This window comes from Canis lupus, chromosome 23 (assembly GCF_048164855.1).
Source record: "Canis lupus baileyi chromosome 23, mCanLup2.hap1, whole genome shotgun sequence".
Lineage (NCBI taxonomy): Eukaryota > Metazoa > Chordata > Mammalia > Carnivora > Canidae > Canis > Canis lupus.
The window spans coordinates 21,583,542-21,727,720 of record NC_132860.1 but is presented as its reverse complement, the minus strand read 5'-3'; the positions used below and the strand labels follow the sequence as shown (position 1 = coordinate 21,727,720).

Genomic DNA, 144,179 nt, shown 5'->3' with positions numbered 1-144,179 from the left:
TTTGAACCACTCCAAGAGGAAGTGTGTTTCCAAAGGGATGAAAATATTGTTCAGATCTGGGTTCACAGTTTTATTAAAACTTCCTTCCTTGCCACCCTATCCCCACTCCAATACTATTTCTCCTCCATCAGATTCTGTTGTCAAAACAATTCCTTGTATCATGGTGAGATTTCTTTTCTTTTTATAGAACTGTTAGGCAAACACATTATCATACAATTACTCTTGAGATCCAGAGGAATCCTAGAAATTACTCCCACCCACCCACTATATAAGCAGGCAAAAGATCAATGTGATACAGTATGGGTGGATAAGATTGGGAGATATAAATTCTCTCATTAGTAATGTGATATTATAACATATCTCATTGGATGCCAAATAATTCAACAGGATGAAGCCCTAGCATATTTGAGTATAGTTACAGGAAATAAAAAAAGTTCCCAAACTAATATGCCATTTATATTACATAGCAAAGAATGACAACAAGGAAGTACATAAACCTCTAATGAAAAAGTGTTTCTGTACCCACAAAATAACACCACAGAGACTTGGTGCATGTACACAGATTTATCTAAAATGGACATCATGATGTGAAGGATCCCAGAAAACTGGACCTTGCCTTTGCAAACCTACAGCCATGTGTTAGAATCCTTCACCTTTCATGTAAAGTAGAGGACCACTTCACTTTATTTACAATCCCTTTTCACCAGTCTATGGCCCACATTACAGTGACTCAGCTAACCCTACACTCTTTTCATAGTTTGGGAAAGATCCTGTCATTTGTTCTTATTATTACTCATTGCCCCCGGAATGGGTTTTACTTCTACTTCCTGAGAGTAAGGACAGTTTCTTTTTCAATACTGTGATCCTAGCACCTAATAGAATGCCAGGGGAGGAGGTTAAGTGATAAGAGAACATGACAACATTGAACTATCCCCAGAAGCAGAGGAATATGTACCTGGATCATTACATTTAAGATGGGAAAATAAAATACAAAAGGGGACGTACAAACTTTAAAGATAGACTTCAACACCCTCACACTATTTCAAGCAGAACAATCAAGTTTTCACCTTGTCTAACAGCAGATATGGCTCTCACATAGCTATATAGATTGCTTCTTCTCCTTTTAAGGTTGCTAAGAATCCTACAAATCTGAAAACATATAGAGGGGGGTGAATATGATAATTTGGGAGGATCCTCATGTCCCTCCTTAGATGACTATTTAGAAATCATGAAAACTGATAAGCTTTATTACCAGAGTATCATTTTTTAAATCTGTATTTAAAGCAAAGTACTTCCAGAAAATCAGAATGAGGTGGCATGAAGAACTAGGGACACATATCTGAGTCCCTATTTGGGCCTGGCTTTGCCACTTCTATGCATATTGTAAAAGTAAAATTGTCATGTACTAGTGTATGTGGTCACTAAAGAATAAAAAACAGAAAATATGTAAAACATACAAACTTGAGGACAAAACTGTCAAAAAGTAGTTTACTGAGTAATTCCTACTCTTTCATTTCTGCAAAGAAAATACAATCCTATTAAAAATAAACTTTGATCAAATCAAACATGTATGAACAAATCATATTTCTTCAAGCCTCTATACTGCTTAAAGTGATAGGAGTATCCCAGGAACATGGCACAAACTATAAACAGGTGGATTCACATGGGTCTGGATGACCTGCTAGAACTCACAAGTTTCAGCTCAGCGAAGCAAATGGCTCTAAATCCATGTGTCTTGAATTAATAGTTCATTTGTATCCCAATTTTACAGATCACTAAAGGAAAACCGTAGAACTATTTGGCAAAATATGACAGCGCACCAAAATGGCACCACTTCAGTTGTGGTTTCAGACTTCCTCCTGAATTGTTTAGTCAGGTCTCCCAGCTGGAAGTTCTGGTTGTCCCTGCCCCTAAGCTTCCTCTTCCTCCTGGCCATGGGGGCCAATGGTGTTCTCCTGGTCACCATCCAGCTGGAGGCCTCTCTGCATGAGCCCATGTACTACCTGCTCAGCATCCTCTCTCTGCTGGACATCGTCCTCTGCCTGACTGTTATACCCAAGGTCCTGGCCATCTTCTGGTTTGATCTCAGGTCCATCAGCTTCTCTGCCTGCTTCATTCAGATGTACATCATGAATTGCTTCCTTGGCATGGAGTCTTGCACATTCATGGTCATGGCCTATGACCGCTATGTGGCCATCTGCCACCCACTGAGGTACTCTTCCATCATCACTGATCAATTTGTAGCTAGGGCTGCTATGTTTATTTTGGCGAGGAATGCACTTCTTACTATGTTCATTCCTATCCTCTCTGCCCAGCTCCATTATTGTGGAAAAAATATAATTGAGAACTGTATCTGTGCCAACCTCTCTGTGTCCAAGCTCTCCTGTGATAATGTTTTCCTTAACAAAATATACCAGTTAATTGTGGCCTGGACTCTTCTGGGCTCTGACCTGGTCCTCATCTTCCTCTCGTATCTCTTCATCCTAAAAACTGTTCTTAGACTGAAGGCAAAAGGGGCAGCTGCCAAAGCTCTGAGCACATGCGGCTCTCACTTCATTTTCATCCTCTTCTTTAGCACCATCCTGCTGGTTTTGGTTTTTACCCACATTGCCAAAAAAAAAGTTTCCCCTGATATTCCCATCTTACTTAATGTCCTACACCATGTAATTCCTGCAGCTCTCAATCCCATTGTCTATGGGATACGAACCCAGGAGATTAAAGAGGGAATTAGGAAATTACTGAGGAGGGTAACAGAGAGATTCAAGTAATTTTGTTCTAGCTTGACTTCTCTCAACCACCAATACGCAAAATCACTACTGGAAGGCAGGGACTTGGAGATAAAATTACAGTCCTAATCCTCTCTCTGGACATGCCTGAAGATATGAACTGTATGGTTTCCCTCTTACTTCCCCCAGCCATGATGCTGAAGACTGTGCATCACACCTCCTTGTATGCTCCTGATTAAATCCCTTTTAGGGTCAGTGATAGAAAATAAATACTAATTTAAAGATGTGTGGCTGATAGTAAGCATCCGTATTTACTGACAGTGCATTGACTTTAGAAAAGTAAAATGAGATTAAAAAGCAACTGTTAAAAAATATTGACAGTAACCATTATGCTTTAGTCTTTCCCTCAGGCATTCAAACATATTTACTGAAAGTTATGGTATGTCCAGCACAGAACTAGAAAATGAGACTATAACATACATAAATCTTGATCCCATTACTCAAAAAGGCCTGGTGGAAAACCCAAAAACATGTAAAATCAATGTAGAAGGGTTAGATTAAAACTCATCAATAAACCCAGAGGAGGGAGGAATTTGTTTGTATAGGTGGGATTCCTTGCATATCTGATCTCTTCTTTCAGTCCCTCAGTCAGGACTGCCTCCCTAACAGCTTCTCAAACACATGAACCACTGTCTCTGGGACTTTTTTGCTTGTTGTTCCTCTGACCACAAAGCCCCTTCCCTCCTTGGGTCTCCCTGTCCACAGTATTTTAAAATAACATCCAATAATATTCTCCCAAAGCACAAATGATGCCTTAATGTCTTCTCTGTTTCCTTGTTCTGCCTTAATCATATCTCCTGATAGTGCATTTTGCTCATTTGTTTAGTCAGCCCTACATTTACTAAAATTTAAGGGGCAGAAGGGCAAGAACTTTTTCCTGATGTGTTCATTGTTGTATTTCCAGTGTCCAAACAGTGCTAGGTACAGTAGAGACCATAAATACTTGTGAAATCAATGTCTGAATACAAGACAATCAATGTCAAACAATACAAGTTGAATAAATTATTAAATGTTAAAAAAATATTAAATGTATGCTAGTTACTAGGAATATAATTCATACACTATCCTTGTCCTCTGAGTTTTTACATTAAACATCAAACGTGAAGGATATCATATTTCATGCAAAATTCCATGGTCTGAGGACTGTATAAAATATTGCTGAGGGGCAGATGAGAGCTTAGAGGTAAGACCAGAACTACATTTTTACTCACTTTGGTTTGAATACATACGAGAAATCTAAGTGATAGTGTAAACAATTCCACTGACAGGTTTAACACTCAAATAAGATGTATACTTAGCACTGGGTGTTATTCTATATGTTGGCAAATTGAACACCAATAAAAAATAAATTTATAAAAAAAGATGTATACTTAGGAATTGATGACATGTCATTATAAAACCAATGAGAAAACAAATCAAATAAATAAGATCTTTAAAAAAGAGAGACTAAATTAAGTATGACACAGATTTCTTATCAAAAACAATGCAAGCAAGAAAACATAGAGCAATATCTCAAAAGATTAAAAGAGAAAAAATTTTAAGAATTTATTTATTTATTCATGAGAGATACAAAGAGAGGCAGAGACACAGGGAGATGGAGAAGCAGTCTCCAAGCAGGAAGCCCCATATGGGACTCAATCCCAGGACTCCAGGATCACATCCCTAGCAGAAGGCAGACTTAAACTGCTGAGCCACACAAGTATCCCATGAGAAAAAAAAATTAAGTTACAATTCTATTCCCTACAAATGCTTTCCAAAAACAGGCATATGTTTTTAATATACAAAAGTTGAAATAATTTTCACCAATATACTCATACTACAAAAATGTTTGAAAGAAGAAGGAAAATTATCTAATGTAAATACAGATGTACAGAAAGGTATAAAGACTATCAGAATTTGTTGTATGTGGGTAAATTGTAAGATTTTAAAATTATTTATAGTTATTTAAAAATTATTGTCTATAACAAAAAATAACAATGTGTTGTGTGGTTTATAAGATGTATGACAATAATAGCACAAAACAGAAAAGAAGAAATGGAACTACATCATGGCAAATCTTTACATTATATATGAAAATATGTGTTACCACTTGAAGGTAAACTCTTAATAGTTAGAGATCATACTGTAATCTTGAAGGCAAGCCCCCAAAATATAATAGTTAAAACTCAAAAGAAAAAAATAAGATAAAATGGAATTTTCAAAATATATTCACAGTTCTTCTGGTCTCTATTCCATTGAGTTCTACTCGAATCTTTATTAACTCTCTTCTTCTGCTGGGTGTAGGATCTATTTGCTGTTTTTTCTCTAGCTCCTTTAGGTGTAAGTTTAGCTTTTGTATTTGAGTTCTTTCCAGTTTTTGGATGGATGTTTGTATTGTGATGTATTTCCCCCTCAGGACTGCTTTTGCTGTATCCCAAAGATTTTGAATGGTTGTATCTTCATTCTCATTAGTTTCCATGAATCTTTTTAATTCTTCCTTAATTTCCTGGTTGACCCTTTCATCTTTTAGCAGGATGGTCCTTAACTTCCACGTGTTTGAAATCCTTCCAAACTGCTTCTTATGATTTAGTTCTAATTTCAAGGCATTATGGTCTAAGAATATGCAGGGGACCATTAGATAAAGGGCTAGTTTCCAGGATCTATAAAGAACTTATTCAATTCAACAGCAAAGAAACAAACAATCCAATCATGAAATGGGAAAAAGACATGAAGAGAAATCTCACAGAAGAAGACATAGACATGGCCAACAAGCACATGAGAAAATGCTCCACATCACTTGCCATCAGGGAAATACAAATCAAAACCATAATGAGGTACCACCTCACCAGTGAGAATGGGGAAAATTAACAAGGCAGGAAACCACAAACATTGGAGAGGATGCGGAGAAAGGGGAACCCTCCTGCACTGTTGGTGGGAATGTGAACTGGTGAAGCCACTCTGGAAAACTGTGTGGAGGTTCCTCAAAGAGTTAAAAATAGATCTGCCCTACGACCCAGCAATTGCACTGCTGGGGATTTACCCCAAAGATACAGATGCAGTGAAACGCCGGGACACCTGCACCCCGATGTTTCTAGCAGCAATGTCCACAATAGCCAAACTGTGGAAGGAGCCTCGGTGTCCATCGAAAGATGAATGGATAAAGAAGCTGTGGTCTATGTATACAATGGAATATTACTCAGCCATTAGAAATGACAAATACCCACCATTTGCTTCGACGTGGATAGAACTGGAGGGTATTATGCTGAGTGAAGTAAGTCAATCGGAGAAGGACAAACATTATATGTTCTCATTCATTTGGGGAATATAAATAATAGTGAAAGGGAATAGAAGGGAAGGGAGAAGAAATGGGTAGGAAATATCAGAAAGGGAGACAGAACATAAAGACTCCTAACTCTGGGAAAGGAACTAGGGGGGGTGGAAGGGGAGGAGGGCGGGGGGTGGAGGGTGAATGGGTGCCGGGCACTGAGGGGGGCACTTGATGGGATGAGCACTGGGTGTTATTCTGTATGTTGGAAAATTGAACACCAATAAAAAATAGATTTATTATTAAAAAAATAAAAAATTAAAAAATAAAATTAAAAAAATTCTAATTAAAAATAATAAAATACAAAAAATAAAATAAAATACTAATTTATATACATCTAGGTTTTTATTTTTAAAAAAACAGCATTAATGATGTAAGGAATGTGAAAATAAATAAACTTAAGGAAGTTCTAGGGGGATTTTTAAAAATATTTTGGAGAGAAATTTGATAACTCCTAGTGAAAAACAAATTTTGTATGTTATAACTGAAAAAATCCTCCACTGAAAAAAATCCTCCACATATACCATTTTAAGTCTATAAAGAGAAGCATACAAGGATATTGACAGCGTTATTTTCAGTAACAATTATAGGTCACTTGAGTGTTGACTACTTACATAAAGAGGGATACAATGGAATATTACTCAGCCATTAGAAACGACAAATACCCACCATTTGCTTTGACGTGGATGGTATTGGAGGGTATTATGCTGAGTGAAGTAAGTCAATCGGAGAAGGACAAACATTGTATGTTCTCATTCATTTGGAGAATATAAATAATAGTGAAAGGGAATATAAGGGAAGGGAGAAGAAATGTGTGGGAAATATCAGAAAGGGAGACAGAACATAAAGACTCCTAACTCTGGGAAACGAACTAGGGGTGATGGAAGGGGAGGAGGGCGGGGGGTGGGAGTGAATGGGTGACTGGCACTGAAGGGGGCACCTGACGGGATGAGCACTGGGTGTTATTCTGTGTGTTGGCAAGTTGAACACCAATAAAAAATAAATTTATTATAAAAAAGAAGAGGGAAATGTACAATTGGAATTGTACATTGTACATTGTAGGAATTGAACAATGGTAAAAAAAATGAAGTGGACTTTCACAAAACAATATGGAGAGATGTTTAAGATGTAGTGTTGAGTGCAAACAAAGAATAACATCAGATGAGGTGCCTAGGTGATTCAATCAGTTAAGTATCTGAATCTTGAGTTCAGTTCAGGTCATGATCTCAGGGTTTCTCTCTCCCTCTGCTCCTCCTGCCCCCCAATGTGCTCACTCTTTCTCTAAATACAAAACAAAACAAAAACCATCAGATTTACAAAACAAGAATATTTGTATAAATTGAATATCCAAGCTCTTCCCCATAAGCACACTACCTCAATAACCATACTTAAGATTAATTAGAAAGACATAATTTAAAATTCTGCATTTTTACTTTTGTGAAGAAAGCAGAAATAGGAGTGATATTGAGATACACAGAAGAAAGAGAAGTAAAACTACAGCAAAAGAAGCACTTTCTTTTTTTTATAATAAATTTATTTTTTATTGGTGTTCAACTTACCAACATACAGAATAACACCCAGTGCTCATCCCGTCAGGTGCCCCCCTCAGTGCCAGTCACCCATTCACCCCCACCCCCGCCCTCCTCCCCTTCCACCACCCCTAGGTCCTTTCCCAGAGTTAGGAGTCTTTATCTTCTGTCTCCCTTTCTGATATTTCCCACACATTTCTTCTCCCTTCCTTTATATTCCCTTTCACTATTATCTATATTCCCCAAATGAATGAAGAACATACAATGTTTGTCCTTCTCCGATTGACTTACTTCACTCAGCATAATACCCTCCAGTTCCATCCACATTGAAGCAAATGGTGGGTATTTGTCGTTTCTAATGGCTGAGTAATATTCCATTGTATACATAGACCACATCTTCTTTATCCATTCATCTTTCCATGGACACCGAGGCTCCTTCCACAGTTTGGCTATTGTGGACATTGCTGCTATAAACATTGGGGTGCAGGTGTCTCAGTGTCTCATTGCATCTGAATCTTTGGGGTAAATCCCCAACAGTAAAAGAAGCACTTTCAAGAGACAGATGATGATGGCACACCATAGGAAATATATTCAATGGTATTGTAATAGCTTTGTATGGTGACAGATGGTAGCTTTGGGGTGACCATGGCATAATGTACAGACTTGATGAAACACTATGTTACACACCTGAAACTAATGGAACATTTTGTGTCAACTACACTCAAAAAAAAATAATGAAAATAAATAACTGACGATGCTTGCTCCTATTACTTGAGGGGTGTGAATAATTCACATAAAATTCAAAACGAGGGATCCCTGGGTGGCGCAGCGGTTTAGCGCCTGCCTTTGGCCCAGGGCCCGATCCTGGAGACCTGGGATCGAGTCCCACATCAGGCTCCCGGTGCATGGAGCCTGCTTCTCCCTCTGCCTGTGTGACTGTCTCCCTCTGCCTGTGCCTCCCTCTGCCTCAATCTAAATAATTTCTACAATTTCTGCCTCTCTCTCTCTCTCTCTCTGTGTGACTATCATAAATAAATAAAAATTTTAAAAAAAATTCAAAACGAAAGTAAAAAATAAAGGAAAAATCGTGTTTTCTAATATTCTGTTGTATATACATCCCATTTAAAACATCTCTTGTTAGAGAATAAAATTTCTGTGAAATTTCTCTCTGAAAAGCACTTTACATTTCCTCCAGGATATTTTTTAAGGTTCTCTTGCATTATTATTATGATGCCATCATAAAAGTCACAGTAAGTTAACATCAATCCTCTCAATAGCATAATTTTGGAGGTATATATCTAACAATTATGTGCAGGAAGCCCATGAGAACTTCTGAATGAGCTTATTGGACCTGTGGAAGGCACTGAGCATGCAAATGCAAAGGAGCATGAACATGGATGGATGGATGGATGGATGGATGTAACACCCCTACATCCAGAAGACTGCCTACAGAACATACAATCAATTTGGGGCTGGATTAACTCCTCACTTTTAGAGAGAAAGAAAATTATTTTCTTCTTATACCTGCCTGCCTGTCTGTCCCAGGAGGATCTTTTGGCCTCAAAGAATTAGGGATGGGAAATTCACAGAGGACAAAGTCCCTGAGGCTCTGTAGTTATAACTACCTTAGATACTTCAGGAACTAACCAGAATCCCAGTATCAGTGGACCCCATGCTCCACATTCTCTGTAGGTAAGTCTGCTTACAGGGTACCTGAGAGGCAACTATACCAATATTAGCCAGAACTTGGGAGGCAGGGGAGAGGGACCTTTCTCTTCAGTCAGATCTGTGCTCCATTTCATTCCTGAGTCAGTACTGATGAAATTAGCCTGAAAATGGGATAATAGAGATGGCATCCTGACTCAGGTCAGAAGGCCATGTGAGAACTTGTGCTCTGAGACTTTACTTTTGCCATCCTCTTGCCTTTTAGGATCTTTTGCTCAGTGGTGCCAAAAATGCAGAGAAGCAGGAATTTGTCCATAGGAGATTAATAAGCAGAGGGGGCTGGGGAAGTATACTATGTGGACATCAGACTAGGTTTTCATCTCTGAAAATGAAAATTTGCTAGCTTTAGAGCAAAGAATATGCCCACAAATGTTTTAATAATGGCACAGGAATTAAATATAATCTATATAGCTTCAGAAATTGAAGGCCTAGAGCCCAATTGAGGGTCAACGACAGTCAGAAAGTAATTCCTCAGATTTCAGCTCAATCTAAATAATTTCTACAAACTACTGTCACCAAAAATAGAAAATTATGCACAGATCATAGGATCAAAGAGATATCTATGACTGATTGGTTCAGATTAATGTCTGAAAAAATACTGAGAGAGATGTCTCACAATTGTGTCTGTATTTATGGAGATAGGTGGTCCTTAACAATCCCTCCTCTTCTTCAAACAGAGCTTCCATAGTGCTATGTTGGGGTCCATCCTGAAGCTTGAGAAAAAAGCTTGCCCTGCAGGGTCTCTGCTTGGATCATTGCCCTTCAACTTCACTGGCTTCTTCATCCTGTCCCTACCTGGAACCAGTAGTCATTTGCTCTGGTTCCTCAGCCTAAGTGCTGTCATTGCCTAGCTCTGACTGCAATCCAAGGTTAAAACAGGAGAGGGGAAGAAGGACATAGATGGTCTCAGCTACTTTGTTTCTAGGGCTGAGTAGATAGTTCAATGCTTATTGGATGAGTTGTAGATTGAAGAACATGTAAGAGAACATTCCAAAGAAAATAGGAGAAAAGAAGAGTCAGCGAGTAGAAAGTACAGATAAAATAGTTCCTTTACATTGTCCTCAGAAGTCTCATTCTGGTGCTAGAAATAATTATCCCAAAGTTCTTCAGAAGACAAAGAAAATCTGCCTCTTCCTCTATACTTCTCCATGAGCATTTCTGTCTGAATTACCATTTCTTCCATGTGGCTGTACCCTTCAATGGTCATTTCAAGTTTTTCCCTCTTTCTATTCAATGAATCCCTAATTCTTTCCAAGAATACTCTGACATCCCTGAAGATGAAAATCTTCTTGGAAATGGTAAGATTTGGTGTTCTGACTTGTAAGAGCCAAATGTCAAACTTTTACAGAGAGTAGGAACAAAAGATGCAATCAGTAAAGATCAAATGACAAAACCTAAATGATGAAAGCAGTTTAAGGGAGTATTTTCATTTGGTGGCTTGAGGATGTACATGCTGTGGGTCATTGTAGCAAGGTCTGAGCTGAGCAAGAAGTATTACTTTATCCTTCAAACTTATAAGTAAATGTATCTAATGAGAAAAAAATAACAGATAGGCAGAGTTCAATGAACATAGTGCCCAAGACAGGAGAAAGTTTTTGGTCAACAACTCAAGACTAGCTTTATTTGTCCACGGGTTTTTGTCTTCATGACTTCCTGCAATTCCAGTATCTCCCATGCCTTGTGGGCCACTCTACCAAGGCAAAGCATAAAACTACTAGACAAAAGAAGCTGGATCATTATACTGAGGATATGATATAAAGAAAAACAGAAAGCGGATGAAAACTTTAAAGGTAGTCTTCATCACCCACACACTATTACAAATAAAACAAACAACTTCATCTTCTTCCATGACAGGTATCACTCTCACATACCTATGGGCAATTACTTATGCTCCTTTTAATATTGTTTCTTCCAGAAGTTAAGAATCCTACAATATGCAAATGTATAGGGGAAGGAGCAATTATTTGCCAGGATCCATACCTACCTAATTAAAATTTTTAGACAAAATGAAAATTAAATAACTTTATTTTCAGGATATCATTTTTTAAAAAACATTTTATTATTTACTCATGAGAGACACAGAAAGAGAGAGAGAGAGAGAGAGGCAAAGACACAGGCAGAGGGAGAAGCAGGCTCCATGCAGGGAGCCTGATGTGGGACTCAATCCAGGGACTCCAGGATCATGCCCTGGGCTGAAGGCAGGTGCTAAACCACTGAGCCACCCAGGGATTCCCAGGGTATCATTTTTTTAAATGCAATTAAATCAAACTCCATTTGAAAACTCAGAATAGAGGTAGAATGGGGAACTAGGAACATTTATCTGAGTCCCTATTTGTGCCTGGTTCTACTACTTATCTGTGCATATTGTTACAGTTAAATGATCACATGGTGGCCTATGTGGACATTAAAAAAAGGAAGAACCTTATAAGGACAAATTTAGAGACTAACCTGTCACAAAGAAGTTCTGAAGCAATTTTTTCCCTTCTTTATACATTCTGCAAGAACATAATAGTTCCATTAAAAATAAATCTTGAACTAATCAAAAATGTATAAATAAACCATCTTTCCTAAGTCCTCTATACTATTTAAAGTGATAGGAATGTCCTAGTAGCAGACCACAAAGAATAAACAGATGAATTCACATGGGTCTGGATGACCTGCTAGAACTAACAAGTTTCACCCAGATGAAGCAAATTGTTGTAAAGTCATGTGTCTTCAGTCACTAGCTAATTTTTATCCTAATTTTACAGATCATAAAAAGAACGCTGTAGAAATATTTGGCAAAATATGACAGCACATCCAAATGGTACAATCTCCATTGAGGTTTCAGACTTCCTCCTGAATTGTTTTGTCAGGTCTCCCAGCTGGAAGCTCTGGTTGTCCCTGCCCCTAAGCTTCCTCTTCCTCCTGGCCATGGGGGCGAATAGTGTTCTCTTGGTCACCATCCAGCTAGAGGCCTCTCTTCATGAGCCCATGTACTACCTGCTGAGCCTCCTCTCCCTGTTAGACATTGTTGTCTGCCTCACTGTCATCCCCAAGGTCCTGGCCATCTTCTGGTTTGACCTCAAGTCCATCAACTTCTATGCCTGCTTTATCCAGATGTACATCATGAATTGCTTCCTTTCCATGGAGTCTTGCACATTCATGGTCATGGCCTATGACCGCTATGTGGCCATCTGCCACCCACTGAGGTACCCATCCATCATCACAGAACAATTTGTAGCTAAGGCTGCTGCCTTTATTTTGGCCAGAAATGGGATTTTAACAGTGCCTATCCCAATTCTATCATCCCGACTCAATTATTGTGGGAGAAATGTCATTGAGAATTGCATCTGTGCCAATATGTCTGTCTCCAAACTCTCCTGTGATGATGTCACCATCAATCGCCTTTACCAGTTTGCTGTAGGATGGACACTGCTAGGATCTGACCTCATCCTCATCTTCCTCTCCTACAGCCTCATACTGCGAGCTGTGCTGGGACTCAAGGCAGAGGGTGCTATGGCCAAGGCCCTGAGCACATGTGGTTCTCATTTCATCCTTATCCTCTTCTTCAGCACCATCCTTCTGGTCTTCGTGCTCACTCTTGTGGTGAAGAAGAAAGTCTCCCCTGATGTGCCAGTCTTGCTCAATATCCTCCATCATGTCATCTTCTCAGCCCTCAACCCCATTGTTTATGGAGTGCGAACTCAGGAGATCAAGCAAGGAATCCAGAGATTACTGAAGAAAGGATGGTAGTAAGGACAACTGGATCTCTGCATTCATAATATAGGATGAGCTTTTAATCAATAATTGGTGAATAGACTGAAATTCAAATCTGTGAGTTGAAATTTACACTGGGTAAATTGGATATTGTGTCTTCATTAATAAAACTTAAGTTATATTATAGTTCCCTTTTCTCTAACTTTTCCTATAACAACATCATTGACCCCTTTTGCTTTTCCCATACATATTATCTTATTTTAACAAAATACTGGGGTCCTTGGGGCAGGTTTTAAGGTGAGAAATTAAGGGTTTGTAATACACAGCTGTGAATATGCTATGCCTTTACAATCATGAATATGTATTTGAGGAAATTTTTGGGTAGAGTTGTGTAATGTGTAATGCCTTCTTATTCTCATTTTCATAGAAGGAAGCTTATAGGAGACAAAGACATGGAAGTAAAATTTCAGTCCTAAATGATAGAGTGTTACTATTCATCTGTAATTGGTTCTGCAAATGGGCAGTTATTTGAAATAAGCATTGCAAGAGGAGAGGGGTTTTGCATGGATTTCTCATTCATCCAACAATAAGTAATGAATTTCATTATATTTGAGAGACTCTTAAATTCTCCTCCCCAGTGGGCTTGTGCTTTAGACATTTATCTTTTGGATCCAGGTTGTCATAATTAATGGTATGCACAAACAGCTCTGCTAATGAGTTAAAGATTGGAAAATTAAAATATATTATCCAATAATAATAATTTACAATTTTGAAAACATAATATCTAAACATTGTTTTCATATTAAGTGGACAGTTTCTGGTTTTTTGTATATTTTTTATTGGAGTTCAATTTGCCAACATATAGTATAACACCCAGTGCTCATCCCGTCAAGTGCCCCCCTCAGTGCCCGGCACCCAGTCACTCCATCCCCCTGCCCACCTCTCCTTCCACTACCCCTTGTTCGTTTTCCAGAGTTAGGAGTCTCTCATGTTCTGTCACCCTCACTGATATTTCGCACTCATTTTCTCTTTTTTCCTTTTAATCCCTTTCACTATTTTTTATATTCCTCATATAAATGAAACCATATAATATTTGTCCTTCTCTGATTGACTTACTTCACTCAGCATAATACCCTCCAGTTCTATCCACATTAAAGCAAATGGTGTGTATTCGTCATCTAATGGCTGAGTAACATTCCATTGTATACATAGACCACAGCTTCTTTATCCATTCATCTTGCGATGAATACCGAAGCTCCTTCCACTGTTTGGTTATGTGCACATTGCTGCTATAAACATCGGGGTGCAGGTGTCTCAGTCTTTCACTGCATCTGTATCTTTGGGGTAAATCCCCAGCAGTGCAATTGCTGGGTCATAGGGTAGCTTTATTTTTAACTCTTTGAGGAACCTCCACACAGTTTTCCAGAGTGGTTGTACCAGTTCACATTCCCACCAACAGTCCAAGAGGTTCCCCTTTCTCCACATCCTCTCCAACATTTGTTGTTTCTTGTCTTGTTAATTTTCACCATTCTCACTGGTGTGAGATGGTATCTCATTGTGGTTTTGCAAATGACATATCAGATAAAGGGCTAGTGTCAAAGATCTATAAAGAACTTATTAAACTCAACAGCAAAGAAACAAACAATCCAATCATTAAATGGGCAAAAGACATGGTCAATAATTTCACCAAAGAAGACACATATGGCCAACAAGCACATGAGAAAATGCTCTGCATCACTTGCCATGAGGGAAGTGGACAGTTTCTAAGCACACTTTGCATCCTGGGAATTCTGTTAGCTATTAAGACACAAAAATAAATAGAATATTTTGTTATCAGAGTACAAAGTTTGGTTAGGGGGAATATAAATATGAGTTCCAGGGATATGTTGTTCTCAGTGGGAGAGAATGGGAATGGAATAAGGCACCTATAGGCCGTAAGGTACCTGGCAAAATAAGAAAGCATTACATAGAGAGTTAAAGATCTGAATTGTAAGCCTTGCACAACTACCACAAAAAAGGTAGGTTCTTGGGAACAAATGAGGTGGTTCCATTGTGTTTCATGTTACTTATCTCCTACCCCTGAGAACAGTGAGCAATTTGTTTTAGAAGATCCTTTCTAAATATAAGATTTTATGCCTCAATAACAACTTAAAAGTGTGTTTCCTTGTTTTGACCATGGAAGGAAAATCTATCAATATTTTAATATCAATACTCTCCCCCAAATCTAGGTTCTTCAGCCTTAACTGATTCATCCTTAGACTACTTAAACTTTCATTCAACAAACTATCCATTTCTTTGTCTTCTCTGTCTCACAGTGAAGAACAATATTTCAGTCCTCTGCTCCTGGATATCACTGTGAGCTACCATTTGAAAAACACATATGGGCTCACATAATTAAGAAGCAATAGTTAAAAGCACATAATAAACATTTTAACTAGGAATAATATATTTCTCAAAAGGAAAAGAAGAATGTTGGAGTTCCTGGGTGTATCAGTCAGTTAAACATCTGCCTTTGGCTCAGGTCATGGTCCCAAGGTCTTGCTATCAAGCCCCATGTCCAACTCCACACTTAGCAGAAAGTCTGTTTCTCCCTCTCCCTCTCCCATTGCCCCTCCCTCTGCTTGTGCTCTCTCTCTCTCTCACTCTCTCTCTCTCTAATAAATAAATAATCTTTCTTTAAAAAAATAAATCTTTCTTTAAAAAAATGTCAAGATCCAATTAGGTTCATACCATAGATGCCCTTTTTCTTTATAACTTGAAAAAGAATTCCCAAAAATCTCATTTCCTCACACATTTCAACATAAGAAAAAAATGACTTGGTTTAAAGTGTGCATAATAAAAACAAGAAGGTCTTACAAATATGAAAATACAATGTGCTAGTGTAAATTGAAGCTACTATCTCTTAGGGAATATTAAAAGTCTACTAGTTTTAACACTATCATATATTAACATCTACAAGTCAAGGGACTACAAACTTTCAGAATTAATCTCTACCAGGGTCACATTGTACAACAAACCTAGATCTCTCCAGTTAACTGTTAGAAAGCTTGAACACCGAATGCACAAAAAGGGCTACATCAAGGGATTTAAAACATGTACCATCCATGACTGAGAAAGTTAGATACAAGTCTTGTCTTCCAAAATAGACGGTAATATCTTTATATTTAAAACATATATTTTTGAAGGCTTTGCATTGTTGTGCTTATATGCAACTTTTAAATATTTTTGGCTCCCATCAAAGCAATATTTTCAAAAAAGCAGCACTGATAGGATCATTTGAAAAACAAGGTGAACAGATTAATTACAACTTTATCCCACTAAAATAATTGACACTAATAATGATATCCTCTAGAATAGTGCTTTTTTTAAGATTTTATTTATTTATTTATTCATGAGAGACAGACAGAGAGAGAGAGAGAGGCAGAGAGTGAAAATGGTTCCATGCAGGGAACCCAACGTGGAACTCAATCCCGGGTCTCCAGGATCACGTCCTGGGCTGAAGGCACCACTAAATCGCTAAGCCACCCAGGCTGCCCTAGAACAGTGCTGTCTAATGTGAGCCATTTAATTTTAAATATTTTAGTGGCCACATTAAAATATAAAAAGAAAAAGTTAAATGGATCTTAATGTATTTTGTTGAAATCAATATATCTAAAACATTATCACTTCAATGCAAAATAAATATAAAAGATTTAATAATAACATAGTTTACATTCTTTTTGTGTAGGCAAGGTCTTTGAAATACAGTATGTATTTTACATTCACAGTATATTTTGTTGGAACAATCTCATTTCAGGGGCTCAATAATGACTAGTAGATGCTATATATGGATCAGAACTGCACTAAATCATATAGCTTTAAAATGCAAATGAAAAATGGGTAGGAAAGCAATTGAATTAAGGAAAAAAATGTATCCTTGGAAAAGAGCTAAAACAAAATTCCTTCTCTTTGGCTGTGATTTTTCTCTTATGTTTTTCCATGTGGAGAAGAGGAAGGCAGTGTTTTAGAGGATGAATAATAATGTCTTTGTCTTAAAATGCCACATTACATGAGTACTTATGTCCTAGACACCAATGTGAGAACAGTACAATATGAGATGGTTCATTTATTGGCTTCTTACAACACATAGTCCTCAAATCCTATAGCAACAGATTTGAAATAGAACCATGTATGAACCTGGGAAGTTACAGAACCCAAGGAAAAATGTAAATAGAGACTTTACTCATGATAAGGCAGGAATATTAGTGCTAGGAGAAGCAATAGATGTTAGTGTCAAAGGTTTGTCAAAAGGTAGATGAAAATAATCATATTTTGTAATTCTTTAAATTTCTCTTAACACTATTTACATGCACATATGTATATTTTAAATTGGTTCTTTTGTACTCTATTATATTGATAAAATATATTTATATGAAATGCTTAATAATGAAAGTGTTATAACTATTCAATAAAACATATGAGTAGGAAATCAGTCTGTTCAAACCAAATAGTCATCCAGAAAATGTTGAAGTTTAGATTTTGTTGGTAAGACTTTTCAATTTACTCACACATTATCCATAATTAGACCCTCCTTCAATGACCTGAGAAAGTAAGACATATTTGACGGGAGGCCCAGCTGACACTAGAAACTGGGCCAAGAGAACAATGCAGAGTGCATACAGAGAATGGTAATGGCCCTTTGGGCCCACAGTTAACATTATATTATCTGCAAAATATGCACTTATACCTAATATAGACAAATCTTTGTTATGGTGCTACATTTGCAATAATGAGTAAGATAGGCAAAGTCCATGTTTATAAGTGAAAAGAGTCCATGCCTAGAGAAGCAGAAGTCCAAGAACATGGGGAAATCAATATGTAGGAAAGACATAGCCAAAAAGAAGCTAAAGTAAAAGTCTAAGGCAGCAGCCACTTGGCAGGAAGTCAAGGCCCAAATCTAGAATAGAATTTGAAAATCTAGACAGAATAGTGAGCCAAAGAAGTAACACAATCTTCATGACTGAAGCTATACAGAACAAATTGGAGCTGAAAAACAGGAGGCCCTTCATCCAAACCAGGTATAATGTATTTAAACCAGATAAAATGTATTTAAGTGTAGTCTAATAGAAATTATAATTCAATACTAAGACCTCTATTTTCCAAAATATTAATCAAATAATTACATTATTCTTCCAGCATGCCTAGATTAGGTGTCACATGAGTGAAAGCTGAAACAATTCATAGAAGTTCAGATCTGGCTACATCTGGTAGAACCTTGGAAAAGGGTAGCAATCTAATTCCAGGACTCAGACACACTGTCCTTTGTCAGTGAGAGTTTTCAAACTTTCTGGTAATTAACAGTATTTATTTTTCCTTCTGCATAATTTTATATCTTGCTTGAATGTTGTGAGCTCTATTTCATGTATATGAAGATGGGGTTACTTGTAATGTATGATTTTAGTGAATGTTTTCTTATAAAAGAGGTACTGCCTATATACATGGGCTTTTATAGCAGAATTTGACAGTTTAGGGAATAAAAAGAACTTAAAAGTATAGGTATGTAAAATATTTAAACTAATGAAAAGAACAATGCTAAAAAAAAGTACAGCGACCTGACAACTTATGAGATAATATTAGCCAGCCTAGTATTTGTGTACTTGGTAACTGAAGCCATTGACAGAGGAAAAGTAAGGGAGCAAAACATACTGGCAATATACTAGGATTTATGAAACATGGAGAAATAAAATATATGGTAAAAATAGAAGAATGATAAGAAGGAGTGAAACAGAAGTAAACGTTTTTGAACTCTTATTTTATACATGAAGTAGAATAATATTAATAGGTTTGCTGTGATAATAGATGCATTTTTTAAATGCTACAACTGACAACAGCAGAAATTTTCTTTAAAGAGCTCATATTTGGGAAGTCTGGGTGGCTCAACAGTTTAGCACCACATTCAGCACAGGGTGTGATCCTGGGGACCCGGGATTGAGTCGCACATCGGGCTCCCTGCGTGAAGCCTGCTTCTCCCTCTGCCTGTGTCTCTACCTCTGTGTGTGTGTGTGTGTGTGTGTCTCATGGATAAATAAATAAAATCTTAAAAAAAAAATTAAACAGGACAGCTAAGGCAGTATGTTTAATTAGTTATTGTTCTTGAAACTACCAGCCCTCGCAATTTGCCACTAATGGTTAAAGGCTGATTATGATGTGTCATTTTAGGTTCATCCTTGGTAAAAATGAATGACACTGATTACAGGGAAAGCTAAGCATATGCGTGGAACAGGGAGTATATGGGAAATCTCTGTACCTCCCTTTTTATTTTGTTGTAAACTAAAACTGCTTTTAAAAAAATTAAATTTTAAAAAAATCACAGAGTAATAAAAACTAAAAATGGGAGGTTTTTAAAGGAAGGTTCAAAAAATTGAACACACAAAGCAAATTCTCAAAAAAAAAACATGAATGGTTATACTAATATCAGATATAGAGTGCCTGGATGACTCAGTGGCCAAGTATCTGACTCTTGATTTTTGTTCAGGTCATGATCTTAGGGTCATGAGATTGAACCCTGAATCAGGCCCCACTCTGGAGGTCGAGCCTGCTTATGATTCTCTTACTCTTCTTCTCCTCCAACCACTCACATACACACACTCTCTCTCTAAAAAAAATAAAAATAAAATAAAAAATACTAATATCAGACGAATTTCCATTTCACGTACGGTCAGGTACACTGTAGAAGGCCTGCTAATCTTACAGATAACCTCTATAAACCTCAGAAGAAGAGGGGCTGAAGGCACTGAAAGGTGAAGGAAAACATTTTTAGGACATAGGATGAAAGCTGAAGTCTAAAAGGAAAGAAATGCTGTGGGTAATTTATCATCTCCGTTGAAATTAGCCTGAATGAATAACAAAGTCAGTACAAAACATGGAGTACTTAAGACCAACAGTCTTTTATCTGTCCTGAAAAAGCTAAAGAAAAGTTTTGGATAATCGCAGCCACTGGAATAGGAAACAAGTATCAAGAAAAGGAGATTTGTATTTCCCTGATGGCCAGTGATGAGGAGCACTTTCTCATGTGCTTGTTGGCCATGTCTATGTCTTCCTCTGTGAGATTTCTCTTCATGTCTTTTGCCCATTTCATGATTGGATTGTTTGTTTCTTTGCTGTTGAGTTTAAGAAATTCTTTATAGACCTTGGATACCAGCCCCTTATCTGATAGGTCATTTGCAAGTATCTTCTCCCATTCTGTAGGTTGTCTTTGAGTTTTGTGGACTGTTTCTTTTGCTGTGCAAAAGCTTTTTATCTTGATTAAGTTCCAATAGTTTATTTTTGCTTTTGTTTCTCCTGCCTTCAAAGATGTATCTTGCAAGAAGTTGCTGTGGCCAAGTTCAAAAAGGGTGTTGCCTGTGTTCTTCTCTAGGATTTTGATGGAATCTTGTCTCACATTCAGATCTTTCATCCATTTTGAATTTATCTTTGTGTATTGTGCAAGAGAATGGTCTAGTTTCATCTGCATGTGGCTGTCCAATTTTCCCAGCACCATTTATTGAAGAAACTGTGTTTTTTCCAGTGGATAGTCTTTCCTGCTTTGTCGAACATTAGTTGACCATAAAGTTGAGGGTCCACTTCTGGATTCTCTATTCTGTTCCATTGATCTATGTGTCTGTTTTTGTGCCAGTACCACACTGTCTTGATGATCACACCTGAAATCTGGCATTGTGATGCCCCCAGCTATGGTTTTCTTTTTTAATATTCCCCTAGCTATTTGGGGTCTTTTCTGATTCCACACAAATCTTAAGATGATTTGTTCCAACTCCTTGAAGAAAGCCCATGGTATTTTGATAGGGATTGCATTAAACATGTAAATTGCCCTGGGTAACATTGACTTTTTCACAATATTAATTCTACCAATCCATGAGCATGGAATATTTTTCCATCTCTTTGTGTCTTCCTCAATTTCTTTCAGAAGTGTTCTGTAGTTTTTAGGGTAGAGACCTTTACCTCTTTGGTTAGGTTTATTCCTAGGTATCTTATGCTTTTGGGTGCAATTGTAAATGGGATTAACTCCTTAATTTCTCTTTCTTCAGTTCCATTGTTAGTGTATAGAAATGCCACTGATTTCTGGGCAGATTTTGTATCCTGTCATGCTGCCAAATTGCTGTATGAGTTCTAGCAATCTTGAGGTGGAGGCTTTTGGGTTTTCTATGTAGAGTATCATGTCATCTATGAAGAGGGAGAGTTTGACTTCTTTGGAAAGGGAGGAGGGGGAGGGGTTGGGATGACTGGGTGATGGGCACTGAAGGGAGCACTTGGTGGGATGAGCACTGGGTGTTATGCTATATGTTGACAAATTGAACTCCAATAAAAAAAAATTTGTTTAAGTAAAGAAAAGGAGAGTGCCAGAGTGTGGAAAACCTAAGTTCTGTATATGGACTCTCTCGAGTCTCTGGCTAATTCCTGAAACAAGCATGCATACAGCAAATACAAAGCAGTTAAGATAAAGAGCTGAAGTAATATCTAAGTTGTTTTCCCACAGAACTTTCTGTTTCAGGACCAAACCATGTTAACTATCTGCTTAAACAAAAGCTTCAACCCCCTTTGAAAGACTGTAACAGACTCCAGAGCCTCCATAACATGCTATCCACAATATTCAGCATAACAGGGATAAGACTGAAAATCTCTGAAATGGTAAAAAGACAAAAAAAAATAGAGAAAAATCAATGAAACCAAAAACTGATATTAATATAGATAGAAATTAATATATGACTAAACAAGCTGATCAGGAAAAAAAGGATTCTAGTATGAGATGGCAACCCCAAACTCATCTCTTCCAAGAACACCCCAAATCTACAGCTATTTATAGAACAAACCATCCTGAAGAACTGACGGCTAACTGAACAGCTTCTACACAGCAAAAGATACAAAGAACTACAAGAGAAATGGAGACAGTAATGAAGAGAACCTCCATCCCCAATGCTGAGAACTGCAGTGGGGAAGGACAGTACTGAGGGACTGGGAGCAGATTCATCTGCCCTAAGTTACAGGGAAAAAAACCTAAGGTCCAATAAGCAGCTCGTTTATAAAAGATCCATCCCTAGAAAGCTTCTAAGTGTTGTGAGAGTGGAAGGGACTTGTGAGCACTAGTTTATGATCCCCTTCCACCTTGAAGGGCAGACTGAGGCAGGTTCTGGAAGCCATAGCCAGCCTGCTACCTAAGCTAGTATTGAGTTTCTAGCCCACATCAGCCCTAGAAACACTAGGGCACAGAAAGAGAGCTACAGTTTAAAAGAGCAAGTAGCATATAAAGAAGTCAGTCTAAAACTCCACCAAATGGTGGAGGAGCTGCTGGAACTGTCTCAAATTTAAACGGGCTGGTAAGAGCCTCAGTTTACATTACCCCTCCACCTTGATAGCCTTAATGGTAGAAGGGTCCAGGCACCCTAACCAACTTGCCCAATGAGCCCAGGGCCCCAAGCCTATCTCAGCCCCTGCCATTCCACCAAGCTATCCCCAAGGCAGTACACACCAAGACATAGCCCCAGCCTTCATGCCAAGGTTACATGTGTACATAGTACCCTGGAACACTTTAGGCCCACACTGCTTCAGCTTCAGATAGCTTGTTGGTGCAGCCACATGGCAGAGTGCTCCAGGACCTCCTGGATGATGCTTGATTTGGCTCCAGCCACTTTGCCAGGGCATCCTCATGTAGAGTGCACTAGGACACTCCCACTCATACCATCCTCAGCACCAGCCACCCCACAAAGGCACCTCTGTGCTGAGCACACTGGGAAATCTCAGCTTGCATCAGCTTCAGTTGTCCTCCTTGAGTGACTTCAGTGTTGAAAGCCCCAGGACACCTATGTTTGTACCCACTCCAGGGCAACCTGTGCACAAAGAATCCACAGACTATACCAAGCCATGTCCACTTCAACTACAATCATCCTGCCAGGTCATCCAATGCATAGAACACCCAAGGACACCCCAGCTCACACCTTTCCTTGGCCAGCCCCAGCCACCCTGCCCAGGGTACCCTGAGGGTACCCTCTGAGCAGAAAGTACTGGAAAACTCCAGTTTACATCCATTTCAACTTTAGCCATTCTGATAAGGAGCCTTCTGTGCATTCTGCCCAAGGGGCACCCCAGCTCTCACCCACACCAGCTTCATCTACCCTGCCAGGGCACCCTCTGCACAGTAAGGTTTAGGACCACCCCAATCCATGCTCATTTATCCTGGCCATCCCACAGTGCAGCCCCAGCAGAGAGTGCCCCCTAACCCCTAGGCCACACCAGCCACAGCTCCAGTCAGCCAGTGAAAATCACTAAACACATATGCACTAAACAGAGGATGATCATATACAGAACCATTTCTTCAAGTTGAGGAGTAGTAGTGATTCCATCTAGTTCATAGGAACAAACACAGAAAGTCAAACAGATTTCAGAGACAAAAAAATGCTCCAAAAGAAAGAACAAGATAAAACCTTAGGAATAGAATAATTGAAACAAAGTTAAGCAATATGCCTGATAAAGAGTATAAAGTAATGATTGTAAAGATGCTCACAGGGCTGGAGAGAAGAGTAGAAGAACTCAGTGAGACTTTCAACAAAGAAAGAGAAAATATTTTTTAAAAACAATCAGAGTTGAAGAATTCAGTAACTGAAGTGATAAATACACTAGAGAGAATCAACAGTAGAGGATTCAGAAGAAAGGATCAGCTGTAATTAAAAATAAAAATTTTAAAAAATAAAGTTTTTATTTTAATTTAAAAGTAAATAAATAAATGTGAACTATATTGTGATAAAAGCCTACCTCAGGAAACAAGATAAAGGTCAAATAAACAATCTAACCTTTCACCTAGAGTCACTGAAAAAAAAAAAAAAAAAAGAAGAAAGCCTGAGATCAATAGGAAAAAGGAAACAATAAAGATCAGAGTAGAAATCCATGACATTCAAATTAAAATAACAATAAGAAACCAAGAACTCATTCTTCGGAAAGATAAAATTAATAAATCTTTAGCCAGACTCATCAAGAAAAATAGAAGGACCCAAATAAAATCACAAATCAAAGAGAGTAACAATTTACACCACAGAAATACAAAGGATCGTAAGACTATAAAAAATTACATGCCAACAAAATGGACAACCTATAAGAAATGGATAAATTACTGGAAACATACAATCTTCTAAAACTAAATCAAGGGCAGCTCCGGTGTCGCAGCGGCTTGGAGCCGCCTGCAGCCGGGGGTGTGATCCTGGAGAGCCACGTCGGGCTGCCTGCATGGAGCCTGCTTCTCACTCTGACTGTGTCTCTGCCTCTCTCTGTGTGTCTCTATGAATAAATAAATAAAGAAAATCCTTAAAAAAATAAAGTAAAAAATAAAACTGAATAAAGAAGATACAGAAAATCTGAACAGACCAATCGCTAGAAACAAGATTGAATTGGTTTCAAAAAACTACCAAAAAATGAAAATTCAAGACCAGATGGATTCACAGGTGAATCCTACTACACATTTATAGGAGATTTAATACCTACTCTTCTCAAACTATTCCAAATTGTAGTAGAAGAAGTAAAGTGCCTATGTATAGCCTATAAGGCCAGCATTAGCCTGATACCAAAACAAAGAAAACTATAGGCCAATATCCCTGATAAACATAAATTCAACAATTCTCTACAAACTATTAGCAAACTAAATCCAACAATACATTAAAAAGATCTTTCACCACAATAAAGTGGGATTTATTCTGGGAATGCAAAAATAGTTCAACATTCACAAATCAATTTGATACATCACATTATTTTTTAATAATAAATTTATTTTTTATTGGTGTTCAATTTACCAACATACAGAATAACACCCAGTGTTCATCCCGTCAAGTGCCCCCCTCAGTGCCTGTCACCCATTCACCCCCAACCCCCGCCCTCCTCCCCTTCCACCACCCCTAGTTCTTTCTGAGTTAGGAGTCTTCACATTAACAAAATGAAGGATAAAAATAGTATGATCATCTCAATAGATTCAGAAAAAGCATTTGACAAAATTCAACATTTGTTCTCTCAACAAAGTGTGTTTAGAGGGAATATACTTCAACATAATAAAGGCCATATGTGAAAACTCCACAGCTAACATCATATTTAATAGGAAAAAGCTGAGAGCTTTTCCTCTAAGACCAGGAACAAGAGAAGGGTGTTCATCTTGCCACTTTTATTCAACATAGTACTGGAAGTCTTAACCAGACAAGAAAAAAATTAAAAGCATCTACATTGGTAAGGAAAAATTTAAACTGTCATCATTTGCAGATGACATAATATATATACACAGAAAACCCTAAAGACTCTAAGACCAAAAAACTATTAGAAATAATAAATGAATTCAGTAAAGTCACAGAATACAAAATTAATACACAGAAATTGGTACACTAATAACAAAGTAAGAAAAAGTGAAAGTTTTAAAACAATAGCATTTATAATTGTACCAAAAAGAATTAAATACCTAGGAATAAACTTAACCAAGGAAGTGAAAGACATATATCCTAAAAACTATGAAACACTGATGAAAAAAATTGAGGACAATACACACCAATGGAAAGATATTCCATGCTCAGGGATTAGAAGAATTAATATTGTGTAAATGTGCATACTACCCAACTTGATCTACAGATTCAATGCAATGCCTATTAAAATATCCACAATGTTTTTCACAGAACTAGAAAAAATAATCCTAAAATTTGTATGAAACAAAAAAGACCCTAAATAGTCAAAGCAATTTTGAGGGTAAAAAAAGCTAGAGGTATCAAAATTACAAATTTCAAGATACACTACCAATAGTATGATTTTGGTACGAAAACAAACATATAGATCAACAAACAAAATAGAGGGCCCAGAAATAAACCATGCTTATATGTCAATTAACCTATAACGAAAGAGGCAAAAATATACAATGAGGAAAAGACAGTTTCTTCAACAAATGATGCTGGGAAAACTGGACAGCCAAATGCAAAAGAATGAAACCAGACAACTTACTAACACTATACCCAAAAATAAACCCAAAATGGATTAAAGACCTAAATGTGAGACCTGAAACCATAAAAATTCTAGAAGAGAATGTAGGCAGTAATTTCTTTGACATTCACTATAGCAACATTTTTCTAGACACGTCATCCTAGGGAAGGGAGCAAAAGGAAAAATAAAAGATTTCCACACAGTGAAAGATGCCATCACCAAAACAAAAAGCAACCAACTGAATGAGAGAAGACATTTGCAAATGATTCAATAAGGGGTTAATTTCCAAAATATATAAAGAACTTACACAATTCAATACCAAAAAAACAAACAAATGAACAAACAAACCCACAATTAATCTAATTAAACATGAGCAGAGGACCTGAATAGACATTTTTCCAAAGAAGGCATACAGATGGCCAACAGACACATGAAAAGATGCTCAACATCACTAATTATAAAGGAAATGCAAATCAAAACTAGCGAGAGATTACCTTGCACCTGTCAGAATAGTTCTAATTTAAAAAAGAATAAATAACAAATGTTGGTAAGAATATGGAGAAAAAGGAAACTTCATGCTCTGTGGTGGGATTGTAAATTGGTAGAACCACTATCAAAAACAGCGTGGACATTCCTCAAGAAATTAAAAATAGAAATATATGATCCAATAGATCCAATAAATCCACTACTGGGTATTTACCCAAAGAAAATGAGACACTAATTGAAAAATTATATATGTACTTCTATGTTTACTGCAACAATATTTACAACAGCCAAGCTATGGAAGCAGCCCAAAAGTCTATTGACAAATGAATGGATAAATAAGATGTGATTTTATATATATAAATATTTATGTATTTATATATTTATATATAGAGAGAGAGAATAGAATATTACTCAGCCATTAAAAGAATGAGATCTTGCCATTTGTGACATGAATGGACCCAGAGGATACAATAAGTCAGACAGATATAGACAAATACCATATGATTTCAATTATACATGAAATCTAAGAAAACAATACAAATGAATAAACAAACAAAAAGCAGAATCAGATCTATAAATATGGAAAATAACCTGATGGTTGCCATGAAAGGAGAGAGCTGGGAAGATGGACAAAATAGGTGAAGGGGAATAGGAGATACAGGCTTCCAGTTGTGGAATGAATACATCATGGGAATAAAAGGTACAGAACAGGGAATATAGTCAATGATAACTACAATAGCATCGCATGGTAACAGATGGCAGCTACACTTGGGGTGAGTATAGCATAACCTATAGAATTATTGAATCACCATGTTGTATACCAAAAACTAATGTAACATTGTCTGTTAAACAAATAAATAAATAAATATTTATTTGTATATATATATAAATATATTTATTTGTATATATAAATATTTATTTATATATTTATTTATTTGTACATTATATATATATATACACACACACACACACACACACACACAACCCACATAATAAGAGAAATACTTGCAAATTATGTATCTGATAAGGGAATTGTATCCAGGAAATAAAAAGAATTTTTCCAACTCAACACAAAGAAACAACCCAATTAATAAATGGGTTTAAATAAATGGGAGAATAAATAAATAATAAATGGGGGAAAAGATGCATTTTTCCAAAGGAGATATACAAATGACCAATAAGTATGAAAAGATGTTCAATATCTTGAAAATGAAAATCAAAACCATAATGACATACTATTTTATTCTAAGATTTCTATAATCAAAAAGGCAGGTTAATGAGGATGTGAAGAAATAAGAATCCTCACACACTACCAGTGGGGTTATAAAATGATGCAGCCACTTTGGAATAGAGTCAATTTCTCAAAAGTTTTTATGGATTTACTATATGACCCAGCAATTCTATTCCTAGGTAAACAATATATATATATGTGTATGTGTATATATATATACACACACACACACACATACATATTATATATATTATATGTTATATACATACATATATAATATATAATATACATATATTTTTGTACATATATAATATATATTATATGTATATACATATATTTCTATGTATGTATATATGTATATATGTCTATACAAAAGTGCTACACAAATGCTCATAGCAACATTATACATAATAGATAAAAATGGAACCAATCCAAATATCCATTAATTGATGAATGAATGGATCAATAAAATGTGGTATATCCATGCAATAGGATATTATTCAGCAATAAAAATAAATGGAAGTACTGATACACACTACAACATGGAAAAACCTTAAAGAGATGCTGGCTGAAAGAAGCCAATGTTAAAGAACCACACGTTTCAGGATTTCACTTATATATGTCCATAATAAGAAAATCGTTAGAAACAGAGAGTATATTAGTAGTTTCCTAGGTGCTGATTGGGAAGGGGGGCTTGGGAAAAATAGAGAATGACTCGTAATGGGTATGAGGTTTCTTTTTGGAATGATAAAATATTACTAAATTAATGATGATGATAATTGCACAACTCTGAGTTTATTAAAAACTATTAACAACAGATGTTGGTGAAGGATGTGGAGAAAGGGGAACCCTCTTACACTGTGAGTGGGAATGCAAACTGGTGCAGTCATTCTGTAAAACGGTATAGAGGTTCCCAGCAATTGCACTACTAGGAATGTATTCAAAGGATACAAAGTGATTTGAAATGATACATTTACCCCAATGTTTACAGCAGCAATGTCCACAATAGCCAAAATATCAAAATAACCCAGATGTCCATTGACTAATGAATGAATGAAGAAGATGTGGTATATAAATACAATGGAATATTATTCAGCCATCAAAAAAACGAAACTTTGCCATTTGCAACAACATGGCCTGAACTAAGAGGGTATTAGGCTAAGCAAAATAAATCACTCAGAAAAAGACAAATACCATATGATTTTACTTATATATGGAATTTAAGAAACAAAACAGATGAGTGTAGGGGAAGCAAAGAAAAAATAAAATAAGACAAAAACAGAGAGGGAGACAAACCCATCTCTTGATGCTGAATTGTAGGAAACAAACCAAGGGTGATGGGTAAGGGGATTGGGTAACTGGGTGATGTGTTTTAAGGCGGGCACTTTATGTAATGAGCACTGAAAGTTATATGCAACTGGTAAATCACTAAATTCTACCCCTGAAACTAATAATAAAATATATGTTAGCTAAATTGAATTCAAATTAAAAAAAAATTTTAAGTATACACTTAAAAAAAGAAAAATGGGAAAAAAGGTACAAATTTCCAATATGTGGAAGGGGAAAAGAACATCGTTATATGGAATAGACTTTAAAAAGATAATAAATGAAAATTGTGAACATTGTAACAATAAATTTGACAACTATACAAAATGGACAAATTCTTCAGTGGCACAAATTATCAAAACTGATTATGATGGCTAGTTTTGTCAGCGTGGCTGGGTCATGAAATGCCTAGATATTTGGTCCCATATTATTCTGGATATTTCTGTGAGAGTGTTTTTGGATGAAATTAACATTTAAATTAGTGGAATTTGAATAAAACAGATTATTCTTCATAACATGGGTGAGGCTCATCCAATCAGTTGAAGTCTCAAATAAAACAAAAAGACTGGTGTGGTGCTGAACATGAGTGAATTAGCTAGCAGACTGCCTTATCTACCCTGGCTTTTTCTGATTCTATAGAAGATGGCCTTCAGACTCAAACTGAAAGATTAGCCCTCCTGAGTCTCAAGCCTGCCCACTCACCCTGCCAATTTTGGATTTGCCAGCCTCTCCTTACTCATAGGAGCCAATTTCTTAATAAACAAACAAATAAGTAAATGACTCTGATTAATTCACTCATACAAGAATAAAATTTGAATAAAGTTATATCTATTTATTTAAATTTATTTTACAACCCTTCCAAAAAATTGGTCACATATGGCTTCCATAGAGCATTCTCTCTTTCTCTCTCTCTCTAATATAAATAAATAAATCTTTTTAAAAATCATGCATTCTAATTTTTCACATTGACTAAAACAATTTAGGGAAACATTAAAGTCCAATTCATCCTGTTGATATTAATATATTTCACAAACAATTGTAACAAAAACATTGTAGAACTGATTCAAAAATAGTCAAATACTCCAACTTAGATGTGAACAATAGTCTCTTGTATATGAGAATGTAACAAACATCATAGTTAACCACACAAATCAGTATTGTTAAATATCTATTACTAATCAATACTAAATATCCATTATTTTGTAAATTGTGTTGGTTAACTGGGTTTCCCATTTGCAAAAAGCAAAGGTGATTATGTACTTTAGAATATCTACATAGGAAAAATTAAAAGTATTTAATAACTAGTATAGCTTGGACACTAAGTGATCAGAGTGAATTAGCATCATGAAACATAACCAAAGACCATCAGTTTGCCAAATATTTAACCCTTAATTGTTTGATCCTAAATAGATGACAGACACCAGGGCAGTGGTGGGGATAGTTGCCCAGAGATAATCAGAATAGCAGATTTTATCAACCAAGTATCTTGATGACCAAATGACTATACCAAAGCAACCAACAGAATATCAGCCCCAAGATAGACAACATAAAGCATAAATAAGAATACAAAAATAAAATACTTAAGAACTTATGGAAAAGATAACAACTTTGTGACCTTGAGATGGAGAAAGAGTTCCTAAACAAGGGTCCAACAGTAGAAACTATCAGGAGAGATCTAGACAGGGTTGCCTATGTCAATACTAAAGATTTCTACTCAACAAAAGATATCATGTTCAAAAATAGACAAATATATGAGAGATTAGGAGAGAATATTAGCAAAGTCTAAAGCTAGAATTAAATGTTCTAAACCCTAATTTTTTAAATAAAACGTTCTGTAAGTCATCACAAAAAAAGGAGAGCAAGAATGAGTAAAGAGTAAAAGTATATAATTCAAAGAGAGGAAAACCAGAATGACTAAGAAGTTTATTTTAAAAACACCAATAAAAAATAATAACAAATAAAAACACTAAGCAAACATAAAAACTAGATCAAGGGATCCCTGGATGGCGCAGCGGTTTAGCGCCTGCCTTTGGCCCACGGCGCGATCCTGGAGACCCGGGATCGAATCCCACGTCCGGCTCCCGGTGCATGGAGCCTGCTTCTCCCTCTGCCTGTGTCTCTGCCTCTCTCTCTCTCTTTCTCTCTCTGTGACTATCATAAATAAATAAATAAATAAATAAATAAATAAATAAATAAATCAATCAATCAAAACAATGAGGGCTACCCTCAACTATCATGTCTGTAAAGAAAAAATTGGATAATATCTAACAGTGCTATGGATATAAGAAATCAAGACACTTAAACTAATTCTGGTAGGATTGCATATAGGTATCCTAGAGAGAAATCTGGTATAGGTAGAGAAAAGTAAGTTTGAACCTCCTGATTCCGTAATCCTACTCTTAGGTATATAACAAAGGTAAACTTTCATATGTCCGTTAAGAAAATGGTAAAAGACAATGTCCCTCCTAATGTATTAATAACAAGGTCCCAACCTAAATGTTGCCTATATTAATAAAAAGTTACATACATACAATAGAATACTATCAAAATTAAAAGAAATGAACTATATTTGCATGTTGTATCTTGGACAAGTTTTTTTAAAAAAAAGTATTAAGTGAAAAATTAAGAGCCAAGATGAGATTTATAATAAATATGTAAAAATTGAACACTCATCAACACTGAGAAAAACTTTCTTTTGGATAACCCGTAGAGAAATAAACATATTAAAAGTGAATTAGAAAGAATATATATTAAATAAATAAGGTTTGTGCCTTTTGGAGGGGGCAGAGATTCAGATGGAAGTTAAGTGATGAAGTAAAATTAAATAAGATTTTATTATTAATATTAATAAACAAAAACATTAGCATAAAGCCAAATTAAGGTCATAATACTAATGTACAATAATGTAAAGAATGTGAGTACCTCAATTCAGGGCACCAGTGGCCCCAAAGTAAAATTAAGGAAGACTTCATGCTCCATAACAATTATTCAGTTAAAATCAAATTACATTTTCATTGTAACAAAAATACTCTTACATGGGTATCCTCTCTGGAAAATGCATTTCATTTCTCAATAGGTAAAATTTTTGTTTCATTTCCATTTTATCATTATAATGGCATGGTTAAAGTCACTATACGTGATTATCCATTCAACAATACAGACAGACAATATCAATCCTTCACTGAGCATGTGCCTGAAATGCACAAAAATGTGTAGATGAACTTAGAGCATCCTTGGAGGAAGATGATAGCATACACATACACAAATGAATGCTCACGTGCAAATGTAAGCCTTTGACATTCAAAGAAATAATCCACTGTAGGTGATATATACAACATAGCACCCCCTAGGGCTGGGCTCCCAAAGGCTCTTTTTCCCAGGTAGAAACAATCATTCTCTTCCTTAACTACATGGCTATTTGTTCTAGACGGGCCTTATGAGGTTGCTAATCTTCATTTTCATCACCCTCTATAGGGAAGAGGGATGGACAGTTTCCCCCAGAGTGGATCCCTAAAGCCACTGGGATTATTAGAGTCTCAGCTTTACTAGTCAGAGCTCCATTATCAGTGGAGGCAGAACCCATGCTACAATACCCTCTGAAGGTGAGTCTGTGAAAGAAAGTCTGGAGAGGTACCCGTAGGGCACAGACATCAAGATTTGCCAGAAGACAGGGCCTTATCTTTTCAATCAAGATGTGTATCCCTGTCCTTTCCTGAGTCAAGGGTGCTTAAGTAGTCAGAGGTAATAGAGATTATAGCCTGTGTGACAAAAGGACCCTTCTTAGCTGCCTTGACCACAACTGGGGCTTCATGTACCAGGGATATATACTTAAGCTGGAATTTGCCCATGGAATATCAACCAATCTTGGGATAGCTGAAAAGTAGGACTTTTTTTCAATAAAATAATCTGATGTTTTTAATCTGAAGTCTGTAAATCTAGAAGCCATACAGGAGGAAATCTGTGTATATATACTTGATTCATTAGGGAGAGAAGTAAACTCATCCTATGTCATGACAAAGGTCAAAAAACAAAGATACGTATAAGTGCAAGGAGAGGGAGATAACTTACCTCAGTTCAAGATAAAGAATTTCTAAAAGCTGGAATACTAATACTAGAAAAAGCTGCCAGGAAAAAAAAAGTAATTTCCTTTCTGTCTCTGGATCCAGTCCATAATTCAAAGGATAGACTGGTGGGAATATTTCACAAGTTTATCCAAATACCATGGGGCTAGGCAACCTTTTCATCCCCTCCAAATTTCAAAGCTGTGTTTCTAGCATCCCATAACACAGTTCCATCCTGGAGCCTAGGGAAAGGGCTTAAATTAATTCCCTGCATTAGTTTCCAACTTCAACTGGCTTTCTTCAGTCTGACCCTCATGGAGGCAAGAAAAACTAGCTTTGGGGCTTCTGTCCTATTCACCATAGATGGTCTCTGATCGCAGAGGACGATTGAAAAAGGAAACAAAAAGTATCTATGTACATCCAAATAGTTTAGCCTAGAGGTGAGTAGATACTCATTGTTGAATAAATTGTTGGTTGAAAAAAAGGAGACAGGAAGAAAAAAAAAGAAAAAAAAGAGAATAGAACCATAAGATGGAAAATCCTTCCTTTGTGCTCTCTAGAAATTCTATCCTAGTGCTAGAAATAATCTTTCCAAGACTACTTAGAAAATTTTTTAAAAATTCTCCTTCTTCTAGGTTTCCTTATGGATCCTCTTTTCCTGCAGCAGGGGTGCTTCCATATGGCTGGACTCTCTAGAAATCAGGCAGGGATCCTTCATCCAGCTTAACTAAGGTGAGATTGGAAGCTGTGCTAAGAATGAAAGTGCTATAATGTTACTGTATAAGATGTGAGCAGAGGAGAAGCTGGAATAAAAAAAATGAAGTGCAAAAGACAAGTCCTGACAGGAGGAAGTAGTGTCAGAATTTGACACTGAAATTTGCATGTGCTGTGATAAAACTGGCTGGTATAACAGCAAATCTTCCTTGTACTGTGTCTCATTGGCACAAATGAGACAACTTTAAACTTTAAAACCACTCTGAAATTTATGTAGACATTGTTAGCATATGCTATCCTTAATAACAGGAAAAGAAGTGGGAGATAAGGTAAACTCTCCATGTGTCTTAAAATTATTTTTGCCTCCAGGAAGAGACACACGGTTCCTGGCAGACACTTAAAGGAGAGCATTCCCTTGATTTTAAGGCAGAACATCAAATGGAATGAAAAGAGGAGTTGGGGAAGAGGAGGGTAATTCCCACTACCGTTCTCTGACCCAGCAGTTCCCGAGGCTATTGGTAAGAAGGTTCAGGTCTAAGAAACAACAAGGTGATCAGGACTGGACCTATAGGAGCAAGGACATATACAGATGGAAACAAGCATGTCATTTTAACAGCTACATCACATGGATTGTGATGACTAAAAACTATTTTCAGTTCTCCATTCATAATTCTGTTAAAAATCCTCTTATCTCCTCAGCCCCCATTCCAAAACTACCTCTCTACTGTTGTAATCAATTTTCAAAAATTTTTGCTACCTTAGAAGGACAGATTTTTGTCCTTTGACAGAGACTGAGGAACCAAAGACATTATCATGGCATGCCAGGTCTCAGAAGAATTCTGAGAGACTATCCAACTAATGATCCTTTGCTGGTGAGATGTAGTACAGTATAGGTGACTAAAAGTTGGGTTTAAAATGAAATAGAATTTTGCATCTAGATTGAAAGTTTTACTACCTATGATCTTCTGATTTTCTCAAGCTTTCTTCACCTCATTTTCCTCATTTGTAAATTCATATTAAGGCATACCTCACACAGTTGTTTTAATAGTAAAGTGAGATAATGCTGCTAATATATTTTAACACAGTTCCTGGTAAGTGTTGGAAATCCATTCAATACACTGCAGAGGTTTGTATTTTCCTGCTAGCTAAACAAATGCAAAACGGTGAAATTTAAACACTGATGAAGCAGAGTAATTTCCAATCATGGGATGACACCTGAGCAGAACATCAGTACTAGATGGACAAATCTAGGGACCCTACACAGCATGATTTTAAAGACTCTAGACATGCTGATGTTAAACATTTTGAAGGTATCTCTCATTGCAATAGATAACTCTTTTTCACAGGAGTTTTTTGGACTTGTCTTTAAAATTCAACAGGAGGGGAGTCCTGGGAACACTTGACTTCCCTGTGACTGAAGTTAATATTTACCTATACTCTCCAAATATTCTGCATAATGCTCTGTTATTATTCTTAGTATTGTTGTTATATTTATCTATTCTTATCACACCCAACAGATTGTCATTTCCTTGAGAACAAGGATAATACTTAATCTTTGTGTCTCTTGTATATAAAAGATGAATAAAAGGTACATGGGAAGAAAGGAGTGACAACACTGAACAGTACCTGCTGTGGAGGTTAGGGACATTATATGGACAACTGGGTAAAGGGATTCAAAGAGGAATTACTAAAGGCCAATCTCACCACCTTCACACTGCTTAAATTAAAGGACCTATTTTTTCAAAAGTAAGGATGCTGCCTCACAGCTAACTGAAATTACTAATTCTATTTTATAAGGTTGATTCATTAAGAAATTAGAAATATTCCAGAAGTGAGAAAAAATTTGTTAAGGATTGAAATTAATTTCTTCTCCTATATGTAATATGCAAAATCTCCAGTTAAAGCAAAATAGAGCCATAAGTTGATTCCAATGAAGTGACTTTCTCTTCCATTTTAATTACAGTCAGAGGTTAATTTTGATCCTAACTTTTTAGATCGCGAAAGAAAATCTATAGAAACAAAATCCACAAGATGACACCTCACAGAAATGGCTCCACTGGGGTTTCAGAGTTCCTCCTGAATTGTTTTGTCAGGTCCCCCACTTGGCAGCTCTGGTTGTCCCTGCCCCTCAGCATCTTGTTCCTTGTGGCCATGGGGGCCAATGCTGTTCTCCTGATCACCATCTGGCTGGAGGCCTCTCTACACCAGCCCATGTACTACCTGCTCAGCCTCCTCTCCCTGCTGGACATTGTTCTCTGCCTCACTGTCATCCCCAAGGTCCTGGTCATCTTCTGGTTTGACCTCAAGTCCATCAGCTTTGATGCCTGCTTCCTACAGATGTACATCATTAATTGTTTCTATGCCATGGAGTCCTGCACATTTATGGTCATGGCCTATGACCGCTATGTGGCCATCTGCCACCCACTGAGGTACCCATCTATCATCACTGAACGATTTGTAGCTAAGGCTGCTGCCTTTATTTTGGCCAGAAATGGGATTGTAACAGTGACTCTCCCCATTCTATCATCTCGACTCAATTATTGTGGGAGAAATATTATTGAGAATTGCATTTGTGCCAATTTGTCTGTCTCCAAGCTCTCCTGTGATGATGTCACCATCAATCGCATTCTCCAATTTGCTGGAGGCTGGACACTGCTAGGATCTGACCTCATCCTCATCTTCCTCTCCTACGGCCTTATACTCCGAGCTGTGCTGAGACTCAAGGCAGAGGGTGCCATGGCCAAGGCCCTGAGCACATGTGGTTCTCACTTCATCCTTATCCTCTTCTTCAGCACCGTCCTTCTGGTCTTCGTGCTCACTCATATGATGAAGAAGAAAGTCTCCCCTGATGTGCCAGTCTTGCTCAATGTCCTCCACAATGTCATCCCCGCAGCCCTCAACCCCATTGTTTATGGAGTGCGAACCCAGGAGATCAAGCAAGGAATCCAGAGATTACTGAAGAAGGGGTGGTAGTGAAGACAATTGGATCTCTGCATTCCTAATATAGGGATGAGTTATAAATCAGTTAATGAAAACTTGGGTTGAAACTCATAGCTCCATATAGGTCAAGACATAAGATTAAGGAAAGTAAGTTAAAATGTGAAAGAATTTCTTGACTCTATCCCTCTGCTTCAAACCCTAATAATCCCCTAAGAAAAATCTGGCATCTCTGTGACTTTTTAAAAATTTTCCCCAATCTTTGTAATTCTATCTTATCTACAATGTGAAAACTCAGGAGGATGAATTCTACAGATAAGAAATGAATCCCAGTTAATATTGTATTTACTATTCTATACAGGTCATTTTTAAAAAATATATAACTGTGTGGGCACCTGGTGGTTCAGTCAGTTAAGCATCTGGCTCTTGATATCAGCCCAGGTCATAATCTCACAGTCATGAGATCAAGCCCTGCATCAGGCTCTGCGCTCAGCAAGGAGTCCACTTGAAAAATTCTCTCTCTCTCTTCCTCTCCCTCAGGCTCTCTCCCTTGCACTCATGCTCTCTCTCTCTCTCATTCTGTCCAAAATAAATAAATAAATCTTAAAAATGTGTGTATATATATATATATAAACTGTGGATATTAATGTCTTTGTTTATAATATTATTAATTTATTATTGTTTTCAACCTAGTTGTATAATCCAGTTGAAAAAGACACAGTCTTTAAATATCAGCTCTGAATGATGAAAAATAACTAGTGTCCATAAGTAAATCTCTTTTAGTTACCTCCAACCGAGCCAATAACTTTTTTCTCCTTGACCAAGCAAAAACTTCCTTTTCTGGTGCAACCTTCAAATGGTTAGAGTTTTTGCAAGAAGTGCTCATATGTGGAAAAATGGCATTTGCTGGGTTTCAGAGAAGTTATCTCACAAAGCCTTTCTTCCATGTCTTCACACTACTATCTGTGCTTGAAGCTTCATCTTCAGGGGTCAAAGATTCACTTTGTGATATGTTTATAGAGTTCTGCTTTGGTGTACTAATATGTCACAGCATCAGAAGATGTTCCAGTAATGAAACTTTAATATACTAAGACCTACTATGAATTGAACAAAGATTTTCTAGGCATCTGCTCTGGTATAGGAACTTCGTTGGAGTTCGAGGGCACAAAGATGCACAGAACAAATTTATAGTCATTTGGAAATGCACAAGCTGTTTAGACAGAATATAAAGCAATCTAGACCCTATAACTTTGAAGGAATGTTTTCTTCTACTTAGAAGGAGATGGAAATAAATGATATATGAATAAGTACAGTAAGCAACTTGAAAAAAAGAAAAATCCTGAGATGGTGAGTTAGAAGTTATGTACTCTAGTTCTTGCACAACCACATACAAGATTTGTGACCGGGAACAAATTAGTAGCATCCCTATAGCATCTTCATCTACTACATGAAAACAGTGAACTAGTTATTTTAAAACACATTTCTCCTTCTCAGAGTCTATGAAACCATGATCTGCCTTAAGATAGGCATCACTCATGCTATTGAGTCTTGTTTCCAAGCATGGGCATGAACACTTCCTCCCACTCTCTCATGACAGCTGAAACTAAATGGGAAATTTAAACATTGTATCAGGAATAACTTCCAAATACTATAATTTATAATTTTGTTCACAGGTGGAAATCCAAGCCTTCTTGAAAGATCATTTATATATGCACATGTATAGGTCCAGCCTGCATTCACCTGCCCAGAGGAAGTCGGTGGTCCTTCCTAATGGGAGGACTCTTTGTATGTTTATTTCATGATCCGATAACCTTGATGCCCCCTCATAAACAAAGCATACTGAAAAAGCTGTCATAAGATTTGAGCCATACTATCTGAGTCTTAAAAATCTGTCATACTATTTGAGTCTTCATCTTGTCTTTAGGATTCACATGCTCCTAGAATTACTGATGGGGGAAATATCAATTCGGGAAAGTCCTACTAGATCCCAAATTATAGGTTCCTGCCTTCTGACCCTAAAATGAAAATGCCTCACAGTCCACTATCAGTACAGTTCCCCAAGTCTAGGCCCTTTGTCTTGAAATAAACTACTTAACAAATCACTGATCTATTTAAGGTTGGGTCCTCCACATGTTGTCTGTTTCTTTAATCCTCCGTTCAGTAATGAAAATAATCTTTCTTCTAATGGTCTTTGGTTTCACTACTGATGGACTCCTATTAGCACCTGCTTGAAAATGAAAATACATGTACTTCATCCTAGTAATAAATAATAATTGCAGGGAATATTAGGTCAAAATTTCCTTCACACAATGCACCTTTATTATATAGACTAGATATCCAACTAAAATTTTACTGTTGAGGGGCCCCTGGGTGGCTCAGTGGTTGAGCATCTGCCTTTGGCTCAGGGCATGATGCTGGGGTCCCAGGATCAAGTCCTCCATCAGGCTGCCGGTAGGGAGCCTGCTTCTCCCTCCTCCATCTCTGTCTCCCTCTGTGTGTCTCTCATGAATAAATAAATAAAATGTTTTTTTAAATGGCCATAGTAATAAATGAAATGTCTCTCATTCATTTCTGCTTTACCATGAAGAGAAAAGGAGGCCAGGGAATCAGGGTAAATGATGACTTCTTTGTGCTAAAAATAATGAGAGAATATAGAATCTCAGAATGTAGGGTAAAATGGTGGAAGGCTTATTTTTAGCTCTCTGCACGTCAAACAGTCCCAAAATCCAATAACAGGACTAAGGCTAAAGATGAGTCCTAAATAAATCCAGGAAAATGTTATTACTAATTAGTGAATAATTACTTATTATTAGTGTTATTACTTATTAGTGAATAATAAGAAATATTAACCTGATAATAAGCAATGGTTGCTCAAGTGGAGTTTATCAGAAAGGAAATAATTACATCATATTTATTTATCTGAGCTGAAATCTTGCCTTGAAGATATTTCACAATTTTATACAATCAGTATTTAATATTGACTAGTTTTAATTTTTTTAAGGTTTTTAGAGGAGACATAAAATGTAGAAAGCCTTATAATCTACCATTCAAAATGAAACACAGTGGGAAATCTACCTTTCTGAACCATGGAGCAAATCCAGATAATGATAAATGAAGGATTTGTTGGAAACTTTAACATTACTAGGAATCACAGATTCTTTCCCTGTCACTGGGAGATGTATCAGACAAATATCTCAGGACATTGTAACTTACACTGGAGATTGATCTAAGAAAATATTTCAGAATGTTCACGGGGTATGACAGTGGCCCTGCAAGACAAATTTTGGGATGAGTTATTACTTTACTTAATATGTATTCAATACCTGATATGCCAGGCATATCATGATGCAGGATTCTAAATAGAGAAATCATTCCAGAAAGCAGTAAGCACTATAAAGAAAAAAAAATGGCATGATGTGCTAGAGTGACCTGAAGCAGGAGCAGGAGGCCACTTTGGGTGTAACTATTAAGGAGGTACTCTCTGTGTCCATTGAAAGATGAATGGATAAAGGAGCTGTGGTCTATGTATACGATGGAATATTACTCAGCCATTAGAAATGACAAATACCCACCATTTGCTTCGATGTGGATGGAACTGGAGGGTATTATGCTGAGTGAAATAAGTCAATCGGAGGACAAACATTATATGGTCTCATTCATTTGGGGAATATAAAAATTAGTGAAAGGGAATAAAGGGGAAAGGAGAAAAATGAGTGGGAAATATCAGAAAGGGTGACAAAACATGAGAGACTCCCAACTCTGGGAAATGAAAAAGAGGTAGTGGAAAGGGAAGTGGGCAGGGGGATGGGGTAACTGGGTGATGGGTACTGAGGGGGACACTTGGCGGGATGAGCACTGGGTTTTACTCTATATGTTGGTAAATTGAACTCCAATAAAAAATGTTTTTAATAAAAAAAAATAAGAAGGTACTCTCTGTGTAGGTTGGTCATTTTTGAACTGAGATTATGAATGTTGATAAATTAATCATTTGAACCTATAAGACTGTTCCAATCAGATGGAACAGTAAGCAAAGAGGCCAAAGCTGAGAACAGGTAGAGAAGTCCAAGAGGTAGTGGACATCCTAGCAGGGAGGGGGGATACAGCCAAAGGGAGGCTAAGGCAGAAGCCCAGGGCAATGGCCAATGGAAAGATCTGCAAGTAGCAGGACCTGTGACAAAGAACAAATGGATATTAAAAGGTGACTATCAGTTAAGACCTGGCAAAGGACTAGAGGTCAATCCAGAACTAGTAAATAGGAACTCACATCAGTACCAAAGCAGGCACCCAATCCTACAAACCAGAGACATACAGGAGAGAGGCTGGAATTTAAAGGCTAGACCCTATTATTATAATGATACTACAGATAGAATGCTACTACAGGGAGAACATTTTATCTTGGGCAAGGTTATTGGAATGGTGCTCAACATTAAGCATTTTCTTCAAATATTGATTAATTGCATAATTTCATTCTCATTACTCTTAGACTGGAGGAGGCAGATCTGAGCTGAAGAGTAGATTACTAAATCTGGCTGGGATAGCTGTAAATAAAAGAAATCTAAAAGAATCTCCTTTCCCTGTATACTTTACCAGGGATTCTGGGGGATCTCAGTTGTAGTGGCAGAGGCAGGGACATATTCTGCTTGTCCAATGAGAGGTTTCAAGTTTTCTTTCTATTGACTATATGTTTCATAACATCCTACTGTATGAATGTCTTCATTTATGTTTTAATTGAGGTATAATTGATATAACGTTATGTTAGTTTCAGGTGTACAACATAATGATTTGATATTTGCATATACTGTGAAGTGGTCACTACAGTCTACCTAACATCCATCACCATACATAGTTACAAAATTTTTTATGATAAGAACTTTAAGATCTACACTCATAGCAACTTTCAAATATGCAGTACAGTTTTATTACCTATACATCCCCATGATTTGTTATATAACTGAAACTTTATGCCTTTTGACCCCATTCACCAATTTCACCCAACCCCCGCCCCCCACTTCTGGCCACTATCAATCTGTTGTCTGTTTCTACAAGCTCAGGATTCTTTGTGTGCTATTTTAGATTTTATATGTAAGTGAGATTATACAGTACTTGCCTTTATCTGACTTATTTAACTTAGCATAATACCCTCAAGGTCCATCCCTATTGTCACAGATGGCAAGATTTCATTCCTTTTTATGGCAGACTAATATTCCAGTGTGTGTGTGTGTGTGTGTGTGTGTGTGTGTGTATCACATTTTCTTTATCCATTCATCCATCAATGGATATTTAGGTTGTTTCCATATCTTGAATATTATAAATAATGCTGCAGGGGTGCCTGGCTGGCTCAATCAGTAGAACATGGGACCCATGATCTCAGGGTCATGAGTTCAAGCCCCATATTGGGCATAGAGCCTATTAAAAAATAAGTAAACAAGTAAATAAATAGATAAATAAATAAATAAATAAATAAATCTGCAATGAACGTGGTAGTACATGTATCTTTTCCAATTAGTATTTTCAGTTTCTTCAGACAAATGCTGCCCAGAAGTGGAATTGATGGATCATTGGGTAGTTCTATTTTTAATTTTTTTAGGAACCTCCATATTGTTTTCTATAGGAGTTGCACAAATTTACATTGCTACTAACAATGCATAAGTGTTTCTTCTTCATATTCTTGCTAATACTTCTTATTTCTTATATTTTTGATAATATTCATTCTAATGGGTGTGATGTAATATCTTATTGGATTTTAATTTGCATTTCCCTGATGATAAATGATGTTGAGCATCTTTTCATGTACCTGTTGGTCATCTGTATGTCTTCTTTGGAAAAATGTCCATTAGATCCTCTGTCCATTATTTAATCAGATTTTCTTTTTGCTTTTGAGTTGTATGAGTTCATTACAAATTTGGGTTTTTTTTTATTTTTTAATTTACATTCAATTAGCTAATATTTAGTACATCCTTAGTTTCTAATGTAATGTTCAATAATTCATCAGTTGCATATAGCACCCAGTGCTCATCACATCACATACCTTCTTAATGGCCCATCACTCAATTATCCCATCCCCCTACTCACTTCCTCCCCAGCAACACTCAAGTTTTTTTCCTATAGTTAAAACTCTTCCTCTCTGATGACTTCCCCTTCATTATATATTTTGAATATTAACCCCTTATCAGATATATGATTTGCAAGTATTTTTTCCCATTTGATAGATTGCTTTTTCATTTTGTAGATGACTTCCTTTGCTGTGCAGAAGCTTTTTAGTTTGATGTAGTTTGAATAGTTTATTTTTGCTTTGGTGCTTTTGCTTTTGGTATCATCCAAAAAAATCAGTGCCAAGACTGATGTCAAGGAGCTTACTGCTATGTCCTTAAAACATTGTCTATTTTGAATATAAGAAGTCCATTACTCTGCTAAATTATGTTAATGAATGTTTTTACTCTTATAAAAATGATAAAACTTTTAATATCTATCTGCTAAAACCAGCACATGAAATTTCATCAACAAATAGTATTATTTTTTGATTAAGACTCCATAATCCAGATGCCACACACTAAGACCAAAAGTTTTGAGACAGTCAAAATTATTTATTAATTTAAAAAGCACCTACTATGTGCCAGATACACAGAAGAATTAAACACAGTTTCTGACTTTAATGAGACTATAGTCTCTGGAAAGTGGCAAACAAGTATGGATCCAGAGTACCCAGCATTTGAACAAATTTCTCAAAGAAAAAAATAGAAATAAGTGGATAATTCATAGACATAATTCATATCACACATCTAAATTGGATTTAAATACCACCTATTCACTCTTATGACTAAAAAAATGTGTCTCTAGCTTAGATCTTGCCCTTGAGCAGTGCCATATGTTCAATTGCTTACTTCTACTTCCCCATTTAGATATTTAATAGTTATTTTAAAAGTATAGTCATTTGTAGGAGTTTGGTATCAAAATAGAGTTAAGTGTCCAAAGCCAAACTTCTGATACCACACATTAAACAGGTTCCTTGATTAATGGCAACTCTGACTTTCCAACTACTCTTACAAAAAGTTGGAGAAATAGACTCTTAACTATGGAGAATAAACTGAAGTTATCAGAATGGAGATGGGTGGGAGTATGGGTTAAATAGGTGATGGAAATTAAGGAGTATACTTGTGATGATCCCTAGGTGTTGAGTGGAAGTGTTGAACCAGTATATTGTACACCTGAAACTAATATGCCACTGATGTTAACTAACTGGGATTTAAATTAAAACTTCAAAAAATATGGAAAGAGCCCAGATGTCCACTGACATATAAATGGATAAAGAAGATGTGGTATAGATATACAATGGACTATTACTCAGCCATCAAAAAGAATGAAATCTTGCCATTTGCCGTGATGTGGATGGGAGCAGAGGGCATTATGCTAAATGAAGTAATTAGACAGAGAAAGACAAATACTATATGATTTCACTCATATGTGGAATTCAAGAAACAAAACTGATGAACATAGGGGAGGTGAAGGAAAAATAAAGTAAGAACAGAGAGGGAGGAAAACCATAAGAAACTCTTAACTGTAGGAAACAAACTGAGGGTTGCTAGAGGGCGATGGGTAGGGGAATAGGGTAACTGAGTGATGTGCATTAAAGAGGGCATTTGATGTAATGAGCACTGGGTGTTATATGCAACTGATGAATCACTAAGTACTACCCCTAAAACTAATAATACACCATATGTTACCTAAATTGAATTTAAGTTAAAAATTTTTTAACTTCTTTTAAAAAGCCTTGGAGTCATCCTTTACTCCTCTCCATCTTTTATACACTACATGTGGACTCTCAGCAAATATTGTGACCCATAACTTTAATTTTTACTCAACATCTTAATCCAAGCCATTACTCCTTTCATTGGTTCCCCTAACCATACCCATATTTCCCATGTTCTATATAAACTGTCTCATCTTTGCCCTATGAATTAAATGTGATAGGCACTCAGAATTTAAAGACTGAGAAGGATGTGGAAGGTATTAAGTAATCATTTAATGAGTAATTGAAGGATCATGATGGCAAGGGGTTAAAATTAAAAAGCAATGGATTACCAAATGTGTGTTTAATGAAGATTTGAGAAGGAGTTAGTAAGGGTAAATATTGTGATAGTGGCTAGAGAAGGTTTAAGTTCAAGATGAGGATAGCATCATGGATGTCAAATATGTTTCTTGTGGCATTCAAATGAAACCAACACTAAAACAAACTTCCATAATCCCTGGTCTTTGACTCATATCTCTCAGAACTGGTACTTGAGTAGCTTGATAATCCCTTGTTTGATTTCCTGGGTTCGTACTCCATAAACAATGGGATTCAGAGCTGGTGGAATGAGGTGGTGTAAGACATTAAGAAGAATGGGTACCTCTAAGGGCACCTTCTTTCTTGCCTTGTTTGTAAAGATGAAGACTAGTAGCAATGTATAGAAGAAAAGTATAAGAATGAGATGGGAACCACAAGTACTCAGGGCTTTGGTGGCTGCACCTCCTGACTGCAGACGCATAACAGCCCTCAAGATGAAGCAGTAGGATAGCAAGATGAGCACCAGGTCAGAACCCAGTAGACACCAAACACTCACAAACTGGTAGAGCTTGTTTAGGTGGATATTCCCACAGGAGAGCTTTGCTACAGAAATGTTGGCACAGATACAGTTTTCCACCACATTGCTGGCACAGTAGTTGAGCCTGGCAGCCAGAACTGGTGTGGGTAGTGTGGCCAGCAAATTGCGGAAGACAATGAAGACAGCTGCATAAGTGACAAATTTTTCAGTGATGATGGATGGGTAGCGGAGAGGATAACAAATGGCCACATAGCGGTCATAGGCCATGACCAGGAAGGTGGAGGACTCCATGGGAAGGAATGTATTCATGATGAACATCTGCAGAAAGCAGCCTGCAAAGCTGATGGTCTTCATGTTGAACCAGAAGATGAGCAGGACCTGCCAGAATCATTATTCTCAAAAACTGCATCCATTTCCACTCTAGAGTACCTAACTTTGGGGAAACTCCCAATGTTTTTTTCAACCATCTATATCCCCAAACCATAGCCCCATAATCCCAGCTGGCACAGTATCCTAATTTCAAGTACCTTCTATGTGTATCCCAATTAAAGCCAGATTTATACACTTTTCTCTCTATCTATAGATAATGTCTTTTGCTTAAAAACGCTTATTTCTAGCCTGTCTTCTCTTGATCAACCGCAGATTTCTTACCCAAATTCCAGCTGAACACATCTGCCCACCTGAATGTATCACAAGAATATCAGAACTCAGTAAGTATAATACTTATATTTGGATACCCTCCAATCTCTTTATACACAAAAGAAACCTCTTCCAAATATGATTCCTATCTCAGCATATGATGTAAATATACATCCAGTTACATTTTAGTAAGTAAATTCTAGTCTTCTTGGATGTAAAGGTGGGATCATTCTGAGTCAAGAAGAATCTCTCCCTAGAAGTAAAAACAAAGTCCAAACTTGGCATTTCATTGACTGAGACATTGAAAGAGGGCCTGTCAGTTTGGAAGAATGAAACTTTTAATTTTTTTTTAATTTATTTATGATAGTCACACAGAGAGAGAGAGAGAGGCAGAGACACAGGCAGAGGGAGAAGCAGGCTCCATGCACCGGGAGCCCGACATGGGATTTGATCCCGGGTCTCCAGGATCGCGCCCTGGGCCAAAGGCAGGCGCCAAACCACTGTGCCACCCAGGGATCCCAAGAATGAAACTTTTAAAGAAGTGGACACTGAGAATGAAAGGGACATATGTGGGAGCTGTGATGAACCCAGTGTGATAGTGTGGGCAACTCATTAAGAATTTGCCTTCAGAGGTAGGAGGATTTATAGCAACAAAACAATACTATTCAGAGATAGATGACTGAGTACCTGGAAGTGAATCTAGAGGGGGGTCTAACCTTAGGAATGACAGTGAGGCAAAGGATGATGTCCAGCATGGAAAGGATGGCAAGCAGGTAGTACATGGGTTCATGCAGAGATGTCTCCTGCTGGATGGTGAGTAACAACACAAAGTTAGCCCCAAGGGCCAAAACCAGAAGGGGAGCCAGGACTACAGAGAGCCAATGCTGTGTGTCCTGCAATCCTGGGAAGCAGATCATCAGGAATTCAGTCACTTGGGTGCCTGTGTTGTTGAGAAATAATACCATGACTGGCAGGTGGGCCTGAAACTGGCTGAAAGAAAAGACATGAATTCACAGTTTGACTGTTTCCTTAGTAACTTCTAACTGATGTACTGCCTCTGTTCTAGGCCATCAAGGTTCTCCACAGTTCAAATGACATAAAATCTGTCTACAACTTAAATTATACAAGTTATTCTTTGTTAAAACAATGCCCTTAGCATTCATAACTATGAATAAAGAATAATTCCATTCACAAATATATTCCAACTCTACACATAGACTCAGCCACCAATAGAACATTCTTTGCACTTTGTCTCACTTCTTGTTTTTATATGTGATATCCTACTCCTAGAATCAACTCTCTTGCCTTCAGATAACTAACTTCTGCCTCTCCCATTCTATCTGGACAAGAAGTTACAGTTCTTAGGAATATTTTTTCTTGTTATTTTTCCTGTATCCATAGTTACATGCCTCTTCTTTCCATTGTTTCTTTATGATCCTTAAATATCCTGAGCAGGCTGCTGTTAAAACATTAATAAAACTCTCCTATACAAATGACATTTCCTACTTGTATTCCAAAAAAGTCAGTGCTCCATCTGTCAGCAATGGAATTTCATCTTTTTTATTATAGCACAGAGGAAAGCACTTCATGCACCTGCTGACATCATAGGCACTCAATAAGTACAAATCAGATATATGAGATTAACAGATTATTGAATGCATTAAAATACCCTTGACTTTTTTAATTTTGCATCTCCATATCTTGCTGTACTGTGAACCACCAGCAGTCTTGTTTAACACTCAGTATAAAGTTGAACAAAGCAGAATGGGGAAAAAATTAGTGATAAAACCTAGGGATGAAAATAATAAAGACAAAAGATACCTGTCCTGCATGTTACTTGCATCTAGGTTTGGAAAATAACTTAAAATAATGAAATAAAAACCACTCTATTTCCTGGGTTGAGAAAAAATAAGGAAATGAAGCTTCTAGAATAAGAATAACTAAAGGAATATTGAAATATGCCCCAGGACAGGATGCACACACTGGAGCTTCAGTTCTCTTCAAGTATCTTCTTAATCATCTCAGGCCCTGATGGGAAGAAGTTGCCACGTTCTGCTGTATTCTCCTCTGAGGCATGCTCCTCTGCTGTATTCTCCCTCCTCTGGGGAAAAGCCATCTCTCACAGATGGATTTGGGGGCATGTTGTTAGGATGCCCCCAAGCATTCATACACACATATACACAAATCTCCCAATCAAGGATTAGAGCTGTTTATTTGTTTTTCTTGAATATATAATGTGGGCTTCTCATCAGGATTTTTCTTTATCTGGACCAGTGGATCTCAAATGTAGGTGTGTATGAGATCACCTAGAGAGCCAGTTGAAATGCAGATTGCTGATACCAACCTCCAGAGTTACTAATCTTATAGTTTGGGGGGATAAGGAGCCAAGAATTTCCCTTTCTAACAAGTTTCCAGGCAATGCCAATACTTCTTTTTCAGGAACAATATTTTGAGAATGACAAAGCTACACTCACTTGTCATAGCTGACTTAACCACTAACTTAGATGAACCCTAATCCAAGACTGCTACCTCAGTTCAGCTAGCCATAGCCTCAGCTCTGTTCAGCCTCAACATCACATTGGCTGCTTCTCCCATTATCTTTATTTATATTATATGAGCACAATTCTGGCCAATCTCTGGTCTCCTAATTTGACAGTTATCTTCCTCCTACAGAGGAATTCTATAGGTTCCCTTTTCATGGTTTTATCTCTCTGCCTGGATCTATAGTTCTTAGCCACTTATCCTAGGAGGACCAAAGCTCATTAAGGTCAAGAGCAAGGTATGTATCACTTTTTTGTGTGGCAGGGTCTTCACATACTAACATCGGAGGATATGATACCATTCTTCTAAATAAACAGTGAACTAAATTGAAGACCAAACTCAAAGTATCACTTATGCTTGGCTTTCTAATGTACTGTTCTCAAAAATACTTACAGAGAAAGTCTGCTCCAGATGGCAATTTGACCATCCAGCTGCTGTCAGGTAATGTGTGGCTTCTCCAACTCTCACTAGCCCTCTCCTTATGGCTTTGGTGGAACAGGAAAGAGTGTTGTGACTTTGGCCCTGGACAGCTTTATGAAGATGTTGTCCCTATAACAGCCACCACTCTCCTGTGGCTGGAAACATGAAGAGTTGCTTGGGGCATCCTGCTCCCATGGGTTCCTGCCTCCCTGCAGATTCACACACACTTTCCTAATATAAAAAGAGAGATTTTTGCATTTATACTCAAAGGAAGTGATAGAGTAGTCATTAGCTCATAGTTTCTTTTGAGGTGTCCAAGAGTTACCTAAACTGAGATGTATCACTTCTAACAGAAAGGAATATCACTCAGGGACTTGTAAGATGCAACTGAAAGACTCTATAGAAAGACAAACATTAACAGGCTTATGGAATGACTTCATCTTACAAATTAGCTGCATTCTAGAAAAATAGTTTTAAAATGAGTACTTTATGATGATTTATTTCATCATTAATTTATATTAATTTTTAGAAATATCTTCACAAAGGGAAAAATATGTCACTTATAGGAAAACAACTATAAGGAATCCTGAACACTCCAAACAGTATATTTAAATAGACTGTAGTAAGTCAAGAATATCAGTTTTTATTCTGGGATTATCACTGAAATAACACTAAAAAAGACTGCATAAAAATTTCATTAATCCAAAATAAGACAAAAAAGTTAAAGAAGGAAATTAAAATGTGTGAAGTAATATACAAATAATAAGATGGTAGCTATAAAGCAATATGCAGTTGCATTTATGTAAATAGACCGAGTATTCCAAGTAAAAGACTAAGACTATCAGATTAAATATATTCATGTTGCTTATCAAAAAGACACATTTTAAGTATAAACACTCTGATTGAAAACAAAACAATGGAAAAATATATCATGAAAATACTAACCAGGAGATTGTCAGTAGCTATTCTAATTAAAGCTAGAAGCATTACCAGAAGTAATGAAGGACATTTTATAATGATGAAGTTATTAAAATGATGAATTAGAAAATATACCAATATTGTAACTTCTATTAAAAAATGCAAAAAAATCAACACAAAACAAGAAATAAATCCACAAAGTTAGATTTCAACATGCCTTTCCTAAAACATGACAGAACATCTGATAAAAATAAGACCCACACTGATATGAAACATTAGAATGATGCAATTAACAAATCTTGCTCAAATGACATGTACAGAACATTATACCCAATAACAATAGTATGAATATTCTTTTTAAGTGTATATAAAACATGATCAAAACCAACCAAATGCTGAAACATAAAAAAGTCTTAACAAATTTCAAAATATTGAAATTATTCAGAATATGTGCTCTGACCACAGTGGAATTAAACCATGAAGAATAATAATAATGTATCTGAAAATATGCACATCACACATATATAATAATGTATATCTAAATAACTATAAGTAACAGAAAAAATCAAAATGTAAATTGGCAAATATTTTGGGTTTTTTTTTAAGATTTTATTTATTCATGAGAGACACAGAGACAGTGAGAGAGAGAGAGAGAAAGAGAGAGAGAGACACAGGCAGAGGGAGAAGCAGGCTGCATGCAGGGAGCCTGACATGGGACTCAATCCCAGGTCTCCAGGATCACGCCCTGGGCTGAAGGCAGTGCTAAACCACTGAGCCACCCAGGCTGCCCCAGCAAATATTTTGAACTGATATAATATAAAACATAAGCAACCCTATAGAATAGTAAGAGTACATAAAAAGAAATTTATAGTCAAATATATATACATATATGTATATTATATATTACATTTAACATATTTAATGTATTACATGTAATAAAATATATTACATATGAATGAAAAGAAGAAAGAATAAAAAGTAATGAATAAATGACATCTGAAAAAAGGACTAATCAAAAAAGTAAAAGGAAAGCAATAATTAAGGTAAAATCAGAAAGATCTCCCAAACACAAGAAACCTGAAGAAAACTACACGAAGGCACATCATGATCAAACGGCTCAAAATCAATGATAAAAAGAAAATCTTAAAAGCAGATATAGGAAAACAGACAAATTACACACAAAGGAAAAATGCTAAGTATAACAGCAGATTTTTTTGTCAAAAGTTATTCAAGTGAGGATACAGCAATGTGTTTAAAGTACAAAAAAATTTTGTCAACTTAGAATTCTATATTTAGTGAAAATACCTTTCAAATCTAAAGAGAAAAAAACATGTTTTCAGACCTACAAAAGCTGAAATTATTCATTACCAGGAACCCTGAACTACAAAAAATATTAGAGGAATTCTTTTTCAGCAGAAAGAAAATGACAGTAGATGAAAATCTGGTTCCACACAAAGAAATAAATAGTTCCAGAAATGATAATTACACAGGTAAATAAATAAGCAAGCTCTTACAAGATTGTTATAGAATATATGAAATGGTATATCACTTTAAGGCACTCTGTGATAACTTGATGTATACTTAAAACTTAAAGCAACAACTAAAATAAAAAAACAAAAAGCTATAATTAATAATCAAAAGAAGAGAAGAAACAGTAAGAAATAATCCAATATAAAGCATTAGAACAAGAAAACATTGAACAAAGAACAGATAAATTGTATAGAAAACAAATAGCAAGATGGTAGATTTAAATCCAACCATATCAATGATAAAACTAAGTGCAAATAAGTAACAACCCAATTAAAAGGCCAAAATTGTGAGTTTGAATAAAAAGTCCTGACCAATTATATGATATCTATGAAAACCCCACTTCAATTATACAGACAATACACAGATTAAAAATAAAAGAAGGAGGGAATAATTTCCATTACCAGAAAAGAAAATAAAACAATTTCTGTCATGAACATGGATATAAAAGTTCTTAACAGAGTATGTGAGTGGCTCAGTTCCTTAAGCAGCCAACTCTTGATTTTGGCTCAGGTCATGATCTCAGGCTCCCTCTCCCTCGGCCCCTTCCCCTGCTCACACACTCTCTTTCTCTTTCTAAAATAAATCTTTTTTAGAAGAATTATTTTAAAATCATCAGCACATCAAATGCAATGAATATATAAAAATGGAAAGTGATCACAAACAAGTGGACTATAATATTTGAAAACTAATGTGACTTGCTACATTTACAGAATAACAATGAATCCATGTGATCATCTCAAAGGAAACAGAAAAAGCATTTGACCGAAGTAAACACCCCTTTTAAAATCTTAGCAAGTTAAAATAGGAGGGAATTCCTTCATCTGATAAAGCATATTTCCAAAAGACCTACAGCAGTCATGGTAATCAATGGTTAAATAATAAAGACTGTTCCTTTAATAAAAGACAAAATAAAAGGCAAAAATTTCTACTATCACCATTTCTCTTCAACACAACACCGGAGGCTCATTTCAGTACAGTAAATCTGGGAAAAAATAGCAAGCAGGAGGATTGCAAAGAAAAAAAGTAAAACTGTCATTTTGCAAACATATGAGGATTTAGAAAACCCAAAAGTAAAATACTAGAATTAATACATGAATTTAGCGTTATGACCCAAAACATAGCCAATACACAAATTAGCTATGACAACAAACAGAAAACAAAACAAAAAGGACACATTCACAACAGTATCAGACAAAAATAGTATCTAAGAATAAGTCTAACAAAGATTATATACTCTTTACACTGAAAGATACAAAATTGGAACCTAAATAAAATATACAAATGTAGTTATTGACTGGAAAATTTAATACTGTAAGGATGTCAACCCTACCCCAAAGTTAAAGCAATCCCAGTCAAATTCCCAGCAGTTTCTCCCTCTTTTTTTTTTTAAGAAGTCATTTGTAGGGATTCCTGGGTGGCTCAGTAGTTGAGCGTCTGCCTTAGGCTCAGGGTGTAATCCTGGAGTCCCGGGATTGAGTCCCATATTGGATTCCCCGCATGAAGCCTGCTTCTCCCTCTGTGTCTCTGCCTGTGTGTGTGTGTGTGTGTGTGTCTCATGAATAAATAAATAAAATCTTTAAATAAATCTTTAAAAGAGAGAGAGAGAGAAGTCAATGTAAAACATGTAAAACCTGTAAAGCTTCATGTGGGAATTGAATAAAGCAATCTTAAAAATGACCTGGATGGCTTATATTGGCTGCCAGATTTCAAAACATATTACAGAGCTATCAGAAGTAAGACAGTGTGATATTGGCACAAAGATAGACAAACAAACTAATTAAACAGCCCAGAAATAGGTAGATGATAGATAGATGATAGATAGATAGATGATGATGATAGATAGATGATAGATAGATAGATAGATAGATAGATAGATGATAGATAGACAGATGATACATGATAGATGATAGATGATAGATACATAGATGATAGATAGATAGATAGATAGATAGATAGATAGATAGATAGCCACCTGCCTGATTGACTGATAAGAAAAGCAAACTAACAATTTCAGGGCCCTGGGAAAAACGGTCATTTTAACAAATGTTAGATGAATCAATAGGATATCCACTATATATCAATATAAGTCCAGATGGACTTATATTCATCCCTTCTGAATGTTAAAATTAGTGTAGTGTAGTTACTAGTGTAACTCCTCAAATACCTCTGCAATGCTTCTTTCAGAACAATCTGAATAAAATGTAATTTAGATCATGCCATTTCCCCCTTTAAACATCCTTCTGTGGCTCCCATGAGTTTTGGCTAAAAAAAAATAACTCTTAAAATCAAATTCTGCGTGTTTCTACAAATATAGTAGTTCAGCTACACCAGTATAATTTTATCCTTTGCCTCATCCCTGTGCCCTTCTGAAAATTCTCTGATGGAAGACTAAATCCTAGAGCAACAGGATAAAACTAAGTGGTATTGAGGCAGAATCCAAACTCATTTCAACTGTATTCAATCTCTCATTTTGTTCATTTGGGAGCTGATATCGCAAATGCTTGGCCCTTTCAGGGTAGGAGCTGCAGAATATAGTATTAAGCTTTCTGAGGCAGGGAGAGATGTGGCCAGTTGTCCATAAAAGGACAGCTTGGTATGTGAAAATTAATAAAGGGAAACATCACAGAAATAGAGACCAGAGACCAGAAGGGGGCGCCATACGATTCAGCACTGATTACGGGAAGACTTGCCGATTACAGAACCCAACAGGGAAAGATGTACATTGAATCTCCGATAAGAAACTGGCTACTCCTGCAACTCAGTCAATGAGAAATTGTCATAACCCCGAATTCTTGCTTTTCTCCAATCGACTTTTCAACCCCTTCCAACTTCTTCCTTCTTCTCTGTAAAATAATGTTCCTCTTCTTTGCTTGTTGGGCTTGCCTATGGTTTGGGGGTAGCTTGTATGTCATGTATTACAATTCTGTGCTATAAACTCACTTTGCTGGTAAAATAACTGGCTGTTTTATTTTGTAGGTTAACAAGTGAAATGTTGAAGAGCCTAGAAAATCTCAAATTGGTACTTCAGTTCTCTTTGGATGATTCCTAGACCATCCATCATCATCCTGAGTTACTAATTTTGCCATGTTTTCTCCAAAAACATAATAAGCCAAGTGTTAACCTCTTATGGAGGGGTGTTTCTATACACTGTTCCATTCCACCACAGCTTTGGGAGAGAGAACTGGAGTCTTAACTCATGACAAATTATCTCTCAGGAAAGTAAATTCTCCCTTTCCTCAAATGTCTCCATGTGGGCTCTGGTTTTAGGTTAACCTAATCTTATTCTTGCCTTAGCTAGTCCAGCTCTGGACACAATTTTACTCAGTGTTAGACATCAGAATGGCCACTGTTCTCATTACTTGAGCACCAGTATCTCCCTGTCCCTATGCCTTCAAGTTGACAAACTCTTCTCCAATCAATGTTTAAAGCTCTACAGCTATCTCTTTTCCAACTTTACCTTTCAACTTGGAGCTGTAGTTCTTAATGTAACTGACATCTTCCTTGATAATACCAAAGTTCATGAGGAAAAATGACAAAATCTTAGACATTTTTGAACACTCATCATCTGGTGCAGAAAAAAAAAAAAACCCTGACACATCTCAAAATTGGATAATAATTTTCCTTTCTTGGTTTCTCCATTCAGCATCACTTCTAAATGCAGATCTGAGCTACACTTTACATATTTTGGGCTAACTTAAAGGCATTCCACCAAAATTGTGTGTAGTGGAATGATGTGTCTGATGGAATAGTGTATGTCTGGTGCATAATAATCTCTGTATCTTTGGGTTATCAAACACCAATATCTAAGAGGTGCATTCTCATTCTTTTATATTCAGGGTGGAATGGAAACCCTAACACAGAGTATTACTTCTGCTAAGACGTTTTTTAAATTGAATAAATTTGACATATAACATTGCATAAATTTAAGGTATATAGAAAGTATTACTTTGCTACATTTATATATTGCATTATGCTGTTGGAGCAATATTTATCATGTTACATAATTATGGTACAATATTATTATTATTTGTATTGATTATACTGTACACTAGATCTCTATGGGCTATTTATGATTCATTATAAATTTATACCCTTAAACACTATCAATCTTATTCCCTCACTCTCCATCCCCTGGTAACTACCATTCTACTTTCTGTTTTATACAGGTTTGATTTTTTTTTTTTAGATTCCACAAATAAGTGATACATTCAGTGCTTGTTTTTCTCTGACTTATCTTGTGCCAAGCCTTTAAATGGATATTTTGAAGGTAATGTGTAACTTTCCTCTAAGTAGATAACTTATTCAGCTAGTAGTCTGCTTCCAGCATGTGACTCTTCAACTTCTTGTTGCTTTATGTTCTTGGCTGGGCTCCATGAAATTGCTAAAGTGGCAATGTTGCCTTTCCTGTAGATCAAAAGATAATAGAGATGCCTTGAGTTTCCTGTCCTCATGGTCACCATTCCCTGAAGTATTACATCCTACACAAACATACATTACATCCTACACAAACATAGTTTTTGGTAGATTCTCCACATTGGCTGTCATTTCTTTTTTCTTAATCTTTGGATACCTAGGATTTCATATTTATAGTGATTTTAGAGTCATCAAATCTAGAATCCTCCTAAGCCTACACACATACTTATACAGATCCACACACTTCCAAAGATGAAGGAAAGATGTATGCATTTAAATACGAAAAGAAAGAGAAAACTAGAGGTTTATACCACTTCACCCAAAGCATCTTAAAATCCCATGCATTGGAGTATTTCTCTGTAAGAGATACCAGACATTTAGGACCATATTCCTCAATATAAAATTTACCTCCCACATTCTATTTTATTATATGCTTCATTCCACATTTTGTTAATCTATCACATATGCATTTGCTAAACACCTTTTACAAGTTTGTTATTCTGCTTGACTTGGTAAGAAAAGCAAAGAGAGTAACAAATACTAACCTAATAGAACTTATAAAGGAGAAAGCACATTAGAGGGAAATGAGAAATTATTTAGAAGACAGTGAGCAATATACCTCTTTGAGAGGTATCAAGCCTACAAGCTCCTAAATGGAATGCTGCTAAAATGACTGAAGCTAATTCTAGAAATTTAACTTACCAGAAAGTTTCCATATGGGCCCAAGGAAAAAAAATTGCAGACAAGTGAGAGGATTTTTAAAATCCCAAACAAAAAGGTTTTCTATCCAAAGTGCTACAAGATAGTTTCTTGTCAACATATTAAATTAAGCAAATCTTGAATGTTTAGTTATCAAATAATCTTTAGTGGAAATTCCAAGAGGATTCTAGATTTGATGACTCTAAAATCACTTTAGATATGAAATCCTAGATATCCAAAGATTAAAAAAAAAAAAAAAAGAAATGACAGCCAATATGGAGAATCTACCAAATATTATTGTGTGCTTCAAGAGGTAAATTATAGAAAATTTGATTTTTTCTGTAAATTCATATTTCATTTTTGAATGAAATTTGAAATTTTAAAAATGAAATTTAAACATGAAATTAAAATTAAAATAAGATGCTATTTTATTTTATTTTTTAAGATGTTATTTTAAAAAAATTAAATTTTATTTACTTTAATAAATCTTTTTAAATGAATCAGTAACATGAAAAATTGTGGAAATACAATTTCTAAATTAAAAAAATGAAATAGTAACATGAAAAATCATAGAAATACATGTGGTGAATCTGTGATTACATGTTCCTCATGGCTCACTTGAGAAGCCTACAATCATTCATCGTGAAGAGAAGTGCTTTAGTCTGGATCCATTCCAGACTGTTAGGCAACTACCAACATCTGAAATGAGGCAGCAGGACCAAGGTTTTAAAAGATGACTTAGAACAAGGAATGACTCAGGATGCCATGGCACACCATGAACTTCAAGTAAGAAAAGGATTTTATAAGACAGTGATGCACAATAATCAAGAAATTGCACTGGGGACCAGGAATGACACACAGGGCAGGACAGACATTTCTGAAATACATCGTGATGTATAAAATAATGAAGAGCATCTTCCTTTGAATGAGAGAAATCAATGTTTATAGGAGATAGTAAAATGGGTTCCCATTTACAAGTTATTAGCATGTTTTAGTCTCTGGTTGAAAAACTTTCCATAGAGTAGGCCACCCAGTAATCAGATAATTATATAATTAAAGGTCAGTTACCACTCTTCTTAAATGAGAAAATGAGAGCTCAGATCAGTGGGTCAGAAGTTACACATCTAGTCAGTGACCAGATTGGAATACCTGGGATTCAAATAAAGACTCATTTGTATCTCCTCCAAAAGAAGCAGTCTTATGTTCTGTGCTATATAAAATCACATTGAACTGTGAGTTATGTAAGGCTTTTTTTTGCAAAGTGCTTTGGAGAATACATTATATTAACAACTTGATCCTTCTTCTAAGAAGTTTTCAGAGGAAATAGGAAACAAAATGTGCATGTATGAATTATTCACTTTAGTTCAACAAAAATAACTAAAATATGTAAATAATTGTGTTGGCAGCCCTAAGTATATAAAGTCAAGAAGATGAACAAAACTCTCAACAGACTTAGGAATTCATAATCTAGTATCAGCAGAAGATAAGCATGTTGCTCAAGATTATCAGATTACTTCCACTGGGGTGAATAAAGGGAAGCATTGTAAACTTGCAGTTTATCAAATGAAGACACTGGTAATGGTTTTCTTTGTGGAAGAAGATTCTTGAGCATTGTCCTTAAGAAGAAAATCAATGGGTATAATTTGAAAATAATGAGCTAGGAACAACTGGAAAGATGTGTGAATAGGATACTGTTTGAGAAGTTTATATTTTGGTTAGGATCAGTCTTTGGAGCTGTGAACAGATAAGAGAGAATGGATTAAAGCTATCACTTTGGTGAAAGACAATACTATAGTAATGATAAATTAGTTTATAAATCCTCCAAGTGTGACTAGCTTTATCATAGATCAGCTATGTTAGAAGACATTCTCAAATGGCTCTTATATTTGAGGAGGAAGCTCTCAGTATCCAAAAGAGGATGTTGCCAATGTAAAATAATTCCAGGAAATATTGTCTGAGTCCCCACCATTTTCAGAGCATGATCAGGAAGAGAATTGCAAAGAATTAAACACACCTTCCTTGTTCAAATAACCCACTAATACAGGTGCCTGGATCCCATAGGACACTGTGTTGGCACCAGCACAGGATATTGACACAGCAGAGATGAAAGTAGAATGAATAAGTCAATTTAATTGTATATCTAAGATAAGCAGGAAGAAGTGGGGATGCAGATAGTGCCTGACATCTGATGGAAAAAGTCAGATAGGAGAGGATGAAAACGCGAGTTAGTAAAGCACATCTGAAAACAGGACACACACTCTGCTTAAAGCAAAGTGCACACATACAAAAATGAGTCATCTTGTGAAAATTGTTTAATTCATTAAAAATAAGTAAGGAACTACAGGAAATTCATACTCCAGAGAAGTGGCATTAGATAAATACATTAACAATATCTGGCAGAGCTTAGAGGAGGCAGTGGGTGACACATGTCATTCCCTCACTATGAGAATCAAAGTCTTCAAAAAAAAAAAAAAATCAAAGTCCTAGAGACAACTTCTGTATTTCCAGAGGAGACTCATTCATGACACAAAACCAGTTTGAACTGTGGCAGATAGAACCAAAAGACCTAATACATATCTAAGTATTAAGCAATTGAGGAAACTGAGAGGCACTGAAAGTGACTAGAATACCATTTTTCTTCATTTGAAAAGCAGTATCATTCTAATTAAGTTCCTGTAATTATGATTTGACAATTCTCCCTCACACAGATGAGCTTAAGGGAAACTTCAGGTAACTCTAGAATGCAAAAAACTAAGGTTCCAGTCAGTGCAGGTTAAAAAGAAAAAAAAGAGTCAGGATATGAATATCTCCATAATCAATGAAAATTTGGAGAATGTAAATTCCAAACGTATTCCTATAGTAACTATTTAATTTCCTATGTATTATGAAAACTATTCCCCATTATCAATTTCAATTCCACAGGTGAGTTCTTACTCATTTTACTTCTTACAATCTTCTAAGTAGCTTCTGGATTCCTTGCTTGATATCCTTGGTTCTCACACCATAAACAATGGGGTTCAGAGCTGGGGGGATGAGGTGGTGCAAGATGTTGAGCAAGATGGGGACATCTGGGGGAATTCTCTTCCTGGCCAGGTTAGTGATGACCAGAACCAACAGGACTGTGCTAAAGAAGAGGATGAGGATGAAGTGAGAACCACAAGTGCCTAGAGCTTTGGCCATAGCACCCTCAGCCTTGATCCTTAGCACAGCTTTCAGGATGAAGGAGTAGGACAGAATAATTAGGATGAGGTCAGAGCCCAGTAGGGTCCAGCCTGCCACGAACTGGTAGAGTTGATTGAAGGTGATGTCATCACAGGAAAGTTTGGATACAGACAAGTTAGTACAGATACAGTTCTTGATGATGTTCTCTGCACAGTATCTGAGCCGGGAAGAAAGTATGGGGATAGGCATAGTAAGAAGGCCATTCCGGGCCACAACAAAGATGGCAGCCCTAACTACAAATTGGTCAGTAATGATAGATGAGTATCGTAATGGGTGGCAGATGGCCACATAGCGGTCATAGGCCATGATCATGAATGTGCAGGACTCCATGGGGAGGAAACTGTTCATGATGAACATCTGGAGGAAGCAGGCAGAGAAGCTGATGGACCTCAGATCAAACCAGAAGATGGCCAGGACCTTAGGGATGACAGTGAGGCAGAGCACGATGTCCAGCAGGGAGAGGAGGCCGAGCAGGTAGTACATGGGCTCATGCAGAGAGGCCTCCAGCCGGATAGTAATCAAGAGGGTGGCGTTGGCCCCCATGGCCAGGAGGAAGAGGAGGCTGAGGGGCAGAGACAGCCAGTGCTGCCAACTCTGGTAGTTAGGGAAGCAGATGAGGAAGAATTCAGAAACTAGAGCAGTGGAGTAGTTGCTGGGTGGTGCCATGTAAAGTGTTCTGATCATTACTTCAGTGACTAACACTTCAGAAAACCCTGAAGGAGGAGACAGGAAAAAAATCCATCCAAACAATGTGAATATCTATGGGGAAGTAACTTATTTTTCAAAGAACCATTCAAAAATTATAATAAGTGTCTGGTACTCCTTCTGTACCAAAACACCTATGTAGGCTCTGCTGTTAGAGAATATCAACCATAGGTCCTACACAAATTCATGGCCCTGTTCTTCTTCCAAGAGAGGACATCACAGACAAAGGAGAAATCAAGACTAGATGCATCACCATGAAATACCTAAAGACTTCAATAGAGTTCCTACCATTTATATAAGAAATAGCATCTTAGAGAATTCTAAAAAAGAATAGACTTTGAGATAACAAGGTCTTCTAATGTCTTGGGCAGGCAGTTTGAGTAAGAACAAGAAATTGCAGGAGTTAGCAATTTTGGTCCAACAATACTACTCAAGAGTGACGTACAGCAACAACTGCTGTCTTTATCTGACTCCACGTGGATTCTCTGGCAGTCACAAACCCAGAATGAGCAGGTTCACATGGGTTCCTGGACTGATACACCCTAACCAGTTTTGAGTATTTAAGACACTTCTGAGGTAACCTTTTATATGGCTGCCATACTAAGGCTTATCTCAGAATATTGAGAGACATGTTCAGTGACACTTTGTTTTCCACACTCTAAGGATGCCCAAAACAAGCTAATTTTTCTCAACGATGGCGGTGATCCTAATGACGGTTAGACTCGCCTAGAGCCAACTTTCCTGCCTTTTCTGAGAGGTAAGAAGGTAATTTAAGTGTAAATATTTGAAGGCATATTTTGAAAATGGAAGAAATAAATTTGTTCCTCTATTTTGCCTAATACATTATCAGTTTCCATATTTGCTATTTAATCTATAGCAGCAATTCCAACAGAAAGATACCGCAAGACATATACATAATTTTACATTTCTAGTAGCCACCTTAAAAAATTCAAAGGAAACACATGAAATTAATTTTAATAATATGTTATTTTCCTCAAAAGTCCACAATATTATCACTTCAACATATATCAATATGAAAAAGTATTAAAGAGCTATTTTACATTCTGTTCTTGTTTTTGCATTATGTCTTCAAAATCAGGTACATTTTATACATGCAGCACATCTTAATTATGACTAGCCACATTTCAAATGTTCAGTAGCCACATGTGAACTGGATGTGTACTGTATTGGACAGCAAAGGTCTAGAGTTCTGCAAAACTAAACATTCCTCTTTCTATTTTGCTTAACATGAGTTCACTTTTGTATTGCAAATGGCATCTATAATTTGGGTTATTTATGGAAATTCCATTCACTTAGCTCTGGGTCATCTCAAATTTACAGTTTTTATTTTCCTTTTCAACACTCCCCATCAAATTTCCTTTAGAGGTTCTTTAGTAAATTGATCTTTCAAATTTCAGGATAAGAATCATTAAGGACAGAGATAATCAACACATTCAGAGCTCCCAACCTAGGTAACACAGATGCCTCTATCAGAGACTAGGACTTTCCAGTAACCCCTACTTCCTTGACTCAGGTTAGATCATCACTCTTGCCCTGACCCCTACCTTAAACCAGAAATGTGATTTAATTATTTTGGAGTCGATGTCATTATTCAGCAAAGAACATCAGAATGTCCAGATATCTCTAAATGTGGTCTATATGAATACTGTTCTTCCACATAAGATTTGGGGCCTGTAATTAGGTTTTATTAAGAAAGTGTGGCAAAAAAAAGTAGAGTTCAGAGAGTAGAATCAGAATTAGGTAATAGCTATAGCTTCAGACATAAATCCAGACAAAAACAATTTATCCTGTTAGTCAAACCACATAAACTTACCTACAGCCAGATTCCAGTTACCTTAAAGAAATAAATCTATTCCTACAAGCCCATCTGCTTCATTTTCAATTGGTCATTATGCTCTTTTTCCTGGATCAATGAACCAAAAATAAGGTATCGACTCTATACTCAGTCTTCCAGGGAGCATGCTAACATGAATAATAGAAAACCTATTCTAGCCAGAGAAGCAAGAAAGAGCATTGGGAGACAAGGCAGGATGAGAGGGAGAGGCCTAGAAGAAGTAATTAAGGCAACTGGGATTGCTGGTTCTATCCCATCTGGTGCTTCTCCAGCAATTTTCTGTAGGGCGCCTGATTGCAGCTGAGAATATCAACTCCTGGTCTCTAGCTGCCATAAGCAATAATGAAGATACAGATTTACTCAAGAACAGTCACCCAGATCTCAGCTTTTCTAAATGGGAAGGGTATAGCTTATACTAGAAAAACTTTGCTTCTACATAAAAGTAGTGATACAGAGGCACCTGGAAGGGCTCAGTTGGTTAAGCATCCAACTCTTGATCTCAGCTCAGATATTGATCTCAGGGTTGTAAGTTCAAGCCCAGTGGTAGGCTCCACACTGGGCACAAAGCTTACTTTAAAAAAAAAGAAAAGAAAAGAAAGCAGTGATGCATCAGGGTTGGAGAAATTAGTAGAATCTGAATCTGTAGCATCAGGCCTGCTATAGTCCTACCAGGAGAATTCTTTCTCCCTGCTCTTATTGAATATTGAATATCTGAAGGCCTACATGCTTCATCATTCCCATCTTCATAATTTTCTTGCCTCCTAAGCAGACTGACCAGTTTGAGGAGGCTGTACTCCACTGCTGCTATTTATGACTATTTACTGCACCACCTACCCCAGACCTTCAGAGGCTCCAGAGGCTATTTTTATGACCCTAAGCTCTATCCTGTCTCTTGCCTTCCCACAGCTCACAGAGGCTAAGGCTATTTAGCCACCTGAACCTAGAGCCTAAAGCACATATTCTCAGGAGGGGAGGTGGAGAACAAAGCAGAGAAAACACAGAAGACAAAATCTAATATGGGAATAGCAGTGAACAAGGAGAGAATTAAGGAAAACTTTTCTTCAAAGAAGGGTACTTCTAAATAAAAAGCATATATGTTTGAAAAATAAGTATTTCACTTAGAACAGAGAGAAATTTATTTCAGGTCTTAAGCGTACTTTTGGAAAAATTATCATTAAATGAGAATTCAATATTACCCTTAAACTAGGGTCACTTCTTTATGGCCATTGTACAAAAATGGATCGTGCAGGAAAGATAATCCTGCTATACTTTATTCTTCTAACCCTGCACCTCTTCCTGAACAGAAGAGAAGATCCCAGGCAGGCTCCTGCTACTGTCTGGTTTATGTAGCATCCACATGCCAGAACCAGAAGCCCTCACTCAGAAAGTCTAAATTAGGAAATATAATACATAAAGATGAAATCATGATAGAAAAGATAAGTACAGACAAAAGTGATGACACCAAAGAATGACTCCATCGCTCTTTTCTACTGAGAACACTTCCAAAGTAGAGAATCATAGCTTTACAGCTTTTCTCAGATGAAGTGCCAAGTCATAGTTTGTTCTGAGAGAAATTACAGAAGCTTTCTACCCCAAAAAGGGAAATTGAACTAGAGTGAGGACTCTGAAATAAGTTAATCGGAGAAGGACGAACATTATATGGTCTCATTCATTTGGGGAATATAAAAAATAGTGAAAGGGAATAAAGGGAAAGGGAGAAAAATGAGTGGGAAATATCAGAAAGGGAGATAGAACATGAAAGTCTCCTAAGTCTGGGAAACAAACAAGGGGTGGTGGAAAGGGAAGTGGGCGGGGGTGGGGGTGACTGGGTGACAGGCACTGAGTGGGGCTCTTGGCGGGATGAGCACTGGGTGTTATGGTATATGTTGGCAAATTGAACTCCAATAAAAAATAAAAAATAAATTACAAAAAAAATAAAGTGAGGACTCCATGAGATCTGTAAAAAATATGTGATATAGAATTATAAGCTCTGTTTATTTCTTTGGTTATTTTACAGGTAAACTTAGGGTGATATTCCTTTCTCCTGCCCTGGGCAGAAGCTGCAAACCAATCAAGCATCTGCATATCATGCAGCCACAAATCAGTAAGATAATGTACTACACATTTGTCTGGGTGTGGTAAAAGCAGTCTGCTGTTTCACGCCTGGTGTATAAGAGCCTGTCTTTCTCCTTTGACTATCCCAGATGGAAATGTGGAGGCAACTTTGGGGGAGCAAGTGCATTGGAAGCCAGAGAGCCTCAAAAATGTGAGCACTGGATGGTATCATAGCCACATATCATCCATGGCCATCCTTTGCAGTTCCAGAAGGTATGCCTGTAGATAGCCTCATGGCATACCCAGCTTGCATAGGTATGAATAGAGTAAGTTCAACTGACAGATTTATGGAGCACCACTTTGGAGTTTCAAAAGTAACCCTGACATAGATAAACATTTCTCAAGGAAAGGTACTAGAAAGGTACAATAAAATGACTGTAGGGCAGATCTATTTTTAACTCTTTGAGGAACCTCCACACAGTTTTCCAGAGTGGCTGCACCAGCAATTGCACTGCTGGGGATTTACCCCAAAGATACAGATGCAGTGAAACGCCGGGACACCTGCATCCCGATGTTTCTAGCAGCAATGTCCACAGTAGCCAAACTGTGGAAGGAGCCTCGGTGTCCATCGAAAGATGAATGGATAAAGAAGATGTGGTCTATGTATACAATGGAATATTCCTCAGCCATTAGAAATGACAAATACCCACCATTTGCTTCGACGTGGATGGAACTAGAGGGTATTCTGCTGGTGAAATAAGTCAATCGGAGAAGGACAAACATTATATGGTCTCATTCATTTGGGGAATATAAAAAATAGTGAAAGGGAATAAAGGGGAAAGGAGAAAAATGAGTGGGAAATATCAGAAAGGGAGCCAGAACACGAGAAACTCCTAACTCTAGGAAACGAACTAGGGGTGGTGGAAGGGGAGGGGGGTGGGGGGCGGGGGGAACTGGGTGGTGGGCACTGAGGGGGGCACTTGATGGGATGAGCACTGGGTGTTATTCTATATGTTGGCAAATTGAACACCAATAAAAAGTAAATTTACAATAAATAAATAAATAAATAAATAAATAAATAAAATGACTGTAGGGTTAGAGGAAGACAAAATGAAGTGGATACCTTAAATGAGGAGTGAAACAATGATCCACCTCATACTCAGAGGGCAGCAGGGAAAGTAGTGTGCTTAAAATAATATAGGAATAATAATGGTATTATCATTATTCATTTAATGTCTATGTAATTAAGGTGTGTGCATACAAGATACTGAACAAAAATTTTCATACTTAGTTTATTAACTCTTCATAACAATGGTCAAGTATATTCAGAGTGAAGCATTCAACCCCCAAAACCAAAATTCTGGGGTGAATTCCTTACTTCAGCCCAATCAACCCCTCACTCCACAAAAGCCATGTCTAAAAGAAGAGGCAGGAGATTCATCTATGTTCTTTGCAAATCAGGAGACAGGCAGATCTCTTTAAGTATAAAATTTGTTTCTTTAGGGCAAACACTCCCACTCCAATCGAGCTCCATTTGGCTAAGACCTGGCAAGATCCTCAGATAAGGAGTCAGTCAGGGCAAATTCCCAAGTGACTACAGATACAAGAAAGAAAGGTTTCCTTTGAAGCAATAGGAAACAAGGATTCACAGAACAATGTTTTCATTATTGTCTGAGACAAAAAGAATCAGAACTCATTCTGGGATTAAATAGTAAAATTTCCTTTCCAGCATAAAAATAATTCCCAACTTTTACTAATAATTCCAAAGGTGGATATGATCCTTTTACCTCTTACAACCTTCTCAGCAGCTTCTGCATTCCTTGCTTGATCTCCTTGGTTCTCACACCATAAACAATGGGGTTCAGAGCTGGGGGGATGAGGTGGTGCAGGATGTTGAGTAGGATGGGGACATCTGGAGGAATTCTCTTCCTGGCCAGGTTAGTGATGACCAGAACCAGCAAGACTGTGCTGAAGAAGAGAATGAGGATGAAGTGGGAACCACACGTGCTCAGGGCCTTGGCTGTAGCACCCTCAGCCTTGATCCTTAGCACAGCTTTCAGGATGAAGGAGTAGGACAGAATAATTAGGATGAGGTCAGAGCCCAATAGGGTCCAGCCTGCCACAAACTGGTAGAGCCGATTGAAGGTGATGTCATCACAGGAGAGTTTGGACACAGACAGGTTGGTGCATATACAGTTCTTGATGATGTTCTCTGCACAGTATCTGAGCCGGGAAGAAAGTACTGGAACAGGAAGAAAAAAGAAGGCATTCCTGACCACAATAAATATGGTAGCTCTAACCACAAATTGGTCAGTGATGATGGATGGGTACTTCAGTGGGTGGCAGATGGCCACATAGCGGTCATAGGCCATGACCATGAATGTGCAGGACTCCATGGCAAGGAAGCAATTCATGATGAACATCTGGAGGAAGCAGGCAGAGAAGCTGATGGACCTCAGATCAAACCAGAAGATGGCCAGGACCTTGGGGATGACAGTGAGGCAGAGCACGATGTCCAGCAGGGAGAGGAGGCTGAGCAGGTAGTACATGGGCTCATGCAGAGAGGCCTCCAGCCGGATAGTGATTAAGAGGGTGGCGTTGGCCCCCATGGCCAGGAGGAAGAGGAGGCTGAGGGGCAGGGACAGCCAGTGCTGCCAACTCTGGTAGTTAGGGAAGCAGATGAGGAGGAATTCAGAGACTGGAGCAGTGGAGTAGTTGCTGGGTGGTGCCATGTAAAGTATCCTGAACAAGCTAAAAGTCCAGAGTTCCTTAAAATGCAGGACAAAGTATGTCAACATAGAAAGTATGTGTTCTATATATAGTAAAACTCAGGCTTTCATTGGGGCTTTTATTCTGTCACAATGAAGTTTTCAAATCATCATCATCATCATCATCATCATCACATCAATCTTTGCTAACCTTTAACTCTACAGTTACCATTTGCTACACAATATGCTGAAAGTTTATATTCATTATCACATTTCCTTTTTAAAAACACTTAACAGTAAATAATATTATTATCCTAATTTTCCAGATAATTGAAAGGAAAGGGCAAAGAAGGGCAAACTAGTTTTATCAAAATTAGACCAAGAAGTGGTGAAGCCAGAACTATGACAAAAGAGTCTGACTCTAAAGTCCCTGCTTTCAGCCACTATACATTAATTTAGCATCAACAAGCGCAATTGCTTAACCCTACCTTCTATCAGAATTTGGAAAGAATAGCGTTCCGTTTTAGCAGAATACATGAAGGTCCTAAAAAAGCCCAACCCCCTCCTCCATTGACATAAATAGGAAGTGACATCAGGATTCCTAATTTTCATTCTCTAAAAATATAGGATTAAAGGTAGAGCATCCCTTGACCCCACCCAAGAGCAGTAATATCTTCTAGTCCCAAACAGGATTTCACTTTTAAAAGCATAGTGTTTGTCATTCTTACTGGGTTATTTGCTGTGCTTTCTCTTTGTGAGGTTCTACGGTGTTTCTTTGGTTTAGATTCTTTAGAAAAGCCTATAAATTTCATATTCTTGTGACAGAAACTGTCAACACTGAGAGGTACACCAGGAGGTTCACCAAAGGTAGATTAGGAGCTAGCTAATAAGTATATTTCAGGTATACAAACCTATACAGGATCCATTTATCTGGTAAGCAACATTATGTGTGGTTCCTTGTGGACAAAATCCAATTATTCTACCCATATGGAATCTATGCTTTATAAACTCATCTGTTTTATTTAGTTATTTCTTTTGGGGGGTACCATCTTATTTCCCTCACTACTAAACAAAGAACAGAGTGGCCAAGTACTAAGAAGAGTGACAGTAAGGGCTATCCCAGCCAAAGAAGCAGAAAAGAGCCAGGGAGTCAGGGCAGACTAAGATAGGGAGCCCAGGGAGCAATAATCAGTAGAGGTGGGACTACTGATACTGCTCACCTGTTCTTCTGATAAATATTTTCAAAAAGAATAAATTGCTTAAAAGAAAGTATCAGACTAGCTGCCAGAGAACATAAGATTTAAGATTTTTCATTCTGAATAACTGAGACTTTCCAAATATAGATTAACAATACACACACACACACACACACACACACACACACACACACTTTCTACTCATTATGGGGCTTTAAAAACAAACTAAAGTAGGGATAACTATGTATCAGCTTTGTCCTATATTTTTATACGTGATTAGGAAAATGACCCTCAATGTGAATTAGAGATATAAAAAGCATAGAAAACATATCCCTTTTCAGAAAAGACTTGTCCATTTCATAAAACTCAAGTTCTGTATCCTCAAAGTGACCTGATCTACTTGAATAAGCAAGAAAAGAGTCAGTACCTTCCCTGTACCTGGTCTTAATGTTAGGCATACAAATATATATGATGTGTTAAACAAAGACTGGTATCCTAACTAATAGAGGAAAATTGACTTACAAACACATATAAGATAGTATTGTTGTAGTAATAAAGATGATCTTAAAACAGTAGGAAAGAAATAATGCACAGATTAAAGAAGCGATCTGGTATGGTTGAAAAGTTAGCTTCAAACAGAAATGAAACCTGGATCTTACACTCATTAAAGGACCCTGATATAAACTCCATGATACACATATTTCTCATTTAAGAAATAGAAAAATAATATTTAACATCAAGTATTGTTATGGGGAGAAAAAAGGGCTATGATTTCCTGAGATACTGTTAAGCCCAGAGACACGATAAGCTGAGAGCATCAGAGAAGGATACAAAAATGAGGCAACATTCCTTGGGGAAGGAGGACTCTCCCTGTAGGCAATGGTAAGAGAACAAATATCTATGTGGATGTTCAGTATGATTGGTAATGAGGTGCTAGGGGCTGGTACATCCTAAGTTCTTTGGGGAATCAGAAGTATCCTGAGACATGGTTGAGGTGTTCAGAGGCAGCCATGTGAGGTCCACCTGAGAGTAGGCATGATCATGTACACTGTAAAGCACAGAGTATTTGAAATCAGGAAGTGATGTGCTGTAGATGGGACACAGGGCATCACACAGAACAGAGGGAGGCTTCTAGAGAGTCCTGAAGAGTCTAAAGGAAAAGTGATGAAGATCTGAAGGAAGGCCATGCAGGTAGAGAAGAAGGATGTATCTGAGGTGTGGGGAGACCTACAGGATTTAGTTTAAGAAAACATAAGTGGACAGAGAGACTGAAGTCTGGAATGTTACCAAGGACCTTTTAAGTGATACAGGGAAGAAGTGTCCTTTTCAGACTTCCTATAACACTGGTATTTTCTCCCAGGTGGTAATATATTTTCAGCTTTGTTTTAGTAAAGTCCTCAGCAGCTGGGACTATTCTTCCTCTCTTTCTGTATTCTCCTTAGGGAAACTGAGGCATAATCTAAGAAATGAGGACTCATTGGCCATCTGTAGCATTGCTCTGATATTTAGTATCCAGTTCCATTCATTTGTAGTGGCTTGGAACTGACATTTACAAAGCTCTGAACTTGTTCTAAGTGCTATTGAACAAACATGGTCTCTGGCTATGGTTGACAGTCTGGTAAGGTCAAACAAGCCTTGAATAAACAAAATTATGACAGAAGACCAAAACCCAGGTAAGAAAACAGACCAATCACCTTGGCTTATAGATGAATTTAGACTAGCGCAGAAAGGAAGAATCTGATCCACCCAGTCACAGGGCCTTGGTCTCCCAGCCATGATATGGGTGGGGGTCTTTAAGTCTATAGAAGTTTGCAAACTCTAGATGAACACAAAATGACTCAGCCCCATCTCTGATGAAATAAGAGCATTAGGGTGGTCCCTGCCACTCAGCCTTTTACTTGGTCTAAGCATCTTGGCAGCATCAGCATGTACACCAGGCCTTATTGAAAGAGTTCCATTTCCTTTACATATTAGGCTCCTAGACTCTATTATCACCTTCCTCACAATCATCCTGCTGGATCCAGCTTGAAACTCACCAGTTACAGAAGGCTACACTGCTGCTGTTTCTGGCTTCTGGAGAAAGCAATGAACTGGCATCTCCAAGGGCTCTAGAGGCTGGTTTTATGAACTCTGACTCCACTATTGTCCCTTCTCCCCATTGCTCACAAGATCTGGTGCCCTTGTTAAGTACTTGGGCCCTGGAGGCCCTCTGGTCTATTTCCCAAGAGAATATATTGTAAAAGGCTTAATTCATCATTGTCAATAATGTAAGGGCAGGAGAGATCAAAGGCTCTTGGGGAATCTAAATAAACTCTAGAGAAAGAAGGCTAAGAAAACTGTGTGAGGAGAATTTTCTTTGGGAAAATTTGTATGGATGCATCTGTGGAAGAACAGACTAAACTATCCTCAACCCTATAATTCTGTGGTAGAGGTCACAGAGGAACACCTCCAGCCATCAAAGGAGCATGGATCTCAGAGAAGCATGGACCATGGGCAACCAGGGGGCCAGGGAGCACTTACCCTGTGAGCTCCTCTCCTGTAGTGTAAGCATCAGTGGTCTGGACCCAAAAAAATCCCTTGGAGAGGCTCTGTTTAGAGACACATGTGTCTCATGTCCAAGATTTTACCTTCATGGCTCTTCTTAGTCTAGACTCTGTTATATAAGTGTAGTTGCAGAAAGTTCAACTGTTAACAATCTTCACCTTCCATATAGCAACATTTGGCATTGTTACCTTGGGAACAAGTGGGACTGCCACCAGTACAGCCACCCCTCTGAATTGATGCACAGTAGGACTTAGATAATCACCTCTCCTGTGGACCTTCCCAGATGCATCTTACAATAGGGAATCTTAGGCTAAATATAAGATCTTTTGGGCTTAGGGTATAGGAATTTTGGAGAAAGGAGAGCAAGTGGAGTCTGGTTCTAGGTCTCACACTTTCCTACACATAACTGCTGAAGAAGACATCAGAGCAGGAATGTAGGTGGAGTATAATCTTGTTCCCTGCCTTCACTAACTACTTTCCTGCCCCACCTTTGCCTTGATACCTGGAGGTCCTGGTTGAAGTGCCAAGAGCCTTGTCAGCATACAATAAGATTGATAGACACACTAAATGAAGAAAACTACTTCATGAGTGAATGATCATTCAAAGAATGTTGCTGAGCACACAGTTTACTCTGGGAAAGACACCCTGGTCCTTGTGTTTCTTATAAATGAATAATCCCTATTCACTGTCAGATCATATGGATATGGGGAAGAGATCATTGGAGGCTTACATTCAAACCCTTCTTGTACTACTCTCTCATTGCTTTTCCTTGTAGAATGTTCATCAGCTCTCAGAACCACAATTCCCTCCTCTGAAATATAGGCATAACAAGTTTTCCAACACAGATTTGTTGTAAGGATAAAATTACTTTTACTTTTTCATTGAACAAATATTTTTACCCTACCTTGGCAAAGCACTACATATTTGAAATACACACATCAAAAAATGGTTTCTGCCACCTTACAGAGGGAGAACAAAACTTTATATAAAGTCATACCAAAGATAACACTAGTAATAAGAATAATAAATCTTCAGAGTTCTTAATGTGTCATATTATTCTGAATATTACTTGATATTTCATTTAATCCTCATAACAACCTGATGAGATACATATTGTTAAAATAACAACTATAGTTACAATTCCTGATAAGAAACCAAAAAATATATGTTTTGGATTTAAATGTGTCCCCTAAAATGATAGTTTGAAGTCCTAATCCCCAAGTACCTGTGTGATCTTTTATAGAAATGGGGTCTTTGTAGGTACAATCAAATTAAGAGCTACCATTTTAACACAAAGACTGATGAACTTCAGTCCAACCACCCCCTGAAAATACATCCCAACGTCCAGGTTAGAATGTGTGTGTGGGAGGATAGTTATCAGATCCTGTTTTAGTGAGTCCCAGACTTTGAGTTTTGTCTCCTCAAACCAGAAAATTGCCAAATTTTGCTCCATTTCACACTGATTTCTTCAGGAATGGCAGAAGTCCTCAGAGCAGAAGTAGCTTTAAGTTCTGGTTTTATCTCTCAGATTTTATCTTCTCCTAGATTTTGACCTTTTCTTAACTTTTCAGTACTTTCAAAAATATATCTCTATTTCATTAATTCAAATAGGGAATTTTTTAGTGACAATTTTGCTGGGTAAAAAATTGAATATGAATAAGCATTTTATAGATATACAAATCGAATAATATTTTATATATATGTTTATATAACATGTATAATATATGCATAACATGTTATATGTTATATATTACTTTATATATTGTAAATATATATATACATTTACACAGCCTTCTGATATTTGTTGTTGCTATTGATAAGTATACTACCAGTCAATTGCTATTCCTTTGTAGGTAATGAATCATCTCTCTTGCTCTATTAAAAACACTTCATCTTTAGGGTTCTGGAATGTTAGGATATGTGTAGTTTTTTTAGAAAAATAGATTTGAGAGCCCAGAAATAAATTCGTGTTTATAAGGTCAATGATCTTCAACAAAAGAAGTGAAAATACACAACAGGGAAAGAGTCTCTTCAATAAATGGTTTTAAGACAACTAGCAAAAAATGAAAGCGAACCACTTTCTTACATCACATACAAAAATATGATCAAAATAGATTAAAGACCTAAATGTAAGACCTAAAAGCATAAAACTACTACAAGAGAATACAGGTAGTAATCTTAGCAATATTTTGCACATCCACCTTAGCAATATTTTTCTGGATATATCACTCCACACCAGGGAAACAAATGCAAAAATGAACAACTGGGAATACATCAAACTAAATTATTTTGCACAGTGAAGGAAACCATCAACAAAACAAAAAGGCAACCTACTGAATGGGAGAAGTTATTTGTAAATGATATATCAGATAAGGGGTTAATACCCAAAATACATGAATAACTGATAGAACTCAACATCAATAAAGCAAACTGATTTAAAAATGGGCAGAGGATCTGCCTAGACACTTTTCCAAAGGAGACGCACAGATAACCAACAGATGTAAAAAGATGCTTGATATCACTGATCATTAAGAAAATACAAATCAGAATCACAATGAGGTATCACCTCACACCAGCCACAATGGCTAGTATCAACAAGGCAAGAAAAAACAAGTGCCAGCAGGAATATAAAGAAAAAGGAATCCTCATGCACTGTTGGTGGGAATGCAAATTGGCACAGCCACTATACAAAAACAGTATGGAAAATCCTCAAAAAACTTAAAATAGAAATACCATCTAATCCAATAATTCTCCTTCAGGGTATTTACTCAAGGAAAACAAAAACACTAGTTCAAAAAGGTATATGCACCCCTTTGCTTATTGCAGCATTACTTACAACAGGTAAGATAGGAAGCTACCCAAATGTCCATTGATAGACAAATGGATAAGGAGGATGTGGTATATATACACAACGGAATATTATTTGGTCATAAAAAAGAATGAAATCTTGCCATTTGTGACAACATAGAGGAACACCTAGACAGTATTATACTAAGTGAAATGAGACAGGCAGGGAAAGAAAAATATGATATGATTTCATTTATATGTGGAATCAAAAAAAAAAAAAAACGGGGGCAGGGGCAAGACGGCGGAAGAGTAGGGTCCCCAAGTCACCTGTCTCCACCAAATTACCTAGAAAACCTTCAAATTATCCTGAAAATCTATGAATTTGGCCTGAGATTTAAAGAGACCAGCTGGAATGCTACAGTGAGAAGAGTTCGCGCTTCTATCAAGGTAGGAAGACGGGGAAAAAGAAATAAAGAAACAAAGGCCTCCAAGGGGGAGGGGCCCCGCGAGGAGCCGGGCTGAGGCCGGGGCGAGTGTCCCCAGGACAGGAGAGCCCCGTCCCGAAGCAGGAGCTGCAGCAACCTTCCCGGGCGGAAAGGGGCTCGCGGGGAGGTGGAGCAGGACCCAGGAGGGCGGGGATGCCCTCGGGCTCCCGGGGACACTAACAGACACCTGCGGCCCGGGAGAGTGCGCCATACCCCGCGGCCAGAGCTCCCTAAAAGACTGAAGCACGCTAGGCTGGACCCGGAGCAGCTCGGAGGGGCTCGGGCGGCGGCTCCGCGGAGGGGGCTGCATGGCCGAGAGCGAATCCAACAGCGCAGGCCCCGGAGCACAGGGCAACGGGACAGGGCCCAGGATCCGGCCTACCCCGGGACAGGCAGAGGCCGGGAGGGCCCAGGACAGCGAGGACGCTCCTGCCCCGAGCTGAGCAGATCAGCGGCCCCGCCCCGGAGCCTCCAGGCCCTGCAGACGGAGAGCTCCAGAGTTACTGCGGGGGCTGAATCCAGGGCTCCAGAGCTGCAGCAGCCACTGGGGTTGTTTCTCCTGAGGCCTCACGGGGTAAACAACCCCCACTGAGCCCTGCACCAGGCAGAGGTACAGCAGCTCCCCCAAGTGCTAACACCTGAAAATCAGCACAACAGGCCCCTCCCCCAGAAGACCAGCTAGACGGACAAGTTCCAGGAACTTAAAGTATACAGAATCAGAAGATACTCCCCCATGTTTTTTTGTCTTTTTTTCTTTTTCTCTTTGATTTCTGATTGCTTCCCCCACCCTTTTTTTCACCTTTCTTTTTCTTTCTCTTTTTCTTCTCTTTTTTCCTTTCTTTTCTTCCTTTTTTTTTCTTTTTCTCTTTTCTTTCCATCTCTCTCTCTCTTTTTCTCCTTTAATACAACTTGTTTTTGGCCACTCTGCACTGAGCAAAATGACTAGAAGGAAAATCTCACCTCAAAAGAAAGAATCAGAAACAGTCCTCTCTCCCACAGAGTTACAAAATCTGGATTACAATTCAATGTCAGAAAGCCAATTCAGAAGCATTATTATACAGCTACTGGTGGCTCTAGAAAAAAGCATAAAGGATTCAAAAGACTTCATGACTGCAGAATTTAGATCTAATCAGGCAGAAATTAAAAAATCAATTGAATGAGATGCAATCCAAACTAGAAGTCCTAACGACGAGGGTTAACGAGGTGGAAGAACGAGTGAGTGACCTAGAAGACAAGTTGATAGCAAAGAGGGAAACTGAGGAAAAAAGAGACAAACAATTAAAAGACCATGAGGATAGATTAAGGGAAATAAACGACAGCCTGAGGAAGAAAAACCTACGTTTAATTGGGATTCCCGAGGGCGCCAAAAGGGACAGAGGGCCAGAATATGTATTTGAACACATCATAGCTGAAAACTTTCCTAATCTGGGAAGGGAAACAGGCATCCAGATCCAGGAAATAGATCCCCCCCTAAAATCAATAAAAACCGTTCAACACCTCGACATCTAATAGTTAAGCTTGCAAATTCCAAAGATAAAGAGAAGATCCTTAAAGCGGCAAGAGACAAGAAATCCCTGACTTTTATGGGGAGGAGTATTAGGGTAACAGCAGACCTCTCCACAGAGACCTGGCAGGCCAGAAAGGGCTGGCAGGACATATTCAGGGTCCTAAATGAGAAGAACATGCAACCAAGAATACTTTATCCAGCAAGGCTCTCATTCAAAATGGAAGGAGAGATAAAGAGCTTCCAAGACAGGCATAACTAAAAGAATATGTGACCTCCAAACCAGCTCTGCAAGAAATTTTAAGGGGGACTCTCAAAATTCCCCTTTAAGAAGAAGTCCAATGGAACAATCCACAAAAACAGGGACTGAATAGATATCATGATGACACTAAACTCATATCTTTCAATAGTAACTCTGAACGTGAATGGGCTTAATGACACCATCAAAAGGCGTTGGGTGTCAGAGTGCATAAAAAAGCAGGACCCATCTATTTGCTTCTACAAGACTCATTTTAGACAGAAGGACACCTACAGCCTGAAAATAAAAGGTTGGAGAACCATTTACCATCAAATGGTCCTCAAAAGAAAGCAGGGGTAGCCATCCTTATATCAGATAAACTAAAATTTACCCCGAAGACTGTAGTGAGAGATGAAGAGGGACACTATACCATACTTAAAGGATCTATCCAACAAGAGGACTTAACAATCCTCAATATATATGCCCCGAATGTGGAAACTGCCAAATATATCAATCAATTAATAACCAAAATTAAGACATACCTAGATAATAATACACTTATACTTGGTGACTTCAATCTAGCCTTTTCTACACTCAATAGGTCTTCTAAACACAACATCTCCAAAGAAACGAGAGCTTTAAATGATACACTGGACCAGATGGATTTCACAGATATCTACAGAACTTTACATCCAAACTCAACTGAATACACATTCTTCTAAACTGCACATGGAACTTTCTCCAGAATAGACCACATACTGGGTCACAAATCAGGTCTGAACCGATACCAAAAGATTGGGATGGTCCCCTGCATATTCACAGTCCATAATGCCTTGAAATTAGAACTAAATCACAACAAGAAGTTTGGAAGGACCTCAAACATGTGGAGGTTAAGGACCGTCTTGCTAAAAGATGAAAGGGTCAACCAGGAAATTAAGGAAGAATTAAAGAGATTCATGGAAACTAATGAGAATGAAGATACAACCATTCAAAATCTTTGGAATGCAGCAAAAGCAGTCCTGAGGGGGAAATACATTGCAATATAAGCATCCATCCAAACAAATGGAAAGAACTCAAATACAAAAGCTAATCTTACACCTAAAGAAGCTACAGAAAAAACAGCAAATAGATCCTAGACCCAGCAGAAGAAGAAAGTTAATAAAGATTCGAGCAGAACTCAATGAAATCAAGACCAGAAGAACTGTGGAACAGATCAACAAAACCAGGAGTTGGTTCTTTGAAAGAATTAATAAGATAGATAAGCCATTAGCGAGCCTTATTAAAAAGAAGAGAGAGAAGACTCAAATTAATAAAATCATGAATGAGAAAGGAGAGATCACTACCAACACCAAGGAAATACAAACGATTTTAAAAACATATTATGAACAGCTCTACGCCAATAAATTAGGCAGTCTAGGGGAAATGGACGCATTTCTGGAAAGCCACAAACTACCAAAACTGGAACAGGAAGAAATAAAAAACCTGAACAGGCCAATAACCAGGGAGGAAATTGAAGCAGTCATCAAAAACCTCCCAAGACACAAAAGTCCAGGGCCAGATGGCTTCCCTGGGGAATTCTATCAAACGTTTAAAGAAGAAACCATACCTATTCTACTAAAGCTGTTTGGAAAGATAGAAAGAGATGGAGTACTTCCAAATTCATTCTATGAGGCCAGCATCACCTTAATTCCAAAACCAGACAAAGACCCCACCAAAAAGGAGAATTACAGACCAATATCCCTGATGAACATGGATGCAAAAATTCTCAACAAGATACTAGCCAATAGGATCCAACAATACATTAAGAAAATTATTCACCATGACCAAGTAGGATTTATCCCTGGGACACAAGGCTGGTTCAACACCCGTAAAACAATCAATGTGATTCATCATATCACCAAGAGAAAAACCAAGAACCATATGATCCTGTCAATAGATGCAGAGAAAGCATTTGATAAAATACAGCATCCATTCCTGATCAAATCTCTTCAGAGTGTAGGGATAGAGGGAACATTCCTCAACATCTTAAAAGCCATCTACGAAAAACCCACAGCAAATATCATTCTCAATGGGGAAGCACTGGGAGCCTTTCCCCTAAGGTCAGGAACAAGACAGGGATGTGCACTCTCACTACTGCTATTCAACATAGTACTGGAAGTCCTAGCCTCAGCAATCAGACAACAAAAAGACATTAACGGCACTCAAATTGGCAAAGAAGAAGTCAAACCCTCCCTCTTCGCCGATGACATGATACTCTGCATAGAAAACCCAAAAGACTCCACCCCAAGATTGCTAGAACTCATACAGCAATTTGGCAGCAGGACAGGATACAAAATCAATGCTCAGAAGTCAGTGGCATTTTATACACTAAGAATGAGACTGAAGAAAGAGAAATTAAGGAATCAATCCCATTTACAATTGCACCCAAAAGCATAAAATACCTAAGAATAAACCTAACCAAAGAGGTAAAGGATCTATACCCTAAAAACTACAGAACACTGTGAAAGAAATTGAGGAAGACACAAAGAGATGGAAAAATATTCCATGCTCATGGATTGGAAGAATTAATATTGTGAAAATGTCAATGTTACCCAGGGAAATTTACACATTTAATGCAATCCCTATCAAAATACCATGGACTTTCTTCAGAGAGTTAGAACAAATTATTTTAAGATTTGTGTGGAATCAGAAAAGACCCCGAATAGCCAGAGGAATTTTAAAAAAGAAAACCATAGGTGGGGGCATCACAATGCCAGATTTCAGGTTGTACTACAAAGCTGTGGTCATCAAGACAGTGTGGTACTGGCACAAAAACAGACACATAGATCAATGGAAGAGAATAGAGAATCTATAAGTGGACCCTGAACTTTATGGTCAACTAATATTCAATAAAGGAGGAAAGACTATCCACTGGAAGAAAGACAGTCTCTTCAATAAATGGTGCTGGGAAAATTGGACATCCACGTGCAGAAGAATAAAACTAGACCACTCTCTTTCACCATACACAAAGATAAACTCAAAATGGATGAAAGATCTAAATGTGAGACAAGATTCCATCAAAATCCTAGAGGAGAACACAGGCAACACCCTTTTTGAACTCGGCCACAGTAACTTCTTGCAAGATACATCCACGAAGGCAAAAGAAGCAAAAGCAAAAATGAACTATTGGGACTTCATCAAGATAAGAAGCTTTTGCACAGCAAAGGATACAGTCAACAAAACTAAAAGACAACCTACAGAATGGGAGAAGATATTTGCAAATGACCTATCAGATAAAGGGTTAGTTTCCAAGATCTATAAAGAACTTATTAAACTCAACACCAAAGAAACAAACAATCCATTCATGAAATGGGTAAAAGACATGAACAGAAATCTCACAGAGGAAGACATAGACATGGCCAACACGCACATGAGAAAATGCTCTGCATCACTTGCCATCAGGGAAATACAAACCAAAACCACAATGAGATACCACCTCACACCAGTGAGAATAGGGAACATTAACAAGGCAGGAAACCACAAATGTTGGAGAGGATGCGGAGAAAGGGGAACCCTCATTACACTGTTGGTGGGAATGTGAACTGGTGCAGCCACTCTGGAAAACTGTGTGGAGGTTCCTCAAAGAGGTAAAAATAGATCTGCCCTACGACCCAGCAATTGCACTGCTGGGGATTTACCCCAAAGATACAGATGCAATGAAACACCGGGACACCTGCACCCCGAGGTTTCTAGCAGCAATGTCCACAATAGCCAAACTGTGAAGGAGTCTCGGTGTTCATCGAAAGATGAATGGATAAAGAAGATGTGGTCTATGTATACAATGGAATATTACTCAGCCATTAGAAACAACAAATACCCACCATTTGCTTCAACGTGGATGGAACTGGAGGGTATTATGCTGAGTGAAATAAGTGAGTCGGAGAAGGACAAACATTATATGGTCTAATTCATTTGGGGAATATAAATAATAGTGAAAGGGAATATAAGGGAAGGGAGAAGAAGTGTGTGGGAAATACCAGAAAGAGAGACAGAACATGAAGACTCCTAACACTGGGAAACTAACTAGGGGTGGTGGAAGGGGAGGAGGGTGGGGGGTGGGGGTGAATGGGTGCTGGGCACTGAGGGGGGCACTTGATGGGATGAGCACTGGGTGTTTTCTGTATGTTGGCAAATTGAACACCAATAAAAAATAAATTTATTATTAAAAAATGGAAAAAAATGAATGAAAAACAACAACAATAAAAGAGAAACAGACTCATAAATATGCAGAAAAAAACTAGTGGCTGCAGGATGAGGAGGGGGATAGGTGTAAACTATTTGGTTGAGAAAAAAGATGTTGGTGCAAAAGTAAAGTGAAGGTGGTGATACTAACCAAGGCAGTATTTGCCCCACAGCAAGAAAAAGACATGTAGAGAAGTATGATCTTACAGTCTCAGAAGTACGTTCTAGCAGAGAGTAGTTGGCTGGATAAGCATAGTGTACAGACTTCTTTATACTCCTCCAAAGGCATCAGCAGACCCAGGAAGCTAAGGAAACTCACCCAACTCTGAGGAAGCACAGCACATGGACCTATAAACAGACCTCTTTTTGGCTCCATCTACAGACAAATCAATATTTACTTTTTCAGGAGCAAGCATAAGTCTCACAGCTACTTTCCCAAACAGGACACAGTTCTTAATTCTATTATAAACATCCAAGCGAAGGCAATAAATTCAGTGACTGTGGAGGAAATCCACCAAAATCTGCCCTTCCCTAAAGTATTAACTCATCAGGTCCCCTACCTGCTATGTCCTAACAGCAATGTCCCTTGACAGACCAGAAGAACTCTGCACAAACTAAAGGACTGAGCATAAAATGCTTTAATCATTTGATTTCCATGCCAGGATCCTGATGTCATCCTAGCAAACCTCAAGAAAGCTTTCAGGAATATATCTGGACAGTCTGGGGCTAGAGACTGGGTCTGGAGGGGAGGACATTCAAATCCCTGTACCCATGCACTAAGATGCAGCATATTATCAAATGAGGCTCTAAGGCTGACAGTGTCTCAGAGAGACCAGGAGAACCATAAAATCTCCAGAAGTCTCCTACCACTTCTCACCCTTCCCACTACACAGCTTGAAGTTCTACTGACAATCGATGTGTACAAATGACATAGATAAGGGTAAGTTCACTGAACAGAGTTCTTCCTCCTCCTCAACACACAGATAAATTTACTTTTTTCCAGGCTCACCTGTATTTAAATGAGGCTATAAGATTGAGTTTGGCCAAAGAAATGGCATGCATTTACTAGGCATAATACTTACAGCCTACTTGATGTCCTCTACACTCTCTCCCTGCCATTCTGGCCAGTTGCATTTAATCCACTGGAGACATGAAGCCCTAGAAATGATGGAACCACACAATGGAAGAAGCTAGGTCCCTGAAAGACAGCATGGAGAAGAGCCTCCCCTCCCACATACTTTGAATGAATGTCGTTAAAAAATAAAGTTGTATGTGTTAAACTACTGACATATTGAGATTCTTTGTTTCATCAGCCAGAAACTATCCTGATTAATGCTGGAAATACTGAGAAAGTTGACAACCAGAGCTAGAAAGATCACACAACAAAGAAAGCTGACATGTCTACTAAATAATAAATCTAGGGGAAATGTTGGAACAATTAAAATAGTTGTGTGTATTTGCAATTGTTGATTCCATTGACAAGTTATTACAATAAGTAGATGAGCTTAGCAGAAAGTTGACTGGTCTTCAAGTAGAAATTAATTATAATAGATAAAGTTCATAAATATGGAAACTTGAAGAATTGTCCTACTGCTTGGGAGATCGAAGGTTAAGAGAAAGTTTTACGTTGTAAAACTTTGAAAAACAGACTATTAGCAACCAGCACTGACAAGAGTAGATTATGTGTACAGTTGTCTTACTCAAGTCCAATGGCCTTAGATAGACACCATTACCTAAAAAAACACTGACATGGTGAACTAGAAAAGGCAATAACAAAATGAAAGAAAAAATTTAAATTATGCTTAAGAAAATATGTGCATTTGATTATTAGTGCTTGGAAATGCCCTGATAAAAACAGGTCAAAAATCTGTTTGGTTTTTGAGGGTGTTTATTGATAAAGGCACCTGAGCTTAGCTTTTAAAGAAACTTTTTGATTAAGAACTAAAACAATAATTGATCTTAATATTTTATGAGCTGGAAGCAGGCTCCAAATGCAATAATGAAAAAAAGTCACATGTTCCAGTGCCTTCATGTTATAATGCCATGGGGAACAATGAAGAAGACACAACCCCCAAAGGCAGAACAAATGGCCATAGAAACAATGGTAAGTTCCTCCCAGAGAACATAACCAATGTTTAGTCAATGTTTAGTCATTTTCCACCACTTCAGTGGGTAAAAATGTTGCAGCACCTGCCACCAAAGTATTCCAGCCTTACCATGGACAAGTTCCTACTAAACGAATTCCATGGCTCACTTCCAATCTTAATGTCTGGTAGCAGTATCTTCTCCACCATTATCAGTGCAGTGAGGAGAAAAATGACTGGTCCACAAAGAATCACATCAGAACCTGATGGAGAAGACCCTCACTGCTCGAGATCTTGGACTTCGTGCTGCATACAGTGACTGCATGAAAGCCTGGGTAGTCTCCCTTGGGAAAAGAGTAAGTATATTTTACATGCGAGAATCTCTCTTGTATCATTTCTCTTTAAGAAATGAATATTCAGGGGATCCCTGGGTGGCTCAGCGGTTTAAGGGTCTGCCTTCAGCCCAGGGTGTGATCCTGGAGACCCCAATCATGTGGGCTCCCTACATGGAGCCTGCTTCTCCTTCTGCCTGTGTCTCTGCCTCCCTCTCTCTGTGTGTCTCTCCTGAATAAATAAATAAATAAAATCTTTAAAAAAAAAAAAAGAAATGAATATTCAGTGACCCAGCTTCACCTATAGGCAACTGGATCTATGTGAGCAGTGTGGCCAATGGAATGATAGAAAAAGTGATGTAAATCTCTCCCCAATTGAGCCACTAAAACCTCCTACAAGATCCTGAACATTGTCTCCCCTCCATCTCATGACAGCCAGATTCAGAAATACCTGTGGAGATCCATAAGGGCTTAATACGTGGAGGATCCATATATGGAAGAAGCTTGCATCTCTAAGTGTTGACATGAACAAAGCCCCCATGAATGGGTTTGGATGAGAAGTAAACTAGTATGTTCACTTAGTTGTTAGTTACTAGTATGTTAAGGTACTGTGATATCTTTGTTGTAGTAACTAACTTCACAAGTTTTGATGAATTCAATATATGATGGGTTTTGTTGTGCACTGCCTCTGCTATCTATAATCTGAAACACAAAAAAACTCAGAACACTACAAATCTGTCTAGGTGAAGTCTAAAAATGTACCTCAATCCCTAGACAATATTTTGGGAAAAATGGATTTAGTTAGCAAACATACCTGATTCCTCTCTCTTGATTCTGGTCTGTTAGCTGAATGACCATTCAGCTAGGTATTCAAAAAGGTATTTTACCTTTTTGTTCTATTGCTTAATCTGCAAAATTGGGAATAATGATAATTCATGAGCTATGTTGACTATAATTTCTCTAAAAGTAGTTTATCTCTTAGTAACTATCTATACTAATCACTAATGTGTTAAACACACATAAAGCACTCAACTAGTTTTTGGCTGAGTGGATAAAGAAGTGAATTAATATTGTTATATATTGTCCTTAGCCAATACTACTAATGTAACATCTTATTAAATACCAAGATACAGTCTACTCTCATGAATTCTAGACTAGTGTCATAGATTTGATATTGATTTTGAATGTCACTGAAGAAAAAATCAGAGTATAAATTGTTATATTCCTTTTATTCTTTTAATAATTAAATCCCCATGTGCCGTATGAGCAGGAAATACAGTATCTTCTTGAAGCCACTCACTACCACTTCCCTAAGTGTTGGAGATCCCAGTTTTCTTCTTTTTTTTTAATCTAAGATTTTATTTATTTATTCATGAGAGACACTGAGAGAGGCAGAGACATAGAGGGAAAGGCAGAGACATAGAGAGAGAAGAAGGCTCTTTGCAGGAAACCTGATGTGGGACTTGATCCCCAACCCGGGATCACGCCCTGAGCCCAAGACAGACACTTAACTGCAGAGCCACCAGGCTTGTCCCCCTACTCCAGGAGTTTTCATAACAAGGAGTTGTCAGTTCCCCTTCAAACTACAGCTCACTCATACATGGAATATAAGAAATAGTGGAAGGGATTATAAGAGAAAGGTGGGGAACTGAGTGGGAAAAAATAGAGAGGGAGACAAACCATGAGAGACTCCTAACTCTAGGAAACAAACAAAGGGTTGCAAAAGCGGAGGTGGGTGGGGGGATGGGGAGACTGAGTGACGGGCACTGAGGAGGGCACTTGATGTGATGAGCACTGGATGTTATACTATATGTTGGCAAATTGAATTTAATAAAAACGAAATTAATTTAAAAAATAAAAATCAATGAAAGAATGATCAAACTATGGGCAAAGGTTGAACGCACCCTGGTATTGCTATGCCCATTAGTGGCCACAAGAGAGCAGTATTGACTTGCAGGCTATGAGTATTTTTTTACTCCTGGCTATAGCTCCAGGATTTATAGACTCTGGCTGCACAGTTTGGTGTCAGGATGACCATATACTAAAAGGCTCCCAAACTCCACTATATTGTATGTGGAAAATGTAATTTTGTTCCTTCAACAATATTTAGGTCTTCATTTTGAGCACTGGTCACCAACATTGACTTCCTTTTTTCTCCAGATAATTTAATTCCAGGAGATTTGTTGCTCTTTCCTGCTACTGCCCCTTTATTTAAATCTGCTTTGGTCCTGAACAGCAGTGTTCAATGGCTTCAGGTATCCGGTTCCAAAAGGCTCTGTATTTCTCTTGCAAATGTGACTACATTCAAACCAGGGAGTAGAATAAGTGGCAAATGGTTGGCCTCTCCCCTTTCCCTTCTCATATTTTAATACACCCCCTTCCAGTACAATTGGACCATGGTGACTCCACAGATATTCAATAAACTAACAAAACATCTTTTTTTTCTTCCAGTTTATTGAGATATAATTGACAGCATCACAGAAGTCTAAGGTGTACTGAATAATGGCTTGATTACATATGTAGTGAAATGATTACAAATTTAATTAATATCTAGTTAATATCATAAGGAAGAAAAAAGTTTTCCATGTGATGAGAACTTATAGAATCTAGTCTTTTAGCAACTTTCAAACATACTATACAGCAGTGTTAACTATAGTCGCCACGTTGTTCATTATATCCCCAGTACTTACCTGTCTTAAACTGGAAGTGTGTACCTTTAAAATGTCAACTTAAAATGCTGTTAGTTTCTGATGCTTCATTCTATCCATTCAGGACCTGTTCAAAGACTATACTAAAGGAACTTTTTTTTTTTTTTTTTTTTGCTATGGGAGCTTCATGGCAAACTTGTGTCTGCTGTACAAGATCTAGCTCTTTGGGTAATCCTGTTCCTCCATTTTCTTTATCTGTAAAAGGAATCACCCCAAATCTGTCTTAGAACCACTGTGTCCAGTTCCTTGAACCATCTACACAAGGTTTGACAATTTTGTGAGAAACTGTGGTCCTCTTAATCTGTCTCCCAAGGACCAGAGTGGAGAGCCAACCTCAAGTATGTCTTGTCTGTTCTTATACTTAGGGCTCTACTACCTGGAACTAAAGATGCATTATAAACACTATGAAGACTCCTAACACTGGGAAACGAACTAGAGGTGGTGGAAGGGGAGGAGTGTGGGGGTTGGGGGTGAATGGGTGCCGGGCACTGAGGGGGGCACTTGATGGGAAGAGCACTGGGTGTTATTCTGTATGTTGGCAAATTTAACACCAATAAAAAATAAATTTATTATTAAAAAAAACAATATATCCCAGCAGATTGAATGCAAAAAAAATAAAATAAAATTCTTTGTCTTTTCAAAAAAATAAAAAATAAATAAACACTATTGGTTACTCTTCTATCCACTTCAATATTGTAAACAAGGAGATGTTTGCTGAGTCCCCTGATGTGCCAGAAGCTGTGCTCATCACTACGGAGAATGACAAAAGGTATGCTGGACTCTACATCCCTTACAAATTCCTAATACAAACTGTAGTTTCTATAACCATGTAGAGGCAGTTTGAGTCAAGCTTCTTATAATTATAGTGGCCGTTTGCACTGATCTACAGAAACCTAGTGGAGGAATTAAGATCTGAATAAGATCCGAATTCAGGAATTCCTCTTTGAGTCCCTTCTGTATTTGCACCTGGGAGAAGCATAGCAGAGGTAGGGAAAGCACTCCTTGAGAAACCAACGGAGTAGACCAAATGCTGGGCATATCACCTAACAATGTGTCCTATTCCTATGAATTGAATCCTTATTGTTAGATGTTTTTAAAACTAATTTTTATAATCATCCACACAAGGGTCTTATGAAAATTAATGTTATCATGCCCAGATACTAATATATTGAAAGTGCTCAAAACATTTGAGCTTTTGTTTTCATTGTCATTACTATCACTGTTACCAGTATGTAAGGATGTTGAGATTATTACTATCATTTAGGTCATCAGTGTTGAAGCTGGCCCTTCTGTCCTCTGAGGGACAGGAGGAAGGTGGTAGTAGATAAACTCTTCCAGCAGCTGTGAGATGGAGGGGAGTCCTGTGAGAGAATTCTCTTGTAGAAAATGACAAATGCTTAGTCACACCTATGGCTCTGGCTTAAGAAAATGAGAGCCAAGCATGAGGGTATTGAGAGCCGATTCTTACAGGCAAATGGATGTCATTTTCCTTTCCTGCTGTTATTGAGTGTGGCTTTGGAAGAGTCTGCCCTAGAGCCCACAGCAGCCCTAAGCTACAGTTACTCTGTGGAATCTCCACTGAGTGATGCATGCAGTCTCTCTCTATTCCTCTTGACAGCTAATTCCAAACTCTTCCACAGCTATGAAAGCTGTCCCTGTAACATTACGTTATGATGCCATGTCTCTTTGCCTACCTGCATAGGAGGACTTGATTCTGTGTCCAGTGTCCAGTCCCTGAGAGCTAGTGTGCACTATAGGGTGCTGCCTCAGTTGTCCCCTATATGGTCATAAGCCCTCAAACTCAGAACCAACAGAAGCTGCAGAGTCATTAACTCTTGTCTCTCAGCCCCAGACCCACCTATCCAGATATGCTTTGGGATGCTGGGATTTGAACTCTGGGACTCTTCTTTGTCAGCTGGCTCCCTTTTACTTTCCACCCACAGAGAACAACAGGAAAAGACTTGGAAGGCTAAAGCAGAGCAGAGGATCCTTGTTTCTTCCTGTCTGTTCCTGTCGTATCAGTATCCCTGAGCAATGACTGACTCATCAAGGGCAGCAGAGTTGATTCTAGACTTCAGGATTTATTGGTTGGTTGGGTTTTGGACTTGAGTTTGATTTGGGTTTGGGTTTGGTTTGGAACTCCCAGGGTCCAATCAACCTTATTGAATTTCCTCTCAGGTACCAGCAGTAGCAGGACAGAGTCTCATCCTCAGAGATATTAATCCCAGCTCTGAATACACCTCCTCTGAGCTCCTGTGACAGCAGTACCAGTTTAAGGTAGCATCCTCCTTAGATATTTGACACCCAGTCCCATGGGCTTATCGCCAACTTTCTAAGGTCCAATGACCAAATTCTTCCCAAGTGTGAGATTCTTCCTTCAGGTGCTACCTCTGGCATTACTTCAGCAGCCCCTGTTTTAGTTTCAAGTTTCCAACATCCATTTAACCATTTGCTTATATTAAATCTCTGAAAACAAACAGTGCAATTTCCTTCCTCTTCTCCTCACTAGACCTACTATATTATCCAGAAACCTGACCCTTTGCTATGTCTTCTCACCTTCAATGAGAGCTCTTGAGCAGAGTCAACAGATCAAATAAGACCTGATTTTCAGCTTCCTAGGTATGTAGGAATATTTAGGAGAAGTGGCCAATCCACTGTCTCAGTCAGTTTCCCTATTTTCTGGGAAATGGCTTCCTTTCTCCCCATCTCTCTGTCAACCAAATGCTCATTTCTAAGACTCGTTGAAAGTATCGAGACTGTATAGGATAGAACAGGAAGCTGGCATTGTTGTATATTAATATGAACATTCTTCTCCTGCAGGCCTACAGATGCTTTATCAGGCAGGACTCTGCCTTTTCTGAAAACCCACTGGTTCTCAAGGAAGTAGGTATGGGCAGGAAATAGATATCCAGAAGAACAAAACAGAAGCAAAGGAGATAGAGGCTTGGTATCCAGGGTCAATTGCACTGGAGGGGGCATTTCTGCAGAAGAAGCCCAGGCTCTGGAGTCTGGATTTTGATCTCTGCCATTTCCCAAATAATGTGGTCTTTGACAGTTACTACTCTTGAAAAGCATTTTTTTTCTACTGTGTAAAATGGAAGTAATAACACCTGCAGAAATGTTGTGAAAGATTAAATTTACTTAAATAAAATTACCGAGGCTCAAAGCAGCAAATCAAGAAATACAAGTTCCTTCTTTTACCTACATTTATCTGAACCAAGTGAGAAAAATAAAGGAAGAAATCTGGGTCAGTTATGAAGTGAGCTTCAGAGTGTAAAATAAATACCAAGTTTTGTCCAATTCATTGCCTAGACAAAATTACTGAGGAGAAGAAAGAAAATGAATTAGAAATGTATTTTACATATTCACATCCTTTTCCACAGCAATTTATTCATTCCTTGTTTTATCTCTTTGGTCCGAACTCCATATACAATAGGGTTCAAGGCAGGAGGTATGAGGTGATGAAGGACATTGAGCAAGATGAGGATGTCCATAGGGACACTCTTTCTGGCCACATTTGTTAACACAACAACCAGCAGGATGGTGCTGAAGAACAGGATGAGGATGAAGTGAGAGCCACATGTGCTCAGAGCTTTGACAGCAGCCCCCTCAGCCTTGAACCTAAGCACAGCTCTTAGGATAAAGGTGTAGGAGAGGAAGATGAGGATGAAATCTGAGCCCAGTAAAGTCCAACCAGCCACAAATTGGTAGATTCTGTTAAGGGTGAAATTGTCACAGGATAGCCTGGACACAGACAAGTTGGCACAGATGCAGTTCTCAATGACATTTTTCCCACAATAATGGAGCTGGGCAGTGAGAATAGGAATAGGTGCAGTGAGAAGGGCATTCCGGGTGACAATGAAAGCACTAGCTTTGGCCACAAATTGGTTAGTGATGATGGATGGATACCTCAGTGGGTGGCAGATGGCCACATAGCGGTCATAGGCCATGACCATGAATGTGCAAGACTCCATGGGGAGGAAACTGTTCATGATGAACATCTGGAGGAAGCAGGCAGAGAAGCTGATGGACCTCAGATCAAACCAGAAGATGGCCAGGACCTTGGGGATGACAGTGAGGCAGAGCACGATGTCCAGCAGGGAGAGGAGGCTGAGCAGGTAGTACATGGGCTCATGCAGAGAGGCCTCCAGCCGGATAGTGATCAAGAGGGTGGCGTTGGCCCCCATGGCCAGGAGGAAGAGGAGGCTGAGGGGCAGGGACAGCCAGTGCTGCCAACTCTGGTAGTTAGGAAAGCAGATGAGGAGGAATTCGGAGACTGGAGCAGTGGAGTAGTTGCTGGGTGAAGCCATGGAATGAATCTTGAGGCTTCTCTTGACTATTTGTATGGGCAGATACAAGAGGCATTTTTTTTTTTTAATTCACTTCAAAAGTGTGTTGCTCACTTACTCTTTAGGAAGATCATGATATATAGGAGACTCTTCCCAAAAGGCAGATCCCAGTCAATATCATAAAGACAGACTGGTGAGATTTGACAAATAATGCTATGATCTATGAAGGGAAATGAGTCAGTGAAAAAACTAAGATTTGAAAGGGAAATAATGCTAGGGAATAATCTCACATTAAAAATATGCAACAAATCATGTCAGTCTGGTACCAGTGTAATAAAAATAAAATGTTAATAGTATAAAAAGATAGGCCTAAAACACAACTAGTTTTTACAATTAACCAGTACTAAGATGAAGGAAGCATGAGAAGAAGAACACCTATTTTTAAATAGGTGTTTTTTGAGATAATTATTGACATTGATGTGGAATGAAAAACCTTTAATTAGATACTCACCTACTACCATAGCCAATATAATTTTAGATGGAAAATTGTGTTATATCCTTTCCCTCCACTCATGATATACTAGAAGAAAATAGAACACAAAATTGATTAAATCGGTCCTTTGCTAAGACTCCAATCCTATTTGAATACAACCATTTGTTCTCGAGGGCCTGTACCTGATCATCCCAAATGTTCTTAGAATAAGTCTAAAACTACAGAAATGGCTGCTTTTACTATAAATTTATAGTTACCAACTTTAAATGAGTCCTCAATGCTGCCTGTCCATCCTACAAAGCTTGCCCGATCGACTTTTCCTTCTTTCAAAGCTGTTTTCAAGCCTTCTTCATTCTTTTCAAACCTTTAACTCCACTTCTTCTCTTGAAGAAATGGCATCAACCACTACCTCACAGAGAAAAGAGATGCCCAGTGATATTTTCTTCAACTTCCCAAGATAAAACCTATCAACCTACTTACACATTCTCCCATCCTTTCTTTGTTTCCTCCCACTGAAACAGAATCTGCCCATCCTCAAACTGTCAAACCTTCTACCTCCTCCGGTGATTTGCAAAGCTCCTAGCCTTGCAGTTACATGATCAATGGTTTGTTCTACTTCTCTAATTTGGAGTCATATTTCCTTCTTCACTAGATCTGCCTTATTTTTCAAATATTCTCCAGTATCTTTCATCTTTAAAAATAAAAATAAAAAAGCCTCTTGGTTTCCTTCCAGTTATTTCTCCTTCTCCCTCCCTTCACACATAAACTTCTCACAAGCACTGCCACACTCACTGTCTCCAGTCCTCACCTCACATCTGTTCCACAGCTCCTGGCATGGCCTCCTTCTAATAGGGTCATGAAATGCCAAAAAAAGAAAGAAGAAAGAAAGAAAGAAAGGAAAGAAAGAAAGAAAGAAAGAAAGAAAGAAAGAAAGAAAGAAAGAGAGAAAGAGAGAAAGAGAGAAAGAGAGAAAGAGAGAAAGAGAGAAAGAGAGAAAGAAAGGAAGAAAGGAAGAAGAAGAAAGAAAGAAAGAAAGAAAGAAAGAAAGAAAGAAAGAAAGAAAGAAAGAAAGAAAAAAAAAAAGAAAATCTTGCTAAAGCAATTGATCAATTCCTCTTCCTGACACACCCTCTTTGTTTTGGTTTGCATCACAATCTCCTAGTTTATTTCACACATCCTAGTCTCCTCATTTTCTCTTATGCTTTTTCTTTTTCTTTTTTTCTTTTTTTTTTCATCCACCATCTTAGCATCAGTTTCAAGTTTCGGTCCTGGGTTCTCTTTGATTTTCTTTTTTTTTTTTTTTTTTTTTTGAGATCTTATTTATTTATTCATGAGAGACAAGAGACAGAGAGAGAGAGAGAGAGAGAGAGAGAGGCAGAGACCCAGACAGCGGGAGAAGCAGGCTCCATGCAGAGTGCCTCATGTGGGACTCTATCCCGGGACTCCAGGATCATGCCCTGGGTGGAAGGCAGGTGCTAAACTGCTGAGCCACCCGGGATCCCTCTCTGATTTTCTTCATCCCTCTGTGCTATTCTGCTCTACTCTGTCTCCTACTTCCTTCATCCATATGCTCAATTACCATCTCCATGTTGATGATTACTAAATTATATCTTTTGTCTAAACCTCCTTAAATGCCTACTTGACATATCAACTTGGATTTTTCAAAGATATCCAAACACACCAGGTTTAAAATTAACCTACTATTTGTCTGCCAAGCCTGGTTTTCTAGCATCTCCTATCTCAGTGAATAGCATGTATATCTGGACTATTCCACAAGTCAAGGGCTAGAGACCATCTTGAACATATCCTTCACCTGTACCACCTATTTAAAACCCACAACCAAAACCTGTCAAATTTTCCTTTTAATTAGCTCTTGAGTCCACTTACTTCTCCATCACCACTATCACCAGCCAAGACTACAGTACTATTATCTCTTGGGTGAAATTTACTGAAATTGCCTCTTACTGCATTCTAGGTTTCATTATAAAACCATTCTTGGGATCCCTGGGTGGCGCAGCGGTTTAGCACCTGCCTTTGGCCCAGGGTGTGATCCTGGAGACCCAAGATCGAGTCCCACGTCGGGCTCCCAGTGCATGGAGCCTGCTTCTGTCTCTGCCTCTCTCTCTCTCTCTCTCTCTGTGACTATCATAAATAAATAAAATTTTTTTAAAACTTTAAAAAAAATAAAAATAAAAATAAAACCATTCTCTACTTTGAAATTAGAGAAATTTTTTAAAATATTAAAACATGATCTTGCCACTCATCTGATTAAAATATGCCATTGGCTTCTCATTCTTAATAGACATAAAACAAAATTCTGAACTTTAACTTTATTAGATCACAAGTTTATGAGAGAAGAAACCATGTTTGTTGGTGTTTTTCATCATTATAAGTACAGTGTATAGGTAGATTCCTTTATAGGTGCTCATAGTTAATTGAACAAATTATTTAATAAATGAATGAATGAATGAATGAATGAATACTAAGTCATATATCATTTGCATCCTTCTCCATTTCCCAGCCTCATCTGATACCTTTCTTTCTCTCACTCCCAGAGCTCCAGTCACACTGTCCTTTTTCAGATCTTCAAATACAATATGCACTTTCTCCTCCCTCTTCTCTTAGAAAACTATGCATCCCATACTTTTATTTACATGTCTACATCCACTTACTTTCTATTCATCCTTTACATCTCAGTTCAAATATTCCCTTCTCTGCATGGTTTTCTCTAATCCTCTCCAGACAAGATACAGATATCCTATTTTATGTTCTCATAGCATTTTATCACACCCTCACAGTTTATATGTGAGTAATAATTTGGTTATACTCCTTCCCTCATGTCCAGTTAGACATTTCATGCCATGATAGGAGGAACTATGCTCACTAACTGGTACAGTGCTGGCATTAAGAGGTACCCAACAATATTTATAGAATAAATTAACTGCTTTATGAGCAGAGTGATAGAGAGGGACAAAATAAAATTTTCTAAATCAGCCTGAGGAGAAAAGGAAGCCTTTCTAAAGTTATCAACACCTTAGCTGAGTTTTGATGGAGGTGGAAGACATACATGCACAAAATTGTAGGTAGCATATTTCAGATATATAAAATGGGTTATGTAAAAGCATGGAAATAAGTTGGAGAAAAAGTTCATAAGGAAACTCTATGATATATTCAATTTGACTGGAGCCATGAGGGTGGGGAGTTGAAAGAAAGAGCAGAAAAAGAAGTTAAAAACAAAGAGAAAGCCAGATCATGAAGGACGTTTTCTATGCTAAGGATTTTAGAATTAATCTAATATATAAAGAGAAGACAGAAATATTTTCATTAGGGGAGAGAGGTGACTAGGTATGGGTTATAGGAAGAGGACACAATGCCACTGATGATTTGAGTAAGGAGAGACAGCAAAAGCCAAAAGAATGGAAACTGCAATTGCCCAGATGAGAAGTGTTGTCCAAACAAAGTCTGAGCACTGAGGATGGACAGAAGCAGCATATTCTGGTGGTAATGTAGACAGCTATGAAAGATACAGGAGGTGAGAAGCCCAGAATTTTCTGGCTTGAATAAATAGAATCACCAAGGTGATCACAGGAGAATTAATAGGTTTAGTGTGTATGAGTATATGTCAAGACTGAGGTGTTTACACTCTACATAGAGATTTATCTTAGACTGTTGGAAATGAGGAGTTTTGAACAAATTTGAAGGAATCTGGTTTAAGATATAAATTCAGAAAGCATTAGCACATAGCTGAAGTATTTGGAATAGCATAGAGCTGATATGCCAGAAAATAACAACACCAAAGGGTGAAAAAAGAAAAAAAGAGACATAAATGGATGGCCTCCATTTATGAAGGAAAGTAAGATAAATGAAGTTCATTGAGAAAGTAATTTATTATTATTACTATTATTTACTATTTAACACTTAACACATAGATTTTGGACTTCTTTGTCTCACTCCACCCTCCTGTGAAATATCTGAAGACAGACAAAGTCCACTTTTCCACTCATACATACCAATATTCTCTAACATCCCACAGATTCTTAATAAAAATCTATTGAAAAGATTTTTGAATTATTGGGCCTTGGTGTTTTATGTTGTTGGAAAATCCCAAGGAGGGAAAGGGAGACAAGAGAGTTAGCCAGAGTTTCAGTGTGCTGGAGAGGACACTGAGAAAGGGAGAGAAAAAGTCCTGTGGTGGTGTCACTGAGGGGGCAGGCCACAAATCCATGGTGGAACTTGGGTGCTTCTTCATGACACTGTTTATAGGTGCTCCTCAAGAACCTACTCCTTGGTTAATGGTAAAACCCCGGGCTCAGTCTCTGGCTTAAGAAATCTTTTGCTTTTGCCCTAATTAATACAACACAAAACATTCTTATTTTTTGCTCCTAACATATCCATTAGAATTTTCTTGAATTTCCTCCAGTTTGGTCATTACCGCATTATCTATACAAAACCTATCTCCCTGCACCAGTCTTTCCTCTCCTTCTTGACCCTTATCCTCTCTATATCCTATTTTCTCATCCTGGTCAAATATTATTAGCACTTTGTCCTCTTCTAGCATTGTTTAACATAATCTTCGTATCTGTTTATGCTTCTTCTCAAAGTTTACTCACTGATCAATTCTCCTATGTATCTGCTTCTGTTCTTCACATATTGCTCATTAACTTTTGGAAAAGTGAAATCTCTATTGCTCAAAACTTATCAAGTCCAGGACACTTGTCTTCAGCCACCCAGTGTTACCACTTCAGATCAGAGTCTATTAAATCCCAATTCTTCACTGCTTAACATTGGAGAATGGGACAGAGGGAGGAAGTGAGAAATCTGGAATAGGAGAGAAGGAAAAAGGGACAGATTCATAGATATCCTGAAAGGTAGAAGTACACATTGAACATAAGTCAGTGATGTGGTATATGAAGTAAACATCGATTTAGGACTTTAAAACTAGACTGACAGTATTAGCTGCAATATACCAAATGTCTAGTATGTACCAGGCATTCTTTTAAGTGATATATATATAATTTAGATATAAATATTAAATTATAAAAATGTAAATTAACTATAAATATATTTTGTACACATACAATCTCAAGAGCTAAGTAGATGAGAATCTTTCTCAACCCTATTCTGGTTATTTCACCTGGAGTATCCTGTCCAATTCAGTACACTATGTATTAAATCATATAAGTTACAGGATGATAAAAAGCAAAGGGCATAATCATTACAAATTATAGATGTGTGACCTGCCAAAAACAACTTCAAAATATAGGAATGGTTGTCTTGGGGAAAAGGGCAAGACTAGGACCATCAGAGAGATATCACAGAAAAATTGAGCCCAATTGAATATGAGAGAGAGCTTTCTATAAATCTAAAGGAAGTTCTATCTCTCCAGTTTAAACTGCTCTACTGAGACAAGGTTGGGAGGCAGCTTCTTCATCATCATTTTTTTCTGAATCTCCATGCAAGGCAACTAGTGACATACTAAACTCGGCATCCCTACACTCTCTATCCCAATGTCGAATTTATAGATCTCCTTCCTTTCCTGATCAGACAAGATGAAGTCCAATTCTCTACATGCACTAAATCTAACCAAGCTAGGAAATGGAATCCTCTTTTAGAAAGGCAGAGGGAAGAAAGAAAAACTAAGACGTTTCTTACAGAGGTGCTTAGGATTTCGGAATGCTAATATATCCAGAGCCACTATATCTCCCACCTCCTCATTGTCTTTTCTTCCTGTTAATTGGAGGCTGCCTATTAGAAAAGGTCCCTGCCTGTCTTGTCACTCTTCCCATCTAGATCCAATTCAGTCTGTGCTATCTACCCACCCTTGGCCCCAGAACTTACAGAAGATGTCAAAGGATGAGTCTTTAAATGATATATCAGCTGTATTGGTAATCATGCTGGGACTTTGCTAAATAAATCTGAAGAGTTTTATGAACTCCTATTCCTCTCCTACCCTCCCTTTTTTGGACCCAGATGGGAAACAGTGGCTTGGAAAATAGACTTAGGAGATGATGATCTGAGTCCTTTGGGAACTGTCTTATTATGCTTCTGCAAGTAGGAAGTTGGGATGTGAAGAATGGAGTGGTTTAAAACTAAGGTTAAAACTTGCCGGAAGCCAGGAGCCAATGATCTGGTGCACAAACCTGACATGGTCAAATATGTAGGAAAAGAGAATATAGAGCAATCCCTTTTGTTATAATTTTAAAGTTTTGAGTGAAATTTCTAAGTGACCTACGGTAGTTAAGTTCTTTTACATTTTTTCTCATTGAATCATCTCCCTTAGATAGGAATGAGCAACTCTTTGAAGTAGGAACTATTATCCTCACTATGTAGGAAATAAACAGAAAGATGAAGCCTTGCCCAAACTCACCACAGCTAGCCTACATTCATAGCCACGTCAATCCAATTCCAATGTCTGTTTTCTAAATGACATTTCTCTATACTAACAAATGTGACCATAGGTATTGATATCCTAAACAAAATTCTAGCAAGTCAAGTTTAGCAAACTGTTAACATTTTTTAACTGACAAATATATTTATCTTTTGAAGAATGCAGAGTTCAATACAAGGAAATTGTCAACACATCAAGATTGCAGATAAGATCATGAGAATAAAACCATTCAAATCATAAGAAGGTTTAAATACTAGCTCTGGCATTTTCTATTTGTGTCATTCATCCATTAGACAAATACTAACTACCACTTATGCCCCACAAACTGTATTGGGCACTGTATACAATGCTGAATAAAGCAAACACAGTTCCTATCCTCACCAAGAGCTCATTCTAATTATGTGGTTGTTAAAAGAAAATAGGCATCTCTAAATGTACTTCTTTGAATAATTTCTAAGATATATTGTTTAGCAAAGAAGCAGCAAAAACAGTGCACAGAATAACATAATTTTAATGCTATGCAAAGAATACATATAAAAAAGTGTATATATAAATACATATGTTATCATATATTTTATTATATATAATTAAATTACCTCTAAAAGAATATATAAGAAACCTGTAAGAATAGTTGCTTCTGGAAAAGAAAACTGTGCTTGGCAGTATAGAATAGAATGGTATCTTAGAGATTGCTGGTTATTTACCCAATGCCCCCATTCTTAACAAAAAACAATTTTATTGGGGTACCATCTATACTGCCAAAATACTATACCTCTCAGATTCTGAATGTTAGCAGATGTCATTTGGTGGGGTTTTTAGGAAGACTCTTCAACATGAACTAACTCAATTGAGAAATGAAGGCCTTTAGCCCACACTCCTTCCTTATGGATTGAGGATTGATACCTGAATTTCTAGTTTAAACTATCAGCAACTTTGAGGATAAAAGTCAGTTTCTAAGTATGATAAAGAAGAAAGAGAGAAACTAGTGAAGCTCTGGTTTCAGCCTTGGATGCCCACTTCTGAAATGCTTCTATGTGAAAGGAAAAGAATTTTTTAATTTGTTGGTCACCATATTTGGAGTTTCTATTATATGCAGTCAGATATACACTTACTGAAACAGAGAACGAATTACTTTTACTGAATACCTTTTTTAATCTTCAAAATTTTGAACCATGTACCTATATTATTTTTTAATTAAATATATTTTTTTAATATTCTTTCGAGGACTCCCGGGTAACTCAGTGATTGAACATCTGCCTTCAGCTCGGGGTATGATTCTGGGAGCTGGGATTGAGTCCTGCATTGGGCTCCTTGCAGGGAGCCTGCTTCTCCCTCTGCCTATCTCTCTCTCTCTCTCTCTCTCATTAATAAATAAATCTTTAATTTAAAAAAAAGTATTCTTTTGGTAAAAACAGTAAAAATATAAAACAGCTAAATGCTGAAAGTTTTGGTAATTATAAAAAAGAAAATATACAAAATCCTAACTCTGGGAAATGAACAAGGGATAGTGGAAGGGGAGGTGGGTGGGGGGATGGGGTGACTGGGTGACAGGCACTGAGGGGGAGCACTTGATGGAATGAGCTCTGGACATTATACTAGATGTTGGCAAATCGAACTCCAATAAAAAAATATACAAAAAAATAAAATAAAATAACATATAAAAATTAAAAAAAATAAAAATCCTATCATATACCATCATAGAGCATTACTATGGGAGTATCAGTTTAGGTAAGGTAGATCAAAAAGGTCTTAAAGAGAGGTATAAATAGGAAGACAAAGGTAGAAACAGGACAGGCAAGAAGGCTATTATCTGATCCAGGCAAGAGATGGTGGTGGCATGGACTAGATTGGTGGCAGAGGAAAAGACTTTGAATAAACAAATTTTGGGAGAATAGTCAAGTCAACATAATTATGAATTAGAAATGAGAAATGAAGTATTCAATGTAAAAATCAAATATGAATCTTAGGAGTCTATCTTGGGCAACTTGGCAAAGATAGGCTCATTTACTGTCATGACATCACACATTAGGATTTCTGGGTATTATTGAGTGTACATCTGAAATTTGTGATAATAAATTTAATGTGAAATCAGTAAGTTTATTTACAGGATTTTTTTCCTAGTAAATTTCAATCTTTTACAGAAGAGACAAATATTTAGATTTAAACAAAGTTTGGGGTTTTTCAAGCAACTACAATGGGGAAGAGAAGAAAGGAGGCTAGATTATTTCCCAAAATGTAATTAAATGATGGGCTATAGAATCTATTTGGGGAATATAAATAATAGTGAAAGGGAATATAAGGGAAGGGAGAAGAAATGTGTGGGAAATATCAGAAAGGGAGACAGAACGTAAAGACTGCTAGCTCTGGGAAACGAACTAGGGGTGGTAGAAGGGGAGGAGGGCGGGGGGTGGGAGTGAATGGGTGACGGGCACTGGGTGTTATTCTGTACGTTAGTAAATTGAACACCAATAAAAAATAAATTAAAAAAAAAAAGAATCTAAGGCTAGACAAAAATAAAGTCAGGACAAGGAAGGATGAACGATATGAAGGGGATTCAGCCAATGGCCTATAACACAAGATATCCAACAATTGTGATGTCCAAGGACAGTTGAAAATTTGAGCCTGAAGGCAGAAGGTATAAAGTAAATGTTTCAAGTCTATCTGTTAGAGGTGGACCAACACAAAAATGAAATAAGTCAAAATTGGAGATTTAAACAAAAAAAAAAAGTTGTTTTGAGTACAGGCAAAACTAAGTACTCAAATTTCATTTTCCCAGCAATAAGACTCCACCAAAAAATAAATGTATATACATAAATAATTAACAATTATAAGAGAAGATATACACAGTATAGTTACCTAAAGATACATCTAGAGGAGCTTAGGAAAGACTTAGACTTCAGGCAAAGAATATGTTCAAGAGAGAAATAGTCTGAGCTATGTATTTCTAGCCCATAGTATTCCCATGGATTTTAGACAATTTAGTTAGGTAATAAATAATTTATTTAATTTTCTTGTTGTCTCATCTAATACACCTGTAAACATAATTCACCTGGACCCATATATTAGAAAAGGAGCAGAAACTTACTCTCCTGTGCCCTTTATAAATTTGTTTGGGATCCATGTAATTGTAGCAATCTGGAGCTTCCTGCTGCTTTATATTGCACAGGAGGATGGAGTCCATCTGAAATAGATACAATAAGGGAAACAAAGAGATAACCACTCAGCTGGCAAGCAGGCATACATGAGCTGTTTCTGTGGGAATCCAGCAACACAGTTCTATTCACTTGTGCTGGGAAGTCCATGCAAAGATAGGACCAGAACAGACTGATGGCTAAAACCGAAATCCAAAGTGATGCTACAATTAAGCCAATAAAAAGTGAAAAATCTGCTTTGTGGTTCCCACTTCTCCCGCACTTATTTTTCACTGTTTCTCCACAAGTTCCTAACTGGTGACCTTTAAATGCATCCCTGAATTCACTGACTTCTTACATTTGTTTTCTACTTACATAAACTGATTGTTTTTCTCCCCAATCCAATACTCATTCTTTGAATGCTCGCTCTGAACAGTACAACCAATGGCAGCTCAAAATTTTTCCTCTGATTATGAAATAATACACTGACATTCAAACATTCCAATTATATAATATTGTATATCATTTATCTTTGTAGGCAAGCAGCTGGAAGATGGCTGTACCCTTTCTTATTACAACATCCAGAAAGAATCAACTCTGCACCTGGTCCTGTGCCTGAGGGATGGTATGCAGATCTCCGTGAAGACCCTGACCAGCAAGACCATCATCCTGGAGGTGGAGCCCAGTGACACCATCGAAAATGTGAAGGCCAAGATCCAGGATAAAGAGGGCATCCCCCCTGACCAGCAGAGGCTCATCTTTGCAGGCAAGCAGCTGGAAGATGGCCACACTCTTTCTGATGACAACATCCAGAAAGAGTCAACTCTCTACCTGGTTCTCCGTCTGAGGGGTGGCTGTTAATTCTTCAATCTTGAATTCTTAGTGCCCAATGATGGCATGGCTCTGCACTCTAGCTAGCTATTTGCCCCAATTTAAGTTTAGAAATTACCAGTTTCAGTAAGAGCTGAATCACTGGTTTTCTCAATAGCTGTTCAAAATGTTAATAAAATTTTTGTTGCATGGTAAAAAAAAAAAAAAAAAAATCATTTAAAGTGCAGCAAAATGTCACCCATTAGAAATAATTGTATAAGCAATCTGTTGTATATTTTTCATCTGTCCTTCTAAGTATATTAAAATTATATACATGTAAATATAATATCCCATATCAGTTTAACTTACATACATGAGCCTGTTATAAACTCCATTATATCCTATACCTTTGCACTAGGCACAGCCATTAGATATATAATGAGTCTGTAGTATGTTTTATTATCTGGTAAGGTGTGACAAATCTTTTTAAAAACTCTCTTCTATTTGGTGAGACTATAACCTTACATATACACTTTACATTTTAGAGTAACTGCACCAAAAATCCTCTGAAAACCTTTGCTGTAATGTTTCTTGAAATTGCATTGACTGTATGAATTAATATGAGGAAAACAGACCTCTTTAAAATGCTCTTGTGTCCTTTCCATGGACATGGTTTATCTCTACATTTAATCAGGTCTTCATTTAAATACTTTAAGCGTAATTTAAAACAGTATCCTTAAAGGTTTTGTGTATTTATTATGATTCCAATTTCTACATACTAATGAGTTTTATATTACTATAATAGTATGTTAATTTCTATTGTTTTCAGATGATTTTTGTTGGTATAAAGAAAACTAGTGATTTTTTCAAGTTTATTTTATCTGAACATTTTATTGAACATATAACTAATTCTAAAACCCTGTTTATTATGTTTACTAAGTATATCACATAAAAAATGATAATTTAACCATTTCTACTTTGATCCTTAAAACTTTTCTTTCTTCCTTGACTTACTGTGTTGGTCAGGACTTCCTCTTTCACAATGAACAGTAACAATGATGAGGGCAGGGCATTCATCTGTGTTCTTCTAGAGGCATAGCCTTTACCAAAAGGGAGCTATCTCCTCCAAGGTTTTGCTCTCTTCCTGGGGCAATCTCGTCCAAAGAAGTTGATAAGAGAGGAAAGGGTCTGTCTGACACACATGTCTCAACTTAGACAATTCTGAAAAGCCATCCAGAGATCCCTACATAATTATATGAATGTTGTTTTTGTTTTTTGTTTTTGTTTTTGCAGTTTCCACACATGCATGCACCCATCTGCTGAATACTTTAGGGGGCCTTCTGTAGATCTTTGGAATTCTCTTTCTATGCAGTTCTCTGTCCTCTAAAACTCTACCCTGTGAACTCTGACTACCTTGGCCTTCCCTGATTCCCATGTCCTCCTCCTCAGTACAGGAAGGCTGCCAGGCTACACCTAAATTCACCCTTCCTTCAACATGGCTTAGAATCTCTCTCCAATAAGTTATAACAACCTTTCTCTAGTAAACATGACTCATTTATTTTCTTTCCTATCTCTTGGGGATCATTGTTCTCCATTGTTTCAGCTCCAGTATCCTCAGAACGATTATTTTGTGTATTTTTCCAATGCTTTGTTATTGTTTTGTTGAGAGGATAAATCTAGTCCTTGCTGCTCATCTTGACAAGCTCAAGTTCCTCTTGAGTATGTATAATCATACTGGACAAGCAGAGGAAAGCACCGTCTAACTTCTGACTCCTTCCTGGGCTCAGGGTTGGATATGTGACTACATAAGCCCCCTACCCTCCCCACGAATCAGGAGATATCTGTTTTACTAAAGCTGAAGCCTTAGTATATTAGGAGGACTAAAATGAAATGCACTCTGAGGGAACCTGAGTTCACAGTGATTTGGGTACTTCAAAATTTGTCTAAGGAATTTGGAGAAAATGGGTTTTAGGACTGGAGGAAGGACAGGAGTGTACAGAAACAGAAAATCACATGAGCTGTGACTAATACAGGACCTTAAAGATTAACAATGGTACTTAGATTTATTTTTAACAGAAGATTCTATGAAAATGTTCTTCCCTGTGTGTGGAGACAATAGGATGTATACTCAGAATTAATATGAGCATCTTAGGAAAAACCATGTAACTAGGAATCTTTTTTTCATAGGTTTAATTAAGCAAGGACAGCTGCATGACCAGGCCACTAGGTTAATTATGTTTGGCTCTAGGGAACCCAGCCGTTATCTTTACTCATAAGAAGAGAACCTGATGCCAACATTCCTTGAATAATCAAAGACTGGAGATAACAAAATCCACACAAGTATCAGCATGAAAATATAGTCATCTTTCTCTCCCTCTCACGCAACCAACTTCTAATCAAATTCCTTTAAAGAAACTTCTCTAAAATACTTTTAACCACTTTTTCAAACCTTTATACTTAAAGGAATCAAGCAGCTCTCCAACTCTCCACCTTTCATCAAGTTTTTTTAATACTCTAAATGACATATAGTACGTTCCTTTATATCCAATATTTGCAATTTACCAGTCAAGAGATACAGCAAAAACAAGCAAAATTGTATTTGTTGAAATCAAGAAATTAGTACTCTCTACATTTAAAATGCCTTTTAAGGGACACCTGGGTGGCTCAGCAGTTGAGTGTCTGCCTTCAGCTCAGGGCCTGATCTCAGGCTCCAGGATCAAGTCCCACATCAGACTCTTTGCGAGGATCCGGCTTCTCCCTCTGCCTGTGTCTCTGCCTCTCTTTCTGTGTCTCTCATGAATAAATAATTAAAATCTTATAAAAAAAATAATAAAATAAAATAAAATAAATAAATAAAATAAAATAAAATACCTTTTAAGAATTTTGGAATCTACTCACCAGAATCAGTGTTTAAGGATCTCTTAACAGAGTGGCTCTTGCTTTCACCCTATGGAATTTTGTAAATAAAAATTATGTCTGACCTTTGAGTAATGTTATTGGATGAGCCTGAAACCTAAATTCCCTATACTCATGTAAATAATGACAGCACTCCCTACCAACTACAATAATATATTACATATGTTTCCTAACCCATTTTCACCAGATTGTAACTTACAGGATTTTAATAATATGCTATACTTATATTCTTTTCATTTAAGGTTCTTGGGTACAGTTCTATACCACATGGTACATAGTTTTGAGTAAGCAGGATGTCCTCTATACTACCACTTCAGTTTTACCATTTCTCACATTCTGGTCTTCGCATTCCTACTTCTACCTCCACTTCCGTCCTCGGTGTCTTGGCCTTTCCATAAACAGTTTGAAGGTATGTGAGGATTCTGCTGGACATAAATTGATACTATTATGAACATTATGCTTTTATAATGAAATTTTGAACAGTCGTGATCAGAAAAACCTTGTGACTTTTCTGAGTTACAAGTCTCTGCTTAGTTCTTCCTGACTCTGAAGAGGGACAGTCCAGAAGGATGCCTATTGGCAGCAGCAGCTTCTGAAAATGACACAGAGGGGAGCCTGGGTGATTTAGTCCATTAAGCATCTGACTTGTTTTCGGCTCAGATCATGATCTTAGGGTTGTGAGATCAAATCCAACACCAGGCTCCATGCTGAGCAGGGAACCTGCTTAAGATTCTCTTTCCCTCTTTCCCTCTCCCTCCACCTGCCCCATCCTCTCCTTCTCAAAAAAAAAAAAAAAAAGAAAAAAAAAAAGAAAGAAAAGAAAAGAAAAGAAACAACACAAAAATCATGGCCTAAATGGCAGAGCTAGAGCTTCAATTGTAACGTCTCTGGAGTCAGATAATCTGTACTTGAATTGATGCCTCACCACTCACCAAGTGTGACCTTGTCAATATTTCTCCATAAATTTTTATTTTCTAATGTATAGACAATAACAATGAGACAATAACAGTGAGAACTGTTATGAAGATGCGATAATTTAAAAATATAAATGTCTACATACAAAGTTAGGTATTAAGAAGGTTAATTACCTGAATAGGCAAATGAATTTTGGCTGGGTACTAAGAGATCCACAATAATTCCTGATACTAGAGGGACAGAACATAAATAGGAAATATTCACTATCCAAGCATTATTTTACTGTCAGGAATAAAAAATCCCTGATCTCAGGGAATGAGAAACAAAGGAAATTGTAACAGATGTTTCAATAGAGGTGCCTTCTATGTATTTAAAGCCCCCATCGCAATAACTTCTGACACCCCTGCTTTAACTCTTTGGTTCGAAACCCATATACAATAGGGTTCAAGGCAGGAGGTATGAGGTGATGGAGGACATTGAGCAAGATGGGGATGTCCATGGGGACACTCTTTCTGGCCACATTTGTCAACACAACAACCAGCAGGATGGTGCTGAAGAACAGGATGAGGATGAAGTGAGAGCCACATGTGCTCAGAGCTTTGGCAGCAGCCCCCTCATCCTTGAACCTAAGCACAGCTCTTAGGATAAAGGTGTAGGAGAGGAAGATGAGGATGAAATCTGAGCCCAGTAAAGTCCAAACAACCACAAATTGGTAGATTCTGTTAAGGGTGAAATTGTCACAGGATAGCCTGGACACAGACAAGTTGGCACAGATGCAGTTCTCAATGACATTTTTCCCACAATAATGGAGCTGGGCGGTGAGAATGGGTACAGGTGAAAGCAGCAAAGCATTCCGAATCACAATGAAAACACTAGCTTTGGCCACAAATTGGTCAGTGATGATGGATGGATACCTCAGTGGGTGGCAGATGGCCACATAGCGGTCATAGGCCATGACCATGAATGTGCAGGACTCCATGGGGAGGAAACTGTTCATGATGAACATCTGGAGGAAGCAGGCAGAGAAGCTGATGGACCTCAGATCAAACCAGAAGATGGCCAGGACCTTGGGGATGACAGTGAGGCAGAGCACGATGTCCAGCAGGGAGAGGAGGCTGAGCAGGTAGTACATGGGCTCGTGCAGAGAGGCCTCCAGCCAGATAGTGATCAAGAGGGTGGTGTTGGCCCCCATGGCCAGGAGGAAGAGGAGGCTGAGGGGCAGAGACAGCCAGTGCTGCCAACTCTGGTAGTTAGGAAAGCAGATGAGGAGGAATTCGGAGACTGGAGCAGTAGAGTAGTTGCTGGGTGATGTCATGAGATAAATCTTAATCTGAGGAGATCTCACCTGGGTTTATATACAGTGAAACACAGGAATTAGATCAATAGAAAACAAAGCTGTCAAAATGCTAACACTTACTCATCCAGAAAACTGTTGAGTATAGAAGAATAATCCCAAATGAAGCCAAAGTTCAATGTATATGAATAGGGAGGGGACTTAGCAAACTATTTCTGAAGTTAATTCAGAAAAACAAATAAGACAGACTACTCACAAAGTTTAGCAGGAAAATGAGAAAAATACTTCATTAAAACATATTGTAAAGCTACAAAAAATTTTCCAAGTGTGACAGAAAAGTGATACTGATAAAGCAAATTTACCAATTATAGATCCCACAGTTCAAAAATGTTTACTAGTAAAAAAAAAATAAAATAAAAATGTTTACTAGTTACAGAGAATTCATTAAAAAATAATTCATAAAAGTCATATTTAACTGTAGGATCATTTCAGTGAATATTGCTGGCACGATTTGCTAGTGGTAAGTTAGTTTTCCTGTTTTTATCACACATCAAAGTCAATTTGAGATGGAAAAATATATGATATACACCCAACCCTATGATAAATTATAAATAATTAAACATTGATTAAACATAAAGAAGGTCCCATAAAATCCCCTATCATTCTAACTGTACTAACCCTTATCATTCTTACTACAAACACAACTTATCCTGGACATGCTTAATTCAAGCCTGCATAAATATAGTTCAATATTCCTATAGAAAGTTATGCTCAAAAGCATAATAATGTTTAATATTTATAACCACTAACTTCAAATGAGTGCTTAATAAGCAAGTCCATTAAAATAACCTCTGGTTTATTTGCTCCTTCACTCATTGCAAGTAATTTTTTACATTTTCTAAATTCTTTTTAAATGGTAAATCCATCCTCTCCTCTCTCAGAAGATGACCTCCCCTACAGCATCACAAAGACAGCAGAGGCTACCAGACACAAGTTCCTCAATATCCCTGATACACTCATAAACTCATCAATACCTATACCTTGCTCTTCTCTTTTCCATCTATCCAACTCAAAGATCTATGCTTCTTCCTAATTACAATCCTCCCTCCTTTCATAGTGTCTATCCACCCTGATTGTCTTAGGAACTTTGACTTTTTAATTATCTATTCCATTTCCTGTGTAATCTCTTCATAGATCCACAGATATTCAAAATGCTGAAGTCTCTCATGTGTTAATAAATTTTTATTTCTATCCCACATCCCCATTTGTTGTAAAGGCCATGATTTTAGTTTTGGACAAAGATTCCAAATCTCTCTTATTCCTCTTTCTTTAACAACCAAACTTAAGGAACCAGAAGAGACAAAGGACATTTAAAAAGAGGTGACTAAAAAAAAAAAAAAATAAAAAAATAAAAAAAAAAAAATAAAAAGAGGTGACTGCTGGCTTCAATGGTTATCTGAGAAGTGATCACTGTGTAAATAAATGCCTCTGGAATGGCTCTAAAGATGTAGAAAAAGGAGCATCTTTTAAAGGTATAAATATAATGGCATAAGGAAAGATTAGACTGAGTAGTTCTTTTTGTTTGGTTGTGTTTTTTTTTTTGGTTTGTTTTTTAAAGATTTTATTTATTTATGCATGAGAGACAGAGAGAGAGAGAGGCAGAGACATAAGCTGAAGGAGAAGCAGGTTCCCTGCAAAGAACCAGATGTGGGACTCGATCCCGCGACCCCAGGATCATGCTCTGAGCTAGAGGCAGGCGCTCAACCACTGAGCCACCGAGGCATCCCTAGACTGAACAGTTCTATAGAAGAGGAGAGGTTAGGAATTCTTAAATTCTCCCACCTCTTCTGGATTAAATGACTGAATTTCACAAGACAGGCTGTGAAAATATTCGATGTTATGTTGTAGAGGCAGAGATAGTGGATCCAATTTTGATAGGTTGAATTTATAGAGTCTGTAAGCTATCAAGATGTCCCTGAGTCTGACTTCTGCAGAAAAGAATTTGAATTCACTTGAAAGCCTGGAGTTAAAGGAAGAGAAACGGAAATCACCAGCACATAGGATATAGTTCAAAGCACTATTACGTTTATTTCTCACCCCGTACTCCTTATCTTTTCCTACCTATTCTGCCATCCGTGAAAGGTCCCTTCCTCGGCTCTTTGTTCTTTTTCCTGCCCCATATGTGCAGCCCCTGTGTATAAATAAGTTTCACAAATTCCAGTCCATTATCCATCAAAAAAGGGGGTGGGAATACAAAGGAATAGATACAGAGCAAAAGGGCCAGATGCCCGGATATATCGCCAGGTGGAAGTTTAGACATGAATATAAGCTGAAGTTTTGACATATTCAGTTAATAAGAATTACTAGAAATTGACCCTCTAGTATAAACACTGGAGTACACCCGTAGATATTGGGTGTCCAGAGTAATGTCCACAGCAGCAGTGTCCATAATAGCCAAACTATGGAAAGAGCCCATATGTCCAAATAAAGCAAAACACAATCAGAGAGGGAGACAAACCATAAGAGACTCTTAGTCAGGGGATCCCTGGGTGGCGCAGCGGTTTGGCGCCTGCCTTTGGCCCAGGGCGCGATCCTGGAGACCCGGGATCGAATCCCACGTCGGGCTCCCGGTGCATGGAGCCTGCTTCTCCCTCTACCTGTGTCTCTGCCTCTCTCTCTCTCTCTCTCTCTCTGTGTGACTATCATAAATAAATAAAAATTAAAAAAAAAAAAAAGAGACTCTTAGTCATAGGGATCAAATTGAGGGTTGCTGGAGAGGAGGGACATGGGGGGATGGGGTAACTAGGTGATGGGCATTAAGAAGGGCACATGATGGAATGAACACTGGGTATTATATATGAGTGATGAATCACTGACCTCTACCTGTGAAACCAATAGTCCATTATATGTTAATTAATTTAATTTAATTTAATTTAATTTAAATTTAAATTTAAAGAAACTGACTCTCTACTAAAGGAAGTAACAAAAAAAAAAAAAGGAAGTAACAGTGATCAGACAGAAGGTGATTATTCTTCTATTCCACTTTGCTTTGGTTCAACCATGCTTAGAATAATAGTGTCCAGTTCAGTGTACCTTGATTTCAGGAACATTTTTGAAATTTTACTACCTAGAAGAAGGTATCCAGGATAAAAAGATCCTTAAGAACTTGCAATGAGAAACAATTTAAGAACGTGAAGATATTTTACCTAAGTGATGCCTCTCAAATATATGACTTTCAAAAGGAAGACATAAAAACTAGGACCACTGGGAGGAAATCAAGAGAGATCTGTTTATGTTGAATATGAATCCTGTATAATAATCAGAGGAAATTTGCTCTCTTGTTAACACTACTCTGCTCGAACATGATGGTGGAAGGCAATAACCAAATTTCTTCACCAGCTTTTTCCTTGACACTCATGGACCTGTGTGCCCAATGTCATATCAAAACTCCCAACACAGTCTCTGTCCCAGAACTATACTTCCACTCACTCAAACCCCTAGACTACTCTTTTGGGCAGGCCAGAAGTATTTCAATCATGTACTTGCATGAAATTCCCAGCCATATAAAATACAGGATCCCTTGTATTCAATGATAGGGAATTGCTGAGACTCTAGACCATTCTCTTTTGAATGTTCATGCATCCAGTACCGTCACCTAAAGCTGCCTTCTTGTAGCATGGGAGCCAATATAAGAATGAGGAGAACATTTTCTGTTCTTAATCTTCTGGCAATTCAGCTGCTGTGGCCCAGCACAACATGGCTTTCTTGCCTTAGCCCTGAAACTCACCAATGATGCAATAGATGGAGTCTTGCTTAAGGAATCAGATGCCTGCATCCAGTAACCAGAACCAGAGCTGCCTCCTTGGCTCTGATGAAAAAAAAAATCTAGAGGTTTTTATGATCTGTGGAAAATTCCTCACACTGTCCTACTTCCTTCCCCATGCCATCTGGGAACAGTCCTGGTTTGGGTTACTGAGCCCCTGGGGCTGATGAACTAGGTCTCTTGGGAACCTACATCTCACCTTATCTTATGGTACTACTGGGTGCCAGTAGTTGCTATGTGAGGGACAGGATTTAAAAATTAGAGAGGGAGACAAACCATGAGAGACTAAGTCTGGGAAACAAAGGGTTGCAGAAGGGGAGGTGAGTGGGGGGATGGAGTAGCTGGGTGATAGGCACTGAGGAGGGCACTTGATGGGATGAGCACTGAGTGTTATACTACATGTGGCCAAATTGAATTTAAATTTAAAAAATTAAGCATACATAAAAATAATAATAAAAAATAAAACTGACTTCAAATTCAAATCTATATCTATCCGCTTGACTCCACAGATCATCCTTCTAAACATAACACTTTCAACATCCTGAAATGTTATATTGAACCTTTCTAGAATTTCTTAATGAAACTATATTATTTCCTGTTTTTTATATTATCCTGAATTCAACTCTGCTATTTGATATCTGCATGGATGTGGGCAACTAATTTACCCTATGTAAGTCTCAGTCATTCAATAAACATTTACTTATTATTATCAACCATATAGCCAACACTAGAATAGTCACAGAGATAAAAAGGTGAATAAAGTAGTTAAGGTCATTGCCCTTACTAAGATCCCTTTATAGTTTTCATATAACATTATAATATTAGTAGCTTCCCATTGTTCATTAAATAAAACTAGCTTTCTTAATATAAATCACTGCTAGAGTTATGAGAAATTTTTTGTTTGTTCATCTCTTGTAAATAAGCAAGAATATAGAAAGCATCTATACATGTAACTGTTATTCTTTTAAAGATTGATGTCCTTTTAATAAATAAATAAATAAATAAATAAATAAATAAATAAATAAAAATACTCAACACTCCATATGAACTGGGTGGACAGATCCCTTTCAGTTTTGTTCCCCATTAATGTGGTGTTTCACACAGTGTGTACAATATGGTAGGATCAACACATTTTTACCTAATTAATGAAATCAAGGTCACACATAATCTGCCCCTTCTTACCTCTTAAGTGTATTTAGAACAACTTTTCTGACTAAGTAATCATTCCAGGGGCAGCCCGGGTGGCTCAGCAGTTTAGCGCCACCTTCAGCCCAGGGCCAGATCCTGGAGACCTGGGATGTCCCACGTCAGGCTCCCTGCATGGAGCCTGCTTCTCCCTCTGCCTGTGTCTCTGCCTCTCTCTCTCTCTCTCTCTCATGAATAAATAAATAAAATCTTTTTTAAAAAAGTGATCATTTCAGTCACAGACATTGTTGAATATCTTTTGGGGGTTTGTGATGATGACATTAAGGTGAAACCAGTCAGATTTTGAGATTTCTTTTCTCCTTTACCAAACAAGAAGAAAAAAGAAGTGAAGAAAAGACTTCTGTTTAGATTGTTTTTAATAATTTCTGTTTCTTTGCTAATATTCTCATTTTGTTCATGCATTCTTAACCTAATCTTATTTGGCTATATGTCTATCTATTCTTGTAGTTCACTGAACTTCTTTAAAAGGATTATTCTGAATTCTTTGCCAGACAGTTCCTAGATCACCATTTTCTTAGGATCAGTTATTGGAGCTTTATTAGATTCCTTTGGTGGTGTTATGTCTATCTGAATCTTTGGAATTCTCCCCTCCTTGCATCACTATCTGTGCATAATGGAGTAGGAAGTATCCTTTCCATACTCTACAGGTTTGCTTCAGCAAGGTAAGACCTTCACAGTCCGGTTAGCTTGGGGTACAGACAGGTCAGCTGGTAGCAACAGTGACACAAGGCTTGCTCTAGTGGTCAAGTGGAGCCACTGTCCAAGCTTCCAGTTGGGTAGGCCCACAGGCTGTGCTCTTTAATTGGGCAGAGTTACTGGTTGGGCTCTCTCTCTGTGTGCAAGGCCACAGGCTGTGTTCAACAATCAGGCAGGGCCATAGGCTGAGTGAGACTGTAGGCTAGGCTCCAAGACTAGACTAGATCCAGGGTCACTGTTGGGTTATACAGGTCAGAGGCTATGCTCAACAGTTGTACAGGGCTGCTGGCTTTCTATTTGTTTAAGGTGGAGTGATTTTTATCATTTTTTTCTCACTTTAACATTTTATCATTCTTTGAAAATAATTTTTTATCATTTGACGGGGGCAAGGCTTCCTGGTCAAGCACAACTGGAGCCTATGCTCAACAGTGAGTGGGGCTGGGAATTTGTTTTCCTGCCTGGCTGGGGTCATAGAATAGACTCCACGGCTGGTAATGCCTTGGGGACTCAAATCAGGCCGAATTGATGACTGAGCTTACTGGCCAGATGGATCCATGAGCTCAGCTCTGCAGATGGGCTGAACCACTGGCTGAGATCTCTACTCAGGTTCTACTGCAACGGGAAGGCTGTCCTCTAGCATCTGAGCACTAGTTGTGGTAAACTCCTGACTCTGTTTCCATCTCTATCTGGTGCCCAGTAGTCAAGTCATACAGATTAACTCATGATTCTTATCAGGCAAGACCTGAGTGGGCCTCCCAGAAAGCAGTGTGCAATGTAGGTGGAGCGAGATGTCCATACTGTGTTCTCCTTTCTCAGCAGAGAAACTGGATAGGAAATATCAGCGCGGTGCTGTGCTATCCTGGGAGAGGGGCAAAGCAGTAAAAGTGAAACTTCTCCTCTTCACCTTTCTGATGAAGTCTTTCTGGGTGTCTGTGGTCCAAGAGGATGCTACAGCCTCACCCCTTGATTATGGGATTTTCACAATGGTGTCTTGTCTACGGATAGCTGCTAGTTGGTCTTCGTGCAAAAGGAACTACCATGAGGCAACTTCTGTTGCCATCTTGATTATATTACCCCCTCTTTCTGTTTGTTCTTGATAAGTGTTATTAGGGCTTTGTTGATTTTATTGATCTTTCCAAATAATTGGCTTTAAGATTTCTTAAAGAAACAAGATTTCTTGTTTTCTATTTTATTGATCCTACTTTTATCTTAATTAATTCCTTACTCTTGTTTACCTTAGGTTTAATTTTTTTCTTTTTCTAAATTCTTGTCAACTTAGATAATTGATAATAAATACTTATTTTCCAATATAAGCATTTAAAAGTATAAATTTCTTCTAATTTCTCTTTACCTATATTCCACAACTCTTACGATTCATTATTAATTAGTTTGAAATATTTTCTAACATTCTCCATAATTTCTTATTTGAACCACAAATTATTTAGATGTATGTTACTTAATTTCCAAGTATTTGGAGCTTTTCATGAAATTTTATTGTTATTGGTTCCCAATATAATTATTTGTTGGTTAGAGAATATACTCTGTAAGTTTTTATTCTTTCAAAATTTGAGACATATTTTGTGACCCAACACAAAACAGTGTCCTCCACCTCCCCACATTTTTTTCTTTTTTTTTTAAGATTTTATTTATTTATTCATGAGAGAGAGAGAGGGAGAGAGAGAGAGAGGCAGAGACACAGGCAGAGGGAGAAGCAGGCTCCATGCAGGGAGCCCAATGCAGGATTCTATCCCAGGTCTCCAGGATCACGCCCTGGGCTGAAGGCGGTGCTAAACCGCTGAGCCACTGGGCTGCCCCTTCCCACATTTTTCAACCCCCACGCAACATTATTAATCACACCCAAAGAATGGGAAAGGAGCCATCTGCAGTCTATTAGGGAAGAATTTTATTTCTTCCACTCCACTTCCATAGAGGAAGGCTTTTCTTCCTCTCACCACAGGGGGGAATAATAGGAGTGAAACTTCTGCTCTATGTTTCCCCCTCTCCTCTCTCTTGTATGCTTTTCCATACAGGAAGAAGGATCACTAATACAATTGGGCAGAGATGGTTGGAAGCACTGGGTGGCGTTAACGCATCTCAAACATAGGAAGTATGTTCTATTTGTTTCACTGCCTGTCTGGAGGATCTGTAAATATTGTAGTGAACTGTATTTTGCTTTGTATCGAAGTATCATAAACTCTACCTGGATAAGAGCCTATGATCTTTTTCATAGAAAGAAAACTGAAACCCAAACATTCTTTTTGCATTTTTTTCAAAATTCTATTTAAATTCTAATTAGTTAACATATCGTGTAATATTGGTTTCAGGAGTAGAATTTAGTGATGCATCACTTATATATAACACCCAGGGCTCAATACAACAAACGCCCTCTTTAATACCCAACACCCATCTAGCCCATCTCTCACTTACCTCCATCTATCAGCCCTCAGTTTGTTCCCTATCATTGAATCTCTTATGGTTTGCCTTACCCTCTTTCCCCTCCTCCCCCTATATTCATCTGTTTTATTACTCAGATTCTACATATGAGTGAAATCATATGTATTTGTCTTTCTCTGACTGACATATTTCACTTAGCATATTACACTCTAGCTCCATCCATATCATTGCAAATGCCAAGACTTCATTCTTTTTTATGGCTGAGTAATAATAATAATTATATATACATATATATATATTCCATTATACTATATATATATCACAGTTTATAATATAATGGAACACTTAGGCTATTTCCATATATTGATATTGTAAATTAAATTAGCTGCAATGAACCTAGGGATGCAGATATCTCTCTGAGATACTGATTTCATTTCCTTTAGACAGATACCTAGAAGTGGGATTGCTTAATCATATGGTAATCCTACTTTTACTGCTTTGAGGAACCTCTTTGGTGCTTTCAATAGTAGCTACACCAATTTACATTCCCACTAACAATCCACAAGACTTTGTTTTTCTCAACATCCTCACCAACACTTTTTATCTCTTGGTGGGATCTGAAGAGCTTCCTTGGATCACAAGATGGAAACGTGCTGAAGCTGGCAAAGCAACACTGTAGAAAAGGCTGTGTCCCTGATGCCATCTGGGCCACCAACCCTGACTTAAGCCTGAGACAAAAGCTAGTGTCTGGGTTAAGCCACTATATTTGGGGGCATCTTTTTGCAGCTGCCTAACATATAGCCTAAGGAGTAGATGCTTTTCAGATCCCACCAACATACCCACATCCCAAGAGTCAGCAAGTGATATAAATGGGAGGAGAGAACAAACTACTACTTCGAATAATCTACCTAAACTAAGTAGCTGTAGGGCCAAGACAGCTGTTTTCCCATGGATGTGATACAACATACACCACAGCCTGAGCTTCCCCAGGACAACCCACCAGAGTTCAAGTTCTAGGCCTACAACCCAGGTGATGAGAACATGTAATTACTCCTGCAATAAGAACTCATATGACTCCTCCCTAACTCACCCATATATGCCAACCAAACTGAAGACTTCATACTTAATCTCTGTACCTTAAAACTATTAGGAGTAAAATTTACACAAGAAAGGAGAAACTAGAACACTAACCCATGCACTCCCCCCTTTTAGCCACTATGGAATCCCAGGATAGGACCCTTTCAAAACCAGAGTCACTTACCTCAATGCAGGAGACTTGTGTCTTCCAGGACTGAACAAAATGTGTTACCACTTAGGAACACAAAATAGTTAAGCCAGACTTTAGGGTAACATCCAACAAACAGGATGAAATATACTAATTATGACAATCCTTTTGTAAGCTTTACCTATTTCCTATTACTAGAAAGGAGGGTGGGGAATGTCTAACCAACATCATTTCATATCCACATTTCAAAAAGAGAAATTCTTCTTTTAAGTGCCAAAACTACTTCTACATGAATTGATAAAGCTGTGTTAACCAACATCAGACTCTAGTACATTTTATAGTTATTAGATAATAATAATTACTTGGGTATTTTTCTTGGTTAAATTAAGATTTATGAAACATACATATATTCAATACTGGTCTTATTTATTCTTTATCCTAATCAAAAATATAAATAAATTAATAATTCAAACAGACCTTTTAAAAAAGAAATCTACTCTACAATATACATTTCTCCTTTAAAAATATCATTCATATTTTATTTTTCTAACAACCTACTACAGTATCTCCCCCACTTAAGTTAATTTAAATACATGACTAACAAGCATATTATAGCAAAAGGTATTTTCTGACATATTGGAAGTATCAAATGCTTTGAGAGGCTCTGTTGCTACACAGAAGCCAAGGGACCTAGAGCTCATAGCACTAACTTCAAGCATGTGAAGACACTCTAAAACTAAAACCAAGCAAAGATTGGGACATCTCATTCCATTACCAGATGATATTATACAGTTATTAGGTGAAGCCAGAAAAAAATGGCATATCAAAAGCTTTATCTTGTCTCTAGTCCTCAAGTGCCCTCAACAATGTTGGAAACAAAGGCAAAAGAAAGGATAGGAAAATAATCACTACTCCATCTATCCATATAATCAAATAAGTGATGGAATCAAGTACCTAAGGATATTCTCTGCCATAAGACTAGCAGGACTTGAAGGACTCTTCACTCTGGAATAGTCCCTATCCACATAGCCTAGACCAGCCAGGGGCTTCTGGCATTAACTTTGGCAGGAGCCTCAGAAGAAAATGACTGTGAACTGTTCAGATCAATCCTTTTAGGGAGAAAACTCTAAGTACTCGCTGGCGGATCTGTCGAGTCTTCACCCCATAGACAAGAGGATTGAGTGCAGGTGGCACAAGGAGGTAGAGTGTGGCCAGAAGAACATGGACGTGGTGGGGTACATGGTGGCCAAAGCGATGTGTGAGGAAGGAAAACATTCCAGGAACATAGAAGATCAGGATAACACAAATATGAGACCCACATGTGCTAAAGGCCTTAAGTCGGGCCTCACCCCCTGGTACCTTCAGCACTGTCTGCAGGATGAGGGCATAGGAAATACCAATGGCCACGACATCTAGCCCAACCACAAGCAGGGCCACTGCCAACCCATAAGCTCGGTTCACTGTGGTTTCTGAGCAGGCAAGTTTTACAACAGCCATATGTTCACAATAGGCATGGCCTATGATGGTGGCCCGGCAGAAGAGGAGTCTCTGCAACAGGATAGGGAAGGGGAGGAGGAGGACTAACCCCCGCACCAGCACTGCCATCCCAATGCGCCCGATGATCCCCGGACGCAAGATGGTGGAATGATGCAGAGGGTGACAAATGGCTACATAGCGATCCAGAGCCATGGCCACAAGTACCCCTGACTCCATGGAAGAGAACGCATGGATGAAGAACATCTGGATCAGGCAGAAAGTGTACCCAATCTCATGGGCATGAGCCAGGAGCACCGCAAGGGCTTTGGGTGCAGTGGAGGAGGCCAGCACCAGGTCAATGCCAGATAGCATGGCCAGAAAGAGGTACATCGGCTGGTGCAAGGATGAGTCAGTCCAGATGATGAAGATGACGGTGACATTGCCCATTACAGCAAGGACATAAAGGACACACAGTGGCAATGCTATCCAGTGCTGGCTTTCCTCTAAACCGGGGATGCCCATCAGAAAAAAAGAAGGCTGGAGTAGCCTCCAGCTAGAATTACTAAAGGTCATCATCAATGGCTTGGAAGACAGAAAAGAAAAAAGAAACCAGAATCATGATTGCCCCATTCCTGGTGGGTCATCCAGTGTCTAGATCTGGCTACCATCTTCATGAGAAGAAACAAGCTGAAACTGAAACACAAGAAAATTAAGTGAGATACAAAGAAGAGAATCCCCTTTTCTTGAGACAAGGTCTTTAAGGTGAGACATCCATGTCTTAACTATGATAGGTCTAGTTTCATTTACAGATAAGAGTAAACATGCTGCTTCTAGAGAGATGCTTAGACTCTACCATTCAATTACTCCTCATTTGGAATGTCCACTTGAAAGGATCTTCTGTATCCCCTCTTGCCATTACTAAACACTGCATATCAATTTGTTATCTTTTAAAGTATTCTCCCTCAGTTTCCATAACACAGCACCCTGCAGTTCTTCCTCCTATATCTCCCATCTCACCACCTTCTCCATCTACCTCTCCCTTATATGTGGCTGATTCCAATGTCTCAGCCTCTCCTCCTTCCCCTATTCTATACAGTATCTCTGATTGAGCTCATCCATTTACCATATTATGACCATTTATATTTTTTAATTTCTTCCAAATCTAGGTTTCTGAGTCAAATACCTTTCTGAAACCCAAATCCATTTCCATTTATCTATGCCTAAATATCTATACCACATGCTCAACAAATTTGAGACTGGAGTAACTTGTGCATTCTTCACAAATCCACTCTACCTCCTTCATGCTCATATTTTTGTGAGTTAAATCACTATATCTACCTATCCAACCCAATGTAGAAACTTGAAACAATGCTTACGCATTTTTCTTTCTCATCCTTTTTACCTTTTCACTAGTTCCCTTTGACTAAATTTTTAATCTCTAAATATTCATTCGTTCTTCTTGTCCCCCGCCTCCACTGTCACTGCCTACTGCATACTCCTAACTCCTATCACCTGTATTCTTTCCTTAAATCTGTATGGGTTTGATTTCATAACCTTCAAACCAATCTCCACCCTGTGGTCAGAGGATTTTTCCTAACATGCAGGAGTCATCTTGTCATTTCTTTTTTTAATTTTTATTTATTTAAATTCAATTAGCCAACATATAGTACAACATTAGTTTCAGATACAGTTTTCAATAACTCATCAGCTGAGTATCACTTATGAGGTTAAAACCTTTAGCCAATTTAATCCATGGAATAAAATCACACATTTAAAGACTAGAGTACAAAATTTTCAAAGGTTATCTCATATACATCATCTTAAATCAATTGTAGTTATAATTACCATTAATATTTATAAAAAAGATTACTTAATATGAGATTATAGTCTCTTTACTTTGTCCACACGAATCTGTTTCTTTGTCTCAAATTTTTGCTATGTCTATCTCTCACCACGAAGTCGGGATGATTCAGTGTTCCTGGAACCCCCATATTAACAAGAAGTACCAATTAAATAGGTATTGTGTTTAACCTTCTCCATGTGATTCACTTCTTGAGCATTAAACTTGACATGTATCTTCAGCTATATGTTTTATCCTAAGAGACAGACATGGTCTAAAATAATCATATTTTTCTATGTAAGGTAGAGAGAGGTTCATGTGTCTCTACATAAAAAGAGTCAAGAAAGACTCAGTTCCTACAGACTGTGCATCTATAGATCACTACAAGTGTCTTTTTTATGAATCAATGATGACCACAATATTGTCCCAAATCTCTGAACACGGAAGTTACAAAAACTGAAATGACAAGTGGTCACATAACTCCTGGTCGGTTTCCTTCCAGATTCAAATCCACTTAAAACCGCAAGTAACAGGAACATATTTTTATTCAGAACTCCAGGAGAATCTCATAATTACCAAAATTTGCATTTCAGTGCTTAACATTCTACACAGTGAGAATGTTAAGTCTTTGTCTTAACTACATCCTCTCTGCTGCAGGTTTTAGCCCATGTCTCAGTTTTCAGCTGAGGGGGTCAGAGAACAGCTGTGCATTTGTGGAAGATAACCCATTGCTTTGATAGGAGCAATGTCAGCAGAGCTGTAGAGGATGTAGCCAAAAACAGTAGGTAAGGGAAACAGCAGACCACAGGTACCTGAGTACAACAGCCCCTTTATGCTGTGTGATTTGTGAATCCAGAGCAAAAGCCTAGGACTATTTCTTAAAAAGTAATTGTTAAAGTCAACAAGAGGTCCCCCCATGATTCTTAGAGGAAAAGCAGACCAGACTTACTCCCAAGAACCTAAGTGAAGAGATATTTAGTTCTCTGACCAGGGAGCAGAGGACAATTAGCAAAGAACTGAAGTTGTACATTGTTATTTATTTATTCAGATAAATCCTGCCCAAGTAACCTGTCTTCTGTAAAATCATCCCCAAATTCTGTAAGGCAGCATGTCATGTCTCCTTTTCTTTCCTATCAAACCACTTTACCTGTTGTGTCATTGCACTGACTCCCTTGCACTGGAAAACCTGTCAGTGTGTTAGTCCTTGAAGACCAGGGGCTGTGCCTTGCTTGGGGCAGCAGTCCAGGGCCAAGTTTCAGAAGTGCCAGAATCTAATTGGTACTCGTTTTCTTAACAAATAAATATCCACATGATTATATTACAAATAAATAGATGAATATATTTTAAAAAAAAAAAACAAGAATTACAGGAACTTGACAAGATAAAAACTTAAGGGATATAAGTCATTAGCAGATAGTGGATATCTGAGGGATGAACTGGATTGGGCCTCAGTGCCCCTCACTGAGTGATATTGTGATATCGCCCAAGTGATATTGTGGGTGTTTCATGGCAGAAGGAACCCTGTTGAATCTCTATCCCAGAAAGGCTATAGCAGAATCCTAGCTGTATGTCAGAATTGAGGGACACCCGGGGTCACTGCTGGTCACTTCTGTCATTGTCTCTGTCACTGCAGGCAGGGAGGGCAGGCAGCCCACTGTGGGCTGTGGCTTGTCCCTATTTCCTTAATCTCCTTTATAGTGGCATGGACTTGATGATAGTGGCAAAAAGGAGATGCAGGGACGCAGATTATGGGAGGGCACAGAACCAGTGTGTTCACAATTATGACCTACTAGGAAAGGGAGGCACAGAAATCAAACCCTCCAGAGTTCAGGTGTTTAATACAAGACACATAAACAATCAGTAAAATATGCCTAGTGCAGCTGTGCCATTCTCCTGATCTCTGGGCTATCTCTGAGGATGCATACTTCACAGTTTTGATTCAGGGTTGAGGGAAATTTAGCAACTTGGAGAGAACTGAGAAAAAGGAGAAAATTACCAGACTCAAAGATTCCATTGTCATCCTCTCTGCTCAGCTGCAGAAATATCCTGAATCCCCAGTTTAACGTCCATGCTGACTGTCTGCCCAGCATGGGAATAACAGTGATGAAGGGGACTTTATATTCAGAAGGGCTATACAAAAAAATAATAATAATAAAAAAAACAATAAAATAAAAAAAGAAGGGCTATACAGCAATCTCTGAATACCAAAGGGAAACCAAACACATCACTCAAGTCCTGAAGATAAAGATTTCCAGGGTGAGCTCTTTATAGCTCTGGTGACATTGAGGTAAAATGGGCACATTAGTTAGGCCTACATGCATTATATATGATGATGAGGATGCCAAGATATGATACTAAAATTCTCTGTGAGTGATTGTGAATATTCAGCCATGACTTTGGTAAATATTGTCAAGCTCAAAGCTTGCCTTACAGCAGTGTGTGGTCTGAAGTGCATAGGGGAATCTGAAGTGCCCCTGAAGTGCTAAGGGGAATCAAATAGAGAGGGTTACTTTTGAGAAGTCAGACCTGGTGAGAACAGTTAATCTGAGGCAAAAGGAAATAAGTTTAAAACAACTAAAAATGTGTCAGAACAGATGTATTGGAAGACTCAGAGCTGTAGTAGCCAACCAAGAAATAGCTCTTATCACAAGGACTATAACAAAGGCAGAATCTAGCTGTCAATAGGCTTCCCCAAAACTGTAAGCCTCAAATATGACCTTAATTCCCACACCTGAAATCCTGTGCATGGACCTTTAGCAGGTTCCGTTATCTTCATTCTGAAAGGCAAGTCCATTCTTGATAGTTCTCCAAAGTTGGTGACTGTAAACAAGGCACTGGGCAAGCAAGATGTTATACCAATTGGCAGGTCCCAGAGGACACTGTAATATACCTGGACAGAACCCAAGTTAGCCTCCACATTGGCTGGAGGCACGCAGCACTAAGTCTACTGCCCCCAGGATAGCTGATTGGGCAGGAGAGTTGGTTATTTCCCTGAAATAACCATCCTGTCCTATATAAGAGGAGAGAAAAAAACTAAAAGACACTTGTGAAGTTCACATTCTAAAAGACACTTGTGAAGTTCACAGTCCAGTGGTACTAAAACACTGAGATCTAAATACAGTACTATAGAACACTTCCCCTTCCTCTACATTTTACTACCACATTATGAGGGTCTATATATAGCAGCTGGGGGGGATGGTTAGGTTTTTGTTTTGTTTTGTTTTTTGCCTAATATATCATGTCCAGCTATCAACGAAAAATTACAAGGCACTTAAAAAGCAAAACACACAATTTAAAGAGACAAAGCAATCATGGGACTCAGACATGGCAGGGTAGTTGGAATTATCAGACTAAGAATTTTAAATAATTATGAATAATAGGCTAAAGACTCTAATAGACAAAGTGGACATCATGCAAGAGCAGATAGGCAATATAGGCAGAGAAATAGAAATACTAAGAAAAAAACAAAAAGAAGAACTAGTAATTAAAAACAACACCAACAACATTCTATTTTTTTCTGTAACAGAAAGGAAAAATGACTTTAATGGGATTATTCATAGATTGGATATGGCAGAGTAAAGAGTCTCTGAGTTTGAGAATAGACCAATAGAATCCTCAAAAACTGAAAAGCAAAGGGAACAAAGACCAGAAAAAAAAAAACAGAATAGAATATCTAATGACTGGGACAACTACAAAAGGTATAACATTTTATAAATAATGGGATTACAAGGAGAAAAAAGAGAGAAAGGAAGAAATATTTGACACAATAATGACAGAATTTCCCCCAAATGAATGTCAGACACAAAACCATACCCAGGAAGCTCAGAAAATACCAAATAGGATAAATGCCCCCAAAAACCACATCTAGGCATATCATTTTCAAACTACCAAAAATCAAATATAAAGAAAAAATAATGAAAGAAGTCAGAGGGGTAAAACACACTTTCTATAGAAGAACAAAGATAAGAATTACATCTGACTTTACCTCAAAAAATATGCAAGAAAGAAAATAGAAGAGTGAAATATTTAAACAATTGAATGACAGAACACAACAAACCAGAATTCTCTCCCCTGTGAAATTATCCTTCAAAAATGAAGGAGAAATAAAGATTTTCTCGGGCAAACAAAAATCTCACTGAGTATGACACACTACAAAGAGGACGACACATCTGCATTCCACATGCCCCACTGCAATGTAACATTGATAATTCCTCCCCTTGAATCTGAGCTGGCCATGGTGATCCACTGACAATCCATAGAATGTGACAGAAGTCTGCACTAGTAAAGGCCACACAGCATCTGCTTGCATGTCTTGGAATGTTTCCTCCCTGGATGCTCCCTCCAGTAAACTCCCTCTTAGAATCCACCTGCTATGCAATGAGAAATCTAAACCACATGAAGAGGCCTTGGGTAGATCCTCTAGTCAACACTCCTAACTAAGACCAGTTTTAAAATAATGCCAGCCCAGGAGCAGACGTGAGCAAAGACGCCATCCACTGATTCCAGCCTCTAGCCCCTTGATTACCTTTACCTGTTTGAGAAGAAGGAAGCCACTGCACTCCACTCCATTGTACTCCTTTTAAACTCCTGACCCATAGAATCTGTCAGAGTGATAAAACAGATGTTATTTTATGCCACTATGTTTATGATGGTTTGTTAAAGAAAGTAGATAACCATAACCCTGGATTTTACTAAATAATTTGGGATTTTACTTATGAGTCATTATTGATGATTTTTTTAAGATTTTATTTATTTATTCATAGAGTCAGAGAGAGAGAGAGAGAGAGAGAGAGAGAGGCAGAGACACAGGCAGAAGGAGAAGCAGGCACCATGCAGAGAGCCTGACATGGGACTCGATCCAGGGTCTCCAGGATCACACCCTGGGCTGCAGGCGGCGCTAAACCACTGAGCCACCGGGGCTGCCCTATTGATGATTTTTTAAAGCATGTGCTTCTATTTAAAAAATTTGGGAGGTGCTTGGGTAGCTCAATTGGTTAAATGTATGCTTTCCATTCAGGTCATAATCCCAGATCCTGAGATGGCAGGCATTAAGCTCCCTGCTCAGCAGGAAGTCTGCTTCTTCCTCTACCCCTCCCCCCCCTACTTGTGATCTTTCTCTCTCTCTCAAATAAATAAATAAAATCTTTTTAAAAATAGATTAAAAATAGATTAAAAAAATTTTAATGTAGTTCACAACAACACTAGCAAAATTCTTTTTTATTTGGCTGTGAACCTTTACTAAATCCTTTGTGTTTTGTTCCTTTAATATATCATTCTGCATACAATCAGAAGAGACAAGCCACATGATTATTTATTTATTTGTTTGTTTAAGATTTTATTTATTTATTCATAGAGCCAGAGAGAGAGAGAGAGAGAGAGGCAGAGACACAGGCAGAGGGAGAAGCGGGCTCCATGCAAGGAGCCCGACGTGGGACTCGATCCCAGGTCTCCAGGATCACGCCCCAGGCTGCAGGCGGCACTAAACTGCTATGCCACTGGGGCTGCCTGCCACATGATAATTTAAATATGGAAAGTTAAATATAAATAATTTTCAACTATAACAAGGAATTGGATTATCAAGGGATTGGCTAGTAAATAGAGAGTACTCCAAAGAATATATCAATAGCAGATGAAAAGAGCAGCCCTTACCACTAGAGATAAGACAGATTGCCCAGGAAGACCCATCCTGAGCTGAGAATCATTTCCTGTCAGAGAGGGAACAAGGCAGTACACTGAATAGAAAAGAAGTTGTTGTAATGGTATGTCAGTGGAGTTGAAATTGCTGGAATCCACATTCTAGGACGCTGAGGACAGTTGTTCACAAGAAAGTACCTTGCCAGATGCTCTGCCATAAACCCACTCCAGGGAGATGGTGCATGAAGCACCTGGCCACTGGGCACTGCTGGCTGCCAAGCACTACAGAAGCTGGGTACTTGGGAAGATGAGTGCACTGCAAGGCCTGGGCACTCAAGAAGCTGTGCACACTTCAGCAAAGTCTGCCAGACAATCATATAGCAACTAGGAACCAAAACCCTTTCCGGTGACTTTAGTGAAATAGTAGACTAAGGAACTACAGAGCCTGTTCCCCCACAAAAACAGCAAATAATCTATCCCAAACTACTAGAATCAGCTTTATCAGAACCTTGGAAACTAGTCAAAGATTTGCAGCAAACAGGTGAACACTTAGTCAAGGAAAAGGTGGTTGAATCTAAGTAGGAGAGCTCTGTGACATTTTAACTCACCCTGGCTTCATCCCTCCCTCTTTAGTTCAGCAGTACTCTTGAAAATGGTAGCCCATGTTACCCATGTGGATCCACAGAACTGAAAGAAGCAGAGCAGACCTTGTTCTCAAAGAATTATAGTTGTTTGCTTTGACCTATCTTGTGGTTTCCTGAGGATAGGTGCACGGAGGTTGCTTTTATTTTACATAACTCAGAACTTTCCCAGGATAAGGTGGTAGCTACTTATGAATATTTGTCAAAACATTTAAAGACAAATGGATTAGCCTCTGCCACCTGAGAGAAGGAATGATAGTTGGGGAAGCAATAGATACACCAAAAATGTTGGAGGAAGGCTAGGAAGTGAGAGGTCTCACTGGAATAGGGGCTTACTTTGAAAAATTCTCCTATATTCCTGGGAATCTAGAAAGCCTCATACATGTCCAGGACTTAATACATGCTCAGAAAAGACCTGAGAAGGCCCTTAACTCATCTCTGCTGACCTTTGGTCTCTGTGCAAGCAGAAAATCAATACCAAGGTAGCATTGCAAAGTGCCTAGCTGACTGTTGAAGGCATGCTTTAACACACACAGAGCCCACCTGCAAAGAATGGAGGTTTCTCATTCTAGGCAATTAAAGAAATTTCTACTGAATCTAGCTGACCACTAAGCTAGTCCATAGAGACTTTAGTAACTACAAAACAAAAACAAAAACAAAAACAACAGCCTTTACAAAATTTGTGTGGAATCACTAAAAAGCAAGAGCACCACCACAGGGAGTCACTGTTTAGTGTCCTTTCATTTCATCCTAAAGGACTCCTTTCATCCCAGGGTCCCATAAATTCCAGAGGGGAGAATTTGAATTCCACAGTTGCTACATTATAATATTCAAAATGTTCACTTTTAACCAAAAATTATGAGGTATGCAAAGAAATAAGAAATATGTCTTATACACAGGCATAAGAAAAGGAATTAATAGAAACTGTCTTAAACATTTTCAATGAGCAGAAGAAAGTCATGAATAAAAAACTAGAGCAAACCAATATAACAATATCTCACCAAATCAAGAATGTCAATAATAGGAAAGAAATTATATAAAGAGACCATATAAAAATTCTGGACTTGAAAAGCACAATAACTTAATTAAATTTCACTAGATGGATGCAATAGAAGATTTAAGCAGGCAGAATAAAGAATTTATTAAACTGAAGAATCCATTGGGATTAACCAAAATGAGAAGCAGAAAAAATAGAATGAAGAAAAGTGGACAGAACCTAAAAGACCTGTAGGACACTAATAAATCACATCAACACACACATAATGAGAATGGCAGAAGGAGAAAAAAGAAAAAGGAATATTTGAAGAAATAGTTACAAAAAGCTTCCCAAATTTGGTTAAAGATTTGAATCTATCCATTCAGAGCTCAATAAATTATTTTAGTGTAAACTCAATGATATCTACAATGAGACATATTATAATCAAACTTTAGAAAGACAAAGAAAAAGAATCATGATGGTAGCAAGAGAAAGGTCTTAAGAGAGCCTCAATAAGACTAACAGCTGATTTCTTGTCAGAAACCATGGAGACTAGGGGCACCTGGGTGGCTCAGTCAGTTGGGCATCTGACTCTTGGTTTCAGCTCAGGTCACAATCTCAGGGTTGTGGGATCAAGCCATGTATCAGGCTCTATGCTCAGGGTGGAGTCTGCTTGAAATTCTCTCTCTCCCTCCTTCTGCCCCTTCCCCTACTTGTGTCCTCTCTCTTTTTCTCTCTCTCTCAAATAAATAAATAAAATCTTAAAAAAAAAACCCATGGAGACTAGAAGTCAGTAGGATGGCAAATTAAAAGTGCTAAAAGAAAAAAAATCTCAACCAATATTTCTGTATCTGGTAAAATTATCCTTCAAAATAAAGGAGAGTTAAAATATTCCCTGCCGATTCCCAAAAAAATAAAAACAGAATTCATAGCTAGTAGAGCTACCCTACCAAAAAATGCAAAAGGTGTGAGTCCTTTAGGATGACATAAAAGGACTCTAAACAGTAACTCAAATCCATATAAAGAAACAAAGAATAGCCTTGGTCTGGCCAAGAGGCATGGCATGGGCAGAGGCCAGGCACTGAAATACAAAGGGAGGAGCCTGAGCCTGAGCCACTGCTGCCACCACCACTGCTCCTGCCAGAAAGAAGCAAGTGTGCAACTTGAGCCAGGAAAACGAAGATGGCCACCAAATCATGACTCGATTACAACTAACAGGTTCCTGTTGCATTTAAATCTTGTCTCTGTGGTTATGTACTTATTAATAGGAAACTTCTAAAAATAAACATCTAAGATAAATCATCACCTTTTACTGATGTGAACATTATCGTATCTTTGAAAGATTTCTGAATACTTTTTTTTAAATATGATCTTAAGGATACAATGCATCTATAGTAAGTAGAAACATCAAGTCTATCTTTTGAGAAGGCTCTGTTAGTAAAAGGTCTATAGAGTGGTGGCATGAAATTTTTGTTCTGGAGAGCTGAGTCTGAAAAATTACCCTGTAGGAAGACCCAAATCTGTTTTTTTTTTTTTTTTCCAAATCTGTTTTAAATGAAGATCAGCTGAAAGCCATGGTGGAAGCTAATTCCAAAACAGTAAATCAAGGCCTTCCAGCAGACTTCAGAATTTCTGCTACAACAGTTTCTCAACATCCAGCTTCTGGCTGCAATAGGAAATGTGAAAACATTGGACAAGTGGGCAGGTATGACACCATGATGGATGATCACAGACAGATGATTAGTAATGTGCTCATCTCTTAGACTTGAAAGAGGAGAGAACTGTTTTGGAGAGGATCATGAGTTTTGACAAAAAAATAAAATTGAAAGTGATCTGGATAATAGTTGGATGTTGACAAAGTTCCCAAATATGTGTTAAAGCCATCATTGGAATGAAAAAAACTTCCAGTAAATGTACGGTGGCCTGCAAAAAGGGCATTTCATTACTGCTTTTTAAACAAGCTTAAACTAACTTCTTATTGTCAAGAAATTGAAATTACATACCAAAAATTGCTTTATAAGCCCTCTGCTTTGGTTAGTAAACATGCACCTATATTTTTCCATGACAATATTTGACTATAGACATCACAAAATACCATAATAAAATTAAGTGAATTGGGCTAAGAAATTCTGCTACATTCATTATACTCACCTGAATTTCTTTCAAAAGATTACCACATTTTTTTGTCATTTGAATCTCTTTGTAAGAAAGAGACATTCAGAGGCGGGGCAAGATGGTGGAGAAGTAGGATTCCCAAGTCACCTGTCCCCACCAACTTACCTAGATAACTTTCAAATCATCCTGAAAACCTATGAATTCAACCTGAGATTTAAAGAGAGAACAGCTAAAATGCTAGAGAGAAGGGTTTGTGCTTCTAAGAAGGTAGAAAGTCAGAAAAAAAAAATTTTTTTTAATCCAGTGGGGGAGGGGTCCCACAAGGAGCCAGGCTAAGGCCAGACAGCAAGAGCCTCCAGGACAGGAAAGCCCAGTCCTGGAGAGGCAGGAACTTTAAAAATCCACACTGCATTCTTCCCAGATGGAAAGGCACTCACAGGGAACTGGGGCAGAACTGCAGGAGGGGCAGTGGAGCCTCTAGGTTCCTGGGGTCACTAACTGAGGAAGTGCGCCCCAGGGGAGAGCGTGCCACACGCCGGGGGATGATCTCGGTAAAGGGCTGGAGGGCGAGCCCTGCCAGGCCTCGGGAGCAGCTCAGGTCCCCAAACGCAGGGCCTGGGGGACACCGCCCAGGATCCAGTGCTCCCCTGGGACAGGCAGAGACAGGGAGAGCACAGGACAGTGAGGATGCTCCTGCCACCGGGCACCCTGAGCTGGCAGATCAGCGCCCCCCCCCCACCTCCCCCAGCATCCAGGCCCCTCCAGACTCGGAGACCATGGTAGTTACCTTAGGTGCTGACTCCAGGGCTGGAGAGCTGGCCACCGCTAGTGTTGGTCACCCTCCTGGTGTCACCCGGTGCCAGGGACAGAGTGGGGCCACCAGGGAACAGGGGCCTCACAAGATAAACAGCTCCCACTAAGCCACGTACCTGGCAGGAGGTGGGGCAACTCCCTCAGATGCACACACCTGAAAATCAGCACAGCAGGACCCTCCCCCAGAAGACCAGCTGGAAGGACAGGGGAAGAGCAAGTTCTTGGTCAAGCAGCACTGGAAAGCTCCAGCACAAGTTATAGGATTTACAATATACAGAACCAGAGGATGCCCCTCCTTGTTTTCTTTTGTTTTGTTTTGTTTTCTGTTTTTTCTTTTTCTTCCTTTTTCCAGTACATTTCCTTTTTAGTCACTCCGCATGGAACAAAATGACTAGAAAGAAGAACTCATAACAAAAGAAAGAATCAGAAACAGTACTCTCTGCCACAGAGTTACAGAATTTGGATTACAATTTGATGTCAAAAAGGCAATTCAGAAGCACAATTATAAAGCTGCTTGTGGCTCTGGATAAAGCATAAAGGCTTCAAGAGACTTCATGACTGCAGAATTTAGATCTAATCAGACCGAAATTAAAAATCAATTAAATGAGATGCAATCCAAACTGGAGGCCCTAATGACAAGGGTTAATGACGTAGAAGAACGAGTGAGTGACATAGAAGACAAGTTGATGGCAAGGAAGGAAGCAGAAGAAAAAAAAGAAAAACAATCATGAGGAAAAGGTAAGGGAAATAAATAACAGCCTCAGAAGGAAAAATCTACGTCTAATTCAGGTCCCAGAGGGTGCCGAAAGGGACAGAGGAACAGAAAGGGTATTTGAACAAATCATAACTGAGAGCATCCCTAATTTGGGGAGGGAAACAGGCATTCAGATCCAGGATATAGAGATATCCCCCCCTAAAATCAATAAAAACCACTCAACACCTCGACATTTAATAGTAACTTGCAAATTCCAAAGATAAAGAGAAAATCCTTAAAGCATCAGGAGACAAGAGATCCCTAACTTATATGGGGAGAAATATTAGATTAACAGCAACCCTCTCCACAGAGACCTGGCAGGTGAGGAAGGGCTGGCAGGCTATATTCAGGGTCCTAAATGAGAAGAACATGCAGCCAAGAATACTCTATGCAGCAAGGCTCTCATTCAGAATAGAAGAAGAGATAAAGAGTTTCCAAGATAGGCAGAAACTGAAAAACTATGTGACCACCAAACCAGCTCTGGAAGAAATATTAAGGGGGACCATATAAAAGAAAGAGGAAGCCCAAAGAAATAATTCACAAAAACAGGGACTGAGTAAGTATTATGATGATACTAAATCCATATCTTTCAATAGTAACTCTGTAAGTGAATGGGCTAAATTATCCCATCAAAAACACAGGGTATCAGACTGGATAAAAGGCAAGACCCATCTATTTGCTGTCTATGAGAGACTCATTTTATTTTTTTAAAAAGACTTATTTATTTATTCATGGTAGACAGAGAGAGAGAGAGAGAGGCAGAGACACAGGAGGAGGGAGAAGCAGGCTCCATGCCAGGAGCCTGAAGTGGGACTCCAGGATCGCGCCCTGGGCCATAGGCAGGTACTAAACCGCTGAGCCACCCAGGGATCCCCCAGAGACTCATTTTAGATGTAAGGACACCTACAGCCTGAAAATAAAAGGTTGGAGAACCATTTACCATTCAAATGATCCTTAAAGGAAAACTGGGGTAGCAGTCATCATATCAGATAAATTAAAGATTATCCCAAAGACTGTAGTAAGAGGTGAAGAGGGACACTCTATCATATTTAAAGGATCTATACAACAAGAGGACCTAACAATCATGAATATTTATACCCCTAATGTGGGAACTTCCAAGTATATCAATGAATTAATAACCAAAGTAAAGACATACTTAGATAACAATACTTTAATACTGGGAGACTTCAACACAATGCTTTCTGCAAATGACATCTCTTCTAAGCACAACAGCTCCAAAGAAACAAGAGCTTAAATGATATACTGGACTAGACAGATTTCACAGATATTTACAGAATTTTACACCCAAATACACAAATACACCTGAATACACATTCTTGTCAAGTGCACATGGAACTTTCTCCAGAATAGACCACATACTGGGTCACAAAACAGGTCTCAACCAATACCAAAAGATTGGGATTGTCCCCTGCATATTTTCAGACCTTATTGCTTTGAAACATGAACTCAATCACAAGAAGACATTTGGAAGAAATTCAAACATGTGGAGATTAAAGAGCATCTTGCTAAAAGATGAAACACTCAACCAGGAAATTAGAGAAGAAATACAAAGATTCATGGAAACTAATGAAAATGAAGATACAACCATTCAAAATCTTTGGGATACAGCAAAGGCAGTCCTGAGAGAGAAATACATTGCAATACAAGCGTCCCTCAAAAAATTGGAAAAACTCAAATACACAAGCTAACCTTGCACCTAAAGGAGCTGGAGAAAGTACAGCAAATAAAACCTACACCCAGCAGAAAAAGAGAGTTCATAAAGTTTTGAGCAGAACTCATTGAAATAGAGACCAGAAGAACTGTAGAACAGATGAACAAAATCAGGAGTATGTTCTTTGAAAGAATAAATAAGATAGATAAACCATTAGCCACCCTTATTAAAAACAAAAGAGAAAAGACTCAAATTAATAAATCATGAATGAAAAGGAGAGATCACCACCAATACCAAGGAAATACAAACGATTTTAAAAAACTTATTATGAGCAGCTATACACCAATAAATTAGGCAATCTAGAAGAAATGGACGCATTTCTGGAAAACCACAAACTACCAAAACTGGAACAGGAAGAAATGGAAAACCTGACCAGGCCAATACTGGGGAGGAAATTGAGGCAGTCATCAAATACTTCCCAAGACACAAAGGCCAGGGCCAGATGCCTTCCCAGGGGAATTCTATCACACGTTTAAAGAAGAAACCATACCTATTCTACTAAAGCTGTTCTGAAATATAGAAAGGGGTGGAATACTACCAAACTTGTTCTATGATGCCTGCATCACCTTAATTCCAAAACCAAAGTCCGACCAAAAAAGGGGAATTATAGACCAATATCCCTGATGAACACAGATGCTAAAATTCTCACCAAGATACTAGCTAATGGGATACAACAGTACATTAAGAAGATTATTCACCATGACCAAGTGGGATTTATCCCCGGATGCAAGGCTGGTTCAACACTCATAAAGCAATCAAAGTTTTAGATCATATCAACAAGAGAACAAAACAGGAACCATATGATCCTCTCAATAGATGCAGAGAAAGCATTTGACAAAATACAGCATCCGTTCCTGATCAAAACTCCTCAGAGTGTAGGGATAGAGGGAACATTCTTCAGGATCTTAAAATACATCTATGAAAAGCCCATATCAAATATCATTCTCAATGGGGAAACACTGGGAGACTTTCCCCTAAGCTCAGGAACATTATAGGGATGTCTACTCTCACCACTGCTATTCAACATAGTTCTAGAAGTCCTAGCCTCAGCAATCAGACAACAAAAAGAAATAAAAGGCATTCAAATTGGCAAAGAAGAAGCCAAACTCTCCCTCTTTGCAGATGACATGATACTGTACATAGAAAACCCAAAAGACTCCATCCCAAGATTGCTAGAACTCATACAGCAATTTGGTAGCGTGGCAGGATACAAAATCAATGCTCAGAAATCAGTGGCATTTTATACACTAACAATGAGACTGAAGAAAGAGAAATTAAGGAGTCAATCCCATTTACAATTGCACCCAAAAGCATAAGACACCTAGGAATAAACTTAACTAAAGAGGTAAAGGATCTATACCCTAAAAACTATAGAACACTTCTGAAAGAAATTTAGCAAGACACAAAGAGATGGAAAAATATTCCATGCTCATGGATTGGAAGAATTAATATTGTTAAAATGTCCATGCTACCTAGGGCAATTTACACATTCAGTCCACTCCCTATCAAAATACCATGGACTTTTTTCAGAGAGTTGGAACAAATCATCTTAAGATCTGTGTGGAATCAGAAAAGACCCCGAATAGCCAGGGGAATATTAAAAAAGAAAACCATAGCTGGGGGCGTCAGAATGCCAGATTTCAGGTTGTACTACAAAGCTGTGGTCATCAAGACAGTGTGGTACTGGCACAAAAACAGACACATAGATCAATGGAAGAGAATAGAGAATCCAGAAATGGCCCCTCAACTCTATGGTCAACTAATATTCAACAAAGCAGGAAAGACTATCCACTGGAAAAAGGACAGTCTCTTCAATAAATGGTGCTGGGAAAATTGGACAGCCACATGCAGAAGAATGAAACTAGACCATTCTCTTAGACCATACACAAAGATAAACTCAAAATGGATGAAAGATCTAAATGTGAGACAAGAATCCATCAAAATCCTAGAGGAGAACACAGGGTGTTGGAACTTGGCCACAGCAACTTCTTGCAAGATACATCTATGAAGGCAAGGGAAAGAAAAGCAAAAAGGAACTATTGGGACTTCATCAAGATAAAAAGCTTCTGCACAGCAAAAGAAGCAGTCAACAAAACTAAAAGACAACCTACAGAATGGGAGAAGATATTTGCAAATGACATATCAGATAAAGAGCTAGTATCCAAGATCTATAAGAACTTAGCCAAGAAACAAACAATCCAATCATGAAATGGGAAAATGACGTGAACAGAAATTTCACAGAGGAAGACATAGACATGGCCAACAAGCACATGAGGAAATGCTCCGCACCCCACATCACTTGCCATCAGGGAAATACAAATCCAAACCACAATGAGATGCCACCTCACACCAGTGAGAATGGTGAACATTAACAAGATGGGAAACAACAAATGTTGGAGAGGATGTGGAGAAAGGGGAACCCTCTTGCACTGCTGGTAGGAATGTGAATTGGTGCAGCCACTCTGGAAAACTGTGTGGAGGTTCCTCAAAGAGTTAAAAATAGAACTGCTCTAAGACCCAGCAATTGCACTGCTGGGGATTTACCCCAAAGATACAGATGCAGTGAAACAGCAGGACACCCACACCCCATTGTTTATAGCAGCAATGTCCACAACAGCCAAACTGTGGAAGGAGTCTCAGTGTCCATCGAAAGATGAATGGAGGGATCCCTGGGTGGCGCAGCGGTTTAGCGCCTGCCTTTGGCCCAGGGCGCGATCCTGGAGACCCGGGATCGAGTCCCACATCGGGCTCCCTGCATGGAGCTTGCTTCTCCCTCTGCCTGTGTCTCTGCCTCTCTCTCTCTCTCTCTCTCTCTCTGTGACTATCATGAATAAATAAATAAAAATTAAAAAAAAAGAAATATGAATGGATAAAGAAGATGTGGTCAGTGTGTACAATGGAATATTACTCAGCCATTAGAAAAGACAAATACCCACTATTTGCTTCGACGTGGATGGAACTGGAGGGTATTATGCTGAGTGAAGTAAGTAATCGGAGAAGGACAAAGATTGTATGGTCTCATTCATTGGGGGAATATAAAAAATAGTGAAAGGGAATAAAGGGGAAAGGAGAGAAAATGAGTGATAAATATCAGAGAGGGTGACAGAACATGAGAGACACCTAACTCTGGGAAACAAACAAGGGTTGGTGGAAAGAGGAACGGGTGGGTGGGTTGGGGTGACTTGGTGATGGGCACTGAGGGGGGCACTTAGCAGGATGAGTACTGGGTGTTATGCTATATGTTGGCAAATTGAACTCCAATAAAAAATATGCAAAAAAAAAGATAAAAAGGAGAACATTCTCCAATTGAGTAGCAGTAATAGGAGAATTTGAATAAATTTTAACAATGCTGATATATGGTATTATTTAATATTTGGAGAAATTTATCATTTAAGAAGTAGTTAATGCTAACAGTGGATGTTTTAGTTGAATAAAACTTTCCTTTTTCGAAAGAAAGTTGAATGTACATAAGTAGTTTACAACATGTGTAGATATAAAATATAATTAATCATCTAATCACTAATCATCAAAGAAATGCAAATCAAACCACAGTGAGATATCACCTCATACCTATCAGAATGACTAAAATCAAAAACTCAAGAAATAAGTGTTGGTGAAGATGTGGAGAAAAAAGAACACTCATTCACTGTTGGTGGGAGTGCAAACTGGTACAGCACCTGTGAAAAACAGTATGAATATTTCTAAAAAACTTAAAAACAGAATTACCATGTGATCCAGTAATTCCACTGCTGGGTATTAGCCCAAAGAATATGAAAATTCTAGTTCAAAAAAAATATATGTGCCCCAATATTTATTCTAGTATTATTTACAATAGCCAAATTATGAACACAGTCAAGTGCTCATGTATAAATAAATGGATAAAGAAGATGTTGTATATATCCATACAATGGAATTCTACTCACCCTTTATAATATAAAGAATGAAGTCTTGCCATTTGCAACAATAGAGATGGATCTAGTACAATGCTAAGTGAAATAATCCAGTCAGAGAAAGACAAACACCATATGATTTCACTCCTATGTGGAATTTTTTTAAAGATTTATTTGTTTGTTTGTTTGTTTGTTTACTTATTTGAGAGAGAGAGAGAGTCATGGGGGTAAGGACAGAGGGAGAGAGAGAGAAAGAGAGAGAGAGAGAGAGACTGTCTGTCAGACTGCCTGCTGAGCATGGAGCCTGGCATGAGGCTAGATCCCATGACCCTGAGATCATGAGCTAAGCCAAAACCAAGAGTATGATAATTGACCGACTGAGCCACCAAAGTGTCCCCATATGTGAAATTTAAGAAACAAAACAAATGATCAAAAGAAAAAGAAACCAAAAAACAGACTCTTATCAATGAGAACAAACTGATGTTAGGAAAGGAAAAGTGGAAGGGAGGATGGGTAAAATAAGTGAAGGAAATTAAGAGTACACCTATTGTTATGAGCACTGAGTAGTGCACAGAATTGTTGAATCACTATATTGAATACCTGAAATCAATATAACTTTGCACATTAACTACAGTGAAATTAATTTTTTTAGCCTTTTAAAAATACAATTATAAATTTACTAGTAAACAACTTTTTATTATTTAAAGTACAACTATAAAACAATTATAAATTTATGTTGTGGGCATATAAAAATGTAATTTGTGACAACAACAAGATAAAGGGAATAGAACTATATAAAAAGCAAAGTATTTTGAATATTATTGAAACTATATTGATATTAATTCAAACAAAATTATTATTTTTTTTACATTTTTTTATTTATTTATGATAGTCACAGAGAGAGAGAGAGAGAGAGGCAGAGACACAGGCAGAGGGAGAAGCAGGCTCCATGTACTGGGAGCCCGACGTGGGATTCGATCCCGGATCTCCAGGATCGCGCCCTGGGCCAAAGGCAGGCGCCAAACCACTGTGCCACCCAGGGATCCCCAAACAAAATTATTATAAATTAAGATGTTAATTATAATCTCCAAAAACAAATGTATATATTGTTTCCTCATATATATATGAGGGAAAAAAAGAAGGGAATCAAAATAGTATACTATAAAATATTTGTATAACACATAGAATTGAGAAATTCAGGAATACAAAAGATATAAGACATGTAGAAGACAATTCGTAAAATGGCAGAAGTTCTCCCTTATCAATAATGACTTTATATTTAACTAGGTTAGCTCTCCAATTATAAGGCAGAAATTGGCAGAATAGGTTAACTAAAACATGATCTAACCATATAGTGCCTACAAAGAGACTCACTTTAAAACCAAAACAGAAATTCATTGAAAGTGAAAGAAAAGAAAAAGATAATCCATGAAAACAGTGACCAAAAGAAAGCCATGATATATATTAGTATACTTAATATTAGATTAGACTTTAGTAGTAAAAAATTGCTACATGGGATATAGAAAGACATTATATAATGACAAAAGGTAAAAATCCATCAAGAAACTGTGACAATAATGCATATATACCCACCAAATAACAAAGCCTCAAAATATAAAAAGAAAAATTGACAGAATTGAAGGGGAAAGTAAAGAATTCAACAATAATACTTGAGGATTTCAACAACCACTTTCAACAATGGATGGAATAATCACACATAAGATAAGGAAATAGAAAATTTGAACATTATAAACCAACTAGACTTAATGGTTATGCATAAAACATTCAAACCAACAAGAGCAAAATGCACATTCTTTTTAAGGTCTTATGGAACATTCTTCAGGATAGGCCATATATTAGGCCACAAAACAAGAGTTAATAAATATAAAAAGACTGAAATCATACAAAGTGTCTTCTCTAATAATAATGGAATGAAATTAGAATTCAATAATAGAAGGAAAACTGGAAATTTAAAAGAATGTGATAATTAGACAGCACATAGTTTTAAAAAGTTGAGTCAAAGAGAAAATCAAAAAGAAAATTAGAAAATACTTGATAAGAATAAAAATGAACATATATTTTTCCAAAACTTATGGGATATTGCAAAAGCATTGCTCAAAATTTATACCTACAACACCTACATTAAAAGAATAAAATAGATCTTAAATCAAAAACCTAACTTTTCCGCTTAAGTAACTAGGAAAAGAACAGCAAACTAAACACAAAGCAAAAAGAAAGATGGAAAAACTGAAGATTACAGTATTACAGTGTCAATAAATGAAATAGAGAATAGAAAAGAATAATGAAAATCAACCAAACCAAGATTCAGCTCTTTGAAACGATCAACAAAATTGACAAACCTTTAGCTAGACTGACTAAGACAATTAGGCAATGAAAAAATAAAAGTAAAAAGTATCCAAATAAAAAGGGAAGAAGTAGCACTATCTCTAATCACAGATGATATGATATTATACAGAGAAAATCCTAAAGAATACACACACACACAAACACAACACTAGCACTAATAAATTCAGAAATTTTGCAGGATACATTAGCATAAAAATCAATGTATTCGTATGCATTAGCAAAGAAAAATTCAAAAATGGAATTAAATCCATTTACAATACCATCAAAAAACATAAAATACTTTTTTAAAAAAGTATATAATACCTAAGAATTTAACCTAGAAGTTACAAGACTTGTACAATTAAAACTACAAAACATTTCTAAAAAACATTAAAGTATGAAAACAGAGAAGGATGCAAACCATAGGAGAAGCTTAACTATAAGAAACAAACTAAGGGTTGCTGGAGGGGATATAGGTGGGGGGGATGAGGTAATTGGGTGAGGGGCATTACGGAGGACACTTGATATAATGGGCACTGGGCATTATATGCAACTGATGAATCACTAAATTCTACCGCTGAAATTAATAATACAGTATATATTAACTAAATTGAATTTAAATAAATAAATCAGCAAATAAATTTAAAAAATGAAATTAAATTAGAATTAAGTGAATGTAAAGATATCAGTATTCATGATTGGAAGACTAGATGGCAATACTCCCCAAATTAATCCACAGATACAATACAATCCTAGGAAAATACTAATTGCTTTTTTTTTTCTTGAAGAAATGGACAAGCTTATCATAAAATTCATGTGGAATTTCAAGGAACCTTGAGTCAAAACAATCTTGGAAAAAATCAAGTTGGAGGACTCACATGTCCCAATTTCAAAACTGACTACAAAGCAAAGTAATCAAAACAACGTGGTATTGACATAAAGATAGACAAATAGTTGAATGCAAGAGAATTAAGAGTACACAAATAGGGTGCCTGGGTGGCTCAGTCAGTTAAGTGTCTGCCTTCAGTTCAGGTCATGATCCAAGAGTCCTGGGATCAAGTTCGATGTCGGGCTCCCTGCTCAGTAGGAAGTCTGCTTCTCCTTCTTCTCCCCTTCCTCCTTGCTCATGCTCTCTCTCTAGATAAATAAATTAATTAAATCTTTGGGAAAAAAAAGAGTCCACAAGTAAACTTGTATATGTATGGTCCACCAATTTTCAGCAAGGTTGCCAAGATCATTCAATAATAGAATAGTCTTTTCAACAAATTATTCTAGAAGCACTCAACATCCATGTGGAAAGAAAGAAAGAAGTTGGATGCTTCCTGGCACCACATACAAAAATTAACTTAAGATGAGTCACAGACCTAAAAATGAAAACTAAAACTACAAACCTCTCAGAAAAAATGTACAAGCAAATCTTTATGACCTTTGTTTTGGCAAAACCTTCCTAGCTGTGATACTAAAAGCAAAGGATAAGGGGGGAAAACAGACAAATTGGACTTCATCAAAATTAAAAAACTGTTTGTGCTTCAAAGAATATTATCAAAAAAGTAAGAAGACAACCCAAAGAATAAGGTAATAATTTTATAAATCAAAGTGACAAAGAAATAACTCCATACTTTGGCATGTTGTGATAGTTGCCCTCGAGATAAAGGGAAGTTGGGTGGATTCCTCCTGTGTGTACCACCTTGCAGAAAGATAAAGGAAAGAATGGGACTGCCATTTTAGACATAATTATCAACAAATACCTTTCTCATTAAGGAGCATCTGATCTGATTTCGTGTTCACTATCACTCTTTCATTTCAGTTTAATTAACGCTAAAAGTACCATATCTTGAAAGACAAGAGAGGTTCCTAGAAAGAACCGATCAACACAGACAAATACTAGAAAGGGTTCAGGTAAGATGACATTATAAATCCATTCTTTTTGGCTATTTGAGAGCAAGCATTAGCAAGAGTAATTTCTGTGCAATGTTGAAATAAAAATTAAACTGTGAAATAAGTATTAAGGAGATGAGGAAGAGTTAACAAAATAAAGAGGTTACTCACAAAGTTTATGAAGGGGAAAATAGATGGGGTAATCTCTAGAAGGAATATGAAGGAAAGATATATTTGAAGGGGGGATACTTCAGAAATGTCCTTTAATCTGAAGGGCATTATTCGTCAGAGAAGAGTGAGTTAAACTCTGGGGAGTCTGGAATAGAAAGCTGTCCATCTGGTGGGCTGCTCTGAGATTAGCGTTGAGTGGATCTACTTGCTGAAATTACTCAGCTAACCCCTAAGGGCACTGGAGCCCTTTTCCCATTTCAAAATAAAAAAAGCATTAGACCCAGGAGAATGCTTAGAATAGAGTGGTGAGGGCTTATATAGATGCTCACAAAACCAGAGCATCCCCAGCACCTAATTTATTCTAAAGCTCCACTCCAGAGATGTCAAACAAAGCTACAGATCTGTTCTGAACAACAAATGACTGAATACAGGCAGCTGAAGCCAGGAGTGCTGAAGCAGCTACAGAAAGCAGTGCCTGTCTGAGAGAACCTTTTCAAAGATCCTATTGGTAAGGAAACCAACCAATAATCTACATTCCAAGAGGTGAGGGGATGGATGTGTCCCAAATTCCAGTATTTCTGTCCTGATCTCTGAATTTGATTAGTATGTGTCTTATCTTTGGCTTCCATGGCTGGCTTTCCTTATTCGATTCTTCACTTCCAGTACCTCCCTCTCACAAGCTCTTCACTTTTATAAAGACTAAGGTCTATGATCAGAAAATAGAACTGGGTGGGTTCCTGGGTGGCTCAGTAGGTTAAGCATATGTCTTCCACTCAGGTCATGGTTCCAGAGTCCTGGGATCCAGCTCTGCATTGGGTTCCCTGCTCAGTGGGGAGCCTGCTTCTCCTGCCCCATCTGCTACTGCCCCTGCTTGTGTGCTCGCTCTCTCTCTTCCTCAAATAAATAAATACAATCTTAATTAAAAAAAAAAAAAAGGCAGGAATGACGGACAACCTCAAAAGGGTGGGATTTTCCAGTCAGAAGCCCTTACAAACACTTTTTACTTTACATCTCAAGAGAGGAACTAAGACTTGGGTGGATTCCTCCTGTGTGTACCACCTTGCACAAAGGAGAGAGTGAGGCAAGAAAGAGGGAAAAAATGCCATGAAAATTTCTGCAATTTTGAGTGTAGCATTTCCTTGGTTGGGCACTTACCTGTTTCCTATAGATCCTGACTTAGTTTCTCAGTTTCTAAAACTTCCACAAAGCTATTTTGGTCAATCTGTTGCTTGGTGTTCTGTAGTAGAACAAGGACCTAGAGGTTCCTAGTCTCCACCATTTTGCTGACATCCGTCTCTTAAATACACTTTCTGGTACACTTATTTGAAAAGTTTTCCAAAGATTAAAGAATTAATGAAATCAAGAATGTAAAAATGAAGAGGACCAAGTGTGAAAGGGCCAAGGGTAAGCCATGAAATTCCTTAGACAAAGAAAAAAAATGTTTATGTGCAAAAAAAAAATGCATGCTCTATTTCCAACTTGTACCATACAGAAATATAGTTTGTTAAAAGTTTATTGTCACTTGGAATTTAAGAAATAAAACAGATGAACATAGGGAAGGGAAGGAAAAGAAAATAAGATGAAAACAGAGAAAAGCAAACCATAAGAGATTCTTAACTCTTGGAAACAAACTGAGGCTTGCTGGAGGGGAGGGGGCTAGGGGTGTAGGGTGATTGGGTGATAGGCATCAAGAAGGATACTTGATGTACTGAGCACTGAGTGTTCCATGCAACTGACAAGTCACTAAATTCTTTCCTGAGATTAATACTACACTATATGTGAACTAATTTGAATTTAAATAAAATCTTGAAAAAAAATAAAAGTTTATTGCCACTTGTCCCTCCTTCTATCTTTTGTTAATAAAATTGGTGATTTAAAAATACAACTCTAGGTATTTTAACATTACTTTAATAATCAGAAGAGGAAACATGCTATTCTATAGGGTACTAACGTATCCACTAAGATTTTATGGAAGGAATGTTGGATTTAAATGCATAACATTAAAATTTTACTGTAGCTTTGACACTTATTAGTGATTTCAATACATGATCCTTATCTAGACAAATCATTCAGTTTCCTCATATGAATAACACTTATATATGGTGAAAATTAAATGAAGTGCTTTATGTCAAAAACTATTTTCCAGCAACAAGGCACTTAGAAAGACTGATCAGAGCTCTAATTGCAGCTACTTATTCTCTTGCTGAAGATCCCCAGGAATGGAGACATCACCTCTACTCTCCAACTTTACTTACTTGTTTTGGCTTAATTGTATCCCTCAATTCATTCATTGAAATTATAATCTCTAGTACCTCAGAATTAACAGCTTTGTAGAAAACGTCTTTAAAGAGGTAATTGAGTTAAAATGAATCTTGACCACAGGCCCTAATCCAATGTGACTAGTGTTCTTAAGAAGAGTAAATTTGGACATGTGCATTCACAAAGAGTGGATGAAATGAAGACACCGGAAGATAGCTATCTAAAAGTCAACAAGAAGGGACTTAGAAGAAACCAGGACTACCAACACCTTGATTTTGGGCTTCTAGCCTACAAAACTGTGAGAAAACAAATTTCCATACCGGATTTCCAGCACATAAAATCAGTGAATCTCTACTTTTATTATATTACATTTTTAATCTTATTATCTATAATGGACCTTTTCTTATTCTTAGGTAAACTTTCCCCAGAATCTCAAGGAGATAAAGGATACATTATATTTCAAAGGACTGAATTATTATTGGTGAATCTTACACCTGTACACAAGCTTTGACATTCACCTAAGCTAACCATAGACTGTCCTTGCTTCTCTTAATCCATAGGCAGATGCTGAGAAGAAGACATTCCATAATATGGATATCACCCTGAGTATAACCAATAGCTCCAGGTTTCAAGTACCTGAATTCATCCTCCTGGGGCTCCCAGGCATTCATGAGTGGCAGCACTGGCTCTCTCTGCCCCTGGCTCTGCTCTACATCTTAGCTCTTTGTGCCAACATCCTCATCTTAATCACCATCCAACATGAGCCTTCCCTGCACCAGCCCATGTATTGGTTCCTTGGTGTCTTGGCTATAGTGGACATTGGCCTGGCTACCACTATCATACCCAAGATCCTGGCCATTCTCTGGTTTGATGCCAAGGCCATCAGCCTCCCTGAGTGCTTTGCTCAGATCTATGCCATCCACTCTTTTATGGGCATGGAGTCAGGCATCTTCCTCTGCATGGCTATCGATAGATATGTAGCCATTTCCTACCCCCTTCGGTACCCCTCCATACTCACTGAGGCTTTTGTGATCAAAGTCACACTGTTCATGGTGCTCAGGAATGGCCTGTTGACCCTCCCAGTGCCTGTATTGGCTGCCCAGAGACACTACTGCTCCAGGAATGAAATTGACCACTGTCTATGCTCTAATTTGGGGGTCACTAGTCTGGCCTGTGATGACATCACTATTAACAGATTTTACCAGTTGGCCTTGGTATGGGTTATGGTTGGGGGTGACATGGGTCTGGTCTTTGCTTCCTATGCTTTGATTATTCGCTCAGTGCTGAGGCTGAACTCTGCTAAAGCAACATCAAAGGCCCTGAGTACCTGCAGCTCCCATCTCATCCTCATTCTCTTTTTCTACACGGCTGTTATTGTGGTGTCTGTCACCCAGCTGGCAGGAAGAAAGGTCCCCCTTATCCCTGCTCTCTTCAATGTGCTGCACAGTATCATGCCCCCAGCCTTTAACCCCATGGTTTATGCCCTCCGGACCCAGGAGCTGAGAGTGGGCTTCCAGAGGGTGCTTGGTTTGGGTGACAATGTGTCCAGGAAGTGAGCCAGCTTTAAATGGCTGGTTTTTATAACTGGTATTACAGAAAGAGCACAGGCTTTGGAGTGCAACAGCCCTGGATTAAAATCCCATGTCTCCCAATTGCTAAGAACATCAATTCAAATTAATTCACCTGTTTTATACAGCATATACTAAGTTCCAAGCACTGTAAACAGTTCACAAATATTAATTCATATAATTGCATAACAATCCTATGAAACAAATACAATCGTTATTTAGATGACACAATTGTTACTGAGAAACTTGCCCAAGTCCAATGGGAAAGAAGTTGACAATGACATTAAAATCCAAGCAGACCCTGTTCTTAACCCCTTTCTCTCTATTCAACCTTGCTACTAACTTTTAAAAACATAAATTGACAATAAGAAAGAATGATATCCAAGTAAAATTTTAAATCACTTGTCTTTTTTTTCACTTGTCTTTTAATAAAAGAATATTCCATTTAAAAGTTTACAGCAATTTTCCTGTCCAATACAATACATTTTAAATCCTCTCGAGTCAACCTAGAAGATCCTGTTATATAAATGTAAGTCAAGAACTTGACAGTATTTTGTTACTTTATAAAATCTTTACCAACTCTTGAGTTTATTTTCATTAGAGCCCAAAGAGGAATATTGCAACTGCTTTTTGTTACCATTCAACATTACTTGAATTTCTCTACTGAATTGAGAAAATCCCAATGATATCCAGTGGTTTACTGAAAGTATAAAGGACACCAAAAGTACCTAAAGAGAAACTTTTCCCATAAGAGAAATGATATGTGTTTAGGGGAAAAAGAGGGGGAAAATTGGTCAATTTTTTTTTATTTATATCAATGCCAGAGTATATATCAGTAAGGGTGCAATGCTGACTCAAGATAATATGTGGATATGATTGGGTTTCATGCTGACCCAATCACATGGCATTATGGCAGACTTTTCAAAGTGAATCCTAATTTATGCCAGTAAATTTGGAAGCTCAAATGTGAGGATAAAATTCTCACATTAATCCTTAAGGAATTGAATCATCTTTCCTTTGAATAGAGCAAGTTAGATAGAGTTTTATATCTAATGTCAAGGCAGAATTGGACCATGGGCTTTCACCTGTTTTTAATTGTGATCCTATATACCAAAAACAAAAGCGCTGACAACTGACAAAGAGTAGTGCACTAATGGATAGGTTAAAGCCTTTTACTCTTTCCATGTGATATTTGGACCAGTCCTTGAGATCCTTTGATATTTCAGGGAGAAAAAAATAAGCCCTAAAAGAAAGATACTAGAATCTCTTTTAATCTGGCCCTCCAAGAGGTTGGATTTCATCTCTATTAATGGCTGAGAGATATTATTAATCCTCTCAGATAATTCAAAGATT

At 37.8% G+C, this 144,179-nt stretch overlaps 9 protein-coding genes across 11 annotated transcripts; 4 read left to right on the top strand and 5 right to left on the bottom strand.

Annotated features, from left to right (window-relative positions):
• Window positions 1-1,808: 1,808 nt before the first annotated feature.
• LOC140615247 (olfactory receptor 56A3-like) lies at window positions 1,809-2,768 on the top strand. Its single transcript, XM_072795165.1, has one exon. The coding sequence runs from the start codon at window positions 1,809-1,811 to the stop codon at window positions 2,766-2,768; it is 960 nt and encodes a 319-aa protein (XP_072651266.1).
• A 9,357-nt stretch (window positions 2,769-12,125) lies between these two features.
• Window positions 12,126-13,079, top strand: LOC140615447 (olfactory receptor 56A3-like). The gene has a single exon (XM_072795307.1). It carries the CDS (start codon window positions 12,132-12,134, stop codon window positions 13,077-13,079), a length of 948 nt encoding a protein of 315 aa, XP_072651408.1. The 5' UTR covers window positions 12,126-12,131.
• Window positions 13,080-35,861: 22,782 nt separating this feature from the next.
• LOC140615446 (olfactory receptor 56A3-like) lies at window positions 35,862-36,803 on the top strand. The gene has a single exon (XM_072795306.1). The coding sequence runs from the start codon at window positions 35,862-35,864 to the stop codon at window positions 36,801-36,803; it is 942 nt and encodes a 313-aa protein (XP_072651407.1).
• An 8,228-nt stretch (window positions 36,804-45,031) lies between these two features.
• On the bottom strand, window positions 45,032-46,953 carry LOC140615445 (olfactory receptor 56A4-like). Its single transcript, XM_072795305.1, has 2 exons — window positions 46,705-46,953; window positions 45,032-45,727 (listed from the first exon to the last, which is right to left on the bottom strand). Exons 1-2 carry the CDS (start codon window positions 46,951-46,953, stop codon window positions 45,032-45,034), a joined length of 945 nt encoding a protein of 314 aa, XP_072651406.1.
• An 8,427-nt stretch (window positions 46,954-55,380) lies between these two features.
• Window positions 55,381-122,652, bottom strand: LOC140614894 (olfactory receptor 56A4-like). Of its 3 annotated transcripts, XR_012015627.1 has the most exons (4): window positions 122,581-122,652; window positions 99,409-99,504; window positions 89,954-90,022; window positions 55,381-55,801 (listed from the first exon to the last, which is right to left on the bottom strand). XR_012015627.1 is itself a non-coding variant. In XM_072794307.1 (2 exons), the coding sequence occupies exon 1, from the start codon at window positions 67,142-67,144 to the stop codon at window positions 66,137-66,139; it is 1,008 nt and encodes a 335-aa protein (XP_072650408.1). In that variant the 5' UTR covers window positions 67,145-67,322; the 3' UTR covers window positions 55,381-55,801; window positions 66,134-66,136. The 3 variants fall into 3 exon arrangements, 1 of the variants encoding a protein (XP_072650408.1); XR_012015628.1 differs by lacking the exon at window positions 89,954-90,022; XM_072794307.1 differs by lacking the exons at window positions 89,954-90,022; window positions 99,409-99,504; window positions 122,581-122,652 and adding an exon at window positions 66,134-67,322.
• On the bottom strand, window positions 59,456-60,415 carry LOC140615444 (olfactory receptor 56A4-like). Its single transcript, XM_072795304.1, has one exon. The coding sequence runs from the start codon at window positions 60,413-60,415 to the stop codon at window positions 59,456-59,458; it is 960 nt and encodes a 319-aa protein (XP_072651405.1).
• OR56A1 (olfactory receptor family 56 subfamily A member 1) lies at window positions 88,424-89,548 on the bottom strand. The gene has a single exon (XM_072795303.1). It carries the CDS (start codon window positions 89,461-89,463, stop codon window positions 88,519-88,521), a length of 945 nt encoding a protein of 314 aa, XP_072651404.1. The 5' UTR covers window positions 89,464-89,548; the 3' UTR covers window positions 88,424-88,518.
• LOC140615442 (olfactory receptor 56A1-like) lies at window positions 104,466-105,413 on the bottom strand. Its single transcript, XM_072795302.1, has one exon. It carries the CDS (start codon window positions 105,408-105,410, stop codon window positions 104,466-104,468), a length of 945 nt encoding a protein of 314 aa, XP_072651403.1. The 5' UTR covers window positions 105,411-105,413.
• A 19,196-nt stretch (window positions 122,653-141,848) lies between the features above and the next one.
• Window positions 141,849-142,814, top strand: LOC140615441 (olfactory receptor 56B34-like). The gene has a single exon (XM_072795300.1). It carries the CDS (start codon window positions 141,849-141,851, stop codon window positions 142,812-142,814), a length of 966 nt encoding a protein of 321 aa, XP_072651401.1.
• The last annotated feature ends 1,365 nt before the right edge of the window (window positions 142,815-144,179 follow it).

Excerpts from the sequence above, each read along its gene's own strand:
- LOC140615247 (XM_072795165.1), top strand. The coding sequence starts at position 1,809 with ATGACAGCGCACCAAAATGGCACCACTTCAGTTGTGGTTTCAGACTTC.
- LOC140615447 (XM_072795307.1), top strand. The coding sequence starts at position 12,132 with ATGACAGCACATCCAAATGGTACAATCTCCATTGAGGTTTCAGACTTC.
- LOC140615446 (XM_072795306.1), top strand. The coding sequence starts at position 35,862 with ATGACACCTCACAGAAATGGCTCCACTGGGGTTTCAGAGTTCCTCCTG.
- LOC140615445 (XM_072795305.1), bottom strand. The coding sequence starts at position 46,953 with ATGGTATTATTTCTCAACAACACAGGCACCCAAGTGACTGAATTCCTG. Across the intron at positions 45,728-46,704 it reads GCCTCACTGTCATTCCTAAG|GTCCTGCTCATCTTCTGGTT; the intron begins GTTAGACCCCCC and ends TGATTCTGGCAG.
- LOC140615444 (XM_072795304.1), bottom strand. The coding sequence starts at position 60,415 with ATGATCAGAACACTTTACATGGCACCACCCAGCAACTACTCCACTGCT.
- LOC140614894 (XM_072794307.1), bottom strand. The coding sequence starts at position 67,144 with ATGTTGACATACTTTGTCCTGCATTTTAAGGAACTCTGGACTTTTAGC.
- OR56A1 (XM_072795303.1), bottom strand. The coding sequence starts at position 89,463 with ATGGCTTCACCCAGCAACTACTCCACTGCTCCAGTCTCCGAATTCCTC.
- LOC140615442 (XM_072795302.1), bottom strand. The coding sequence starts at position 105,410 with ATGACATCACCCAGCAACTACTCTACTGCTCCAGTCTCCGAATTCCTC.
- LOC140615441 (XM_072795300.1), top strand. The coding sequence starts at position 141,849 with ATGGATATCACCCTGAGTATAACCAATAGCTCCAGGTTTCAAGTACCT.